Source organism: Salvelinus alpinus, chromosome 39 (genome assembly GCF_045679555.1).
Source record: "Salvelinus alpinus chromosome 39, SLU_Salpinus.1, whole genome shotgun sequence".
Classification (NCBI taxonomy): Eukaryota; Metazoa; Chordata; class Actinopteri; order Salmoniformes; family Salmonidae; genus Salvelinus; species Salvelinus alpinus.
Window position 1 is genome coordinate 1,569,836 of NC_092124.1, and position 144,179 is coordinate 1,714,014.

General features: G+C 43.6%; 3 protein-coding genes across 7 annotated transcripts; 2 read left to right on the forward strand and 1 right to left on the reverse strand.

Annotated features, from left to right (window-relative positions):
- Nucleotides 1-40,450: 40,450 nt before the first annotated feature.
- LOC139566872 (sodium/hydrogen exchanger 9B2-like) lies at nt 40,451-70,196 on the forward strand. Of its 5 annotated transcripts, none has more exons than XM_071388210.1 (14): nt 40,451-41,096; nt 52,361-52,628; nt 54,416-54,614; nt 55,204-55,374; nt 57,170-57,312; nt 58,180-58,307; nt 60,420-60,595; nt 60,755-60,883; nt 61,121-61,227; nt 62,720-62,869; nt 63,435-63,543; nt 63,713-63,849; nt 64,209-64,392; nt 66,776-70,196. In XM_071388210.1, exons 2-14 carry the CDS (start codon nt 52,527-52,529, stop codon nt 66,832-66,834), a joined length of 1,794 nt encoding a protein of 597 aa, XP_071244311.1. In that variant the 5' UTR covers nt 40,451-41,096; nt 52,361-52,526; the 3' UTR covers nt 66,835-70,196. The 5 variants fall into 5 exon arrangements, with proteins under 5 accessions (XP_071244311.1, XP_071244310.1, XP_071244308.1 ...); XM_071388209.1 differs by lacking the exon at nt 40,451-41,096 and adding an exon at nt 41,123-41,393 and having other exon boundaries at nt 52,285-52,628; XM_071388207.1 differs by lacking the exon at nt 40,451-41,096 and adding an exon at nt 41,123-41,393.
- A 44-nt stretch (nt 70,197-70,240) lies between these two features.
- Nucleotides 70,241-75,587, reverse strand: LOC139566873 (CDGSH iron-sulfur domain-containing protein 2B). The gene is made up of 3 exons (XM_071388212.1): nt 75,318-75,587; nt 71,766-71,980; nt 70,241-71,275 (listed from the first exon to the last, which is right to left on the reverse strand). The coding sequence occupies exons 1-3, from the start codon at nt 75,418-75,420 to the stop codon at nt 71,186-71,188; spliced, it is 408 nt and encodes a 135-aa protein (XP_071244313.1). The 5' UTR covers nt 75,421-75,587; the 3' UTR covers nt 70,241-71,185.
- Nucleotides 75,588-78,213: 2,626 nt separating this feature from the next.
- On the forward strand, nt 78,214-99,811 carry LOC139566874 (succinate--CoA ligase [ADP/GDP-forming] subunit alpha, mitochondrial). The gene is made up of 9 exons (XM_071388213.1): nt 78,214-78,463; nt 81,306-81,406; nt 83,256-83,372; nt 83,519-83,731; nt 83,888-83,945; nt 84,775-84,858; nt 85,580-85,731; nt 93,329-93,517; nt 99,392-99,811. Exons 1-9 carry the CDS (start codon nt 78,430-78,432, stop codon nt 99,416-99,418), a joined length of 975 nt encoding a protein of 324 aa, XP_071244314.1. The 5' UTR covers nt 78,214-78,429; the 3' UTR covers nt 99,419-99,811.
- Nucleotides 99,812-144,179: the final 44,368 nt, after the last annotated feature.

Below are 144,179 nucleotides of genomic sequence, written 5' to 3' on the forward strand. Positions count from 1 at the left end.
CTTGTCTAGTCAGGTGTCTTTGCAGATCCAAGGTAAGTTGTTTCAAGTCTTACAAAGTTATTTTGGCCTGTCTAGACTTATGACTCATGCAAATGAATTTCATTGGAAACGTCAATTTATCTTCCATACACACATAGATCAAAAGAATATAGATCAAAACTATAGATACTATAGATCAAAAGAATGCCTTTGCTTGCAGTCACAATTTGGCAAACTGAATAAGTGAAATAAAACATTTGATCTTATTTACTTTTAAATGAATACAATTGAAAGTGTTTTGAAATAGAACTGTGGAAATGTCATGGTAGGCTAGTGAGTAAAAAGAGGCGAGAGCTTCTGAAAACGTATGGCTTCAAGGGTTGTCAAAGTATTTCATCAGTGAGCCAGCCCTTCACAGATTAAATGGTATTTTGATGTGGTATGTCTTCAACTTTTTTCGTGACTTTGTCATGAATGATGATACTTCAGTGGCCTTCGACCTTTTGCACTAGTAATAGTTTTAGCACACCTGCTGCAAACAGTCATCTCATATGACAGGCGCGTACTGCTTTGGCTATAAACATTTTTGGGACATACCCTAACAGGTCTGTTGTATTGGAACTCTTATATTATAGCGCATGGCGCAAATATATTCATGTCATATACAGTGCCTTCGGAAGTATTCAGACCCCTTGACTTTTCCCACATTTTGTTGCGTTACAGCCTTATTCTTAAATGGAAAAAACAAAATCCATCTCAGCAAACTAAAAACAGGTTTTAAGACATTTCTGCAAATTTGTAAAAAATTATAAACAGAAATAGCTTATTTACATAAGTATTCAGACCCTTTGCTATGAGACTCAAAATTGAGCTCAGGTGCATCCTGTTTCCATTGATCATCCTTGAGATGTTTCTACAACTTGATTGGAATTCACCTGTGATAAATTCAATTGGTTGGACATGATTTGGAAAGGCACATACCTGTGACAGTGCATGTCAGAGCAAAAACCAAGCCATGAGGTCGAAGGAATTGTCCGTAGAGCTCCGAGACAGGATTGTGTCGAGGCACAGATATTGGGAAGGTTACCAAAACATTTCTGTAGCATTGAAGGTCCCCAAGAACACAGTTGCCTCCATAATCCTTAAATGGAAGAAGTTTGGAACCACATAGACTCTTCCTAGAGCTGGCTGCCCGGCCAAACTGAGCAATCAGGGGAGATGGACCTTGGTCAGGGAGGTGATCAAGAACCCGATGGTCACTCTGACAGAGCTCTAGAATTCCTCTCTGAAGATGGGAGAACCTTCCAGAAGGACAACCATCTCTGCAGCACTCCACCAATCAGGCCTTTACGGTGTAGTGGCCAGACAGAAGCCACTCCTCAGTGAAAAGCACATCACAGCCCGCTTGGAATTTGCCAAAAGGCACAACGACTCTTAGACCATAAGAAACAAGATTCTCTGGTCTGATGAAACCAAGATTGAACTCTTTGGCCTGAATGCCAAGCGTTACGTCTGGAGGAAACCTGGCACCATCCCTACGGTGAAGCATGGTGGTGGCAGCATCATGTTGTGGGGATGTTTTTCAGCAACAGGGAGACTAGTCAGCATCAAGTACAGAGAGATCCTTGATGAAAACCTGCTCCCGATGCTCTCAGGACCTCAGACTGGGGTGAAGGTTCACCTTCCAACAAGACAACAACCCTAAGCACACAGACCCAGCCAGAAACCGGACTTGAACCTGATCGAACATCTCTGGAGAGACCTGAAAATAGCTGTGCAGCATCGCTCCACATCCAACCTGACAGAGCTTGAGAGGATCTGCAGGGAAGAAAGTGAGAAACTCCCCAAATACAGGTGTGCCAAGCTTGTAGTGCCATACCCAAGAAGACTCGAGTCTGTAATCGCTGGAAAAAGGTGCCTCAACAAAGTACTGAGTAAAGGGTCTGAATAATTATGTTAATGTGATATCAGTTTTTTTTATTTGATAAATTAGCAAAAATGTCTAAAAAACTGTTTTTGCTTTGTCATTATGGGGCATTATGTGTAGATGAGGGAAAACTATTTAATACATTTTAGAATAAGGCTGTAACCTAACAAAATGTGGAAAAAGTCAAGAGGTCTGAATACTTTCCAAAGGCACTGTAAAAGATGATTGGGCAAGTCGATCTGCGTGCATCCATCGTAAACAAGTCCAGTGATCCACATCAATGCGAGCTGTGGCAAGAAGGTTTGCTGTGTCTGCCAGCGTAGTGTCCAGAGCATGGAGGCGCTACCAGGAGACAGGCCAGTACATCAGGAGACGTGGAGGAGGCCGTAGGAGGGCAACAACCCAGCAGCAGGACCGCTACCTCCGCCTTTGTGCAAGGAGGAGCACTGCCAGAGCCCTGCAAAATGACCTCCAGCAGGCCACAAATGTGCATGTGTCAGCTCGCATTGATGTGCCATCCTGGATGAGCTGCACTACCTGAGCCACTTGTGTGGGTTGTAGACTCCGTCTCATGCTACCACTAGAGTGAAAGCACCGCCAGCATTCAAAAGTGACCAAAACATCAGCCAGGAAGCATAAGAACTGAGAAGTGGTCTGTGGTTACCACCTGCAGAACCACTCCTTTATTGGGGGTGTCTTGCTAATTGCCTATAATTTCCACTTTTTGTCTATTCCATTTGCACAACAGCATGTGAAATTTATTGTCAATCAGTGTTGCTTCCTAAGTGGACAGTTTGATTTCACAGAAGTGTGATTGACTTGGAGTTACATTGTGTTGTTTAAGTGTTCCCTTTATTTTTTTGAGCAGTGTATATATATATATATATATATATATATATATACAGTGGGGCAAAAATGTATTTAGTCAGCAACCAATTGTGCAAGTTCTCCCACTTAAAAAGACGAGAGAGGCCTGTCATTTTCATCATAGGTACACAACTATGACATACAAAATGAGGAAAAAAAATCCAGAAAATCACATTGTAGGATTTTTTATGAATTTATTTGCAAATTATGGTGGAAAATAAGTATTTGGTCAATAACAAAAGTTTATCTTAATACTTTGTTATATACCCTTTGTTGGCAATGACAGAGGTCAAACGTTTTCTGTAAGTCTTCCCATGGTTTTCACACACTGTTGCTGGTATTTTGGCCCATTCCTCCATGCAGATCTCCTCTAGAGCAGTGATGTTTTGGAGCTGTTGCTGGGCAACACGGACTTTCAACTCCCTCCAAACATTTTCTATGGGGTTGAGATCTGGAGACTGGCTAGGCCACTCCAGGACCTTGAAATGCTTCTTACGAAGCCACTCCTTCGTTGCCCGGGCGGTGTGTTTGGGATCATTGTCATGCTGAAAGACCCAGCCACGTTTCATCTTCAATGCCCTTGCTGATGGAAGGAGGTTTTCACTCAAAATCTCACGATACATGGCCCCATTCATTCTTTCCTTTACACGGATTAGTCGTCCTGGTCCCTTTGCAGAAAAACAGCCCCAAAGCATGATGTTTCCACCCCCATGCTTCACAGTAGGTTTGGTGTTCTTTGGATGCAACTCAGCATTCTTTGTCCTCCAAACACGACGGGTTGAGTTTTTACCAAAAAGTTATATTTTGGTTTCATCTGACCATATGACATTCTCCCAATCTTCTTCTGGATCATCCAAATGCTCTCTAGCAAACTTCAGACGGGCCTGGACATGTACTGGCTTAAGCAGGGGGACACATCTGTCACTGCAGGATTTGAGTCCCTGGCGGCGTAGTGTGTTACTGATGGTAGGCTTTGTTACTTTGGTCCCAGCTCTCTGCAGGTCATTCACTAGGTCCCCCCGTGTGGTTCTGGGATTTTTGCTCACCGTTCTTGTGATCATTTTAACATCACGGGGTGAGATCTTGCGTGGAGCCCCAGATCGAGGGAGATTATCAGTGGTCTTGTATGTCTTCCATTTCCTAATAATTGCTCCCACAGTTGATTTCTTCAAACCAAGCTGCTTACCTATTGCAGATTCAGTCTTCCCAGCCTGGTGCAGGTCTACAATTTTGTTTCTGGTGTCCTTTGACAGCTCTTTGTTCTTGGCCATAGTGCAGTTTGGAGTGTGACTGTTTGAGGTTGTGGACAGGTGTCTTTTATACTGACAACAAGTTCAAACAGGTGCCATTAATACAGGTAACGAGTGGAGGACAGAGGAGCCTCTTAAAGAAGAATTTACAGGTCTGTCAGAGCCAGAAATCTTGCTTGTTTGTAGGTGACCAAATACTTATTTTCCACCATAATTTGCAAATAAATTCATAAAAAATCCTACAATGTGATTTTCTGGATTTTTTTTCTTCTCATTTTGTCTGTCATAGTTGAAGTGTACCTATGATGAAAATTACAGGCCTCTCTCATATTTTTAAGTGGGAGAACTTGCACAATTGGTGGCTGACTAAATACTTTTTTGCCCCACTGTATAGACTTCCATTGGAATGGCCTGTGACCTCCAAAAAAGAAAATTCCAGATGGATTTTCCTCAGGTTTTCGCCTGCCATATCAGTTCTGTTATACTCACAGACATTATTTTAACAGTTTTAGAAACTTAAAGATGTTTCCTATATGCATATCCTAGCCTCTGGGCCTGAGTAACAGGCAGTTTACTTTGGGCACGTCAGTCAGACAGAAATTCAGTATACTGCCCCCTAGCTCGAAGAAGTTTTAAATATAAACTGCATGTTTATTTTGGACAAGCCTCCACTGCTGAGTATTTTGTATATTTTACAACAACAATATCAGCTTCACTATACTGACTGCGATTTTTAACAGTAATAATAGTAATAATATAATTTTTATTCATCCACAGCATCACCATTTCCAGTGGAATTAAAGCCTGCATCATCATTTGACGACTGGACGGGAAAGTCATTGTGTTGTCAGCAGCCGCCCAGGGCATTGGAAGAGCCGCATAGTAATATTTACTCAATTTACACATCACAACCACACTGCTGCACAACCACGTTTCATACACAATTATTTATAGATGATACGGCCCATTCTCTGGCTTATAATGTTAATGCATCTTCTTTGTTATGAACATTTAGGACCCTTTCGACTGATTCCTGCTATTACTCTAGCTACCCTCTCTGTGTGGAAAATATGGAGAGAGAAAACTGGTTTGTTCAGGATGGGCGAACCAACATAGCTTTCTATTGTAAAGGCTGGTGTATAGTTGATCTAACGACTGTCTGTAGACACATTCTAGAGGTCTGCAGACATGTTGTCAGAACAGGTATAAACCAGCCTTAACTCAAATAAATGTTATGCATATGTCGCTTTGGTGACTGAATTGTTATTTCTGTCCATGCGCTCCACTATCCTGACGTGCACTCTTTTTCCATTCACGTGCACTCTTTCCATTGACGTGCACTCTCTCCCTTGCCAAGCCCCCGCAGTGTGTGTGTGTGTGTGTGTGTGTGTGTGTCCGGTACCAACAGGTTTGTTTCCGAGGGTTCTTATCAGCCAGAAACATGAGCAAAGCACTAGAGTATACGATAGTGCTGCAAAGTGAAGTGTCTATTTAAAAAAGTCCTCATTTCTAAAGTGACGGGAAGAGTGAAGTTCCCATCGACTAATAAAGTCAAAATTGGCTTACCCGGTACTTCACTTCCAGCTTTTGAACACGTGTGCTGTAGCCTCCCTGGACATATTATAAAGGGAATTGATACCAAGGCCTTACAGCATCTTACCATGACATGCTACCTTTTCCGGGATCTCAAACTACAGCTGTAGACTTTCAGAACAAAGATTATCCGCCGACCAAATAATATCATGTAACACTTCTCTCTAGACTCCACGCTCTGCTTGCACATTAATGATTAATTACACAAATCCAAGAGTTCCTCTGGTTTCCTCTGGTGCGATGTCTTGCCAGAAAAGAAGGGCCTAGCTTATAGGGCTTTGCTAATTAGTAATCACTGCTGGGATTGGATCATATTGCCCATGTCTTGATTGAGTTCCTTGAAGCAATGCATCTTGAGGGAGGCCTGTGTGTGTGTGCGTGTGCGTGTGCGTGTGTGTGTGCGCGCGTGTGTGTGTGTGTGTAAAAAAGCCATCATTACGCTGAACACACGGAGAGGAGTGAGGGGAGGAAAAAACCTACGTCTCCAACTGCCACTTTACGACAGACAACGTGAAGAGATCATACTAAAGAGAAGTCTTTTTTTCAGGACCCACTGCTCTCAAATGGTGTAGACTTGTTCTCAAATCGTCTGTTTTATGACGAACGATGCAGCTGATGTCACTTTGACTGGAGGCCGAGGGGAAGAATGGATTTGAAAAGGGAATGGATTTGGATGAGAAAGTGTTGAATGTTGATGTAGTTACTGTTCTGTCTCGTCTTGGTAAAGGGATCACTTATGCAGTCATTGTGAATATGATTTTCAAGGCACTCAGAAACACTCTATAAGTTGTACAATCTATGTCATCACGTATTCATGATGTGTAGTATAATATGTATTGATTTGACAATTGTACTGATAGTTTGTGTGAAAAATCATGATAATCTATATTCTATACATTGTAGGCCTTTGCCAAATATGGAGCCCAAGTTACAGCGAAAGATATCCATGTAGAGTGAAAGAACTCAATGGCCACACTGGCAGTTTCTTATGGTTTACTACTGACATCTACTGGGCATCTTGAGAATGAAAGAGTGCTCCTTCTTCATATAAAAAGGATGTTTATTATACAGATCTGAATGGTTCCCAGAACTTCCCAAGTATGGTCCACTAACTCTATACCTGAGCTTCCCCCTTAACACTAACCTTAACCCTAAATCTAATCCTAACCTTGACCAATTTGTATGATTCGAGAGCAATTGACTCACATTAACATTCCAACTCTGATAGTGTTAAACTAGAATACCAGTAGAATACTAGTATTTTCAAAGGCTGCATAAAAACACTATTCAAGGCTTTATCTCTTGCTAATCCCTTTCTAACCTCTCGCCATGCATTTCTGTACTCAATGTATTTCTATAACATGGTCTATGATCACAGTAGTTTATAGCCCACAAGCATGCTGATAATCCAGCATATCGGTCAATGGTCGTTCATTAACCATGCCTAGTGTATATATAGACTAGATGTTCCTCTCAGATAGTGAGTTCAAAGGGATGGTCCTACTGCTCTTTTCCGTGCACTCTCCTCTCCCCACACGTACTAATCCTGTTAATCTAGGCACAAATCGCCTCACATGATCTAGTGTGCAATACAACCCCCCCTATGACACATCTCCTTGTACTAGGTGGGGCTTATTGAAGCTAATCATATGTTCATGTAGCCAGACTAAACGCTGTGCTCACCAGTATTCAGTTCGATTTAACCAGGCTAACGTGTATCTTAATGGCTATTGAGATGAATGTGAAGGATGTGACCAAGAAGAACCAGGTGGAAGGTCTGGCCTAGGAGTTTGACCATCTAAAGATATTCTTCAACGTTGTTTCAAGTTGAGCTTTTTCCTGGTCTTGTTTCACTCTCATCAACTCGTTTATTTGTGTAGGGACGAATGCAATTAAAACATTTGCACATTGAATTAACAAGACGCATTGAGCCACCACACTTTAGTTTGGGCTCATTTCCAGCATTTGATTTGCACCCACTGTCCCTAAATAGCTATGGCACTGTTGTTAATCATTGTACAGTAACAACAACTACTTACATTTTTTATTTTGTTTAAACCAGATAAATTATTTAGCACTTCTCTCTCAACTCACTGTAAATCTCCAGCAGTCACCGTACATTCCAAAATCCCAGAATTCCATGGGCTTACCTCCACTCTGTCACCAACCAATCCCCTTAATGGAGGTCACTACGATCCTGCCCTGATATGTAGGTCGGTGTCACCCTCAGAAGACCCACAGTATAGACAGTTTGTTCACAGGTATAAGGCTCATCTGCACAGCACCTTGCTCAGGCCCTGTGAATAAGCACTCTTGTCTCCCTCAACTTTAACACTGATCTGGAAGTGGACGAAGGTTGACTTGAATGAGAATTTGGTGGTGCAATGTCTGGTACAACCTGACTAGCTTGACTGAGGTGTCATCAGGTAGATGGGCAAAGGTGAACGAGAAGCCATCGGTGGTGCTCCAAGTCGTCCCTTTATGCAGCCATATCTCACACCTAAAAAAAAACCATAATAATATGATAGCAATCTAAGATTCACAGAGCAACTGCAAAAATGACAACCTGGAACACCACCATTTTGGATCATCAAATTGGCCACCACCCATCATCATCCTCTCCCAGGCTCGTCCATTTCAGCTCCAAACTGGACTCCAAGGAGGCCGACGTCGACACCTGCAGCATGTACCTCTAAAAGCATATGGGGTTGTTTTGTACACTTGGCTCAATGTGAATAAGCTCACGCAGGCTGACCCACACCATCACCCCCATACACTCCACATGACCTCTGACCTAAGGATTACAGGAAGACATATGTCCATTCTGCCCCTGTTGTTCCCTGATTATCCTATTATCCTATTGTAGTCTAGAGAGAGGGGGGGTGGGGGAGGGAGGGGGGGAGAGAGAGAGAGAGAGAGAGAGAGAGAGAGAGAGAGAGAGAGAGAGAGAGAGAGAGAGAGAGAGAGAGAGAGAGAGAGAGAGAGAGAGAGAGAGAGAGAGAGAGAGAGAGAGAGAGGGCGAGGGAAAGAGAGACAGAGAGAGGTGCTGCGGTCAATTGACTGACATGTTCTTTTTCCTTCCTCTGCCCTCCCACCCGGATTAACTGCATTGCATTGAGCCATGGGACGCTACCCTCTACCCACTACTCCTGGGCTACCCATAAACTGACCAAATTACCACAAAGTGTAGTCTTAATTAGTGCTCCTTAATTAGTGCTCCTTAGCATACAATGCATCCCTCGACTCTGAACTCTTTCATTAGAACTTGAGAACTTGAGTTGGCTTTTATTATAATCAGCTGTCTTTTATGTAGACAGGGAGTGCACCAGCGCCTTCAATTTAATAGTGAGTAGTTAATAGTTATTACTAATATCTGACTAATTTGGTGAAACACTTAAAATAAAGTTCAATAAAGTTCCTCCTCTAATTGGTTTCCCACTCCCGTTCTTGATCAACTTTGTTTTTTCAACTCAGATGTTGGCCAAGAAGTCTGGGACTATCATTAACAATGCATCAATGGCCCAAAAGGTAAAGTATCATTAATGTGATTTTGTGTTCACTTACTATATTTCTGATATGATATGAACAGGCAGTATAATTCCTGAACAGAACATTGAGATGTGGCCACAGAGTCCATTTCCACTTTATCTGATCCTCTTATCTCTGACAATGTAATTAGTCAAGCAAAACATTGGCGTGACGAACCGTTGTGTGTACAGCACCTCCAACGCTGCAGTCATTGGTCTCACCAAGTGTACAAAACATTAGGAACACCTCTTCTTTCCATGACATAGACTGACCAGGTGAATCCAGGTTACAATTGTGAAATTCACTTCAATCAGTAGCTGAAGGGGAGGAGACAGATTAAAAAATGATTTTTAAGCCTTGAGACAATTGAGACGTAGATCGTGTATGGGGGCCATTCAGAGGGTGAACGGGCAAGACAAAGTGCCAAAGTGCCTTTGAACACAGTATGGTAGTAGGTGCCAGGCGCACCGGTTTAAGTGTGTCAAGAACTGCAACACTGCTGGGTTTTTCACGCTCAACAGTTTCCCTGTGTGTATCAAGAATGGCCCACCACCCAAAGGATAACCAGCCAACTTGACACAACTGTGGGAAGCATTGGAGTCAACATGGGCCAGCATCCCTGTGGAACGCTTTCGACACCTTGTACAGTCCATGCCCCGACGAATTGAGGCTGTTCTGAGGGCAAAAGGGGGCGCAACGAAGGTGTTCCTAATGTTTTGTACACTCAGCGTATAGCAGCCACTTTCATTGAGCAAGGCATTCGCTGCAACTGCGTATGCCCTGGTAAGCACTGCACTGACGTCCCCTGTCCCAAATGGCACCCTTTTTCCCTATATAGTGGACTACATCAAATGTAGTGAATTATAAAGGGAATATGGTGTCATTTGGGACGCATTCCTTGTATAAAGTCTGATTTAAAGTGCTTCTCCATTTTAATCCATTTAATCATACTCTACTATTACTCAAGGACAGCACATACTGTGTTATATTATGACACAGACACACTTGAGGACTTATGACACAATAGCAGAGTGGAATATCTAAATGGTGCCAGCATGTCTCAGTAAGAACCCAGTATGCATGTAACTTTAAACCTGTCAAAGTTTTAGAGATGACCATGCAGTACAGAGATGGTCAGGCAGGCAGCCATATAATGGCTTATGGTAGAGGTGGTAGCTTCCCCTTGTGAAAAGGTGTATTGTAGTTGTTTTATCATTGTGGTGTACCATTAGCCTGTGTGCCAGTCTGTTTCAGCTCTCTTGCCAAATAATGTGTTGGCGAGCGAGCAGAAACCAACTGGCACGTCTAAAAGGACCCATGAGCACCGACATGTGAAGTTCATAGGAGCATGTCAAATCTGGTGTCAAATGCTGCGTCTATATTTTTGAGAAACTAAGGCATATATAGATTTTTCAACCATTTTCTATCCTAAATATTAGGAATAAGCGAAGGCTTTGATTTCTGGTCAAACAGATGGAAAAAGGGAATTAGAAAATAGAGTTGAAGTCGGAAGTTTACATACACTTAGGTTGGAGTCATTAAAACTCGTTTTTCAACCACTCAAATTTCTTGTTAACAAACTATAGTTTTGGAAAGTCGGTTAGGACATCTACTTTATGCATGACACAAGTCATTTTTCCAACAATTGTTAACAGACAGATTATTTCACTGTATCACAATTCCAGTGGGTCAGAAGTTTACATACACTAAGTTAACTGTGCCTTTAAACAGCCTGGAAAATTCCAGAAAATTATGTCATGGCTTTAGAAGCTTCTGATAGGCTAATTGACATAATTTGAGTCAATTGGAAGTGTACCTGTGGATGTATTTCAAGGCCTACCTTCAAACTCGGTGCCTCTTTGCTTGACATCATGGGAAAATCTAAATAAATCAGCCAAGACCTCAGAAAAAAGAGTCTGGTTCATCCTTGGGAGCAATTTCCAAATGCCTGAAGGTACCACGTTCATCTGTACAAACAATAGTATAAACACCATGGGACCACGCAGCCGTCATACCGCTCAGGAAGGAGACGCGTTCTGTCTCTTAGAGATGAACGTACTTTGGTGCAAAAAGTGCAAATCAATTGTGGACCTTGTGAAGATGTTGGGGAAAACAGGTACAAAAGTATCTATATCCACAGTAAAATGAGTCCTATATCGACATAACCTGAAAGGCTGCTCAGCAATGAAGAAGCCACTGCTCCAAAACCGCTATAAAAAAGCCAGACTACCATTTGCAACTGCACATGGGGACAAAGATCGTACTTTTTGGAGAAATGTCCTCTGGTCTGATGAAACAAAAATAGAACTGTTTGGCCATAATGACCATCATTATGTTTGGAGGAAAAAGGGGGTGGCTTGCAAGCCGAAGCACACCATCCCAACCATGAAGCACGGGGGTGGCAGCATCATGTTGTGGGGGTGCTGTGCTGCAGGAGGGACTGGTGCACTTCACAAAATAGATGGCATCATGAGTAAGGACAATTATGTGGATATATTGAAGCAACATCTCAAGACATCAGTCAAGAAGTTAAAGCTTGGTTGCAAATGAGTCTTCCAAATGAACAATGACCCCAAGCTTACTTCCAAAGTTGTGGCAAACTGGCTTAAGGACAACAAAGTCAAGGTGTTGGAGTGGCCATCACAAAGCCCTGACCTCAATCCTATAGAAAATTTGTGGGCAGAACTGAAAAAGCGTGTGAGCAAGGAGGCAAACCTGACTCAGTTGTCCAACCTGACTCAGTTGGACTAATAACTGAAAGGTTGCAAGTTCGAATCCCCGAGCTGACAAGGTACAAATCTGTCGTTCTGCCCCTGAACAAGGCAGTTAACCCACTGTTCCTAGGCCGTCATTTGTAAATAAGAATTTGTTCTTAACTGACTTGCCTAGTTAAATAAAGGTAAAATAAAAAATTTAAGTAAAAAGTTACAACTGCTCTGTCAGGAGGAATGGGCCAAAATTCAGCTTATAAGGCTCCCTGAAACATTTGACCCAAGTTAAACCATTTAAAGGCAATGCTACCAAATACTAATTGAGTGTATGTAAACTTCTGACCCACTGGGAATGGGTCAGAAACATTCTTAAAATAAAGTGGTGATCCTAACTGACCTAAAACAGGGAATTCTTACTAGGATTAAATGTCAAGAATTGTGAAAAACTGAGTTTAAATGTATTTGGCTCAGATGTATGTAAACTTCCAACTTCAGCTGTATCTACCAGAAAAAGTCTTAAAATGTATTCGAAATAAAGAACTAATATCAACACTTATATTTCGTTTTGGAGAAATTGTTTGCCTTGTGTAAGTTTAAGAAACATTGACCCGTGCCTTGAAATTCTGTTACAAAAAACCCACAGATATTTTCACATTTCTCTCCCTCATGAGAGGGGATAATGAAAGTTCACAGAAGTAACGAGTAAAGCTCGACCTAACAATTAGTTCTAGTGTTTTTACTCATATCTATTGGATTTATGAATTATTAAGTGATTCAAACTAACGGAATATCTGAAATATCAGTAACGGAATCATTGCTATTGGCTACAATGGGAAATTATAGTAGTCACAAACCACAGTTGGGCCACATGCTACAGTCCTCCCTTCCACTGGCATACTGTTATGTTCAACTTAGAAGTGTTTTCTTTCTCTTTCTGTCATCTGGTGGTCAAAGCAAGTGTTAAAACAGTCTGGAAAACCCTACCAAACCCTTCGCTCACTCTCCAGTTAATGTCAGCTCTCCCAGCTCTTACTGACAACTACCCATGAGCCCCCTCTCTTTCCATTTACTGTAACCAACATCCTTACCTACTGAGCACCAACCAACCAACACCGGACGTCCATGGACGTTGAAAAGTATCTGATATTTGGTCCGCCTTGGTCCACAGACGTCATTTTAGTTTTTTGGGGTAAATTCAGTTTAAATTCAACGTCCACAGATGTTGATTTTTGGTCCGGATTGGCCTTGATTTGGCCCAAAGATAAACGTCCATGATTGGTTCAGATTTGGTCCAGTTCGTACAGGACCAAATCCGAACCAATCATAGCCATCTATGTTTCACAAGTGTGGAGAGCACAGTATAGTACAGTAGAGCAGTACAGTAATGTAAAAAAGGTTGAGCAGAGCATAGCTCAGTACAGTAACAGTCATGTACAGTAGAGTAGAATAGAGCAGAGTATATATTTAGGATACATCATCATGAAGAGAATGACATTCATAGCCATAACTATGCATTTCTGTGTAGTACATGATGAAATTCTGTTACTGCAATTCTGTTACCGGGTGTAAATCCACATCACTTCAATAACCAAAAGCGATTTTTACAAAGTAAGCCTAACGAAGCCGATTTTAGACTAAAGTGAAGTCGGGGGAGGTGCATCTGTTAGCCAAAAGTCAGACACTGTAGTGGTTTTCCAACAGAAAGTCTCAGATCAACATGGAAGTATCAAAATAGCTGCTATTGTTTAGAAAAGTTTATCTTTATTCATGTTTAAATAAACTTTTCTATACCCCCATATCACACACTCACCAACTGAAAACATAGCGTGTATACAATTAATTGGTTAGAGAGATGTATCAAATATCACTTTAATTAGTATCCCCTGTAGCTTCAGAATCGTTGCAAAGTTGCTTCCTTTTTCAGTCACGTCTTTGGATCGTGATTGGTTGACAAATAGGGCCTCCTACTAGGCAGGCGATGGCTGCATGATGCAGTTGGTGAGAAGCAACTGCAGCAACTTGAAGGTGACTTCATAAAAAACTGCATGACCTTTCATCACATGGATTTTGTAAAGTTCATGCAGTTGACGTGCAGGCGCAAGTCGGATAATTTCTATCCCCATAATGCAACACACTTTGAAAGGCAATGACCAACGATGGTCACCGACTAGGCAAAATGTATCCGTGCCCAAGGTGTCATGCCTGACACACCATTCTTTCCCAGACATCTTTGAATCTTAATTTGGAGCAGATATTTGAGAGTTTTTGGAAAACGTGGTCACATAAAAAACTGAGGGAGATTTTACTGAAATTCTGTTACCAAACTTTGCATCTGCACAGTTCTTTCAGTAATGTGTTTTTTTAACAGTGTAAATTGTTAAAGGTAGTCTTTGTGCACAGAGTTGTATGGCTTGTTAAACTTTGAAATCAATGTTTTTTATTTGGCATACATTTTTAAGCAAAAAATGTGACTCTCAGCGTAATTCTGTTACCGTGGAATTGGCCTGTACAATATGTCTTTTCTGCTCTATAGGGACTGTTGACACTCATTCTATGAGGGGGACGATGCAGATTTTGACTAGATGGTATGCTGCTACAGTCATAAAATATTTTTCGTAGCATGTTAGGAGAACCTACGCAGCGAGAATTAACGTAGCTGGTTAGTAGAATTAGGTTAAGGTTAGGAAAAGGGATAGGGTTAGCTAAAATGCTAAAGTTCTCTAAGACAAGTCATGACCGAGGATGCAGGCTCGGCTGACATCCTGGTGAGTCACAATACAGGCAGGATGTGCACTGCCGAGGAGGTGGTTCACCTGTGTGTCTACCTGACTTCAGACGAGGTGAGGAGTGTAAACTTTAGCCTGCCTGTAGTGCCAGGTGGGCGGAGTTTGCTCAATCAAGCACAGGTAAAGTAATCGACATGCATATGATTTCAAATTTGAACCCACGTCTTGTGTATTTATGGTCTGGAGCGATTTAAAGACTTGCAACGCTGTGTAACCAGACAAAATGGTATCTTCCTACCTTTGTCTGCGAAGGGTTTTTATGCATCATACAGGTTGCCCTTTTTGTCGTTATTTGGGTCCACAGTAAAAAGTCGGAATATTGCTTCATGTTTGATCTGTGTTAACATGCATTAGTAAGTCACTGGGTCGTGCTAAATGACAGAGCTATAGTTTGTAGCTGCTAATGCAGTCCGAGGTTAGTTGACAAATGTTTTTTCAGGTAACACATTACTAGTTATGGCTGACGGAGAGTTTAAATGAAGTGTAACTGTTTTTTCCACCTCCCTTTAGTCTGCCTATGTAACTGGACCAGAGTAAAAAATCAATGGAGGATGGAGCCGCTCAAGAACCTACAGAACAGAGAACAAGGATGAACTTAGAAAACTGTCATTAGTTATTGCAATATAAATGTGACTGCCTTACCGGGATGTCAATAACATGCCTTTTCGAATTATATACAATACCAGTCAAAACTTTGGACACACCGACTCATTCAAGGGTTTTTCTTTATTTTGACTGTTTTCTACAATGTAGAATGATAGTGAAGACATCAAAACTATGAAATAACAAACATGGAATCATGTAGTAACTAAAAAATGTATGTAGTAACTAAATATATTTCTTCAAAGTAGCCACTCTTTGCCTTGACAGCTTTGAACACTGTTGGCATTCTCTCAACCAGGTTCATGAGGTAGTCACCTGGAATGCAAGGTGTGCCTTGTTAAAAGTTCATTTGTGGAATTTCTTTCCTTCTTGATGCATTTGAGCCAATCAGTTGTGTTGTGACAAGGTAGGGGTATACAGAAGATAGCCCTATTTGGTAAAAGACCAAGTCCATATTATGGAAAGAACAGCTCAAATAATCAAAGACAAACAACTGTCCATCATTAATTTAAGACATAAAGGTCAGTCAAGATCTTTGAAAGTTTCTTCAAGTGCAGTCGCAAAAACCATCAAGCGCTATAATGAAACTGGCTCTCATGTGGACCGCCACAGGAAAGGAAGACCCAGAGTTACCTCTGCTGCAGAGGATAAGTTCATTAGAGTTACCGACCCAAATAAATGCTTCACAGAGTTCAAGTAACAGACACATCTCAACATCAACTGTTCAGAGGAGACTGCATGAATCAGGCCTTCATCAGGGTCGAATTGCTGCAAAGAAACCACTACTAAAGGACACGAATAATAAGAAGAGACTTGCTTGGGCCAAGAAACACGAGCAATGGACATTAGACCGGTGGAAATCTGTCCTTTGGTCTGATGAGTACAAATTTGAGATTTTTGGCTCCAACCGCTGTGTCTTTGTGAGGCGCAGAGTAGGTGAATGGATGATCTCCGCATGTGTGGTTCCCACCATGAAGCATGGAGGAGGAGGTGTGATGGTGTCGGGGGTGCTTTGCTGGTGACACTGTCAGTGATTTATTTAGAATTCAAGGCACATTTAACCACAGGATTCTGCAGTGATACACCATCCCATCTTGTTTGCGCTTAGTGGGACTTTCATTTGTTTTTCAACAGGACAATGACCCAACATACCTCCAGGCTATGTAAGTGCTATTTTATCAAGAAGGAGAGTGATGGAGTGCTGCACCAGATGACCTGGCCTCTACAATCACCCAACTTCAAACCAATTGAGATGGTTTGGGATGAGTTAGCCTGCAGAGTGAAGGAAAAGCAGCCAAGTGCTCAGCTTATGTGGGAACTCCTTCAAGTATGATGGAAAATCATTTCAGGTGAAGCTGGTTGAGAGAATGCCAAGAATGTGCAAAGCTGTCATCAAGGCAAAGGGTGGCTACTTTGATGAATCTCAAATACAAAATATATTTTGATTTGTTTAACTTAACGATTGGACCCTTTTTTCAATTTCCACCTAAAATGAAATGCCCAAATCTAACTGTGTGTAGCTCTGAAGCAAGTATATGCATATTCTTGACACCGTTTGAAAAGAAACACTTTGAAGTTTGTGGAAATGTGAAATTAATGTAGGAGAATAAAACACATTAGATCTGGTAAGAGATAATACAAACAAAAAATCATGTGTTTTCTATTTGATTTTGGCCTTTCTCTTGCATTTCAAAGATGATGAAAAAAAAAGAAAACGCATGTTTTTTTGTTTGTATTTTTTGGTTTATATTATTTCTAACCAGATCTAATCTGTTATATTCTCCTACATCCCTGTGGGATGTAGGATTCTAGGTGTAATTTAGATGTTGTTCACAAGACGGCAGCAGTGTGTCTGCAAAGTGTCAGATGGATCCATTGAAGAATTACATCACTACACAACATTTTGTATCAAGTCTGCCAGGTGTCCGTCACGAGTTTGCCCAAATGTGCTGAATTGGTCAATTGATACATTTTCAAGTAAATAATTAGAGAACATACAAAAATGCTATGGTAATAAAAAAAATACATTTACACACTCCCAGGAATGTCATACAAGATCATTAGCTTCCCTACAGAAAAGACACTAACCTTTACACATCTAGATGGCCGGGCGAGGTGGGTGTGGAGCCAGAGACAGCAGTGGGGTCAAAATGTAGAACCCAGTTCCTACATTTGAATATAAAAATTGATTTTATGAAACAAAACTACACTCCATTTTATCTCTGGGACCCTCAGGATGACAAATCAGAGCAAGATTACTAAATGTAAGTACATTATTTACCTTCAGAGGTGAATGTATCAAACCAGTAGCCGTGATAAAAGTGTTTTGTTGTTGTGCACAATTCTCAAACAATAGCATGGCATTTTTTCACTGTAATAGCTACTGTGAAGTGGACACTGCAGTTAGATGAACAATAATTTAAGCTTTCTGCCCATGTAAGACATGTCTATGTCCCGGAAAGTTGGCTGTGGTTTACAACGTCATTCTAGTCACATTATTGCATATTGAACAACAAATGTCCCGGTTTCAGGACACCGATTCAGTAGAGGTTTTAACAGTTTTTTGGTTACTACATGATTCCATATGTGTTATTTCATAGTTTTGATGTCTTCACTATTATTCTACAATGTAGAAAATAGTAAAAATAAAGAACAACCCCGGAATGAGTAGGTGTGTCCAAAGATTGTTCATGTTTTATGATTATGTGGATTATGTTAAAATGTCTTTAATTGTGTCTTTGTTTTGTATCATGAATACCCAATACGCAGCCTGAACAATAAAACACTGTGGCTGAGTTGATCCGTGTACAGGGCCGGCTCTACGGGCCCCCAGATAGAATGTAGTGAAGGTAGGAAACAACACCTCCACTACGCTGATCCTCAACACAGGCGCCCCACAACGGTGCATGCTCAGCCCCCTGCTGTACTCCCTGTTCACCCATGACTGCGTGGACATGCACGCCTCCAACTCAACCATCAATTTTGCAGACGACACAACAGTGGTAGGCCTGATCACCAACAATGACGAGACAGCCTACAGGGAGGAGATAGGGCCCTGGCGGAGTGGTGCCAGAAAAATAACCTCTCCATCAACGTCAACAGACTTCAGGAGACAGCAGAGGGAGCACTCCCCCATCCACATTGACGGAGCCACAGTAGAGAAGGTGAAAAGCTTCAAGTTCCTCGGTGTACACATCACTGACAATCTGAAATGGTCCACCCACACAGACAGTGTGGTGAAGAAGGCACAACAGCGCCTCTTCAACCTCAGGAAGCTGAAGAAATTTGGCTTGGCCCCTAAGACCCTCACAAACGTTTACAGATGCACCATTGAGAGCATCCTGTCATGATGTATCACCGCCTGGTACAGCAACTGTACATAAAAACCGCAGGGCTCTCCAGAGGGTGGCCCAACTCATCACCGGGGGAACACTGCCAGCCCTCCAGAACATCCACAGCACCCGATGTCACAGGGAGGCTTAAAAGATCATCAAGGACATCAACCACCCGAGGCACGGCTTGTTCACCCGGCTATCATCCAGAAGGTTAGGTCAGTACAAGTGCATCAAAGCTGGGACCGAGAGACCGAAAAACAGCTTCTATCTCAAGACCATCAGACTGTTAAAAAGCCATCACCAGAAGGCCTCCACCCATTACCCTGCCCTGAACTTAGTCACTGTCACTAGCCGACTACCACCCGGTTACTCTACCATGCACCTTAGAGACTGCTGCCCTATGTACATAGGCATTGAACACTGGTCACTTTAATAATGTTTACATGCTGTTTTACTCATTTCATATGTATGGACTGTTTTCTAGTCAAGGCCATTCTATTAAACTATTGCAGTATGTATACTATTCTATCCTACGTGTTGTTAGATTCTAAACAAAGAGAGTAAAACTCACGGATGCTTAAAACTTCTTGAGGATAGGGTGCAGAGTTTTCACTTAGGGAAAAATAGCGTGCGCAATTTCAACTTCGTGCTACTCATCCCCAGAATATAAGATATGCATATTATTAGTAGATTTGGATAGAAAACAATCTGAAGTTTCTAAAACTGTTTGAATCATATCTGTAAGTATAACAGAACTTATATAGCAGTCAAAACCCTGAGGACTAACTTTTTTATTGTTAAGTTCCTGTATGTTCAATGGGTTATCATGGGCACACCAGAATTCTAATCACTATCCACGCAGTTTCTACTGCTTCCACTGGATGTCGCCATTGTATGGAAAAAGGTTAAGCTTTTTCATTAGTCAACTGAGAAAGATATTGACCCGGAAGTGGAGTGACGTCGTGTGTTTATGTTTGAGAGTTGAGCAAGACTTGAAAAGTACCGTGAGTTTGTTGATATCCTGTATTGAAAACAGATTGACCCGTCTTCAATTTGATCGATTATTAACGTTTACAAATACCTTAAGTTGTATTACAAAAGTACTTTGAAATGTTTTGGCAAAGTTTAGAGGTAATTTTTTAGATATTTTGTCGTGATTTTGCGCAAATTGAACGCTTTTTTTCCTGGTACAACGGCGCCAAATAAATGGACAATTTGGATATATATGGACGGAATTAATCGAACTAAAGGACCATTTGTGATGTTTATGGGACATATTGGAGTGCCAACAAAAGAATCTCGTCAAAGGTAATGCATGTTTTATATTTTATTTCTGCGTTTTGAGTAGCGCCGGCATGGTTGAAATTGTCAAAAAAGAGAGTGTAGCCATTGCACTATCATCAGATAATAGCATCTTATGCTTTCGCCGAAAAGCCTTTTTGAAATCTGACATGTTGGCTGGATTCACAACGAGTGTAGCTTTAATTTGGTATCTTATATGTGTAATTTAATAAAGTTTGATTTTATAGATTTTTTTTTTAATCTGGCGCTCTACATTTTAACAGGCTGTTGGGACGCAAGCGTCCCGCGATCCCAGAGAGGTTTTAATAAAGCTCAAACCAAGTTTATTCATCCACTGGGTCATACAGCTGCATAAGAAAAATACATATTTCCACCAGTGGTAGTATATATATAGCCCAATTTCGGTGGAGTCTCCTCCTTCTCTCTAAACATGACATCTTCATTGCTAGGCAGGAAGTTAAGTGATGCAGGCAATAAACTGTTCCTTCTCCTTTCATGTGACCTGACCTCGGCCCGCTCGGCCCGCTTCCTCACACACATCTCTCCACCCTTATAAACATGTGATTGCCTTTCCTTTACTCAATACATTCCAAGCTTAATTGCCTCCACCATATATATTCCTCCTACAGATAACCATTAACTTCTGGTGTAGAAACCAGACTATGGAACTCAATATTTCAATAGGATACCTGATAATTAAAGGGGGGCGCCATTTCGACTTTGTAAAAATTCGTTCCCAAATTAAACTGCCTCGTACTCAATTCTTGCTCGTACAATATGCATATTATTATTACTATTGGATAGAAAACACTCTCTAGTTTCTAAAACCGTTTGAATTATATCTGTGAGTAAAACAGAACTCAAGTTGCAGCTAACTTCCTGTCAGGAAGTGAGAAATCTGAAATCGATGCTCTGTTCCAGGGTCAGTTTATTAAATTGCATGTTATCTATGAGTCGACATGCACTGCATACGATTTCCCCTAGATGTCAGTAAGCAGTGAGAATTTGAATGGTGTTGCTAGGCAGATCTGAGGCCATATAAAGGCTCATGGAACCGGGGGTCCACTCTTTTCAACGTTCGTCATGGCGCAAAGGAGGACCTCAGGATGGCATTCTGAAAAGCTCTCGTTATAGGCCTTAGATATATCCGGCTCTGATTTTATTCGATATAGGTGTTAAAGACATCATAATGTGGTTATTTTAAACCGAGTTATATCAGTTTATATCTGTATATTGCGATTTTCGGATATTTCTTTGTGCTGCGTTATGAAGAGTTGGGCACGTCTGGGCCACATAGCTAATGTTTGCTGCTAATTCCTAAGTTGAAGACGACAATCTACAACCGAGCAACGATGATTCTGGACAAAGAACCACTTGCACAAGATTCTGATGGAAGCTCATCAAAAAGTAAGAACTATTTATGATGTTAATTCGTTGTTCTGTTGAAAAATGTAAAACTACTATTCCGCCATTAATTTCGGTGCGGTCTCGCTTTAACGCGAGATGTCGTAGTAACGTTAATTTTAAAAATCTAACACAGCGGTTGCATTAAGAACTCATGTATCTTTGCACGTCACTTCCTCTTGAATTTGCAGACGTGTTGCAGTGCGTTTTGTTGCTGTGCGTTTTGTTGCCAACTTTACTTTGCTAGCTTTGCTTTGCTAGCTGACAACTTTACGTTTATTTTTTTATTTTTTATTACCGTTTATATTTTTAGTTTTTCCATCACAACTTTTTTCCCTCATTCAACTTTTTCACTCCGGACGCTTTATCTGGACATGGTTCGTCAGCACCTTCAACAGCCGAAGCTAAGTAGTAACATTAACATGATGTCTTCTAATTGCATTCGCTGTACTCATAATATACAGGAGAATGATCACCTTACGGCGAGGATAGCTGTGCTGCAAGCCCAGCTCAGACGCAATCGTTAGGCAAGGGTAATTTCAGTGTAGGAAAGGAAGAAACAGCGTCTGTGCCACCAGTAAGTATAGATAGTAACGTTAGTATAAATCCCCCCACACTGTCCCCGCAGCCGGACAATTTTCTCATGGCTTCTGGAGGGAAATGCTGTTGGAATGCTCAACCGGTGTCGCTCATTCAGCCGACAGAAACTTTCAACCGGTTTTCCCCATTGAGTAGCGAGTCGGAGTCTGAGGCCGAGTCTTCTCTTGTCTCTACTCCTCCCGTTACAGGGTCTGAGACGCTGAAGGCTCCCACCATTAGCTCTGACAAATTGAAAACCCTAGTCATTGGCGACTCCATTACCCGCAGTATTAGACTTAAAACGAATCACCCAGCGATCATACACTGTTTACCAGGGGGCAGGGCTACCGACGTTAAGGCTAATCTGAAGATGGTGCTGGCTAAAGCTAAAACTGGTGAGTGTAGAGAGTATAGAGATATTGTTATCCACGTCGGCACCAACGATGTTAGGATGAAACAGTCAGAGGACACCAAGCACAACATAGCTTCAGCCTGTAAATCAGCTAGAAAGATGTGTCGGCATCGAGTAATTGTCTCTGGCCCCCTCCCAGTTAGGGGGAGTGACGAGCTCTACAGCAGAGTCTCACAACTCAATCGCTGGTTGAAAACTGTTTTCTGCCCCTCCCAAAAGATAGAATTTGTAGATAATTGGCCCTCTTTCTGGGACTCACTGTTATGCAGATGAATGAGGACCCAAAAGCGACGTAATAGTAACAGAGTCTTTATTCCAGTATAAAACAAATAATGAAACTCCTGGAAATAAATCAATGGAAATCCAAAACAGGAAACCGAAATCCTCTCGTCAATAGAGAGGAACGACTGGAGACGCGACCACAGACTGCAGGTCGCTTCAGGAAGGCACAGGCCGTAGCTGACATAGACACCTGCTCACACGCAGCATCTGAAGAAGGCAAAAGAACACGACAGGGCGGAACAAGACACAGGAACTGCAAACATCAAACAAGAATCCGACAAGGACAGGAGCGGAAAACAGAGGGAGAAATAGGGACTCTAATCAGAGGGCAAAATAGGGGACAGGTGTGAAAGAGTAAATGAGGTCGTAGGGAGAATGAGAAACAGCTGGGAGCATGAACGGAACGATAGAGAGAGAGAAAGAGAAAGAACCTAATAAGACCAGCAGAGGGAAGCACAGGGACAAGACATGATCAAAGACAAAACATGACAGTACCCCCCCACTCACCGAGCGCCTCCTGGCGCACTCGAGGAGGAACCCTGGCGGCAACGAAGGAAATCATCGATCAACGAACGGTCCAGCACGTCCCGAGATGGAACCCAACTCCTCTCCTCAGGACCGTAACCCTCCCAATCCACTAAGTACTGGTGACCACGTCCCCGAGAACGCATGTCCATGATCTTCCGTACCTTGTAAATAGGAGCGCCCTCGACAAGGACGGGGGGGGGGGAGGGAAGACGAACGGGGGCGCGAAGAAAAGGCTTGACACAGGAGACATGGAAGACAGGGTGGACGCGACGAAGATGTTGCGGAAGAAGCAGTCGCACAGCGACAGGATTGACGACCTGAGAGACACGGAACGGACCAATGAACCGCGGAGTCAACTTGCGAGAAGCTGTCGTAAGGGGAAGGTTACGAGTGGAAAGCCACACTCTCTGACCGCGACAATACCTAGGACTCTTAATCCTACGCTTATTGGCGGCTCTCACAGTCTGCGCCCTGTAACGGCAAAGTGCAGACCTGACCCTCCTCCAGGTGCGCTCACAACGTTGGACAAAAGCCTGAGCGGAGGGAACGCTGGACTCGGCGAGCTGGGACGAAAACAGAGGAGGCTGGTAGCCAAGACTACTCTGAAACGGGGACAGCCCGGTAGCAGACGAAGGAAGCGAGTTGTGAGCGTACTCAGCCCAGGGGAGCTGTTCTGCCCAAGACGCAGGGTTTCGAAACGAAAGGCTGCGTAAAATGCGACCAATCGACTGATTGGCCCTTTCTGCTTGACCGTTAGACTGGGGATGAAACCCGGAAGAGAGACTGACGGAAGCACCAATCAAACGACAGAACTCCCTCCAAAACTGTGACGTGAATTGCGGACCTCTGTCTGAAACGGCGTCTAACGGGAGGCCATGAATTCTGAACACATTCTCAATGATGATTTGTGCCGTCTCCTTAGCGGAAGGAAGCTTAGCGAGGGGAATGAAATGTGCCGCCTTAGAGAACCTATCGATAACCGTAAGAATCACAGTCTTCCCCGCAGACGAAGGCAGACCGGTAATAAAGTCTAAGGCGATGTGAGACCATGGTCGAGAAGGAATGGGAAGCGGTCTGAGACGACCGGCAGGAGGAGAGTTACCTGACTTAGTCTGCGCGCAGTCCGAACAAGCAGCCACGAAACGACGCGTGTCCCGCTCCTGAGTAGGCCACCAAAACCGCTGGCGAATAGAAGCAAGCGTACCCCGAACGCCGGGGTGGCCAGCTAACTTGGCAGAGTGAGCCCACTGAAGAACAGCCAGACGAGTAGAGACAGGAACGAACAGAAGGTTACTAGGACAAGCGCGCGGCGACGCAGTGTGAGTGAGTGCTTGCTTTACCTGTCTCTCAATTCCCCAGACAGTCAACCCGACAACACGCCCTTCAGGGAGAATCCCCTCGGGGTCGGTAGAAGCCACAGAAGAACTAAAGAGACGGGATAAGGCATCAGGCTTGGTGTTCTTATTTCCCGGACGATAGGAAATCACGAACTCGAAACGAGCGAAAAACAACGCCCAACGAGCTTGACGTGCATTAAGTCGTTTGGCCGAACGGATGTACTCAAGGTTCTTATGGTCAGTCCAAACGACAAAAGGGACGGTCGCCCCCTCCAACCACTGTCGCCATTCGCCTATGGCTAAGCGGATGGCGAGCAGTTCGCGGTTACCCACATCATAGTTGCGTTCCGATGGCGACAGGCGATGAGAAAAGTAAGCGCAAGGATGGACCTTATCGTCAGACTGGAAGCGCTGAGACAGAATGGCTCCCACGCCCACCTCTGAAGCGTCAACCTCGACAATGAATTGTTTAGTGACGTCAGGAGTAACAAGGATAGGAGCGGATGTAAAACGCTTCTTGAGGAGATCAAAAGCTCCCTGGGCGGAACCGGACCACTTAAAGCAAGTCTTGACAGAAGTCAGAGCGGTGAGAGGGGCAGCCACTTGACCGAAACTACGAATGAAACGCCGATAGAAATTAGCGAAACCGAGAAAACGCTGCAACTCGACACGTGACTTAGGGACGGGCCAATCGCTGACAGCCTGGACCTTAGCGGGATCCATCTGAATGCCTTCAGCGGAAATAACAGAACCGAGAAAAGTGACAGAGGAGACATGAAAGGCGCACTTCTCAGCCTTCACGTAGAGACAATTCTCTAAAAGGCGCTGGAGTACACGTCGAACGTGCTGAACATGAATCTCGAGTGACGGTGAAAAAATCAGGATATCGTCAAGGTAAACGAAAACAAAAATGTTCAGCATGTCTCTCAGTACATCATTAACTAATGCCTGAAAGACAGCTGGAGCATTAGCGAGACCGAACGGCAGAACCCGGTATTCAAAATGCCCTAACGGAGTGTTAAACGCCGTTTTCCACTCGTCCCCCTCTCTGATGCGTACGAGATGGTAAGCGTTACGAAGGTCCAACTTAGTAAAGCACCTGGCTCCCTGCAAAATCTCGAAGGCTGACGACATAAGGGGAAGCGGATAACGATTCTTAACCGTTATGTCATTCAGCCCTCGATAATCCACGCAGGGGCGCAGAGTACCGTCCTTCTTCTTAACAAAGAAAAATCCCGCTCCGGCGGGAGAGGAAGAAGGCACCACGGTACCGGCGTCGAGAGAAACAGACAGATAATCCTCGAGAGCCTTACGTTCGGGAGCCGACAGAGAGTATAGTCTACCCCGAGGGGGAGTGGTCCCCGGAAGGAGATCAATACAACAATCATACGACCGGTGAGGAGGAAGGGAGCTGGCTCTGGACCGACTGAAGACCGTGCGCAGATCATGATATTCCTCCGGCACTCCTGTCAAATCACCAGGTTCCTCCTGAGTAGAGGGGACAGAAGACACAGGAGGGATAGCAGACATTAAACACTTCACATGACAAGAAACGTTCCAGGATAGAATAGAATTACTAGACCAATTAATAGAAGGATTATGACATACTAGCCAGGGATGACCCAAAACAACAGGTGTAAAAGGTGAACGAAAAATCAAAAAGGAAATGGTCTCACTGTGGTTACCAGATACTGTGAGGGTTAAAGGTAGTGTCTCACATCTGATACTGGGGAGAAGACTACCATCTAAGGCGAACATGGGCGTGGGCTTCCCTAACTGTCTGAGAGGAATGTCATGTTTCCGAGCCCATGCTTCGTCCATAAAACAACCCTCAGCCCCTGAGTCTATCAAGGCACTGCAGGAAGCAGCCGAACCGGTCCAGCGTAGATGGACCGACAAGGTAGTACAGGATCTTGATGGAGAGACCTGAGTAGTAGCGCTCACCAGTAGCCCTCCGCTTACTGATGAGCTCTGGCTTTTACTGGACATGACATGACAAAATGTCCAGCAGAACCGCAATAGAGGCAAAGGCGGTTGGTGATTCTCCGTTCCCTCTCCTTAGTCGAGATGCGAATACCTCCCAGCTGCATGGGCTCAGTCTCTGAGCCGGTGGGAGGAGATGGTTGAGATGCGGAGAGGGGAAGCACCGTTAACGCGAGCTCTCTTCCACGAGCTCGATGACGAAGATCTATCCGTCGTTCTATGCGGATGGCGAGTGCAATCAAAGAGTCCACGCTGGAAGGAACCTCCCGGGAGAGAATCTCATCCTTAACCTCAGCGTGAAGTCCCTCCAGAAAACGAGCGAGCAACGCCGGCTCGTTCCAGTCACTGGAGGCAGCAAGAGTGCGAAACTCTATAGAGTAATCCGTTATGGATCGATCACCTTGACATAGGGAAGCCAGGGCCCTGGAAGCCTCCTTCCCAAAAACTGAACGATCAAAAACCCGTATCATCTCCTCTTTAAAGTTCTGATAATCGTTAGAACACTCAGCCCTTGCCTCCCAGATAGCTGTGCCCCACTCCCGAGCCCGACCAGTAAGGAGTGATATGACGTAAGCGATCCGAGCTCTCTCTCTTGAGTACGTGTTGGGCTGGAGAGAGAACACAATATCACACTGGGTGAGAAAGGAGCGACACTCAGTGGGCTGCCCAGAGTAACATGGTGGGTTATTAACCCTAGGTTCCGGAGACTCGGAAGACCAGGAAGTAGCTGGTGGCACGAGACGAAGACTCTGAAACTGTCCAGAGAGATCGGAGACCTGAGCGGCCAGAGTCTCAACGGCATGACGAGCAGCAAACAATTCCTGCTCGTGTCTGCCGAGCATAGCTCCCTGGAACTCGACGGCAGTGTTGAGAGAATCCGTAGTCGCTGGGTCCATTCTTTGTCGGATTCTTCTGTTATGCAGATGAATGAGGACCCAAAAGCGACGTAATAGTAACAGAGTCTTTATTCCAGTATAAAACAAATAATGAAACTCCTGGAAATAAATCAATGGAAATCCAAAACAGGAAACCGAAATCCTCTCGTCAATAGAGAGGAACGACTGGAGACGCGACCACAGACTGCAGGTCGCTTCAGGAAGGCACAGGCCGTAGCTGACATAGACACCTGCTCACACGCAGCATCTGAAGAAGGCAAAAGAACACGACAGGGCGGAACAAGACACAGGAACTGCAAACATCAAACAAGAATCCGACAAGGACAGGAGCGGAAAACAGAGGGAGAAATAGGGACTCTAATCAGAGGGCAAAATAGGGGACAGGTGTGAAAGAGTAAATGAGGTCGTAGGGAGAATGAGAAACAGCTGGGAGCATGAACGGAACGATAGAGAGAGAGAAAGAGAAAGAACCTAATAAGACCAGCAGAGGGAAGCACAGGGACAAGACATGATCAAAGACAAAACATGACACTCACCCACAAACAGGACCAAGCCTGACCTGCTGAGGAGTGACGGACTCCATCCTAGCTGGAGGGGTGCTCTCATCTTATCTACTAACATAGATAGGGCTCTAACTCCTCTAGCTCCACAATGAAATAGGGTGCAGGCCAGGCAGCAGGCTGTTAGCCAACCTGCCAGCTTAGTGGAGTCTGCCAATAGCACAGTCAGTATAGTCAGCTCAGCCATCCCCATTGAGACTGTGTCTGTGCCTCGACCTAGGTTGGGCAAAACTAAACATGGCGGTGTTCGCCTTAGCAATCTCACTAGGATAAAGACCTCCTCCATTCCTGCCATTATTGAAAGAGATCGTGATACCTCACATCTCAAAATAGGGTTACTTAATGTTAGATCCCTCACTTCAAAGGCAGTTATAGTCAATGAACTAATCACTGATCATAATCTTGATTGGCCTGACTGAAACATGGCTTAAGCCTGATGAATTTACTGTGTTAAATGAGGCCTCACCTCCTGGTTACACTAGTGACCATATCCCCCGTGCATCCCGCAAAGGCGGAGGTGTTGCTAACATTTACGATAGCAAATTTCAATTTACAAAAAAAAAAATGACGTTTTCGTCTTTTGAGCTTCTAGTCATGAAATCTATGCAGCCTACTCAATCACTTTTTATAGCTACTGTTTATAGGCCTCCTGGGCCATATACAGCGTTCCTCTCTGAGTTCCCTGAATTCCTATCAGACCTTGTAGTCATAGCAGATCATATTTTAATTTTTGGTGATTTTAATATTCATATGGAGAAGTCCACAGACCCACTCCAAAAGTCTTTCGGAGCTATCATCGACTCAGTAGGTTTTGTCCAACATGTCTCTGGACCTACTCACTGCCACAGTCATACTCTGGACCTAGTTTTGTCCCATGGAATAAATGTTGTAGATCTTAATGTTTTTCTTCATAATCCTGGACTGTCGGACCACCATTTTATTACGTTTGCAATCGCAACAAATAATCTGCTCAGACCCCAACCAAGGAGCATCAAAAGTCGTGCTATAAATTCTCAGACAACACAAAAATTCCTTGACGCCCTTCCAGACTCCTTCTGCCTACCCAAGGATGTCAGTTAACCACCTAACTGAGGAACTCAATTTAACCTTGCGCAATACCCTAGATGCAGTTGCACCCCTAAAAACGAAAAACATTTGTCATAAGAAACTAGCTCCCTGGTATACAGAAAATACCCGAGCTTTGAAGCAAGCTTCCAGAAAATTGGAACGGAAATGGCGCCACACCAAACTGGAAGTCTTCCGACTAGCTTGGAAAGACAGTACCGTGCAGTACCGAAGAGCCCTCACTGCTGCTCGATCATCCTACTTTTCCAACTTAATTGAGGAAAATAAGAACAATCCAAAATTTATTTTTGATACTGTTGCAAAGCTAACTAAAAAGCAGCATTCCCCAAGAGAGGATGGCTTTCACTTCAGCAGTAATAAATTCATGAACTTCTTTGAGGAAAAAATCATGATCATTAGAAAGCAAATTACGGACTCCTCTTTAAATCTGCATATTCCTCCAGGGCTTAGCTGTCCTGGATCTGCACAGCTCTGCCAGGGCCTGGGATCGGGAGAGACACTTAAGTGTTTTAGTACTATATCTCTTGACACAATGATGAAAATAATCATGGCCTCTAAACCTTCAAGCTGCATACTGGATCCTATTCCTACTAAACTACTGAAAGAGCTGCTTCCTGTGCTTGGCCCTCCTATGTTGAACATAATAAACGGCTCTCTATCCACCGGATGTGTACCAAACTCACTAAAAGTGGCAGTAATAAAGCCTCTCTTGAAAAAGCCAAACCTTGACCCGGAAAATATAAAAAACTATCGGCCTATATCGAATCTTCCATTCCTCTCAAAAAAAAATGAAAAAGCTGTTGCGCAGCAACTCACTGCCTTCCTGAAGACAAACAATGTATACGAAATGCTTCAGTCTGGTTTTAGACCCCATCATAGCACTGAGACTGCACTTGTGAAGGTGGTAAATGACCTTTTAATGGCGTCAGACCGAGGCTCTGCATCTGTCCTCGTGCTACTAGACCTTAGTGCTGCCTTTGACACCATCGATCACCACATTCTTTTGGAGAGACTGGAAACCCAAATTGGTCTACACGGACAAGTTCTGGCCTGGTTTAGATCTTACCTGTCGGAAAGATATCAGTTTGTCTCTGTGAATGGTTTGTCCTCTGACAAATCAACTGTACATTTCGGTGTTCCACAAGGTTCCGTTTTAGGACCACTATTGTTTTCACTATATATTTTACCTCTTGAGGATGTTATTCGAAAACATAATGTTAACTTTCACTGCTATGCGGATGACACACAGCTGTACATTTCAATGAAACATGGTGAAGCCCCAAAATTGCCCTCGCTAGAAGCCTGTGTTTCAGACATAAGGAAGTGGATGGCTGCAAACTTTCTACTTTTAAACTCGGACAAAACAGAGATGCTTGTTCTAGGTCCCAAGAAACAAAGAGATCTTCTGTTAAATCTGACAATTAATCTTGATGGTTGTAAAGTCGTCTCAAATAAAACTGTGAAGGACCTCGGCGTTACTCTTGACCCTGATCTCTCTTTTGACGAACATATCAAGACTGTTTCAAGGACAGCTTTTTTCCATCTACGTAACATTGCAAAAATCAGACATTTTCTGTCCAAAAATGATGCAGAAAAATTTATCCATGCATTTGTTACTTCTAGGTTAGACTACTGCAATGCTCTACTTTCCGGCTACCCGGATAAAGCACTAAATAAACTTCAGTTAGTGCTAAATACGGCTGCTAGAATCCTGACTAGAACCAAGAAATTTGATCATATTACTCCAGTGCTAGCTTCCCTACACTGGCTTCCTGTTAAGGCAAGGGCTGATTTCAAGGTTTTACTGTTAACCTATAAAGCGTTACATGGGCTTGCTCCTACCTATCTTTCCGAGTTGGTCCTGCCGTACATACCTATACGTACGCTACGGTCACAAGACGCAAGCCTCCTAATTGTCCCTAGAATTTCTAAGCAAACAGCGGGAGGCAGGGCTTTCTCCTATAGATCTCCATTTTTATGGAACGGTCTGCCTACCCATGTGAGAGACGCAGACTCGGTCTCAACCTTTAAGTCTTTACTGAAGACTTATCTCTTCAGTAGGTCATATGATTGAGTGTAGTCTGGCCCAGGAGTGTGAAGGTGAACGGAAAGGCTCTGGAGCAACGAACCGCCCTTGCTGTCTCTGCCTGGCCGGTTCCCCTCTCTCCACTGGGATTCTCTGCCTCTAACCCTATTACAGGGGCTGAGTCACTGGCTTACTGGTGCTCTTTCATGCCGTCCCTGGGAGGGGTGTGTCACTTGAGTGGGTTGAGTTACTGACGTGATCTTCCTGTCTGGGTTGGCGCCCCCCCTTGGTTTGTGCTGTGGTGGAGATCTTTGTGGGCTATACTCGGCCTTGTCTCAGGATTGTAAGTTGGTGGTTGAAGATATCCCTCTAGTGGTGTGGGGGCTGTGCTTTGGCAGTGGGTGGGGTTATATCCTTCCTGTTTGGCCCTGTCCGGGGGTTTCTTCTGATGGGGCCACAGTGTCTCCTGACCCCTCCTGTCTCAGCCTCCAGTATTTATGCTGCAGTAGTTTATGTGTCGGGGGGCTAGGGTCAGTTGGTTATACCTGGAGTACTTCTCCTATCTTATCCAGTGTCCTGTGTGAATTTAAGTATGCTCTCTCTAATTCTCTCGTTCTCTCTTTCTTTCTCTCTCTCGGAGAACCTGAGCCCTAGGACCATACGTCACGGCAAACCGGGCATGATGACTCCTTGCTGTCCCCAGTCCGCCTGGCCTTGCTGCTATTCCAGTTTCAGCTGTTCTGCCTGCGGTTATGGAACCCCTACCTGTCCCAGACCTGCTGTTTTCAACTCTTAATGATCGGCTATGAAAAGCCAACTGATATTTATTCCTGATTATTATTTGACCATGCTTGTCATTTATGAACATTTTGAAAATCTTGGCTCTCTCTAATTCTCTCGTTCTCTCTTTCTTTCTCTCTCTCGGAGGACCTGAGCCCTAGGACCATACGTCACGGCAAACCGGGCATGATGACTCCTTGCTGTCCCCAGTCCGCCTGGCCTTGCTGCTATTCCAGTTTCAGCTGTTCTGCCTGCGGTTATGGAACCCCTACCTGTCCCAGACCTGCTGTTTTCCACTCTTAATGATCGGCTATGAAAAGCCAACTGATATTTATTCCTGATTATTATTTGACCATGCTTGTCATTTATGAACATTTTGAAAATCTTGGCTCTCTCTAATTCTCTCTTTCTTTCTCTCTCTCGGAGGACCTGAGCCCTAGGACCATACGTCAGGACTACCAGGCATGATGACTCCTTGCTGTCCCCAGTCCACCTGGCCTTGCTGCTATTCCAGTTTCAACTGTTCTGCCTTGTCACGATCGTCTACTGAAGAGAGTGAGGACCAAGGCGCAGCGCGTGAAAAGAACATCTTCTTTTATTCAAAAGAGAGAAAACATGAAACGAACACTATACACAAACTAAACAAACGACCGACCGTGAAGCTATAAACGTTGTGCACACACACACACAGGCTACAAACGTTCAACATAGACAATTCCCCACAAACAGCTAAAGCCTATGGTTGCCTTAAATATGGCTCCCAATCAGAGACAACAATAACCAGCTGTCTCTAATTGAGACCCAATTCAGGCAACCATAGACTTTCCTAGATACCTACACTCAACCATAGACACAGCTAGACTACTATACTAAACATAAACCCAACTACTCTAATAAACCCCCTAAACCTTACAACCACCCTAGACACTACAAAAAACACATACATTCCCCATGTCACACCCTGACCTAACTAAAATAATTAAGAAAACAAAGAATACTAAGGCCAGGGCGTGACATAACCCCCCCCTTAAGGTGCGAACTCCGGGCGCACCAGCACATAGTCTAGGGGAGGGTCTGGGTGGGCGTCCATCCACGGCGGCGGCTCCGGCACTGGTCGTGGTCCCCACCCCACCATAGTCACTACCCGCTTTCTTAACCCCACTGGAATAAGGGGCAGCACCGGACTAAGGGGCAGTACCGGACTAAGGGGCAGCACCAGGATAAGGGACAGCACCAGGATAAGTACCAGGATAAGGGGCAGCCCCAGGATAAGGGGCAGCCCCAGGATAAGGGGCAGCTCCGGACTGAGGTACGGCAGCTCCGGACTGAAGGGCAGCACCGGACTGAAGGGCAGCACCGGACTAAGGGGCAGCACCGGACTAAGGGGCAGCACCGGACTAAGGGGCAGCACCGGACTAAGGGGCAGCACCAGGATAAGGGGCAGCACCAGGATAAGGGGCAGCACCAGGATAAGGGGCAGCACCAGGATAAGGGGCAGCACCAGGATAAGGGGCAGCACCAGGATAAGGGGCAGCCCCAGGATAAGGGGCAGCTCCGGACTGAGGTACGGCAGCTCCGGACTGAAGGGCAGCACCGGACTGAATGGCGGATCCTGGCTGGACGGCTCTGGCGGATCCTGGCTGGACGGCTCATGGCTGGCTGACGGATCTGGCTGCTCATGGCTGGCTGACGGATCTGGCTGCTCATGGCTGGCTGACGGATCTGGCTGCTCATGGCTGGCTGACGGATCTGGCTGCTCATGGCTGGCTGACGGATCTGGACGCTCATGGCTGGCTGACGGCTCTGGACGCTCATGGCTGGCTGACGGCTCTGGACGCTCATGGCTGGCTGACGGCTCTGGACGCTCATGGCTGGCTGACGGCTCTGGACGCTCATGGCTGGCTGACGGCTCTGGACGCTCATGGCTAGCTGGCGGCTCTGGCAGATCCTGTCTGGTTGGCGGCTCTGGCAGATCCTGTCTGGTTGGCGGCTCTGGCAGATCCTGTCTGGTTGGCGGCTCTGGCAGATCCTGTCTGGTTGGCGGCTCTGGCAGATCCTGTCTGGTTGGCGGCTCTGGCAGATCCTGTCTGGTTGGCGGCTCTGGCAGATCCTGACTGACGAATGGCTCTAGCGGCTCCTGACTGACGATCGGCTCTGACGGCTCGGGACAGACGGGCGGCTCTAATGGCACTGGGCAGACGGATGGCTCAGATGGCGCTGGGGAGACGGATGGCTCAGATGGCGCTGGGGAGACGGATGGCTCAGATGGCGCTGGGGAGACGGATGGCTCAGATGGCGCTGGGGAGACGGATGGCTCAGATGGCGCTGGGGAGACGGATGGCTCAGATGGCGCTGGAGAGACGGATGGCTCTGGCCGGATAAGGCGCACTGTAGACCTGGTGCGTGGTACCGGAACTGGAGGCACCGGGCTAAGGACACGCACCTTCAGGCTAGTGCGGGGAGAAGGAACAGGGCATACTGGACCCTGGATACGCACATTAGGCCTAGTGCGTGGTGCCGGCACTGGTGGTACCGGGCTGGGGACACGCACTTCAAGGCTAGTGCGGGGAGCAGCAACAGGACGCACAGGACTCTGGGGACACACAGGAGGCTTGGTGCGTGGTGTAGGCACTGGTGGTAATGGGCTGGAGACACGCACCATTGGACGAGTGCGTGGAGGAGGAACAGGGCTCTGGAGACACACTGGAAGCCTGGTGCGTGGTGTTGGCACTGGTGGAACAGGACTGGGGCGGGGAGGTGGCGCCGGAAATACCGGACCGTGCAGGCGTACTGGCTCCCTTGAGCACCGAGCCTGCCCAACCTTACCTGGTTGAATGCTCCCCGTCGCCCGACCAGTGCGGGGAGGTGGAATAACCCGCACCGGGCTATGTAGGCGAACCGGGGACACCATGCGTAAGGCTGGTGCCATGTAAGCCGGCCCGAGGAGACGCACTGGTGGCCAGATAGGTAGAGCCAGCTTCATGGCACTTGGCTCAATGCTCAATCTAGCCCTACCAGTGCGGGGAGGTGGAATAACCCGCACTGGGCTATGCACACGTACAGGAGACACCGTGCGCTCTACTGCGTAACACGGTGTCTGCCCGTACTCTCGCTCTCCACGGTAAGTACAGGGAGTATGCGCAGGTCTCCTACCTGACTTCGCCACACTCCCTTTAAGCCCCCCCCCAAGAAATTTTTGGGGCTGACTCACAGGCTTCCTACCGCGTCGTTTAGCTGCCTCCATTCGCCGGTATCCCTCCTCGCACTGCGCCAGAGAATCCCAGGCGGGCTCCGGCATTCGCCCTGGGTCGATCGCCCACCTGTCAATCTCCTCCCACGTAGTGTAGTCCAGATTACGCTCCCATTGCCATTCCTCCTTGCGTTGCTCCTGTTGCCGCTGATCACGCTGCTTGATCCGTTGGTGGGGAATTCTGTCACGATCGTCTACTGAAGAGAGTGAGGACCAAGGCGCAGCGCGTGAAAAGAACATCTTCTTTTATTCAAAAGAGAGAAAACATGAAACGAACACTATACACAAACTAAACAAACGACCGACCGTGAAGCTATAAACGTTGTGCACACACACACAGGCTACAAACGTTCAACATAGACAATTCCCCACAAACAGCTAAAGCCTATGGTTGCCTTAAATATGGCTCCCAATCAGAGACAACAATAACCAGCTGTCTCTAATTGAGACCCAATTCAGGCAACCATAGACTTTCCTAGATACCTACACTCAACCATAGACACAGCTAGACTACTATACTAAACATAAACCCAACTACTCTAATAAACCCCCTAAACCTTACAACCACCCTAGACACTACAAAAAACACATACATTCCCCATGTCACACCCTGACCTAACTAAAATAATTAAGAAAACAAAGAATACTAAGGCCAGGGCGTGACATGCCTGCGGTTATGGAACCGCCACCTGTCCCAGACCTGCTATTTTCAACTCTTAATGATCGGCTATGAAAAGCCAACTGAAACTTATTCATGATTATTATTTGACCACGCTTGTCACTTATGAATATTTTGAACATCTTGGCATAGTTCTGTTATAATCTCCACCCGGCACAGCCAGAAGAGGACTGGCCACCCCTCATAGCCTGGTTCCTCTCTAGGTTTCTTCCTAGGTTTTGGCCTTTCTAGGGAGTTTTTCCTAGCCACCGTGCTTCTACACCTGCATTGCTTGCTGTTTGGGGTTTTAGGCTGGGTTTCTGTACAGCACTTCGAGATATTAGCTGATGTACGAAGGGCTATATAAAATAAACTTGATTTGATTTGATCTTTCATTTGCTGTCCAACCTGTATTTTTTAGTCAAGTTTATGATTAGTTATTGATTAGATTAGGTGCCTCTCCCAAGATTTCTCCCGACATTTTGTTGGCAGCTTGGCTACTATTCTCATTGTATAACCACGATTTGTGCCGCTAAATATGCACATTTTTGAACAAACAATATATGTATTGTGTAAAATGATGATATAGGACTGTCATCTGAAGAAGTTTGAGAAGGTTAGTGAAAAAATTAATATATTTTGCTGGTTTATTCGTTATCGCTACTGTTGGCTTGAATCAATGCTGTTGTGTGGTTGGCTATTGTAGTAAGCTAATATAATGCTAAATTGTGTTTTCGCTGTAAAACACTAAAAGAATCTGAAATATTGGCTGGATTCACAAGATCTTTGTCTTTCATTTGCTGTACGCTGTGTATTTTTCATAAATGTTTTATGATGAGTATTTAGGTAATTCACGTTGCTCTCTGTAGTTATTCTAGTTGCTTTGGTGAGAGTTGTGATGGTGGCTGCAATGTAAAACTATGATTTATACCTGAAATATGCACATTTTTCGAACAAAACATATGCTATACAATAAATATGTTATCAGACTGTCATCTGATGAAGTTGTTTCTTGGTTAGTGACTATTTATATCTTTATTTGGTCGAATTTGTGATAGCTACCTATGCAGGAAAAAAATGGTGGGAAAAAAAAGTTGTGTCTTTTGCTATGGTGGTTAGCTAATAGAAATACATATTGTGTCTTCCCTGTAAAACATTTTAAAAATCAGAAATGATGGCTGGATTCACAAGATGTGAATCTTTCATTTGGTGTCTTGGACTTGTGATTTCATGAACATTTTATTATATGATATCCCTGTGGCTTTAGGCTAGGCTATGCTAGTCAGCTTTTTTGATGGGGGGATCCCGGATCCGGGTTTGTGACTCGTTAGAGGTTTTAACAATATTTAAAGTTTAAAGTCAGAACTCATCAGTATTCTACAGATATACTAAATATTCTATCCACATATTCTATATTCCACATATTCTAAATATTCTATCTATCCACATAATGTCTATACATCCCATCACACATATGTACTGTATTTATATTACAGACTCCAAAGTTGCTCGTCCTAATATTATATATTTCTTCATTCCATTCTTGTACTTTTAGATTTGCGTGTATTGTTGTGAATTGTTAGATATTACTGCAGGGTTGGAACTAGGAACACAAGCATTTCGCTACACTCGCAATAACATCTGCAAAATATGTGCATGCAATCAATAAAATGTGATTTGATTTGAGATAAGACATTGTCTTTATTGACCATAGGGTTATGTGTCACGACTATCACCGAAGGTGGCTCCCCTTCCCGTTCGGGTGGCGCTCGGCGGTCGTCGTCACCGGTCTACTAGCTGCCACCGATCCCTTTTTCCCCTTTTCGTTTAGTTTGGTCTAATTGGTTTCACCTGTTCCTTGTTTGGGGTTTTGGGTGGGGTATTTAAGTTCAGTTGGCCCGCCTGTGTTTGTGCGGGCTTGTTTGCTGTTTTTGGTTCAGGAGTGTCCTTTCATTTATTTTCCGATGTTCAGCGTGTTGTACTATGTGTGTTGTACTATTTGGAGTGTTTTACTATTTGGAGTGTTTTACGCCTGTGTTCGGCATCACCCTCTTTCGCTGTGTTTGTTTCCGGAATAAATGTTTTTTTCCGAATCCTCTGCTCTCTGCGCCTGAATCCACACCTATCACTCTTCGACGCCTGACATTATGCTTATTTGCAGATCAATCCTTTCCTTTAGAAATACATATAACATGTTTACTTACAATAACCATTCTCTTTAAGTTGTCTGGAGTAATTACCTACATGACACAAGTGTATTTCTATTAATAATAACTGATAGAAACCAGGCATATCAATGGATATAGGATAGAAATAAATAATACAATTGTTTTTTATTTTACAATTGGAAAACTAGTGTGCAACAGTTACCATCTTTTTGCCTCAATCTCCCCAAGTCCTGGAGTAAAAGAGTAGCCAGATGTGGAGGTCCTGGGCTGTGTGGTTACACGTGGTCTACGGCTGTGAGCCGGTTGAACGTACTGCCAAATTCTTTAAAACAACGTTGAAAGCGGTTTTTGGTAGAGAAATGAACATTAAATTCATTGGCAACAGGTTGTTGATATGCCATACATTAGGGGGATGCAGTGGCGGTTCTAGCTTGTATGGCTCCCTGGGCGAACCTCTCCTTCAGCACACCCCCCTAGCTCACAAACTAGAATCAGGGCGCCCACTCCGACAAGGTTAATTGACTTACAGTCCCACACGGTGACATGATATCATTGACGTGACGTGCAAATGAGCGATAGAAAACCGATCGCGCAAATGTCACCATTCTGATTTAAAAAAAATTGATTTGTTACTTAAAAAACAAAAACATGTGCGGGCGCCCCATGCCGCCCCCAGCAAGATGCCACACTAGGCAGCTGCCCATGTCACTTTTGTTTAAGTCACAATCGATTTTCATGCATGGGAGGCAGCCGGGTTCCAAATCAAATGCAGTCAACTTTCAGCCAGTGCAAAACATGCCTAAACGGGCCCCCGTGCGAGATTAATCAAACTCCCTCACGGTCAGGTACGTTAGTCACACAGCTTTTACTTTGAAAAATACGTATAGATAAATACACATGACGAGGCATGGTTGAACGTGACCACACCCCCGATTACGGTACAAGGGAGTACCGTACGGTACTCAACTGCCAGCTTCATTAAACAGTGCTCGCAAAACACCAGTCTCAACGTCAACAGTGAAGAGGCGACTCCGGGATGCTGGCCTTCTAGGCAGGGTTCCTCTGTCCAGTGTCTGTTCTTTTGCCCATCTTAATCTTTTATTTTTATTGGCCAGTCGGAGATATGGCTTTTTCCTTGCAACTCTGCCTAGAGGGCTGTCCTGTTCCGAAGAGACGCACACGACACTTCAAACTTATCAAGTTGGTTAAGACACAACGCACGTTCCTTCTGTTCCGCAGAAACACAAATCAGTACAAGCCCGCCTCTTGTCATCCTCACAGCCTTCACTTTACCCAGCACTTTCTCCACCAGTTTAGATAACTCAAATGGTTTCTTCAAGATTGGTACTCTGCTCAGCTGCTCCTCATTAACAAACCATACTCCTACTAGATACGAAGGGTCCTTCTCATCACTGTACACTATTTTGCTCAGTTTTCCATTATTTTGGACAATACTCCAATTCTCCTTGATTCTACCGCCATTGTATTTAGAATCCACTTCATCATCCACTTCCGCCATCTTTCGTCCAAAAACGTCCATTGGAATCTGCTCTTTGACTGATAATCGTGATGTACACTACCGTTCAAAAGTTTGGGGTCACTTAGAAATGTCCTTGTTTATGAAAGAAAAGCATATTTTTTTGTCCATTAAAATAACATCAAATTGATCAGAAATACAGTGTAGACATTGTTAATGTTGTAAATGACTATTGTAGCTGGAAACGGCAGATTTTTCATGGAATATCTACATAGGCGTACGTGTGTGAAAAAGTGAAGAGTCTATCTGTTATTTTTTTATATGGAGTCTCTCCCTACTCAAGTGCAGTTGGGGTTATTAACTACAGAGTCAGAGCATTTATCCCAAGACCAACGCAGTGTGATCAGTGTAAAGCTTTTGGTCATGTATCGAGTGTTTGCAGAAGGGAGAAGCCGAGATGTCCAAGTTGTGGAAAATATCATATTATGTGTTATAAAAGTGATGAATATGTGACATGTTGCAATTGCGGTGAGAACCATGAAGTCACGTCTTTCGAATGCCCCACAAGGGTGAAAGAGAATGAGGTGGCCAAAGTCAGGGTTGTACAGTGCATTTCATATACAGCAGCTGTGAAAAGGGTTGAGGGTTTGAATGGTGCACCAGAAGAGTCCATGGTGGTTGATAGGCCTACACTGCAGGCTGCAGGGGTTGCCTTTCACCAGCAGGATCCTGACATTTTAAAGGTTAAGAAAGTGGACTTTGTGGTCTTTATAGCTATGGTAATTAATGGCACTGCCAAGGTGGAGAGAAGGTCCAGGAAGACCTAGTAATCATAGTGGATGCAGCGGAGCGGTTCCTGGGGCTGAAAGATTTCTCAGTGAAGGAGTTACATGGAATATTGGCACAAGTCGTACCACCCTCTCAAGCTCTAGGACCTAGAGCCTGAGAAGGGAGATATGGAGAATTAAAAGAAGGAAGAAGTGGGAGTTTTGTTTGTTTTGGCAACGTACTATTTTTATTACGGTGGTTTAAGTTAGTTTCACTATTACGTATGGATTTTTAATATTTTTTACGTCCAGTTGGTGGCGGCAAAGACCTTTTTGGGTTGTAGTCCGCCATAAAATCCACAGAAGAAGAAGAACATGTCTGAGTTGCCTAGTCCGGATCAGCACGTGAACGTGGAATTTCTTCAGCTAGCTAACGAACCCAGTTTGTATAGCTAAAAGATGCTGAAAAGCTGTTGCGTAGCGTTTTGTTTGAACTATAGCAGGAGAAAACCACCACATTAAGTTTCATCAACTGGCCAAGGACCAGGTTAGATGAACCTCATGTGTTCATAATATACACAGTAAAGTTGGAAAGCTGTGGACTCCGGTTATTAACGTTACTCGATGCTTCTAGCCACCGTGCTTCTACACCTGCATTGCTTGCTGTTTGGGGTTTTAGGCTGGGTTTCTGTACAGCACTTCGAGATATTAGCTGATGTACGAAGGGCTATATAAAATACATTTGATTTGATTTTGATTTGTGTGTTCGAAGCACTTCATTCACCGCAAATCGCTAGCTAACACTTGTGTGTTTCTAACTAGCTATGTGTAGTACCTGTGTAAACCTGGAGATTCGACCAAGTAGATGTAGCCATAGGGCCATTTGGTAGGGTTGTCTGCAAAGACTGGAAGTAGTTACGCACCAAATCTAAAACGAGCGAATTAGATCGAGATTAATTTCTCTCCCTAGCCAGCCAACTAACGTCAGTCAACCGGCGAAAAAGCTGGGAGTAAACAGTGACGTAAGTATAATGCAACAGTTTTACTAGCTTCCGTGTTAGGTTTATATAAATATTTTTGAAATTCAAAAGGGAACATATTTTAACTAGGCAAGTCAGTTTTAAGAACAAATTCTTATTTACAATAACGGTCAAACCCGGATGACGCTGGGCAATTGGCCGGGGTCTTGTCATCCCTCCTGCCCATCATAATCACGTACTGTCGCTACTCCGTGCGGGAGTGGACATCACTCATCCTTCTAGCTAGCAGGCACACAGACCGACAGTTCATAAATGGGCATGGCAGTTATTGCGTTTGAGGTGAGTAAACACAGTCGTTGCCGTGACTACTTTATGGTGGGATTTATAAAACGTGTATAGCAAGTCAGTTGTAGCTATTTTTCTAAAAGTTTGCGCGCGGTAAATCAGTTCCGCTGTGGCGGAATAATAGCTAGGCATAGTGTTAGGTAGCTATGTTTAACATTCTACAGGAATACATCCATTTTTAAAGACCGTCGATATGAATAATGTGAATGTAAAAATACGATAATGAAGCCAACTCGCTAGCTTGTTGCTATGCGTGAGACCATATGCCACAGGCTTGCGATTAATGTTAGCTTGCTAAAGTAGCTAGGTTCCAAAATGTGCCATATGGTGTCGAGCTAAACCTAGCATTGATTAGTGTCTGTCTCTTCAAAATTGGATTAACTAACGTCGGTCAACGTAGTTTACTGGCATAAACAACGTTGCTGGTCATGTTGGTTATCATTTTCAGTAGCCTAATGTCTGGTTAGTAATAATGTGTTTTTTAAAAGTAACTTTGCAGCTTTGACGTGCGAGACTTGAGTCGGTTACATGCACACAACAATACGATTATTGTGGATAGACAGATAATAATAGTTATTTTAAAACGTTGACATGCTTTTGCAAGAATGGCTTCCCTTATTATCCAGTTTACATCGACACGTGAAATCACTGGGGACTTTTTATTCATTTAACTAGGCAAGTCTGTTTCAAGAACAGTTTAGGGGCTCCCGAGTGGCGCAGCGATCTACCCCGGCCAAACCCGGACGACGCTGGGTCAATTGTGCGCCGCCCTATGGGACTCCCAAACACGGCCGGTTGTCATACAGCCTGCAGTCGAACCAGGGTATGTAGTGACGCCTCTAGCACTGAGATGCAGTGCCTTAGACCGCTGCGCCACTCGGGAGAAATACATGTAGAAAATCGCTTATCACAGTGACCATGTTAGTTTTGCGAAACCTTTTTGATTCTGAGTTCGGACTTTTTATTTTTTATTTTATTTTATTTTTTTAAATTTTTTATTTTCATTTCACATTCAAATCAAATCAAATTTATTAGTCACATACACATGGTTAGCAGATGTTAATGCGAGTGTAGCGAAATGCTTGTGCTTCTAGTTCCGACAATGCAGTAATAACAACAAGTAATCTAACCTAACAATTCCGCAACTACTACCTTATACACACAAGTGTAAAGGGATAAAGAATATGTACATAAAGATATATGAATGAGTGATGGTACAGACGGCATAGGCAAGGTGCAGTAGATGGTATAGAGTACGGTATATACCTATGAGATGAGTACTGTAGGGTATGTAAACATAAAGTGGCATAGTTTAAAGTGGCTAGTGGTCCATGTATTACATAAGATGGCAAGATGCAGTAGATGATATAGAGTACAGTATATACATATACATAAGAGATGTGTAATGTAGGGTATGTAAACATTATATTAGGTGGCATTGTTTAAAGTGGCTGGTGGTACATTTTTACATAATTTCCATCAATTCCCATTTTTAAGGTGGCTGGAGCTGAGTCAGTTTGTTGGCAGCGGCCGCTAAATGTTAGTGGTGGCTGTTTAACAGTCTGATGGCCTTGAGATAGAAGCTGTTTTTCAGTCTCTCGGTCCCTGCTTGGATGCACCTGTACTGACCTCGCCTTCTGGATGATAGCGGGGTGAACAGGTAGTGGCTTGGGTGGTTGTTGTCCTTGATGATCTTTATGGCCTTCCTGTGACATCGGGTGGTGTAGGTGTCCTGGAGGGCAGGTAGTTTGCCCCGGGTGATGCGTTCTGCCGACCTCACTACCCTCTGGAGAGCCTTACGGTTGTGTGCGGAGCAGTTGCCGTACCAGGCGGTGATACAGCCCGACAGGATGCTCTCGATTGTGCATCTGTAGAAGTTTGTGAGTGCTTTTGGTGACAAGCCGAATTTCTTCAGCCTCCTGAGGTTGAAGAGGCGCTGCTGCGCCTTCTTCACAACGCTGTCTGTGTGGGTGGACCAATTCAGTTTGTCCGTGATGTGTACACCGAGGAACTTAAAACTTTCCACCTTCTCCACTACTGACCCGTCGATGTGGATAGGGGGGAGCTCCCTCTGCTGTTTCCTGAAGTCCACAATCATCTCCTTTGTTTTGTTGAGTGTGAGGTTATTTTCCTGACACCACACTCCGAGGGCCCTCACCTCCTCCCTGTAGGCCGTCTCGTCGTTGTTGGTAATCAAGCCTACCACTGTAGTGTCGTCCGCAAACTTGATGATTGAGTTGGAGGCGTGCATGGCCACGCAGTCGTGGGTGAACAGGGAGTACAGGAGAGGGCTCAGAACGCACCCTTGTGGGGCCCCAGTGTTGAGGATCAGCGGGGTGGAGATGTTGTTACCTACCCTCACCACCTGGGGGCGGCCCGTCAGGAAGTCCAGGACCCAGTTGCACAGGGCGGGGTCGAGGCCCAGGGTCTCGAGCTTGATGACGAGTTTGGAGGGTACTATGGTGTTAAATGCTGAGCTGTAGTCGATGAACAGCATTCTCACATAGGTATTCCTCTTGTCCAGATGGGTTAGGGCAGTGTGCAGTGTGGTTGCGATTGCGTCGTCTGTGGACCTATTGGGTCGGTAAGCAAATTGGAGTGGGTCTAGGGTGTCCGGTAGGGTGGAGGTGATATGGTCCTTGACTAGTCTCTCAAAGCACTTCATGATGACGGAAGTGAGTGCTACGGGGCGGTAGTCGTTTAGCTCAGTTACAGTTAGTTCAAATACAATTACAAAATCAGTGCATCACGTTGTACATAACATGTATTCATAAAAACACTATCAAAAAGTAGTGTAACAATATAACAATAGCAAAACTCCTCAAAAAAGTGCTGTTCTGCAGAACCTGACCAGTATTATTACATTCAAGTTTAACATGCCTCTAACAATCTCCAAAAAACAATACAAATAATTCTATAAATACATACATATACATATACCAAAGTGAACTCTGAATAAACCTCAGTGTATATCAAATATGTACAAAGGCTTAGCCTACATTTCAATTGGTTCTATAAACGTTTACAATGAAGGGTAAATCCCTTTCCATTTCTGTTTTACTGATACAATGCCCCATTTATCTATTTCAAATTGTACTCGGACATATACAGTTTATGTGAAAACAATTTCTAATATGCATGCTTTCAGTTTGCTCGGGCTACCGGTGCTGGTACATGCGCAGGTCAAATGCAGTGCTGGAACGCCGATTTTTTTTTTGTTAAGAACAAATTCTTATTTACAATGACGGCCTAGGAACAGTAGGTTTACTACCTTGTTCAGGGGCAGAACGAAATATTTGTAAATTGTCAGCTCAGGGATTCGATCTATCAACCTTAAGGTTACTAGTCCAACGCTCGAACCACTAGGCTACCTACCGTCCGAAATAAGAGTTATGTCCTACTAATTCCAAAGTTTGCTCAGAAAACACAGTGTTTTAATCGGTGTATGCTTACTTCGATGGACGTTACGCCGATTTTAAGATGAGCAAAGTAAGGTGTTTACATGACTAATGCCATAATCTGTTGAATATCGAATTATTAGTGTTAATATAACATTACATGTACGAGCGCAAAAAAACAGAAAGTATGCATTTATAAAATATTTGTCACGTAACAAACTTTTTATATGTCCGAACTCCGAATCAAATAGGCTATGCAAAAATAACATGGTCGCTTTGGTAGGACTTTTATTTTGTTTGCCGATTTTCTGCATTTATTTAAGTCCCATCAGGTACATGATTTAAAATGTGTCCATGTAAACAGGATTATTAGGGAAGTCATTCTTTTTGAAAAGCATGTAAACATACTATTATATTAACCTGACAATCTACAATAATTGTATTATTGTGTAAATGTAACCGTACTCAATGATGTCAGACAAGGTAACTCGTATAAGCTAACGTTATAGAATCAAATTGTATTGGTCACATACACATGGTTAGCAGATGTTAATGCGAGTGTAGCGAAATGCTTGTGCTTCTAGTTCCAACAGTGCAGTAATATCTAACAAGTAATCTAACAATTCCCCAATAACTACCTAATACACACATCTAAAGGGGTGAATGAGAATATGTACATGTAAGTATATGGATGAGCAATGGCTGAGCGGCATAGGCAAAGTGCAGTAGATGGTATAAAATACAGTATATACATGTGATATGAGTAATGTAATATGTAAACATAGCATTGTTTAAAGTGACTAGTGAAACATTTATTGAAGCTTATACCGAACAAAAATATAAACACAACTTGTAAAGTTTTGGTCCCGTGTTTCATGAGCTGAAATAAAAGATCCCAGAAATTTCCCATACACACACAGCTTATTTCTCAAAAATGGTGTGTACAAATTTGTGGCATATCAAGAAGCTGATTAAACATTCATCATTACGCAGGTGCACCTTGTGCTGGAAACAATAAAAGGCCACTCTAAAATTTGCAGTTTTGTCACAACACAATGCCACAGATGTCTCAAGTTTTGAGGGAGTGTGCATTTGGCATGCTGACTGCAGGAATGTCCACCAGAACTGTTGCCAGATAATGTAATATTAATTTCTCTACCATAAGCTGCCTCCAATGTCGCTTTAGATAATTTGGCAGTACGTCCAACCAGCCTCACAACCGCAAACCACGTGTAACCACGCCAGCCCAGGAACTTCACATCCGGCTTCTTCGCCTGCGGGTGCTGAGGATTATTTCTGTCTGTAATTAAGCCCTTTTGTGGGGAAAAACTCATTTGTATTTGCTGGGCCTGTCTCCCCTGTGGGTGGGCCTATGCCCTCCCAGTCCCACCCATGGCTGCGCACATGCCCAGTCATGTGAAATCCATAGATATTAGGGCTTAGAATGAAATTAGTCAATTTAAATCAATGAACTGTAACTCAGTCACATCTTTGAAATTGTTGCATGTTTTATATTTTAGTTCAATATAGCAAGCTAGCTTGGAATGGCTGTGGGAGCTAGCTATACATATTCATATCGTAACTCCTGCCATGTATTCATATACATCAGGACAGCTAGCAAAAGAGCTACCCAGCTCTTCATATTTGAAATACAGCTGTACCTGGCAAATGAGTGTGAGCATTTTGGAACAGTCCATTAGCATGTGACTTGTTAAGTGCCCCTATGCAGCTAGGTTGTGGATTAGTCTACGTTATTAGGTTTACTTGTCGGTAATAATACATGTGTGATAAGTTTCCATCCAATTAGCAACAGATTTTCATGCAAAAATTCTAAAATATGCATAAACAAAATATGCAAATTTCCCCACCAGTGGTGTGTTTCCACCAAACTGACTTGTTGCAGATAAAACAACAGTGCATGATGACCATAGTGCACACAATTTACACTGAACAAAAATATAAATGCAACACGTTTCATGAACTGAAATAAAAGATCCCAGAAATGTTCCATGCGCACAAAGCCTACAGTACATTCGGAAAGTGTTCAGACTACCCTCTGTAGTGCCTTCCAGTCAGATGCTGAGCAGTTGCCATACCAGGTGGTAATGCAACTGGTCAGGATGCTCTCGATGGTGCAGCTGTAGAACTTTTTGAATATTTGGGGATCCATGCCAAATCTTTTCAGTCTCCTGAGGGGGAAAAGGTGTTGTTGTGCTCTCTTCACAACTGTCTTGGTGTGTTTGGACCATGTTAGTTTGTTGGTGATGTGGACTCCAAGGAACTTGAAACTCTCGACACTGCTCCACTTCAGTCAATGTTAATTTGGGGCCTGTTCGGCCCTCCTTTTCCTATAGTCCACAATCATCTCCATTGTCTTTCTCACATTGAGGGAGAGGATATTGTCTGACCTCCTCCCTATAGGTTGTCTAGTCATTGTCGGTGATCAGGCCTACCACTGTTGTTGTCAGCAAACTTAATGATGTTGTTGGATTCGTGCTTTGCCACGCAGTCGTAAGTGAACAGGAAGTACAGGAGGGGACTAAGCATGGCCCCAGTGTTGAGGATCAGTGTGGCGAATGTGTTGTTGCCTACCCTTACCACCTGGGGCTTGCCGTCAGGAAGTTTAAGATCCAGTTGCAGAGGGAGGTGTTTAGTCCCATGGTCCTTAGCTTAGTGATGAGCTTTGTGGGCACTATGGTGTTGACTACAGCTCAGTGTTCAATGAACAGTATTCTTACATAGGTGTTCCTTTTGTCCAGGTGAGAGAGGGCAGTGTGGAGTGTGATTGAGATTGCGTAGTCTGTGGATCTGTTGGGGCAGTATGCGAATTGGAGTGGGTCTAGGGTTTCTGGCTTGATGGTGTTGATGTGAGCCATGACCAGCCTTTCAAAGCACTGCATGGCTACAGACGTGAGTGCTACAGGGCGGTAATCATTTAGGCAGGTTACCTTCGCTATCTTGGGCACAGGGACTATGGTGGTCTGTTTGAAACATGTTGGTATTACAGACTGACAGGGAGAGGTTGACAATGTCAGTGAAAGCACTTGCCAGTTGGTCCGCGCTTGCTTTGAGTACACGTCCTGGTAATTCGTCTGGCCCCACGCATTTTTGAATGTTGACCTGTTTATTTCTTTCTCACATCGGCTATGGAGAGCGTGATCATACAGTCGTCCGGAACAGCTGGTGCTCTCATGCATGCTTTGTGTTTCTTGTCTAAAAGAGAGCATAAAAGGCATTTAGCTCGTCTGGTAGGCTCGCGTCACTGGGCTGCTCATGGCTGGGTTTCCCTTTTGTTGTCCGTAATAGTTTAAGCCCTGCCACATCCGACAAGCGTCAGAGCCAGTGTAGTAGGATTCAATCTTAGTCCTATATTGACACTTTGCCTGTTTGATGGTTTGTCTGTGGGCATAGCAGGATTTCTTATAAGCGTCCGGATTAGTGTCCCGCTCGTTGAAAGCGGAAGCTCTAGCCTTTAGCTCGGTGCGGTTGTTGCTTGTAATCCATGACTTCTGGTTGGGGTATGTACGTACGATCACTGTGGGGACGACATCGTCAATGCACTTATTGATGACGCTGGTGACTGATGTGGTATACTCCTCAATGCCGTTGGATGAATCCCGGAACATATTCCAGTCTGTGCTAGCAAAACGGCTTCATCTAACCACTTCTGTTTTGAGCGAGTCACTGGTACTTCCTGCTTTAGTTTTTGCTTGTAAGCCGGAATCAGGAGGATAGAATTATGGTCAGATTTGCCAAATGGAGGGCGAGGGAGAGCTTTGTATGCGTCTCTGTGTGTGGAGTAAAGGTGGTCTAGAGTTTTTTTCCCTCTGGTTGCACATGTGACACATGCTGGTAGAAATGAGGTAAAATGGATTTAAGATTGCCAGCATTAAAGTTCCCAGCCACTAGGAGAGCCACTTCTGGATGAGCATTTTCCTGTTTGCTTATGGCCTTATACAGCTGGTTGAGTGCGGTCTTAGTGCAAGCATTGGTTTGTGGTGTTAAATGGACAGCTACGACTAATATAGATGAGAACTCTCTTGGTAGATAGTGTGGTCTACAGCTTATCATGAGGTATTCTACCTCAGGCGACCAATACCTTGAGACTTCTTTAATATTAGACATCGCGCACCAGCAGTTATTGACAAATAGACACACACCCCCGCCCCTCATCTTACCAGACGTAGCTGCTCTGTCCTGCCGAAAAATGCCGTTTTCACCAATATGAACTATAACTCAGTAAAATCATTGAAATAGTTGTATGTTGCATTTTATTTTTTTGTTCGGTATACTTTTTCACTTAGGTTTTCATGTACCAATTCAAAATCTTAAGTTCAATGTGCTTCCATCACATTTTAAACTCTACCAATAATTTTGTCACAAACTGTTGCATTAAATAGCAAATATGCCCACTCTGGTCATGACACGTGCGTTCTACACAACAGTTCGCAGATACAGTGCGGGTAGCAAAATGAAATCGGTCAAAACACCTAAAAACAAGACATGGTATCAATAACGAGATGAAACGAGCCACTTACGATTCCCCACATGGCAGGTTCTGGTAATTCTTGCTAGCAATCTGGCCATCCAGAATCACAACAACAGGTTGACCTCTGCCCCATGGCAGCTGACGTTGTCTGCTAACGCCGGGTGTACACCACACGATTTAGCTGTCCCAGACAAGTTTTTGAGATCGGAGACAAAATCCCCATGTCGTTGCCCACTCGGGGCGCACGGCCGCCACCGACGCTCGTTTTAATGTGAGCGGGTCAGAGACGCAAGCTGAGGACTACCGATCTGGTCTTTGAGTAGTCCAGACGTCCTGATATTTTTAAACGTGTTTGCTTTTTATCCACACAATCTGCAATGCTCTTGTAGTGTGAGATGTGCAACAACAAGTTGAGAAAGGTGATCAGCAATGGCCAATGAGAGCTCGCCAGAGAAAAAGCCAGTGAGAAGATGACTCATCTCGTACAGGAGTGATAACTACTATTATGCATTTGTACTCGCCTTTGTCAAATTGCTACAGCTCTGAAGTTCACAAGCAATGTTATTCAATTCAAAATGTTGGCTAGATAGTTCAACTCTGTATGGCAAGTGTGAGTGTCTGACTGAATGTTTATGATGCTGCTTTGAGCCTCAGCTCGTATCTACGTTAAATCTAATCACATTGTTTTCACGAGACCGCGTGGTATCGAGAATCCTCGCGACCAAGTGAAGAATCTTGAAGTCTGTGACCACCATCTGTGGCACATCGTTCAGTGTGCTCACCACTACGTTTGCAACACAAAAATAAAATGAACTACGGGAAAGGTGGTAGTTTAATGTGAAAGGCTCTGCGATGTTAGGATTTTGAAAGTCGTGTAGTGTCCACCCGGCTTAACCCATCTATAGGAAATCCACGATTAGTTGGCTAGTAGTGGCTACTTCCTGGCCAGTGAGTGAGCGAGCGAATTTAGTTACACTCCTAAATGCAGTGGTCAGTGGCTAAACTATCTATGAGTTTAACATATTTGTCTGAAAACAAACTAGTCGGCAGTTATTGTTGCCCATGGTTATGTCTAACCAGTTGGCTATAGTAGGCTGTGAGTTTCCGAGTCTAGCTAGCGTCTTCGTTTGGCGTCCACGATTACCTAACTGTTAACTAGCAAGATGGCTTCTGCCTGGCCAGAGTCAGTAGCTATCCTTCTAAATGCGGTCGTCACTGGATGAACTAAGTAGCTATGAGTTGAACATATTTTGTTGAAAACGAACTAGTAGCCAGTTGCCCATGGTGGAATCATATCTAACCAGCTGGCTCCTGAAGCCTATGTGACATGTCTAGTATGTGCCCATGAGCTCCTGAGTCTAGCTAGCGTTGCTAGTTGAGCTGTTTTATAATAAAACGTCTGCGGTGACTCTCACCCTTTAGGTAGCTAACAAGTCCTTATCGGCGACAATGTTATTGGGTTGCGGGAATATTAGATATATCTTTTTAATTGTAAGAACTGTCCTTGAAGTTAGTCGTTACTACTGGTTTTAGGGTTGTCACTTGTTACCAAGTTTTAGATCCGAGGGGAGAGAGATTGCCCGCCATTATTTTGGTAAAGGCTCAAAGTGATGTCACGCCTTCAAATAAGGCTCAACCAATCACCCGATGGATAATGACTTTGGCTCTGGTTATCCTATGAAAGGAAATTTTGCGTGCGGGTACGCTGTTCTACATGAGATTATTATGGAAGAGCGAGGAATATTTTTATTTGTCAAACGGCAGTCAAGCACCGATCATCATGTCACCAAAATAATCCCCTATTTATTGGAAAGCGGTATCGAGCTCATCACGGTGCACTGTCACCACCCTGTGAAGTTCACCATCATGTATTTAATCTGTAGCCTAATAAACACAATGGTTTCCCAAGTTGTAGTGGGAGGACCACACACCATATCATCACCACTCCCAAGCTAACTCCGATATGATGGTTATTATACTGTACCAATATTTGTGCATAAAGGTGTAACCACTGCCATTTCGCGCATAATACATTTTACAGTCACAAAAAGATCCCACCATGTTGAACTAACAAATGATCTGTTGGCATTTTAAAATTGTACCGAAACTGACTGTTACCATCACAGCTGTCACAATACCGCCAGCAGCATACCACCCTGCATACCACTGTTGGCTTGCTTCTGAAGCTAAGCAGGGTCGGTCCTGGTCAGTCCCTGGATGGGAGACCAGATGCTGCTGGAAGTGGTGTTGGAGGGCCAGTAGGAGGCACTCTTTCCTCTGGTCTAAAAAATATCCCAATGCCCCAGGGCAGTGATTGGGGACACTGCCCTGTGTAGGGTGCCGTCTTTCGGATGGGACGTTAAACGGGTGTCCTGACTCTCTGAGGTCATTAAAGATCCCATGGCACTTATCGTAAGAGTAGGGGTGTTAACCCCGGTGTCCTGGCTAAATTCCCAATCTGGCCCTCAAACCATCATGGTCACCTAATAATCCCCAGTTTATAATTGGCTCATTCATCCCCCTCCTCTCCCCTGTAACTATTCCCCAGGTCGTTGCTGCAAATGAGAACGTGTTCTCAGTCAACTTACCTGGTAAAATAACGGTAAAATAAATAAAATAAATAAAATAAAACAGCTGTCACAATACATTTTTATACAGTAGGACTTTACTCGCATAACTGTGGCTGGAACGTGTTTAAATAAAGCAATCCAACTTGAGCTTGTCTCAGATAAAATGGACACTGCTGTAAGTGAAATGCCATTATTTTCCATGCCTTTATCGAAAGAGAGTGGTGGCAATGTCGCTATTATCAAATGTAGTATAATTTCTATATGAAGTTAAAGAGGAAATTCTGCATTCATGCATTGATGCCCTTACTCCCAGTCTCATTCCATTCTGGTAGCAGAATGCTTAACATTGAAAACTGTTTTACAGTACTGTTTACCGTCACCTTTGATTGCTCCTGCACTTGGTTGGTTTCCACCTCATATCTCTACAGCCATGTTTGCCTCAAATGCCTCTGGCCAGTTCCACCAAGCAAACACTCACGGTCACTGCCTTTGACTGGTGAACAGGTGACGACTCACTGAATGGGAGCTAGTGCTGGACAGAGTCTGACCTTAGCATACAACAGGTGAAGAGCAGAGCAGCAGTGCACCGATGGCCCACCCAACCCCTCAGCAGGTTTGCTGTGACGTTCGAGAAGAAGTGAGGAGGAGAAAGTGAACTGTACTAGATGCCATGATGGAGGACGACCAGCCCAAGTCGAAGCCGCCTACACCTTCTCCCTTGCTGGACCTAGAACACAGTCCCGGAGCCTCGTCAGTAACGAACCATGCAGAGGTATAGTATATCTAGTGCTTTAGCCAAAATGCTAATAGATAGCCTTTTACATAATTTAATGATACTGAGTCGCTGAGGCTATGAGAAATGGTTGACCGAAAGCTTTGGCTCAATAGTAGACAATTCCACACGTATTGATCTAGAATCAGTTTTGAAGGCATTAGTTTAAATGTGTTATTGGCAGTGTACTGTGCACTCTTATTTGGCACTATGTATTTATGGGGTCAAATATTTACTTGAAAACAGAAGTAAAATCATCATTGCTGACTTTTTGTTAGGTCATTTGAAACACCTTGAGAAACACCCTACCAGCAGATTTGCTCATGATTTTGGCCAGCCTCTTTTTCCACCGAGTGTGATATTTCTGTAAGTTGGATCAAAAGCCTTGTTCATGACACTGACTGTTCACATTGCGGCACACTCCTCGGTATCTACTCTTTATGATAAGCATGATAACTATTGTTTACTGGGGATGGGTTCTGACTTCTAAACTTGAAATATGAACTGTCTTTGTTCATGGTACTGCGGGAGAGAGGGGAGTGCAGAGCGTGTTATTGTTAGACATCAGGTATCCTATGGAAAGGAGAAGGGCCACAGTCTGGTTTTAATTTGAAATACTTGCTACACCAGAAGTGAATGGTTATCTGTAGGAGGAATGTATATGGTGGGGTCAATTAAGGTTGGATATGACCCAGGGACTTGGGATGTTACTAAGTAAGAGAATGGCGATCGCATGGTCGTGGTCACTGATAAGGATGGATAGTTGTGGATTAGTGAGGAATGGGGGCCGAGGCCAGGTCACATTAAGGGAGAAGGAACAGTTTATTTCCCATATCACTTAACTTCCTGCCTAGCAACAGAGATGCATTGGCTGTCCAGATGTGTACGGAGGAGACTCCGGCATAGGAGGAAGGTTTAAATACCAGTAAATGTGTTTTTGTCTTACGTTGCTGTGTAACGCAGTGGGTGAATAAGCTTGGTTTGAGCTTTACTAGTCGTCCGTGAGTTTTTACTCCGTTTATTTAGAACCTAACACTGGGAACACAGTCGTTTCTCGTTAGTGTGACTAACCTCTCTGTCAACAATGAGAACCACTTAACATACTGTAGGTGTGACAAAGAAATGGAGGGAAAAAAGCCAGTGGCATTGGCTCCAGTACCATTCTTATCACCTTTCAAGAGTTAGGCTAGGCTACCCAAAACAACTTCCTGACCACAATCATTCTCTCTTGAAAGATTGCAATGATTTCAACTCAAGAAGTTAAAGCCACAATATGCAGCTTTTTGGGCGACCTGTCCAAATTCACATAGAAATGTGAATCATAGATCAGTTATTCTCATTGAACGCAAGGTCTGTTCTCTGTGCACTATTTCTATGCTTCTGTTAAGTTTAGTTTTTGCATCTTTTGGTTTTGTACACCAGCTGAAAATAAAATATTTTTGGTTATTGAAAATATATTTAACAGTGGTTTTGAATGGTACATTGATTCTCTGCATTATACATTGCTTGTTTTGTTACATAAACTTAAATTAAGCGAACTATTCGAATTTTAGCAACCAGAAAATGGCGGCGCAATTTCTGCATATTGCACCTTTTAACTATAGTTAGAGTACGATAGGAATCTTTTTGAAATAATATGAAAATATCCAGTAGTGTTACTTTTTCAGAAGCTTGTATTGAAATTGCATTTTTGTAGTAAGAAAGTTTCATTTAAAAAGTATGGCTACTGACACATTTTCATATTGAACTAAGACCCCTTTCCTCTACGTCTCCCCCCCCCCCGGTAGTTCCTGGGTGTGAACCAGATTCAGGTGGTGGTGAGCCGGAGCCCAACCCCCCAGGTCACGGAGGAGACCTACTTTATCCCCCGTAATCCGGTGGTGGATGCGGGCACCAACACCGACCCCCCGGTCATCTGCTGTGGCAGGCTCCGCCGGGCATGCCCCTGCCCGCCCCGAGGCCTCCTGGCCTCCCTCATCACCAAGGGTGGGCACCAACATAGATATAGGCCACTCTAGTATTGTCTAGAGTGGGCTATGGACACCGGAATAGAGATACAATATAGGCCTAACACTAGAGTGGCCTAATGTCATGAAACTTCATAGCGCTTCAATGTGCTGATAATGCCATTGTGCTCTGTTTTATTTACTTCTGGGCACCAGGGGGGCTAATGCTACCGTAGAGATGTTACCATGGTGACATTGCTATGGGATCAGGGGTTGGCATCTTGTAGCATTCTGTGCTTGGGCGAGTGGAAAATGGGGGGGGGGTTTGTAGAACCAGTGTGTGTCTCTCTCTTTATCCAGCGCACGCTGTTGAACAGTGCAACAGTACCCAGAGGCATTTATATAGCACAAATGGAGTAGGTTTACAGATAGACTAAAGCACTACCCACTGTCCCTGATATACTGACATTTACAAGTTAACATTTAGGCTTAGTAGTAGACTTTTGAGACCATTGTACCTTGCAAACCAAATCAAGTACAGCACATGCAATCTGTTGTTATTTTATTTGGCAGGTAAAAGGCAAAAACAACTGGCTACATACTGACTTCTGACCTCTCCTCCCTCCCAGTCCTCATTGCATTAGTGCTGTTTGGCGTGGTGTGGTCCATCACAGAGAAGGAGTGTCTGCCGGGGGGGAACCTGTTCGGCATCACCGTGCTCTTCATCTGCTCCGTCACCGGGGGCAAACTGGTGGGCCTCATACGGCTTCCCAAACTGCCTCCCTTTCCCCCGCTCCTGGGTAGGTAATGCAAATGTAGAGAGTGAGTGTTTGTGTGCATGTGTTTGCGTGTGTGTGTGTTGTAGGTGATGGGGTCTGTCTTGTCTGTGTATGTGCAGCATACAACAAGTTATTTTCTGTAACCTTGACTTGTTGAGAATGAGAAAAAATGTCGTCTTCACGGTGTTGAGTGCCCTACATGCTCCTTAGTAACAGTCAGAGATGCCATCGGCCTGGCTGCTGGTAATATACATCTGCTGATATAGTAGATAGAATACACCTACTTACTATAATAAGCACACATTCAGATTAAACACACCCACTATATTTAGCCTGCATGCACTTGCTTGTCCCTTCACTACTACTCTTTACTATTCACAGATGGTCAAACAGTCCCCTTATTATTCTGTCTGGCTTTGTCAACACTGCTACTTCATGTGTAGTACATCATACATGTGTTACTACATACCTAGACAGTGAAGTGAGTTCATATCACACCTTATCCCATTTCTAACCAAATGAACACCCTTGTTGACTTAGACTGATAAGAAGTGAATGGAAAATGTATTTTCATTTCTCAACAAACAATAGAGACTTGGTTGAGCTTTGACCAAAGTCTCTCTTGATGCTGGTAACCACATGAAAAGTCCTGTAGTTTGCACAGACCCCTATAATAAGACAGTGGCCACTCATTCAGCCCGCAAGAAGGTAGAAGTCAGACGTTCGGGTTCACAGCCTACTCCTCACTTTCAACAGTCCAGAAAGGAGATTGTAGATAATAATGAAGTGTTTGCGGTGGGTCTTTAATTTCTAAACGTTGATCGTTAGCGTAGTGTCTATCCGACAGCCCGCTCCCATAGTCCAGAAGTTAAGTCCTGTTTGTTGCATATAGATCTTTGATATGTAATGTCTCTCCAACCCGTTTTTCTTTTTGTAAACCCAGAGATGCTGCGTCCCCAGTTCAAAGTCCCCGTTTTATTGTCTCGAACTGAACATACTTTTTTGGGGGGGCCTGTGTTGCCTGGGGATGCAGCATTAAAATGGAACAAAGCAGGAATTCCGTTTCGTTCAAGCTTTGTTACAGCCTATTTCTTTTTTTACTTAGGCTAACCGACTGTCGGTCCCACATTCTTATGCCTGTCAACTGGTTCCTCCCTGCTCAGACAGTAGTCATTGCTTGTGTCCCAAATGGGATGGAATTGTTGTGTACTTTATAGATAATATGCTATTAAGCAGTTTTAAGTGCGGTTTACAGCACTGTGATGTGAGTGCATACGGTTTTGTATGCCACCAATGGGAATCAAATCCACAACCTTGACGTTGGCTAATGCCCACTCTCTTTACCAACTGAACCACACAGGACCATATTGATCTTTCTGACCTTCAAAGGCAATTCAATTTCATACAGTAAATGAATGACTCCACTGTATGCATGTCTTTCTTCAGTTTGCGCTATTCCTACTTGGAAAGGTTTTCCCTTTACTCCTATGCCTAGAAGCCTTTTGATATCTTAAACCAATTGATCTTCAACCTTTTAATATGCAGTTCCCAGACTATCAGAACAAAGAATGTCGTGAAATATGTATTTCTTGGCATTTGAACCAATGGGAATAATATCTTAGCCTCTGTTTAGCTCTTTTTTAATAAAAAAATAAAAACACGTTTTTCTTCAGAACAACACACCAAGACATCATTTTTTGTCCCTCTTGCTGTGAGAGAAAGTCCAAAGAATAACGCCATGGTTGTTTATAAAAGTATTAACTTTCATAATATAATAGTATGATAAAGTACCATTGTTCTCTGCCATTCTCTACAGGTATGCTATTGTCGGGCTTCCTGCTGCGTAATATCCCCGTGGTAACGGACGCCGTGTACATCGACAACCGATGGTCCGCCTCCCTGAGGAACATTGCCCTTGCTGTCATCCTGGCCCGAGCAGGCCTGGGATTGGATGGCTCGGTATGTCAATAAAACACTCTTTTGGTGGAATATTCTATTCAAAGTGAGAGAGACTTTGTCATTTCTTCAAACAATCGTCTTTATTCAATATCGATTAATTATTGCAATAATGAAACCGTCGACTGTTGGGCCAAGATCCTAACTGATAATGATAAAACGGAGACCTTATATAGAACTTAAATGCTTAGTCAGACTGGTTCCAACTCCCAAAAGCCACCTTGGTTATCTACATAGGATGGTGTTTTGCCCCCAACCCAGCTTAGTTTCCCAGATGCCAGGAAGATGAGAACCATGAGGCATTGTTCGAAGCTCATCTCTATCTTGGGTCACACACACCACATTTTGTCTATAGAATGCTTGACCTTACGCCCAGACTAACTGCAGGAAGCTAGAGTGGAAACCATCTCGTTACAGAAACACAGAATTGAACAGAACAGAAATGTCTTCCTATTTGTAAAGTATTAATTGCTAACTGTTAATATCAAACAAACCAGGTAAATATGTAATTTTTCTATCGCACTCTCCATAGGCCAATGCTTTTAGTGTTTAGTACTTCCTTTCTTATTAATGTTCCCGTAATAACCTGTGTTAAAGGAAAAATCCACTCAAAAACAATGTATGTTCTTTTCATTGGTCCACTGTTGATACAGTCCCAAAATGTTTTGCATTTCAGCAGTCAACCTTTCAGGACCTTCAAGAAGCAAAGTGTCACTTGCCACATTATGTCAACTTTACTGCTGACCTGCAAAATATTTAGGGCTAATGAAATGTGGATTGTTCCTTTTTAACTTGGGATTGTATCAACAGTGGACAAATGAAATTGAGATTTTTCCATGAATGTGTTTGTATACATGTGTGTGTTCCCAGGCTCTGAAGAAGCTGAGTATGGTGTGTATACGCGTGGGAATGGGACCCTGCATCATCGAGGCCTGCACCATCGCCATCGTCTCCCACTTCCTCATGGGCCTGCCCTGGATCTGGGGATTCATCCTAGGGTAAACTCTGTCTGTCGGTCGGTCGTCTAAATTCCACTTATTATTCTGCAGCCTCCCGACGCATTTGTAAAACTAAAGGTCTACCTAACACCACTTGCATTCCATTTAGACCGGTGTAGAATATTTGGCAGCTACTGTAACTCACCATGAACACTTGAAGTATACTTTATACCAGGGCTCTCCAACCCTGTTCCTGGAGAGCTACTGTCCTGTAGGTTTTCACTCCAACCTTAATCTAGCGCACCTGATTCTAATAATGAGCTGGTTGATAAGGTGAACCAGGTTAGTTCCAACTGGGGTTGGAGCGAAAACCTCCAGGAGGGTAGCTCTCCAGGAGTAGGATTGGATACCCAGCCTTTATACATTTTCATTTCATCCTCTGATTCTTAGCCCCTTGCTCTCTCTTTCTCGCTCTCTCCCTCTTTTGCTTTCCATCTCTTGTCTTCTCTATTTCTATCATCCTCTCTCCTCTTGCTCTCTCTCTTGTCCTCTCCACTCTTACTGTCTCTCACTCTGATCTATCCATTGTTCTATTCATCCATCCCTCTAAATACACTACCCTACCCTCCTACATTACCAAAAGTAATTTTGGAACATCTCATTCCAAAATCATGGGCATCAATATGGAGTTTGTCCCCCCTTTGCTGCTATAACAGCCTCCACTCTTCTGGGGAGGCTTTCAACTAGATATTGGAACATTGCTGCCGGGACATGCTTCCATTCAGGCACGAGCATTAGTGAGGTTGGGCACTGATGTTGGGCGATTAGGCCTGGCTCGCAGTCAGTGTTCCAATACGTACCAAAGGTGTTTGAATGTGTTGAGGTCAGGGCTCTGCAGGTCAGTCAAGTTCTTCCACACCGATCTCGACAAACCATTTCTGTATGGACATCGCTTTGTGCACGGGGCATTGTCATGCTGAAACAGGGAAGCACAGAATCATCTAGAATATCATTGTATGCTATAGTGTTAAGATTTCCCTACTGAAACTAAGGGGCCTAGCCCGAACCATGAAAAACAACCCCAGACATTATTCCTCCTCCACCAAACTTTACAGTTGGCACTATTCATTGGGGCAGGTAGCATTCTCCTGGCTTCCGCCAAACCCAGATTTGTCCTTTGGACTGCCAGATGGTGAAGTGTTATTCATCGCTCCAGAGAACGAGTTTCCACTGCTACAGAGTCCAATGGCGGCGAGCTTTACACCACTCCAGCCGACGCTTGGTATTGCTTTAAGGTAATCTTAGGCTTGTGTGCAGCTGCTCGGCCATGGAAACCCTTTTCATGAAGCTGCCGACGAACAGTTCTTGTGCTGATGTTGCTTCCAGAGGCAGTTTGGAACTCGGTAGTGAGGGTTGCAACCGAGGACAGATGATTTTTCCGCACTAAGCGCTTCAGCGGTCCTGTTCTGTGAGCTTGTGTGGTCTACCACTTCACGGCTGAGCCGTTGTTGCTCCTAGACATTTCCACTTCACAATAACAGCACTTACAGTTACCCGGGGCAGCTCTAGCAGTGCAGAAATTTGACGAACTGCCACTTTGAAAGGTTCACTGAGCTCTTCAGTAAGGCCATCTTGCTGCCAATGTTATCTCTATGGGGATTGCATGGCTCTGTTCACTTTTATACAGCATTGATTGTGGCTGAAGTAGACAAATCCACTAATTTGAAGGGATGTCAACATACTTTTGTATGTATAGTGTATATCTCAAACAGATTCCTATTAGTAAAGCTGCATCATTAAACACTTTGTCTATACTAATTGTATTATCCCCCATAACCCCTCCCCTGTCTCTTCATGGTTTGCGATGTCTTCAAATTAATCAATCAAATGCACTATTTTTATTTAACATCAGCAGTTGCTCACAAAGTGCTTTTATAGGCCTTTGAAAGCATCTTCTACAGGGACATATTATATGATGAACTCTCATCGTGTGTCTCCTCTCCTATAGGTTTGTACTGGCTATCTGCTAAATGGTCATATGACAATATTATTATCAGTATTATTATTGCAGGTTGTTTCTTTCGGGGGTCGCTCTTCAGCCGGGCAACCCAAACCTGATGAATATGATATTATGATGATTAACCCTCACTTTGGCTCTCCCGTCTCTTGTAGATTTGTGCTGGGAGCCGTGTCCCCGGCCGTGGTGGTTCCCTCCATGCTGCTGCTGCAGAAGGATGGCTACGGCTTGGAGCAGGGCATCCCTACCCTCCTCATGGCTGCCGGCAGCTTCGACGACATCCTGGCCATCACCGGCTTCACCACCTGCATGGGCATGGCCTTCGCCACCGGTAGGAATCCAATCAGTCGGGAGCATGTTGATCTGTTCTTCTGTTCTTCTGCTTTAAGCCAATCAGGAGAGAGGTTGTTGATCTGTGCCTCTGCTCTGAGCGAATGATGAGAGGAGACCACTAGAAAAAAAGAATAGAACGTATCTGTTTTTGTTGCAGCATTAATAGAAATCTTCGTGCAATCTGTCCTGGATCCAATAGATGACACCCTCACACTTCGGGAATCGAACCTACGACCCCTGTTGTTTACAAGCGCCATGCTCTACCAACTGAGCCACAGGACCATTAGTATGAGCAAACTGCATGTGTCCTGCTGTTCCTGTGTCTCCCTTTGTATTGCATGCTTTTTATTATTGACCTCCTGCTTGCTTCTGTGTCCTAAATGGTATCTCATTCCCTATATAGTGAACTACTTTTGACCAGGAACCACATAGGACTCTGGTCAAAAGTAACAGGGTGCGATTTGGGACGATCCAGTCTGTTTTGATATTAATTTCATATGTTGTGCTGTGTCTCCCTCTGCAGGCTCCATGTGGTACAACCTGCTGAGAGGTATACTGGAGGTGGGAGGGGGAATGGTAGCTGGGGTACTGCTGGGACTTCTGTTGAGCTACTTTCCCAGCAAAGACCAGGTACGAATCACCATTGAAAGGACTTAGCTTTCAAATGTTCAAATGTTATTAGTCACATGTGCCAAATACAACAGGTGTAGTAGACCTTACAGTGAAATGCTTACTTATAAGCCTTTAACCAACAATGCAGTTTTAAGAAAATACCCTCCAAAATAAAATAAATGTAACAAATAATTAAAGAGCAGCAGTAAAATAACAATAGCAAGGCTATATACAGGGGGTACCGGTACAGATTCAATGTGCGGGGGTAATATGTAGGTAGAGTCATTAAAGTGACTATGCATAGATAATAAGAGAGTAGCAGCAGTGTAAAGGGGGGGAGGGGCAATGCAAATAGTCTGGGTAGCCTATTTGACTATATGTTCAGGAGTCTTATGGTTTGGGGGTAGAAGCTGTTTAGAAGCCTCTTTGACCTAGACATGGCGCTCCGGTACCGCTTGCCACGTGGTAGCAGAGAGAACAGTCTATGACTAGGGTGACACCGCATGGTATAGAGGTTCTGGATGGCAGGAAGCTTGGACCCAGTGATGTACTGGGCCGTACGCACTACCCTCTGTAGTGCCTTGCGTTCGGAGGCCGAGCAGTTGCCATACCAGGCAGTGATGCAACACGTCAGGATGCGCTCGATGGTGCAGCTGAATAACCTTTTGAAGATCTGAGGACCCATGCCAAGTCTTTTCAGTCTCCTGAGGGGGAATAGGCTTTGTCATGCCCTCTTCATGACTGTGTTGGTGTGCTTGGACCATGTTAGTTTGTTGGTGATGTGGACACCAAGGAACTTGAAACTATCAACCTGCTCCACTTCAGTCCCGCCGATGAGAATGGGGGCGTGCTCGGTCCTCCTTTTCCTGTAGTCCACAATCATCTCCTTTGTCTTGATCACGTTGAGGGAGAGGTTGTTGTCCTGGCACCACATGGCCAGGTCTCTGACCTCCCTATAGGCTGTCTCGTCGTTGTCGGTGATCAGGCCTACCACTGTTGTGTCATCAGCAAATAATGATGGTGTTGCTTGGCCGTGCAGTCATGAGTGAACAAGGGAGTACAGGAGGGGACTGAGCACGCACCCCTGAGGGGCACCCGTGTTGAGGATCAGCGTGGAGGATGTGTTGTTCCCTACCCTTACCACCTGGGGGTGGCCCGTCAGGAAGTCCAGGATCCAGTTGCAGGGGGAGATGTTTAGTCCCAGGGTCCTTAGCTTACTGATGAGCTTTGAGTGCACTATGGTGTTGAACGCTGAGCTGTAGTCAATGAATAGCATTCTCACATAGCTGTTCCTTTTGTCCAGGTGTGGAAGGGCAATAGAGAGCTTTTAGTCTAGGAGTAGGCGTAGTCCAGGTCTAGGAAACTGGCCTGTGGAGTTGACCTATAACGGAGCTCAGTTTTCTCAGTAGCGTTTCCCTTTCTCAGTAATGTTACTCCAGGGACATAGTTATTGTTTGGAAAACGTTTCGTAATACTTCCTTCCTTCTCTCTCTCACTATTTCTCCTGTAGGACAACGTAGTGATGAAGCGCTCATTCCTGCTGCTGGGCATGTCGGTGTTTGCCGTGTTCGGCAGCAACGTTGCCGGATTCCCCGGCTCGGGGGGCCTCTGCACCCTGGTCCTCGCCTTCCTGGCCAGCCTGGGCTGGAGAAGGTCAAAGGTCAGTCAACCACACACACACACACACACACAACGACCCCATCCCGTGCCGACCACTCACTCAACCCCGCCGTATCGTGCATCTTCTAGCTAGGCACTTACTCTCTCACCCAAATGCCCCCCGAGCCTTTACCTCCAACACACTGGGCTAAACTAAAACATTGGATAGCAGCTGGACAACTTTAACGTTCCAGTGCAGCACAAACTGCTGTCTTAACACACATTAGGACTTTTCCAGTCAGGATAGAGGCCCAATCCCAAATGTACAGTCACAGAGTCACATCTCGTATTGTCTCTATGGGAGGCAGATTCTCCAGTAGAGTAACAGAGTTGTGAAGTCTTGGTGTTTGCTGAACTCTTCTCTGTCGTCTGCTTTGTGTCGTAGGTGGTTTTTAATGTTTCTATCGCTTGTCTTGATGGCGCCGCTCAAACCCCTCCATTTGCTCTACTTTCACAAATTGTATTTGAAAGCGTCAGTAATTTGAGAAACCGTAACGTGTGTGTGTGTGTGTGTGTGTGTGTGTGTGTGTGTGTGTGTGTGTGTGTCTGTCTCGGTGTGTGTGCAGGTCCCTGTGGAGGACATAGTGGATATTGCCTGGGAGGTGTTCCAGCCACTGCTCTTCGGCTTGATCGGGGCCGAGATCCGAATTTCAGAGCTGGACAAAAACACTGTCGGTGAGAACACAAACACACACACAAACACACAGTCAGTAAGAACACACACTACATATACATTTATACCCCGCTCTTTGGAGATAATCTATTAGGGTCGTTTTTCCATATGTTTTCCTACTTTAACTTGAATAAAGTGTTTATCATTCAACCCCCTTCTCTGTCCCACCAGGCCTGGGCATAGGCTCTCTGGCCATTGGTCTGCTGGTGCGTATTCTCTTCACCTTCGTTTGTGTGCTGTGTGCCGGCTTCAACTTCAAAGAGAAGCTCTTCATCGCTCTGGCCTGGCTACCCAAAGCCACTGTACAGGTACTTAATGTTAAATAGAAACTAAGGTGGCCTGGAGTGGTCTAAACCCCTGCCTCTGGAGCACATGTACCTCTGCCAGCTTACTGCTCTTTCAACATTCTCTCTCCTCTCCATTTTGCCGTATCCAATAAGCATACAAAACAGGATCCAAGGGGTGAAATTTGCTTCACACAAAAAAAGGCTTAACAAGCAAAATAATCATAACATTTGAATATTCTAACTAGTGATTGCGTGACATGCAACACGTATTATTACCTATGTCTGCGTTATTTTAACTTTATGACAGAGTTCCAGCTCTCACAATGTTGAGGGTGACGTGGCCAATGTGTCGATCTCCTCCCCACCTCTTCTCTCCCCAGGCGGCCATCGGCTCCACAGCGCTGGACATGGCCCGCACCAAGGAGGATAAGGAGCTGGAGAAGTACGGCATGGACGTGCTGACAGTGGCTGTGCTCTCCATCCTGCTCACCGCCCCCGTAGGGGCCCTGGTCATAGGACTCACAGGACCTCGCCTGCTGCAGAAACCAAAGAACGCTGCCTGGGGTGAGGACGCACACACAGAATGTGCAAACACACTGTCTGCATAAATGCACAGACAGAAGCACACAGCAACAGGAAGGACTGCCTCTCCATCGCTTTTGAAATAGAAACACCCAAAAAAAAACACACCTACTACTAACCTAGCTTGAGTGACAGCTGTTATCCCCACATGATGTACAGTGGCTTGCGAAAGTATTCACCCCACTTGGCATTTTTCCTATTTTGTTGCCTTACAACCTGGAATTAAAATAGATTTTTAGGGGGTTTGTATCATTTGATTTACACGACATGCCTACCACTTTGAATTTGCTAAATATTTTTTATTGTGAAACAAACAAGAAATAAGACAAAAAAACAGAACTTGAGTGTGCATAACTATTCACCCCCCCAAAGTCAATACTTTATAGAGCCACCTTTTGCAGCAATTACAGCTGCAAGTCTCTTGGGGGTACGTCTCTATAAGCTTGGCACATCTAGCTACTGGGATTTTTGCCCATTCTTCAAGGCAAAACTGATCCAGCTCCTTCAAGTTGGATGGGTTCTGCTGATGTACAGCAATCTTTAAGTCATACCACAGATTCTCAATTGGATTGAGGTCTGAGCTTTGACCTAGGCCATTTCAAGACATTTAATTGTTTCCCCTAAACCACTTTAGCAGTATGCTTAGGGTCATTGTCCTGCTGGAAGGTGAACCTCTGTCCCAGTCTCAAATCTCTGGAAGACTGAAACAGGTTTCCCTCAAGAATTTCCCTGTATTTAGCGCCATCCATCATTCCTTCAATTCTGACCAGTTTCCCAGTCCCTGCCAATGAAAAACATCCCCATAGCATGATGCTGCCGCCACCACCATGCTTCACTGTGGGGATGGTGTTCTCAGGGTGATGAGAGGTTTTGGGTTTGCGCTAGACATAGCGTTTTCCATGATGGCCAAAAAGCTCAATTTTAGTCTCGTCTGACTAGAGTACCTTCTTCCATATGTTTGGGGAGTCTCCCACATGCCTTTTGGTGAGCACCAAACATGTTTGCTTGGACACTCTTCCGTAAAGCCCAGCTCTGTGGAGTGTATTGCTTAAAGTGGTCCTATGGACAGATACTCCAATCTCTGCTGTGGAGCTTTGCAGCTCCTTCAGGGTTATCTTTGGTCTCTTTGTTACCTCTCTGGTGAATGCCCTCCTTGCCTGGTCCGTGAGTTTTGGTGAGCGGCCCTCTCTTGGCAGGTTTGTTGTGGTGCCATATTCTTTCAATTTTTTTAAATAATGGATTTAATGGTGCTTCGTGGGATGTTCAAAGTTTCTGATATTTTTTTATAACCCAACACTGATCTGTACTTTTCCACAACTTTGTCCCTGACCTGTTTGGAGAGCTCCTTGGTCTTCATGGTGCTGCTTGCTTAGTGGTATTGCAGACTCTGGGGCTTTTCAGAACAGGTGTGTGTGTGTGTATATGTATGTATATATATATATATATATGATACTTAGATCGCACACATGGACTTTATTTAACTAATTATGTGACATCTGAAGGTAATTGGTTGCACCAGATCTTATTTAGGAGCCTCATAGCAAAGGGGTGAATACATATCCACGTGGCATTTTTCCATACATTTTTTTAGTTTAACTTTTAGATATTTTTTTTTTCTTAATTTCACTTCACCAATTTGGACTATTTTGTGTATGTCCATTATATGACGTCCAAATAAAAATCTATTTAAATTACAGGTTGTAATGCAACAAAATAGGAAAAACGCGAAGGGGGGTGTGAATACTTTTGCAAGGCACTGTAAACGGTGACCTTATACACCCCATTATGGTTTTAACCTCCACTCCTATTATACTCAATTGTGCTTTTTTAAAACCAGCTTGTCATAGCTTTGTCCACACAGCATAGGGAAGGAAGCGTGTTCATGAAAAGCAGTGTCCCTTTATGACTGAGATGATCTTTATTCAAAAAAGCCTGGAATCCAAACTGATATGCTTTGTTTTAACATTGTTGACAGTGGCGAAACAGAGCGTGTCAGTCAGGATCTCAGGCTAATAAAGAGAAGCTGTGGATTGGAGAATGATTTGCATCGTGGCTTCAGGTAGTCTTTGTTTCCTGCCTCGTGTTTCGTCTCAGCCCTGTCACCGCACAATGGTGGTTGCTCTTCAGGTTTGGAGGGAGATCTTTGTCTTTGACTACACTGTGTGTCCTGGTACAACGTGTTACCTGCCCATCACTGTGTCTCAGAATGTACACTCGCTGAGACATTTTCCTTATTGACCATTTGGCCAATCGTCTTATTTAGTTTATACTCACATGGAGGCACTTCAGTTTCTCTCGCACACACACTGCAAAGGCGATTTTTAAAAAAATCATTATTTTCTACCCTTTTTCCTTGGATATGCAGAGCGGGAGCAAAGCGGAACTATAATCGAGACCCCAATCACCTACGAGAGTACCCTCTGATGGCGGGAACCAGGAAGTACACTTCACCAAGGAGGATATGACATGGATGGATCGTAGGGAAATGGGGGCACTTCAAGCGTGCATCAAAAATGGCACCCTATTCTCTTTAAAGTACTGTTTAGAGAATATGGTTCCTATTTCAGACTGGTGACACCCAGGATATTGCCTTTCGGACAGTGGGGTCTCTCATCTGTGTATCTGTCCTTGGTGTGTTTGACATCCTGCAGTGTTTATTTATATCTCCCCCCCCCGAGGGTAGTTTCCAGGCCTCGAACTACAGCTGCCACTCAACCAACAAGCCACTATATCCAAGCATTATGCACTATACTGTAACGTTAATTTCGCTATACTGAAAATTCAGTAATGCTACTACTAAAATGATACCCTATCATTAAAAGTGGTTCGATGAGCTGAGCCACTAGAAGTAAATGTTTTTGACATGGCATATTGTGTGTTCATTATCATACAGTCATACACTGTATGTACGCCTTCACAGCATTTATTTTTTGTCCTTAGGCCTTACGCATCAATTATTTACCAGCTGCTGATGTTGTATTCTGTGTGAATGTAATGTATTATTAGCGGTGGATGGTTGTTGCTAGCTAGACTCAGGGCGAAGGCAAGACAATTTTATTTATTGTACGTTTCCATTTGAGCAATATTCAAATCATGTTGTGCACTAAATGTGACCGAATGATGTCAAAGAACATGAGCAATATGGGCCCCTAGCTAAGATATATTTATGACAGGGGTCTTTCATGCAAAATCAGTCTGGCTCAGATAATAGCATCACACTGTAAAATCTGTTTATAAGAAAAGACTGCCAAACAGTCTGTTTTTTTGTTCTATTCATTTTATGGTGTTTTTTTATTATTCTTATTCAGTATTTATGATTTTGATTCCATAAAGAGTTAATTGTGCAGTTGATTTAGAGATACTTTTGTTACGTTTGTATGGACTCTTGAACGGATCCCTTTAGGTTTTTCAGTAGTAATTTATCATACCATTTAAGAGTCCTGTTTTAACTTTTGAAACTTGAACTGTTAAATTGTAAAAAATGTATTTTCTGAGATCAATGCACATTTTCTGTTAAACTAATTCCATTATAATTTGCTCCAGATTGCGTATATACTGGAGGTCTAGCTCAACTGGAATATTATACCCAGAAATGATTTGATATTGATAGAAACGTCAGCACTGGCCCTTTAACAAAAGTTGTAGTATTTTGACACTAAGAAAACATTAAGGACACCTTCCTAATATTGAGTTGCAGCCCTTTTGCCCTCGGAACAGCCGCAATTTGTCTGGGCATGGACTCTACAGGGTGTCAAAGTGTTCTACAGGGATGCTGGCCCATGTTGACTCCAATACTTCCTACAGTTGTCAAGTTGGCTCGATGTCCTTTGGGTGGTGGACCATTCTTGATACACACGGAGAAACTCTTCAGCATGAAAAACCCAACAGTGTTGCAGTTCTTGACACAAACCGGTGCCATACAATTTTCAAAGGCAATTAAATATTTTGCCTTGCCCATTCACCCTCTGAAGGGCACATACAGTGTTTTTGCAAAGTATTCAGACCCATTGCTATGAGGCTTGAAATTGAGCTAAGGTGCATCCTGTTTCCATTGATCATCCTTGAGGTGTTCTACAACAAGATTGGAGTCCACCTGTGGTAAATACAATTGATTTTACATGATTTGTAAAGGCACTCACTTGTCTATATAAGGTCCCACAGTTGACAGTGCATGTCAGAGCAAAAACCAAGCCATGAGGTTGAAGCGCCAAAACAGGATTGTGTCGAGGCACAGATCTGGGGAACGGTACCAAAAAATGTCTGCAGCATTGAGGGTCCCCAAGAACACAGTGGCCTCCATCATTTTTAAATGGAAGAAGTTTGGATCCACCAAGACTTCCTAAAGCTAGCCGCCTGGCCAAACTGAGCAGTCGGGGGAGAAGGGCCTTGGTCAGGGAAGCGACCAAGAACCTGATGGTGACTCTGACAGAGCTCTGTGGAGATGGGAGAACCTTCCAGAAGGACAACCATCTCTGCAGCACTCCACCAATCAGGCCTTTATGGTGGAGTGGCCAGATGGAAGCCACACCTCAGTAAAAGGCACATGACAGCCCGCTTGGAGTTTGCCAAAAGACACCTAAAGAACTCTCAAACCATGAGAAACAAGATTGTCTGGTCTGATGAAACCAACCTTTTACTATTTGGCCTGAATAACAAGCGTCACATCTGGAGGGAGCCCGGCACCATCCTTACGGTGAAGCATGGTGGTGGCAGCATGTTGTGGGTATGTTTTTCAGCGGCAGGGACTGGGAGACTAGTCAGAATCGAGGGAAAAATGAACAGAGCAAAGTACAGAGATCCTTGATGAAAACCTGCTCCAAGAGCGCTCAGGACCACATTCTGGGGCGACGGTTCACCTTCCAACAGGACAATGACCCCAAGCACACTGCCAAGACAACGCAGGAGTGGCTTCAGGACAAGTCTCTGAATGTTCTTGAGTGGCCCAGCCAGAGCTGTGACTTGAACCCGATCGAACATCTCTGGAGAGACCTGAAAATAGCTGTGAAGGGACGCTCCCCATCCAACCTGACAAGACTTGAGAGGATCTGCAAAGAAGCATGGGAGAAACTCCCCAAATACAGGTGTGCCAAGCTTGTAGCATCATACCCAAGAAGACTTGAGGATGTAATCACTGCCAAAGGTGCTTCAACAAAGTACTGAGTAAAGGATCTGAATACTTATGTAAATGTGAGAATCTAAAAATCTGTTTTTGCTTTGTCACTGTGGGGTATTGTGTGTAGATTGAGGGGGGGTGAACAATTGTATAAATTTAAGGCTGTAACGTAACAAAATGTTACAGGATCTGAATACCTTCTGAATGCACTGTATACACAATCCATGTCAAGGCTTAAAAATCATTTAACTTGTCTTCCCTTTATCTACAGTACACTAATTGAAGTGGATTTAACAAGTGATGTCAATAAGGGATCATAGCTTTCACCTGGTCAGTCTTATGGAAGGGGCAGGTGTCCTTAATGTTTAACACTCAGCGTAGATGCTACTTGTATTGTAATGATGTTTTTGTTTTGTGTTAAGAGGTGAGCAAAGTTCTTATCTTTAACGTGGTGATATTATAATGGGTCAGATGTTTCGATCACCATCAAAAAGCACAGGTCGGGTCCTAGCGTCAAGGTTTTGGAATGGAAAGCAAACAGTAACTGGTCCTGCTGGTGTCCTTAGGTTATGTTGGAATATGAACACCACCCAATAGTTGGCAACATTTTTGTGCAAACAAACTCATGGAAAATGTGTGTCAAATGATTGTAAATCAGTTCCCAAAACTTCAAGGCCTGTTTCTTTCTTTCTTGCCATTTGACAAAAACAAAGTAACTCAGGTCAACTTTTATTTTTTACAAAAGTCCACAGGCGGGCACAGTTTGCCTAAATCCCAGGAAAACTGGATTGGTATTTAACATAAGGATCAGATACCTTCAAATCTCATGTTGATGAATGAATTAAGAAATATTTGCAATACATTCAGTTTTAATGCAAAGTCAGACAGACAACGGACATGTTTGATACTGTAAAGGCAAAAGAATAGAATTGCTTAAATATTTGTAGAAAAACAAGGGTTCATTGTTGAGTGGAGGAGTTTTGTGAAATTGAGATGTCTTAAGATCGTCAGATTGAATACACAACAGTATGAACACAGAATTAAGGCTATGAACAAAGAGAAAACAAATACGTTTGTTTGTATGCAAGTGAACGACTTCAAGCTTACAGTAGTTCGGAGACTGAAAAGGCTAAGTATATATATTTTTTCAACTGAACAAAATATACTACTACCCTAAATAGCAAGTTGCTACCCTGATTGCAATTATGACTTAAGTTCAAATTACCCTCAATGTGATCCCAATAGTTTGAAACTGAGCGGTGCTACCAAGGAGACCAAGGTTAACTGTTTCTAACAAGAGCTACTAGCCAGACTGGAAAATGGCCACTGTACAAAAGGTTCTCAGAAAGAGACAATAAGAGGGAGTGGTGATAGTTTGAAAGGTTTTATGCTACTCTGTGGTATAACCTCTAATGCCCATTATTGGCAAGTTGAAATAAATAAGATTTACAAAAGTGTTGATGGTAAAATCTTTGAGTTAACGTGCCACCAACATTTCTACAGCATATCACTGCCAAAAGCAAAGTATGCGCCATCTTTTTTTTACCAAAACAAAAGACAATTTGGGAGAGTGCAAAAGGCCATGCCCTAAAATACATTTTCTTTAAAGAACTAAAGACAGGAGGGAGTGAAGATGGCGGCTCCCTCAGTGTTAAAGATGGATTATAATATCTTCTTCTTGAGTATGAGAGGCCCCACGTTGTCTCCAGTCAACTCATTGTGCTTTATGTGTGATTTGTCACAAACAGGAAACTGCAACAGGAAACAACTTAATATTAGATGATACGTACAGTATGAGGCATTGCTTAGAGAGAGGCTAACTTGAGCCCCCCCCCCCCCCCCATAGTTGACCATTTATTAACAGTCATATGCTTCCCTTTGGCCTCAAGACAGTGAGAATGGAAAAAGAAACTGTTGATATCTGCATAAATTGCTACGGTTAGAAGACCACTAGCTATTGCTATAAGTCTTTGCATCTAAAACCAATCTCAAGCCAACTACCCCCCCATTCCCTTGGCACGGACGCATGAAGGCTGATCAGGGCCTTTATTCAAAAAGCGTCTCAGAGTAGTACTGCGATCTAAGATTAGGTTCCCCCTGTCCAGATAATCTTCTTCATTATGATCTATCAGGCAGTATTGATCCTCAGCACTCCTGAGAGACTTTGAATATGGGCCCTGAAATTACTAAGAAGGTATAGTGTTAGCAATAACCATCCAACTCTCCCTCTAGTCTAATTTACCGTTTTGGAGCGCCAGCAGCGGCAGTAGCAGACATTTGTGCTCTTCAAGTCCTCAATATCTATCTCGTTAACCACTTTGGGGTTCTCCTTCTGGATCTTCAGGTTGATCAGGCTGTCCTTCTGCTTCTTCTTCTTGGGCAGGAAGGGCCGGATGGTGAGGTAGCCCAGCAGGGCCAAGATTCCCAGGAGAGGCAGCAACCGGAGCCAATCAAGGACTGGGAAGAAAACACAATCAGGCACACACACAGGCAGGCACAGGTAAAACACAGAGTGATATTGGATCTCCTCAATTGTTCCACCCCTGCGGTTCCCATAACATGGGGTTATAGCAGAGTCATACAATTACACAACATGTATAGAGTACCACAGTATGAATCATAAAACCTAGCGGTCAAACAAGGAAATGGTTACAATCGTTTTAACACCATTCATTTTTAAAATAAGGGCTGACCATGGCATGAAGTTTTTGGTAACCATGTAAATCTCTTAGACAAGGTGACTTATCAATATTTTTGTCTGTATTTACCCCACAAAAATGAAACGCTAATGTGGCTATCATAAAGAACTACAATTGCCATGATGATCTGGACGAGACTGCTGAATTCAGGCAAAGGTAAAAAAATCTCTGGATTAACTGTCTAATGTTAGCTAAATTGAGTAATTAATAAATTGCCTAAATTTCTTTCAATTCTGTCAACTGTCTTGTGCAATTTATTATTTTACACAATACCTGTTAGCAAAGGTGTAGGCTTGAAATTATGTGCAGGAGCTTGCAGGGATTTGTAGTCTTGCGTGATGTCTACTTTGATGCTAATTAGCATTTTCAAATCAGTAAATACAGCCGAATATATTGATCAAAGTCGCCTTGTCCGAATTATTTTTTTAGATGGTTATCAAAACGTCACGCCAGGGTAAGCCTACACAAAACACAGCACTTATTTTAAGTGTTTTAAATAATTATTTGACCGCTAGGTTTTATGGGTATTAAGACACCTCCACTGTGGGGCTCTTTAGGCTGTCTCCATTTAGCAGAATACAACTGGCTGGAATGCGGATCACTGTGCACCCCAATGACCCATGATCAGGGCCCATATTAAAAAGTGCTGATTGAGGATAAGGTCCATCCTGTCAATTATCTTATTCATTAAGATCTTAAGGCAAAACTGATTCTATATCAGCTCTCATACTCTCAGATCATCTTAGTATCTGATAGGCTGGCCTACCCATTGATAGTTCAAGAGGCCAATATAACAGTGGATAATGTCCCATGGAGTATTCCATTGACTATGACAACTTTGAGGGCTGTGTATTTAAATCTCATGGCAATTAAATTAAATGGCTTTTGATTAAAAAGAAGGGTGCCTAAAGGGAGAATGTTCATCTCATTATAAGATTTCTCGACTTCAAAAAGGCAAATGTAAAAACACCATCAAATCCGGACAAAATAATTTAATGAGGTGCTCATCCTTGAAGCTGCTAGACTGAATTTGGCTGCGGACGCATCGTTTACACAGGCATCCAATTCTGATCTTTTTTCCACTAATTGGTATTTTGACCAATCACATCAAATCTTTTAACATCAGATTTTTTTCAGAGCTGATCTGATTGCTCAACAATTAGTGAAACAAATACCAGAATTGGTCTGCCTGTGTAAACACAGCCTTGTATTTTTTCCCAGTAATTGGTCTTTTGACTAACTAAACACAATCTTTTGATTCCTGCAGGGACTTTTTACTTGACTCCCATCTTTTCCTGAGAGTGAAAACATTAACATGACAAATGTAATATAGGGGTGGAAAAACCTCAGTAGTTATGCTACTGACTGCAGGCTTATAACTTCAAAACTACACAGAACGGCAATGAAATTAACAATTGAGCTTCCAGTGCCATGTCAATAATTCCAGTCGTTTCATGTTTATGCATCTCCTATAGATTTGCTACTGAAGACTTATTAAATCAATGTTTACAATGTCAATGATCCTCAGTATGGAGCATCTCAGGGCAATGGGAGAAACCATAATTTACCACCACTACTTTCCAGACCTGGATTCAAATCCTATTTGAATTAATTTAAAATATTTTACTCTATCTGTGCTTGATTGAGCTTGCCTGGCTTAATGGACAAATAGAATAGTCCCAAAACTGCAAACCCCTCCCATCTGGCAATTCAGACAGAATAGGGGAAAACACTCAAAGTATTTGAAAGATTTTGAAATAGTACCCATGTCTGCTGCTTTCCTTAGAAAAACAGCACGCTTTTATTTAACTAGGCAAGTCAGTTAAGAACAAATTCTTATTTACAATGACGGCCTACCCATGTCATCTGCACACTCAAGGATATCTGCCAGCCACTAGTTTAGGGCTATTTTTAAGTCCCAAATCTGACACTTTCCATAGGGGTGCATTCAGCGTTTCTTCAAGTTGTCAAAGCTTGAAACAACTAAGTGGTCGCCTGAGGTCTCATAGCTCATTTACAGCCAATATTTACAGTGGGATTGTCATTGTACTTAAATTCAAGGCATAACTTATCCAATGTTGTACACTGACAGTTACTGTCGTCAGACCTTTTCCCTCTCACAACTACTCATAAAGGCTAGTGTGTGAGCCTGGTTCAGGTGTAAGGAATTTGTTCTCCATTGAGTAAGTGTACCGTCCTAGATTTACACTGCCCTATGGGAATACTATGAGTGTTTTTCATGTTTTGCAGCTAAGGCAAAGGAAAGGTTTGTAGATGCAATGTTTAATGACATCAACTTATATCAGCAGCTGTTTCAAAAGGAACTTTTAGAAAGTCCTCTCCAGTGAGTCTTATTAGCCTACATGTGACTGGTTGGTAACAATTCACTTGAAGCAGCTTAAAGTGTTATTATAGGCCAATAGTTGGTTCTCTGTTTTTAGGTGAATTTCAGAAGCTCCATACTTTTGCTTCATTGACTGATTGGTCTCAATGTGCCTGCCTGCCATGAGAGCAAGAATCATCACTGCTAATAGCATATACTTTGTTCATGTCAAGTAATGAACTCCATCAATTGAAGCTTGGAGATTGTTGTTCATACACACAGGAGTATGTAAAACACGCATCACTGTAGCCTGTATATCAAAGTATAAGCAGCATCAACTTGGATTGTAATTTGTACATCTATTTTGTTGTAGCCTAATGTTTCATATGCTTGGAATAACATGGTTTAGTTCCCTTCCATAGCCAAGAGAGGAAATGTGCTACATACAAACGAAACACTTGTTTGGCTGTACACTTAATACGTTTCCACTCTGAGTCTGATACATTGTAACAGTAAATGTATCTCAAAGTAGTGCACTGTTAAGTTACCCTTCAATGTTTAATCAACTTGACCTGAGCCAAGTATGGAACTTTATTCAATATTTAGTGGATTAGCACTTTTACAGCCCCACAGAACCCCCTGACAATCTATAAGAAACTTTGAAAAACCGCACTAAAACTGGCGAACTATTGTGGCTAATCTTGTAGGCGTGCATGCATGCATGGGGACAAGATATTTTGTCTTTCCTGTTTTCAACATCGCAAACATTTACCTGTTAACCTCGCAAATCCTCCGATCGTCTCGGGAAGGGGGAACTTCTTGAGGTAGGCTGGAAGCTGGGTTTTTATGATCTTTGAAATAGTTTCTAAAACCATCTTGAATGAAACTATAGACAGGTTTTAGTTTGAGCTGGATATTTCCTGAGGTCCGTTTGCGTCATTACGCTATTTTAGAAGCTCGAGTCTTGACTGTTGCGTACAAATTGTCCGTGCAATAGAAATAAATAGAGAAGACGCGTAGATGTGTTGGTGAATAGAAGCATTTGCGGAAGATGATGCTAAAACATGTAACAATGAACGTTGGTAGAGTTGGTGTCATCTGATTGGACAGTTTCTAATGGCGCAGATAAAGAGAAAGTAGCCAATTTCTTTACTTTGTTTGATACATAGGCCGATGTGATGTTTGTATGGCAAAGTATCTTACCGATGTTTTCAGCGAAAAATTACATTGTATTCCATTCTATTGTATGCTATTGTATTCTATTATATTTGTTATTTATTTGTGCATTGGCTTCAATCATTCATTGATTCATTCAGCCTTCCTAAGCAAACGTGTAAATGTTTGTTGACTCATAATTTCACCCATATAATAATACTTTAAAGTTTGATTAGAACTTCAAGAGGAAATTAAATAGGCTGGGATGTATATATATATATATATATATATATATATATTACCTTTATTTAACTAGGCAAGCCAGTTAAGAACAAATTCTTATTTTCAATGACGGTCTACCCCGGCCAAACCCGGACGACGCTGGGCCAATTGTGTGGCGCCCTATGGGACTCCCAATCACGGCCGGATGTGATGCAGCCTGGATTCGAACCAGGTACTGCAGTGACGCCTCTTGCACTGAGATGCAGTGTCTTTTTGCATAGTCATCGTGTGTGTGTGTGTGTGTGTGTGTGTGTGTGTGTGTGTGTGTGTGTGTGTGTGTGTGTGTGTGTGTGTGTGTGTGTGTGTGTGTGTGTGTGTGTGTGTGTGTGTGTGTGTGTGCGTGTGCAATGTGGGTAGTTGGCTACAAATGGGATCCACCTAAAAGTTTAGGGGCTACATAAATCATATATCTATGTCTCAGACATAGTTCATAATCTGAAACTATTTCACGTTAAAATATTTGTTTCTCTCTCCATGGTACATAATGGCTTGTCCTTGTGTCCTCTGTTCTGCAGTCTGAGCTGATCTGAAAACACAAGGAGAGGTGAAGTCAATGTGGATGATGATTTGCTTACCCCTGTCAAATTATTTCACCTCACTCCTGATGAATGGAAGGACTATTGAAATACACATAGGAAAAGCATGCATCACGTTGTACTTTCCATTTCCAGTTTATATTTACTTCCTTATGAATCCAAATATAGTGAACAAAAATATTAACATAACATGTAAAGACTTGGTCCCAATATCTCAGAAATATTCCAAAACTACAAAAAGCTTATTTCTCCCAAATGTTACATCCCTGTTAGTGAGCATTTATCCTTTGCCAAGCTGATTAAAGAGCATGATCATTGTGCTGGGGATAATAAAAGGCCACTCTAAAATGTGCAGTTTTGTCACACAACACAATGTCACAGATGTCTCAAGTTTTAAGGGAGTGTGCTATTGGCATGTTGACTGCAGGAATGTCCACCAACCACCCAGACAGCTGATGAAACTGTGGGTTTGCACAACCCACAATTTCTGCACAAACAGTCAGAAACTGTCTCAGGGAAGCTCATCTGCGTGCTTGTCGCCCTCACCAGCGTTGTGATCTGACTGCAGTTTGGCGTCGTAACCGACTTCAGTGGGCAAATGCTCACCTTTGATGGCCACTGGCACGCTGGAGAAGTGTGCTCTTAACACAGTTTCAACTGCACCGGGCAGATGGCAGACAGCGTGTATGGCGTCGTGTGGGCGAGCGGTTTGCTGATGTCAACTTTGTGAACAGAGTGCCCCATGGTGGCAGTGGGGTTATGGTATGGGCAGGCTTAACCTACAGACAATGAACACATTTGCATTTTATTGATGGTAATTTGAATGCACGGAGATTCCTTGACGAGATTCTAAGGCCCATTGTTGTGCCATTCATCCACCGCCATCATCTCATGTTTCAGCATGATAATGCACAGCCCCATGTCTCAAGGATCTGTACACAGTTACTGGAAGCTGAAAAAAAATCATATTTCTTCCATGTCCTGTATACTCACCAGACATGTCACCCATTGAGCATGTTGGGGATAGTCTGGATCAACGTGTACGACAGGGTGTTCCAGTTCCCGCCAATTTCCAGCGACTTCGTGCAGCCATTGAAGAGGAGTGGGACACGATTCCACAGACCACAATTAACAGCCTGATCAACTCTTATGCGAAGGAGATGTTTTGCGCTGCATGAGGCAAATGGTGGTAACACCCGATACTGACTGGTTTTCTGATCCACGCCCCTACCTTTTAAAAAAATATATCTGTGACCAACAGATGCTTCTCTGTATTTCCAGTCATGTTGTCCTCTGTAGCTCAGTTGGTAGAGCATGGTGCTTGCTATGCCAGGAGTGTGGGTTTGATTCCCACCCATACTTAAAATGTATGCATGCATGACTGTAAGTCGCATTGGATAAAAGTGTCTGCTAAATGGCTTATATTATGTGAAATCCATAGATTAGGGCCTACTGAATTCATTTCAATTGATTTATATGAACTGTAACTCAGTAAAAAATGTAGAAATTGTTTCATGTTTCTTTAATATTTTTGTTCAGTGTAAGAATCACATTTCCATAGCAGGTTTTACCCTTCGGGTTTTCTATGATGGGCATAACACGCACTTTAGTGTTTGAGGCATGCAAGCCTCATCCGAGTTGTTGAGGAAAGTGTGAACTACACTTTCCAGAATTCTTTGCTGTTTAAAGCCAACCTTGAATCTTTGCCAGAAATTTCCATCTCACTGGTTGTACTATTTTTGTCAGCGACTTAAATAATAGGTATAATAACAATATATCGAATTAGTATCTCGGTTGAACAAGTTCAAAAACGTTTGCAGGACGTTTTATTAGTTGGGCATATTTATAGTCAGCCCTTTGCCTTTCACGTGTAGGTCCGTAGCCTCCCGTGTCATTGGTGAATGACCGAAGATGTCGAATTGTAGGTTGTTTGCCCGGCTGCTCTGTAAGTATAACAACACATGTGTTCTCCTCAAAACTCTTTAAACTGTTTAGGTTCTGCTAAATTAAGTGCTTCACGGAGCACGTTTTGCACGGAATTTGGGGTTTCTTGCTCACAGGGTAGCCATGGCAAGCAACGCAAGGGCCTCTATTACTGGCTAACTGTTTTAGCATGTTGATAGATAGCGCATCAATTTCCAGGCCACACAGTCCGAACTACTGAACTTTGACCGTGCTTGTCCTTTAAGCTTTATATTTAGCGTGTCAATCCTATAAATGAGATTAGGACATGTAGTTAGCTTTACTATAACGTAACTGTCATGTAGCTGGCACTTGGTAAGCTAATGCTACCTAACGTTACTCCCCCATTGTATTGTACGTTGCAAACAGCTACCGTTAGTAAAGCTTTCAATTTGTGATTTTATAACGTTATCTCTTTATATGGAAGTAGCTACAGGGTGTTGGTTGCAGTGTTGGGTAAACTATAGTACTAACGTTAGTACTCTGAAAAGAGTTAACCAAGCTACCAATTACTTCACTGAAAGAAGCATAGCTTTAGTGTACCTTCATTTAAGAAATTGTTCACTTAACTAAAGTTACTTGGTATAGAGGTCCTGGACAGCAGGAAGGTTGGCCCCAGTGATGTACTGGGCCGTAGTGATGCAACCCGTCAGGATGCTCTCAATGGTGCAGCTGTTGAGGATCTGAGGACCCATGCCAAATCTGTTCAGTCTCCTGAGTGGGAATAGGTTTTGTCATGCCCTCTTCACGACTGTGTTGGTGTGCTTGGACCATGTTAGTTAGTTGGTGATGTGGACACCAAGGAACTTGAAGCTCTCAACCTGCTCCACTATAGCCCCGCGATGTTAATGGGGGCCTGTTTGGCCCGCCTTTTCCTGTAGTCCACGCCCAGCTCCTTTGTCTTGCTCACATTGAGGGAGAGGTTGTTGATCTGGCACCACAGCCAGGTCTCTGACCTCCTCCCCATAGGCTGTCTCATCATTGTCAGTGATCAGGCCTACCACTGTTGTGTCGTCAGCAAACGTAATGATGGTGTTGGAGTCGTGTTTGGCCATGCAGTCGTGGGTGAACAGGGAGTACAGGAGTGGATTAAGCACACACCCCTGAGTGGCGCCAGTGTTGAGGATCAGCGTAGAAGATGTGTTGTTGCCTACCCTTGATCACTGACAATGATGAGACAGCCTATAGGGAGGAGGTCAGAGACCTGGCTGTGGTGTTGTTGCCTACCCTTACCACCTGGGGGCGGCCCTTCATGAAGCCCAGGATCCAGTTGCAGAGCGAGGTGTTTAGTCCCAGGGTCCTTAGCTTAGTGATGAGCTTCGTGGGCACTATGGTGTTGAACGCTGAGCTGTAGTCAATGAATAGCATTCTCACATAGGTGTTCCTTTTGTCCAGGTGTGGAAGGGAAGTGTTGAGTGCATTAGAGATTGCGTCATCTGTGGATCTGTTGGGGCGGTATGCAATTTGGAGTGGGTCTAGGGTATCCGGGAGGATGCTGTTGATGTGAGCCATGACCAGCCTTTCAAAGCACTTCATGGCTACAGACGTGAGTGTTACAGGGCGGTAATCATTTAGGCAGGTTACCTTTGCTTCCTTGGGCACAGGGACTATGGTGGTCTGCTTGAAACTTGTAGGTATTACAGACTCGGGTCAAGGAGAGGTTGAAAATGTCAGTGAAGACACTTGATAGTTGGTCCATGCATGCTTTGAGTACACGTCCTGGTAATCTGTATGGCCCTGCGGCTTTGTGAATGTTGACCTGTTAAAGGTCTTGCTCACATCGGCTACCGAGAGTGTTTCAACAGAGTCGTCCATCACAGCTGGTGCTCTCATGCATGCTTCAGTGTTGTTTGCCTCGAAGCAAGAATAAAAGGCATGTAGCTCGTCTGGTAGGCGAGGGGCCACTCACTGGGCCACTCGCAGCTGGGTTTCCCTTTGTAGTCTGTAACAGTTTTCAAGCCCTGCCACATCCGATGAGCATCAGAGCCGGTGTAGTAGGATTCAATCTTAATCCTGTATTGACACTTTGTTGCGCTCTGTTCTAGCAAGCCTACATGGCCAAATAGCAGTTTTTCCATTTAGATTCTCTCCCCCAGTTTTTTTCAGAATCTCACATGTCTGTAGATTACACATTCATGGTCATTTGTTTCTTTCCCCTTATTTATAACCGGCCTTTTGTGAAATAATAATCTCACCATGACTGCCATACAGAACTGCACATACTAATGCCATTCATAGGCTTATCTTGGCGGTTTGGAGCGTTGGGCCAGTAACCGAAAGGTTGCTGGATCGAGTCCCAGAGCTGACAAGATCAAAAACATCTGTCTTTCTGCCCCAGAGCAAGGCTGTTAACCCAGGCGCCGATGACGTGGATGTCGATTAAGGCAGTCCCCCGCACCTCTCTGATTGAGGGGTTGGGTTAAATGCGGAGGACACGTTTCAGCTGAATGCATTCTGTTGTACTACTGACTAGGTGTCCCCCTTTCCCTTCCTTTCAATTTCAATCATGAGGGAATAGGCACAATGGGTAGCAAAAACTCGTTATCCAAGCGTAGTGGTCTACATAGTGTATGTGTGTTTTACTTCTGACAGTTTCTACCGTGTGCTGTAGGTTTTGGAACATAGCCTCTGGGCCTACCTTCAGGTCCGTTTTAATTGGATTTAAACTAATTAGAGGAACATCATGTGACAACAGCTCAGGCAACAACGCTGGACTATGTCTCCTAGATGGCAATCCTTTCCATCATGATGTGACATTGACAATAGTGTTTTTTTGGAAATGTCACCTGTGTGTGGTCTCACTTTCCTTCTGCCTCCATTTGCAGTGCAGCAAAATGGGGTAAGGAACTGTTATACTGCTTCAAGGAAGCACCTCTACATTGACAAAGACACCAAGGTCATTTGCCAAGGCTTCACAGGGAAGCAGGTGTGTATGCTACACAACACCCGGCCGACACTGGCTGTTTTCTGCATTCAACTGGGTTGTATTCATTACGGCACTCAAAGGAAATCTTAACTTTTGCAACTGAAATGATCGAAAATGTGTGTTTCCTATTGGACAAGTCCAGGTAGTCCCTCCCTGTCTCAGTCCGCGTTCATCCGTTTGGTGCCGAATGAACACAACCCTGATTGGGTTATTGTTTCACTGTCAACAGACATTGTTGACGATCTGCCCGTGCAGAGTCAAAACAGCTCAATAATCTTCCCAAAACATGGATTGACAGTTGCCAGAGGAGCTTGTAGGCCTAGAGATTTAAAAATAACCAGCTGTATCCACTAGCTAAGGATTTTAATTTGCGATGTGTTTACATTGAGTTAAAACATTTTTTAAGTAAAATAAAATTAAGCAGCAAACAGTAGCTAGCTATCTGCAACTGAGCACCTTATCCACAGACAATGAGTGGTCATTAAATGACCGCATAATCTTGATCCACAATATTGCTTTGGATGAGGATGGAAGGTCTCTGTAATTGTCTGTCAAAGTCGAAAGAAGAGTATCGGTGTCATTGTCCAACAAGCGAACATCTCTCTTCTTTCACCTTGTAGGTTAATACCCGTCCCCCCTCCTTTCCAACAACTCTTCGACTTAATATAGTGTTATTAAATGTAGTTCTTCTAATGAAACACTCATGCTAATTCGAAAGGGCTGAGCAATGACTCAAGTGTCGCTGCTGCTGCACACCGACTTTCCTCTATGGTTTGCTTATCAAGCCATATACTTAGGACTGCCACCACCGGGGGAAAGAGCAGACAGTGCATGTTGCGTTATAAATGAACAGAGGAAGAAAAAGATGAGTCTGGTGAATGGAAGAAATATTGAAATGAAAAGATATCTGCGTTGCGTGGGGGAAAAAATAGCTGGCTCAGTCTTTTCTTTCTCTTTACTGCTGGTAATTATAGTTTTAACATTAGGGTCATTGATTTGGACGTGTCGTAGTTGGCCCTCGTAGCCACTTATCTATAGCGTTTCTTAACAGCCTTTGTAATTATTAACTGAGAAGGCTGATGGAACTTGGCAGGTTGAATATTCATAATATTACAACACATTATTGGACTCAATGCCCCTTGAAAAAGTAAAGGTGGGACTGTGAGTGATTTTATTTTTTTATTGACGACCTTAAGAAATAGAGACATGATGCCATTTGATTATGGTCATTTAGTGTGCCTGGGTTGGATTTATACTGATTGAATGTGATGCCAACCTAAGCCCCTTTCACTTAAGTTGAATTTTCACTTAGTCATGCATTTAGGTCAATGGGAAACTAAGTGACAGACACCGTAAAATACCTGAATATCATATACCAAATCTCCTCTCTGAGACCCCCATTCACATAGTCATTGATTTACCTGCTGATGTACCTAGTCTAAATATGTTGGTGGTGTCTGTGTGTCCTTCCATGTCAGCTTGATTCCCATTCCCCCTCCCTCTGCGGACACCGGACACCATTCTGCCCAGTTGATTAATGGTGGATGGCAGGCCTGTTCTCCTCATTCCACACTACCTGGCTTTAATGATATCTCAATGTTGGCGGTTGGCGCCGCCAGTGACTGGGACATTTCCCCTCTCCATCCATCACACACTGTCAGCTGCTCCCTCCTTCCCCTTTCCCCTTGGCCCTAACCCTTTGAACTGAAGGAACTTCACAATATTGCTTCCATCTTACAGATCTGCAATCAAACATTGAAGCGGGCTAAGGTCAAGAGAAACGACTGGGTGAATTGGTATTGGGACTAGCGGATTCTCTCTGACTCTTCCTCCTTCTCTCCCCCTCTAGGGGACGTTTCACAGTCAGCAGGCAATCGACTATGGCTCCCGGCTAGTCGGTGGCGTGTCCCCCGGCAAGGGGGGGAGGACACACCTCGGCGTGCCCGTCTTCAACTCTGTCAAGGAGGTTAAATGTGTTCCACTATTTCTTGTGTCTCTGGTCAGCCCTTATTCAGCCATAAATGTGAACTGGTTCTGAACTGGTTAAGAAATGGTTAAATACATACATTGATGAATAGCAAGCCCTAAATTCTCCATGTCCCACACCTCCAGGCGAGAGAGGGCACCGGGGCCGAGGCCACAGTGATCTACGTGCCCCCTCCGTTCGCGGGTGCCGCCATCATCGAGGCCATCGACGCTGGCATGCCCCTGGTGGTGTGCATCACAGAGGGCATCCCCCAGCAGGACATGGTCAAGGTCAAACACAAGCTGTTGCGCCAGAGCACCACGCGCCTCATCGGCCCCAACTGCCCCGGCGTTATTAATGTAAGAATACACATACACACTGGTATGCAGTACACACACAAGCTGCTGCGCCAGGGCGCTACCTGCCTCATTGGCCGCAACTGCTTTAGAGTGGTCAACGTAAGAGGCTAGAACACACACACACACACTCTCTTGGTGCTAACTCTGTGTTTTCAGCCGGGAGAATGCAAGATCGGGATCATGCCGGGCCACATTCACAAGAAAGGGAGGATTGGTGAGATATTTTTGAATCATTGAATAAAATCTGCTTTTACTTGGCAGCTGTGTCATAATGCTGACAGACCGACATCTTGTTCTGTGTGATGGAAAGTTAACAGTAGGTTAGAGATCCTACAATACTTGCTTCAGTCTCCAAAATTACGTGCGTGCAGTTGAATCGTGAGAGGGAGAAAGGACCTCTGCCTATGTGGCTATCAACCCTAGTCGCTCAGCGAGCGACCAAGCAGTTTCTTTTCTTCACTGTCTCGCAGCAGACAATTTGATAAGATGTCAGTGCTACAGCCCTGTAGGCAGCAGAAACGGCCATAGCAAATGTTCCTCCAGGTGCATTGGAGGCTGATGGGAGGAGCTATAGGAGGACGGGCTCATTGTAATGTCTGTCTGGAATGGAATAAATGGAACGGTGTCAACATTCCAGTCATTACAATGAGCCTGTCCTCCTATAGCTCCTCCCACCAACCTCCACTGGTGTAGTGACTGCTGGGGAGCTGCATCGCTGCACAGACATCCTAAACCTCTTGCTTCTCATTGCGAAGGCATACAGTGTATGCGTCCCCAATGGTACCCTATTCACTATAGTCCCTGGGGCTCCAGTCAAAAGTAGGAAATATGGTGCAATTTGGGCTGCACCCATACAGTGTAAATACAGGTCCTTTCCAATACTTAAAAATGCATCCTTCCTTCTTACCTCTCTAGAAGAAGGAAGGATGCATGTTAAGAGAATTGGAACTTGTCCTCAGTCTCTCCTTATCTACTGACAGGAAAGGGAACTGTGTTGCTTAAGGTTGTGAAATATCGTTTTTTCTTCTTTTTTTTCCCTTCAGGCATTGTCTCTAGGTCGGGAACTCTCACATATGAAGCTGTTCACCAGACTTCACAAGTTGGCCTGGGACAGTCTCTCTGCATCGGTACGTGGGAATGAACGTTATGATATACACATACTGCAAATGTATAGACCAGGGATGAGCAACTTTGATGGGGGGTGATGGCCACTAAAACCTCTGAACTGATCATGAGAGGCCTCTGATTATGAGGGGCCTCAGTGGCTTTGTGTACCCACCCATGCAGTCAAAGCCAGCCCTAGCCTTTTTGAGAGCCCTAAGGAAAATTTCAAAAAACACAATTTCACTAACTGAAATGGTTTTCTCCCCTCTTGACGGCAGAGAGAAAAATCTGAAGTTTTAGGGTAATTTCATGCAATTCTACACTTTGCCATGGGGCAGAGAGATTTTTCTGTGGGCCTACAAAAAGGGCCGCCAGTTGCCCATCCTTGGTATAGACAAAATACAGTGCCTTCGGAAAGAATTCAGACCCCTTGACTTTTTCCACATTTTGTTACATTACAGCCTAATTCTAAAATGGATTAAATAGTTTTTTTCCCCTTTATCAATCTACACACAATACACCATAATTACACATTTACAAAGAATTCAGACCCTTTACTCAGTACATTGTTACAGAACCTTTGGCAACGATTACAGCATCAACCATAACACTTTCTTAGTCACATATAGAAAACCAATTCAACCTAAAAAATAAGTACATTGTACTCTATGCCTTCGGTCACATCTGACATCCATCTTATGGATATAAGCAGCGTAACAGTGTTTTCTAATGGTTTTTGTTCAGGCATTGGCGGGGACCCCTTCAACGGGACAGACTTCATTGACTGCCTGGAGGTGTTCCTACAGGACCCTAAGACGGAGGGCATCATCTTGATCGGCGAGATCGGAGGCAACGCCGAGGAGAACGCTGCCGATTACCTCAAACAGCACAACTCTGTAAGAGGAGACACACACACGTTTAACATGCTACCAGACTGTTAACACTTTGTCAATGGTCCACCAGTACTTTTGTGACTCATCCAGACCCTTTTTGAAAGATGAGTGTAGTTCTGGCAGGTACTCCCTTTCATCTCTTTGATTCCGACGACCCCCCCGGGAAGTCCCACTCCGAGCCCCCAAGTCCAAAACGTGTGCGTGGGTGGGTGGACACGTTTCACTATACTTGTGAGTACCAGAAGTGCTCACAAGAATGGTAAACTAACTAAAAGACAGAGAAGTGAGGACATTTTGCCGGTCCTTTACTTGTAAAAAGGCAATTTCAAGATTAGAATTAGGGTTGGGGGTTAGGGAAAATAGGATTTTGAATGGGTCATTTGTTGGTCCCCAAAAGTCCTCAAGTATAGTAAGACATACTGTGTGTGTTCTCACCTGCTAATGGATCTTGGGATTCTGGACAGGCTGAGGGTGTGAGCTAGAGTGCATGTACTTCCAGTTAGGGTTCATGGTGCAGAATACAGCACACACCTTTGATTGACACACTCGTTCCAGGCAGGTGTGGGAGAGACTGATCTTTGGAGCATGGATGGTGAATTATGCAAGGCTTGAAAAGTGGTTAAGTGCCTTTCAGCAACAGTTATTGCCAAGTGTGTGTTTTGCCCTCTAGATTTGTCAAGACACAGAATTTTGATTGAGAAAATTGATTTTTGTGAGGTGTGTGTGTACACACAAACACACAGAGGTTTCTCTGCCTGGTGTTCAGCAGCTGAAAATTAATTTGATGTGCTTTCAGCTGCCCTAATGCATGCAAATCTCTCTCACCACTTTCTGTCTCGGGAGAACAACTCTTTGGCTGAGGCCAAAATGACACCATATTTCCTAATAGCGTACATCTTTTGACCAGAGCCCTTTGGGCCCTCTCTCTCTCCCTTCCTCATGTACAAACCGGCTCAACCAATCATCCAAAGTGTCGACAACCAGAAACCAATGGCTCGTGACACCAACATGCATGAAAAGCCAATTTGAAAGCGACGGGTAGTTCTCTGAAAGTCGAGTGTGTGTGTGTCGAGCATTGAACACCAGAGGCAGCAGTTTAACCAAAGCCTGAAATTGTTTTATCTGAGCTGCTGTTCTGTCAACGTTGAGAAACAGAAACACTGAATGCAAAGCCAGACCCAAAATGATGTTCCTCTCTTTAGTTTGACTCAGAATAATTCCATGCTTCAGACATGTTATTTTCTAGGGTTGCAAAATGTCAGTAGCTTTCCCGAAATGTACAGGTTTTTCAGAAAACTATAATGTTATAACTAACTATAAGTTAACTTTATTTTTGCCTAATACATTATCTCTAGCTCAGGGCTACATCTATGCATTTGGTTTGCTAGCTAAGTGGCTAGATGGCAAGAGGACGATTCTTGGTTAGAGACAGTCAATCCCCTTATGGATCAAGATCCATGTTGCCTAAAAAAAATGCATACATTTATTTATTTAGAAATGGCACCCCCTGTGTGTACTTCCAGTAATACCGTATGACGGTATGGAAATCTGGATACCGCACAACCCTAACACAAATACTAACTGTATTGAATTTCTGAATCTACAACAGGCACACAAATACATTTATTTTACACTAATTCGTCATAAGATCAGCTAGGCATATTTTCAGACACATAAGGGAATCGTACATGAATAGTACAATGACACTGTAGGGAATAGGGTGCCATTTGGGACTCTTGCCGAAAAGTAGAATACAATATCACATTGGTATGCCCTTACCAGTATAGCTAGATATTTCAAAATGATCTCTCTCTCCACAGACTTATAGATCAGTTGGTGTAGCACTTGTGAGGCACAGCTGAGCATACATTTAAATAATGAGCTTTTTTTATTTTACTGCTCTGTCATGGTTCTTTTTAAGACAACTGGGGGGGGCGGTCAAATCATGACGTCCGTGATCGGAAAGTCAGAATTCGGGCATCTTTCTAGAGCTCTGGGTTGGGTGACCGTTCAAACCAATTTTGAAAGCACGGAAGTCTGAGATTTCCAAGTTCCCAGTTGTTTTGAACACGGTATTAGTCTCAGCTGAAGGGAGGGAGAAATCAGCAAAGGGTCCTCCTCTCACAGTCCCTGCTCTCTCTTTCCTTTCCTCCTGTGAGACTAATCCGAGAGGGGACACCATCTTCCACCCGATGGTGAAACTCAAGTTGCAATGCATCTGCCTCATGCACAAATTCATGTTGTTCCTATGACCAGAGAAAGTGAAATATTCCTCTATTAAAACAGACAAGATGAGCTGCTAATAAAAATGTAGGGTTTTTGATAGACTTGGCTACTCATTCATTGCAGCGTGAGTGGAAGTAGGGAGATGTGCGTTTTATGTTTTGTAATGGTATTGAATAGTGTGTTGACAGTGCTGAATAACTTAACAAAAATTCACTCATAACAGCAAGCTCTTTGCTGTATTCTTTGACAGTCTCCCTCTGGTCATTGTTTTAAAAGTTATGAAATCTCACGTAGGCTAGAATCAAACTTTGCTGTGGCCTGGGTTGTGGAAGCTGTAGGCATGATGATTTGAGACAAGTTAAATGGTTAAAAATGGGAACACTTTGCCTACCCGATGCACAAGGCTTCTGAATGAATGAACGCAAGAAATAAAAGCAAGCCTTTATCATTGGCCTTTCTACAGAAATGTTTGGTGATCGACTAGAAATACCTTGAAGATTGCGATCGACCGGTTGGTGACCACTTGTACACGATTTACGATTAGGGGATGAAGATCAAATTGTCGAGTTTGAGTCAAATCGGTCTTTATTAAAAGTGTTACACTTGACATAAAATATGCCCAACAAAAAAGGGATGTATAAAAATAGACAATAAACTGATTTACAAAAGAGGGGCCTTGAAAGGGAGATCTTTGCACCAAAAAGTTGCTCTGATGTTTTTAATTTTGCCAGGCTAGAATTAGTACACACTTTAGAGGTCATTGCATAGCCTACATAGTAAAACTATTCCTCTAACTCTGTGGCCTGCTTGCCATCCTGGTCTGTTTTAGTATACTGAACAAAAATATAAAGTCAACATGTAAAGTTTTGGTCCTATGTTTCATGAGCTGAAATAAAATGACATTTTTTTTTGCACACATTTGTTTACATCCCTGTTGGTGACTGCTTATCCTTTTCCAGGATAATCCATCCACCTGACAGGGGTGGCATATCAAGACTCTGATTAAATAGCATGATCATTACACAGGTGCACCTTGTGCTAGGGACAATAAAAGGCCACTCTAAAATGTGTGGTTTTGTCACAACACAATGTTGTAAAAGTTTTTTTTACCCCTTTTTCTCTCCAATTTCGTGATATCCAATTGGTCGTTAGTCTTGTTCCATCGCTGCAACTCCCGTACGGACTTGGGAGAGGCGACGGTCAAGAGCCATGTGTCCTCCAAAATATGACCCTGCCAAGCCGCACTGCTTCTTGACACACTGCTCGCTAAACACGGAAGCCAGCCTCACCAATGTGTCGGAGGAAATAACGTATACCTGGCGACCGTGTCAGCATGCACTGCCCCCTGCCCGCCACAGGAGTCACTAGTCACGCGATTGGACAAGGGCATCCCTGCCGTCCAAACCCTCCCCTAACCCGGACGACGCTGGGCCAATTGTGCGCCGTCTCCCGGTCTCGGCCGGCTGCGACACAGCCCGGGAGGCAGATGTCTCAGTTTTTGAGGGAGTGTGCTGTTGGCATGCTGACTGTACGAATGTCCACCAGAGCTGTTGCCAGAGAATTGAATCTACATTTTTCTACCATAAGCTGCCTCCAATGTTGTTTTAGAGAATTTGGCAGTACGTCCAACCGGCCACACAACCGCAGAACACGTGGAACCATGCCAGACCTCCACATCCGGCTTCTTCACCTGCAGGATCGTCTGAGACCAGCCACCCGGACAGCTTTTGAGTTTGATGGGTTTGAACAACCGAATAATTTCTGCACAAACTGCTGGAGAAGTGTGCTCTTCACAGATGAATCCCGTTTTCAACTGTACTGGGAAAATGGTGTCGTGTGGGCAAGCGGTTTACTGATGTCAACGTTGTGAACAGAGTGCACCATGGTGGGGTTATGGTATGGGCGGGCATAAACTACAGGTAACGAACACAATTGCATTTTGATGGTAAGTTGAATGCACAGAGATACGGTGATGAGATCCTGAGGCCCATTGTTGTGCCATTCATCTGCCGCCATCACCTCATGTTTCAGCATAATGCACAGCCCCATGTCGCAAAGATCTGTACACAATTTCTGGAAGCTGAAAAATGTCCCATTTCTTCAATGGCCTGCATACTCACTAGACATGTTACCCATTGAGCATGTTTGGGATGCTCTGGATCGACATGTACGACGGCGTGTTCCAGTTCCCGCCAACATCCAGCAACTTCGCTCAGCCATTGAAGAGCAGTGGGACAACATTCCACAGGCCACAATTAACAGCCTGATCAACTCTATGCAAAGGAAATGTGTCGCACCGCATGAGGCATCTGTGACCAACCAATGCAGATCTGTTTTCCCAGTCATGTGAAATCCATAGATTATGGCCTAATTTATTTCAATTGACTGATTTCCTTTATATGAACTGTAACTGTAAAATCTTTTGGAATTGTTGCATTTATATTTTTGTTCAGTGTTAGTCACCTTTTCAGAAGGTCTTAAGTTCTTTTCTTTTTGAGACATCTACTTCTAAATCCCACCTAGTATTCTTCAGCCTCTCCATGCATTTGTAAAACTAAATCGCTACCTAAGACGTAACACCTTTGGGCCCATGCTTTCCAACGAGACAGAGTATTTGGCAGCTAACCCACGTGAACACAATGTATCCTTTTTCCTGTTATCCTCGACTCTTAGCCACTGCTCTCACGCTCTCTCTCCTAGGTGCTTTACGCACAATGCAAAGCCCAAGCACAATGCATTCACTAACACACACCAATTGCCGTCTAGGAGGGCAGGTGAGTGATTTTAGAAAGCGGTGGGGCGTGTGTCGCGCACTCCATTCACATCTGGTGTGCGAATAGGGGGCCTCATCAATTTGTAATTGTCTGTTTGTCGTCTTAATTTGACAAGATTGAGGCTCTACCCCCAAGCATACAGCAAGGCTTCCCCCTTTCGAAACAACCCCTGCCTCCTTCACCCCTCCTCCCGTGGGGGAACAAACTGAAGAAGAAGTATGGAAACTACCTTCTCCTTCTCTTTAGTTCCATTATTAAAGTAATACATCTCTACGGTTAACAATATAGGACAAAGGCGGTGGGAACTTTCTGAAGGAAGATGAAGAATATTTGACTAATTACAGCCTGACGTGTTTGGGTAGATTTTAAGAGTTGATTCCCACGGGGGTGGTTCGTTTGTCAGAGCTGTGAATTCATTAGGACGGGACAAGCGAGAGCCGGAACTGTAGTGTCTAGGGCCTAGCTAGAAGAACGGCATTGGGCCTGCATTCATAAAGTGTCTGAGTAAGTAGGAGGGCTGATCCAGGATCAGTTTTGCCTTGTGGATCATAATGAATAAGATTGTATGGACAGGGGATGCTTTGTGAATAGAGATTCTAAAACAGACGTGGCCATCCCTCCTCCTGGAGAGCTACTGGGTGTTCAGGCTTTTGCTCCAGCCTTACTTCAGCTAGTCAAGGTCTTGAAAAGCAGCTAAGTAGTAGAATCGGGTGTGGAACCAAAGCCTGCAGGAAGGTCAGTCTTTAGGAAAAGGCATGGCCACCCTCGTTCTGACCCATTTAGAGGAAAAAATGTTGGGCCACCTTACAAGAGAACATTCACCTCGACTAATTAGTATCCTCCCGGTACCTTTTTTTCCCTTGATTGCAGTCATATTCCCCCGTTTAGTGAACATTTTTGTTTCAGAGCCATCTCTTGTTAATACTGTACATTGTTAGTCAGGTAAAAAAAAAAAAAAATTAAATTCATTTTCTTGGCCGAGAGACGAGCGGATTGGCTGCTCCGCTTAAACAATTATCCAGTGTCTTCAAGCATGTTGAAATTAATAGCGGTCGTCGGGCAGTCGTCTTGCTGTACATACCTGCCAGTTTCAGTTGGGTTCCATTTAGAACGCATGTGCTGAAATGGTAGAAGGGAAGTAAAGACTTAAGCAGGAGGACCACCTTTCCTGGCTTGTCGGCCAGTTTGTTCTACACGCCGTGTAAACCCTCAACTGAAGGAGAGGGTATGAGGGAGAGAAAGATGGAGGGAGAGCTTTATCACAAGGCAAGTACCTGAGAAGGAGTGTCTGAAGAGAGGCCTGGATTTTGTTCATTTGGCCAAAAAATTACTGAAGTGGGTAGCTACTACAGTACCTGGGTCTAATAGGAAACTGTTAAGGGAATTAAATGATTCCTCTATGTACTCACTAATTAAAATCAATCTGTCTATTTATAAGAATTTAAGATACTTATTAACATAAAATAGACAGGATACAGTCTTATTAAAATTAGATAATAGTATTTATTTTCGGAGCACGCTCCCATTTAACCATAAACAACAGTTTATGAACAAGATATGACATCATTGGTTACAGAATAAATCTCCTCCTCTTGACCAATATAAAACAGGTTCAAAAGTTCATTCCAACTCCCCAGCGCACACACATGACACAATATCATTTATTCTCCTGAAGGCTCACTATAATTTATTACCACTTTAGCAGACAACTCAAGATAATGGAAGACCTAAGAAGTTACTCACTGCCTTATCTAAACATCTCAGGGCTAAGTTGGGTCAGTTCAACCATAGTTTAATGACCCTTTTTGCTTACTTTTTAACCCACAGCACAAATCTCTCTGACTAAGTTTGAATGGTGTTTATTTTGTTTTAATTTCTCCTTGTACATACTTCATAATCCCTTCCTTATGAATTAACATTATTAATCAGATATACTAATAATACAGGGCAAAGTTTAAATTAGTTATATGTTTTATCTAAATCTAGAAACTGTTTAGTTATTATTCATAAAATTCCTAACAGAAACACACATTTTCGCTACCCAATTCAAAAAGTTTTTCTAAGCATGCCCTAATGAACAAGCCCATCTTTCATCTCCAATACAATGTTATTCCTGAGTGTGAAATATTAGCTCTCTCTCCCCTCCCGCCAGCGTTGGAAGACGATCTCAACTGTTGAATTTAGCCATCCATCAGGACGAGCTGAGCGGACAGGGCCAGAGCTAATCAGTGTCCGCGTGACTAATTACCTGCTTCTGCGAGAATGAGATCATATGAAATGGCAGGGAGGGGAGGGGTGGTGGAGGGTGTGTATCTGCCCATGCAATTAAATGGTCTCATTGACTCTTTCACACACATCTGGACAGAGCATGTAATATAGTATTGGCATGAATGTGAATATAACATTTACTATACACTACCATCCTTTATTTTTTTTATAAGATGGTTCTAAGAATACCTATTTAAGAGGGACTGTTAATAGGAAGACGCTGTCTTTGTTTTGGAACGTCTGTTCTGTTATTTGTCTGAGAATACAAGTATGACTGAGGCTGTCTCCTTAATCTCCCCCTCCATCCTTTCCCCCTCAATCCACCCCCCCAGGGAGCGAATGCCAAGCCCGTGGTGTCTTTCATCGCTGGGCTCACTGCCCCGCCGGGCCGAAGGATGGGTCACGCCGGTGCCATCATCGCAGGGGGCAAGGGTGGAGCCAAAGAGAAGATTGCTGCCCTACAGCAGGCGGGCGTTGTGGTCAGCATGTCCCCAGCCCAACTGGGCAGCACCATGTTCAAGGTGAGACTAGAGAGATGTATTAAAGAGCTAAACTATCTTTACCATGGCTCAAGCCCTCTAGCCAACTATGGGTCAGACCCGTAGCGATAGAACATTTGTCTGTCATTCAGTGGCGCGACGGACTATACCATGGCGAAAGGGTTACTTTAGTCGCTTTAGTCCCACATCCCAACTTTGCTTCTTCCCTCAAATATACCAAAAACAATCTCGACCAGGGTTGCAAAGGGTCGGAAACCTTCCCGTAAATTTCTGGAATTCTTCATGACATTTTCCATGGGAAGTTAAGCCTGGGAATTTGGGGGATTTTGCTTAAATTCATCAAAAAAGTTAGCTTATAACAGTGAACCTTTTTAATTGTGTGATACACAAGGCAATTCTAGGTCTTGTGGCATATTTTGGTTAAACTATCCCCAATTCAATGGAATTGCAACCCTCTGCATGCACAGTGCACTCTTCCATCACATGCACAGCTGATTCTTGATCTGATCTTGCACACTGAGATGCTATTGAGCCCACACTACGACACTGTCTGAGCCAAGGACTACATGCTTTCTGGTAACTTTTGATTACAATACTGCGTGGGGTGAATATATTTGATATGACTTTTTTTGTTGTTAACTAGTAAATAGTAGCCTACACCAAAGTGTTTAAATAATTTCTAACTTGTTAACAATTTCTGCTAGTTTGGTTTTGCTACCATGTGGGTTTTGGCTTGCTTGAGCCTGCTAACTGAGGAGTGTTAATTCACCTGTTTCCATACATGTTTCATTTTTAAACAACTCCTTTGTAAGATAAATAGTTAAGCAGTTAGATAAAACAGTTAGATAAAACGTTTATCTGTACATGAAATTGTATTTGTTTTCATTTTTACAAATGTTTTCCTAATCTTTAATGAAAAATGCCACAGGCACTATCTGATGTGTGGAGACATTTCACTGCAGCTAATGTAGAAGGAAAAGCTGTGTACATTTGCAAATACTGTACCAAATCCGATGTGAAGAATGCAACAAAGATGCAGAATCATCAGGCCAAGTGCATAAAGTTCCCTCAGCGTTCACAACAAGCAACCTCTGACAAAAGTCCCTCTACTTCTATTTGAGGTGAAAATGATGAATCAGACACCTTATCAATAGCAACAACTCATGGTCCTGCTGGAATCAGAAGTTTTTATTTGACTCAATGGAGGAACATAGTCAGAGAAATGCTTATGAATGTCTTACTCGAGCTGTGTATGCAGCTGGTTCCCCTCTGATGCTCACAGGCAATGTGTATTGGAAGAGATTTCTGAATGTTCTTTGCCCAGCATACACCCCTCCAACCAGACATGCTTTATCTACTAATTTGCTGGAGTTCAAGTGAAGGTCAAGCAAGTCATAGAGAAAGCAGTCTGTATTTCAATCATCTCTGATGGGTGGTCGAATGTTCGTGGGCATGGAATAATTAACTACATAATCTCCACCCCTCAACCAGTATTCTACAAGAGCACAGACACGAGGGACAACGGTCTCTACATTGCAGATGAGCTGAAGGCAGTCATCAATGACCTTGGACCACAGAAGGTATTTGCACTGGTGACAGACAATGCTGCGAACATGAAGGCTGCTTGTTCTAAAGTGGAGGAGGCCTACCCTCACATCATACACATTGGCTGTGCTGCTCATGCTTTGAATATGCTCCTCAAGGACATCATGGCACTGAAAACAATGGATACACTCTACAAGAGAGCCAAGGAAATGGTTAGGTATGTGAAGGTATATTGCAGCAATCTACCTCACCAAGCAAAGTGAGAAGAATAAGAGCACCACATTGAAGCTGCCCAGCAACACCCGTTGAGGTGGTGTTGTCATCATGTTTGATAGTCTCCTGGAGGGGAAGGAGTCTCTCCAAGAAATGGCCATATCACAGTCTGCCAATATGGAGGATCTGGATGATGTATTTTGGGAGAGAGTGATAAGCAGCCTGAAACTCCTGAAACCTATTGCAGTAGCCATTGCACAGATTGAGGGAGACAATGCCATCCTGTCTGATGTTCAGACTCTGCTTGCAGATGGAAGAGCAGAAATCTGTACTGCCCACTTCACTGTTGCTCCAAACAGAGGAAACTGCAGTTCTAAAATACATCAAAAAGCGTGAAGACTTCTGCCTGAAGCCCATACACTTCGCAGCGTACATATTGGACCCCAAGTATGCTGGCAAGAGCATCCTGTCTGGTGCAGAGATCAACGAGGCCTATGGTGTCATCACTACCGTGTCTCGCCACCTTGGCCTGGATGAGGGCAAGTTTCTTGGCAGTCTGGCGAAGTACACTTCCAAGCAAGGGCTTTGGGATGGAGATGCAATATGGTAGTCGTGCCAACATATCTCATCAGCCACCTGGTGGAAGGGACTTTGTGGATCTGAGGCTCTTTCCCCTGTTGCTTCCATCCTCCTCCAAATCCCACCAACATCAGCCACCTCAGAGCGCAGCTGGTCCTTGTTTGGGAACACACACACCAAAGCACGCAACAGGCTGACCAATACAATGGTTGAAAAATTGGTGGCCATCCGGGCAAATGTTATGCTTTTTGAGCCTGACAACGAGCCATCCTCAACAAGGTTGGAAAGTGAAAGTGAAGATGAGGCCTCAGAGTCTGATGTTCAAGAGGTGGACATTGAGGAGGTCCAGGGAGAAGACATGGAAGCCTGAGAGGAAGACAACCAGAGTTTTAGTTTCTAGACTATCATTTTACAGATGTATGTTGAAAACATTTTTGGGAGATGCGATGGATCATTGGGGATCATTCAATATTCCCTTTCTTTTGTTGATTCCTGAACTCATTTAATTAAAGTTCAATTCATAACTAAATTATTTTATTTCTATTGGAAGGATTTAATCATTTGCAATGATGTCTACTCATGATAAGGTAAAAGGTTTCTGTCTCCATGTGATATGGTGTGTGTATATATATATATATATATATATATATATATATATATATATATATATATATATATATATATATATATATATATATCAAATGCAAAAAAAACATCTACATTTAAATGGTATTAATATTAATTTGTATATATTCCATGTTAATTCCTACAAAGTTTCCTCTGAATATTCCCCAAAATGTGCAACCCTAATCTCGACATACAAAAGTAAAAAAAAAAAAAACTATGAACTTAGAGTAAACCTTTTTTCTACTTGAGTGTATGTTGATGTTTTCAGTGTTTGGGTTCGTTAACAAGTAAGGTTGTGGGACTTGAGATTGCACTTTTTTAATCGGTAATAAACAAAAGGCAACAGTGAGGGGAAATTAATAACCATGGCTGTTGATGCCGGGGCGGGCAACTTTGCTACGCTGCTGCTGCCTATAATCCAATTTATCACCGGAGGAAGCCGGTTTTAACAAGACGTATAAAAAGTTCAAGCGTGTATTACACCCATTCATCTTATTCTTTCATTACGGGCGAGCGCAGGATGCCAAACCCAAACACCCAGGTATTGATTTGCGCGGTGGTGGCACTGTTTTGCTTTAATTCATAATCATTGCGCGTAATGAAGAACTATTTCCCGGCCTGTTAATTTCCCAGCCATTTTGTGTTCATACGTCTCTGTTAACCTCATTGGCGGCTGCTGTAATCGGCGTGATAATACACACGACACAACAGAGCAAACAAGCAAAGTAGTGCCCGACGGGGGTGTTAATTTGGTTTGGTTTAACATGCTCAGCTCTCAGTACAGTACAATGCCCAACTCTCTAGTGTTTTGTTTGTGCTTGTCAGTGAAGCTCTCCTTGTGTCCACACCTAGATTCAAGTATTTGTTTTCTTTCAAATACTGTAAATGCGATAGATTAAACTTGCATGTCACCGATAGAATAGTCCCAAAAGTGCAAACTGTGTCAAGCACACATAAACCTCTATAGTCACCTATGTGTGCTGCTCTCTCCGTTTTTCACTCTTTCTCATGGCCTCCCTTGACAAAATGTCCCTGTCGCACACCAGCACTCTTCATCCCTCCCTCTCTCCTCTCCATCCTCCTGAGCTCATCTCTCTTCATCTTGCTCCACCTCTCCCCTTCTTTCGGTCTTGAGCACCTTTGACACTCCCCTCCTGGCTGTTTGTCACACACAAGGACGATCGCATCTCTCGCTCTCTTTCTCTCTCTCCTGTTCCTCTTACTCTACAACACCTTTCATTTACAGGCTGTATCACAACCGGCTGTGATTTGGAGTCCCATAGGGCGGCGTACAATTGGCCCAGCGTCATATTGTAAATAAGAATTTGTTCTTAACTGACTTGCCTCGTTAAAGGTTCAATATAAAATAATTTTTTTAAGTAGTTTCCTCTGCCTTTCCTCTGCCCTCTTCAAATCAAATTGTCACATGCTTCGTAAACAACCGGTTTAGACTAACATTGAAACACTTACTTACACATCCTTCCCAACAATGCATTAAAATATATATATATAATAAAATAATAACACGAGGAATAAATACACAATGAGTAACGATAACTTGGCTATATACTGAGTTGAGGAATGAGGTAATTGAGGTAGATATGTACATATAGGTACGGATTAATTGATTAGGCAACAGGATAGGTAATAAACAACAGCAGCGTATGTGATGAGTCAAAAGCATTTAGTGCAAAAAGGGTCAATACAGATAGTCCGGGTAGCTATTGGTAAACTATTTAGCAGTCTTATGGCTTGGGGGTAGAAGCTGGTCAGGGTCCTATTGGTTCCAGACCTGGTGCATCGGTACCGCTTGCCGTGCGGTAGCAGAGAGAATAGTCTCGATCATTCTCCCTCTGGACTATGAGTGGACCTTGTGCCACCTTCCACCCTTTTCCCTCCTTTCATCCATCAGAGTGCCTGAAGCCTCGTGGCCACCATGTCAGCACTCCTGTCAGAAGCCCTAGCACAGCCCCGCTCATCCCCTGGTCTCTTTCTCCTTCCCCCTCTTCCCTCTCCTCTATCTTTCCCTTTCTCAGAAAGTCAAGGGCCCGGTCTTGATCGGCGCGTACAGATACACTTAATCCACCCCGCTTGAGACTGAAGGGTGTCTTCACGTAACACTCCTGAGTATTACATTAGATAACACAAGCACACCCTGGCGGGTTGGTCTAGCACTTTGTCAAAGTTGAGGCGTTGAGCCGAAGTAGACATTTTCAACCACTTGGTGGCAGTAGACATTCAGGTATTTTGGAAGTAAGGCATTTTCCAGTGGGCAACGTCATGCATTTGTGTTGCAGACCTGATAAATGACATATGCATAAAGGAAGCTTTTTCCTCTGTGGCATGGGGTAATTGTAGGAGGAAGGGAAGGAGAGTGTTTTATCATCCTTCCTCTGCTGATATTTAATAAATGGTGTATGTAAATGGCGACATCCCACCCGTAATGTTCTCCGTGCTTTTACATCTTATTATTTTCACTGTCGTATAATATGACTGGATTTTGATGCTTTGGTGTGAAAATACATGTTTTCTGTGTTTGGACTATTCCACACTGAACATGAACCTTGCATAGCCTTATTCGGTTTGTACGGTATTTATCTTTGCATCCAAAATAACGATTTTGAGTGTTATTCGTCTGTGTCTCCTTCATGAATCCCTGACTAGATAAATGTATTGTCTACATCCCAAATGGGACTCATAGTGCACAACTTTTGACCAGAGTCCTGTGTAGGGATTGGGGGTGCCATTTGGGACGAAGACACCCACCTCCCCAGGAAGAAAGTGCCTTGTCAGGGTCTACTAGCACCCCTCCATCCCATACCCCCTGTAACTTCCAGATGTAAACAAACTGTGAATCCACATGAATAAATAATTATTTCCTCACCTTCCCCCTGTTTCCCCCTCCTGTTTGTTCTGTCCCCCTCTCCGCAGGAGTTTGAGAAGAGGAAGATGTTGTAAACGGGGAAAGGCAACACCCCCCCCCCTGACTGAAGCCCCTACTACCATACACACACTCACTACGCAGTGTTAAGATGTTTTTGATTTTAGCTATGAATTCATACCTTTACACGAGAGTAAATATATCAGTATATCTTGATGGCGTCTTTTAAATATGTGATACCATGCTTGTTATAGACTTAAGTAAAAGTGTATTTTAGAAGACAGTTATTGGCATCCGTTATGGTAGATTCTGATGTGTTTAGTTTGACTAGAGGGATGCCAAGGTAACCGAGGTGATCTGGTTCCTGTGTTGTCTTTCTACTACCACACTCTCCTACTGTAACCAAGTATTCCATCAAAATGTCTTTCTCACTGGCTATACACCTGAAATAAGAAAATATCTCAAACACTGTTGGTTGTGGGCTCATTTTTATCTTTTTGTCTCGCTCTCTTTTGCACGCACACACAGGTTGGCATGACGGTGTGAAAGCGTTATCACACGGTGGTATTATTGGGTGCATATGAGGTATGGTTCTGTTAAGTTTTACAGTGTAATAGCATGAAAAACAATCTGTTTGGAAATGGTATGTAATACTAGACTTTATTTGGAAGATGTGTTTTTCTTTTCCAATTTGAAAAGGTCTCCACTGAACTAAATTCATCCAATCACACTCCCCCGTCATGCAGTGTCACTTCCTGGCGAGGCCAATTAGGAGGCAGGATATACAATCCAGGGATTTAATTAGCTATAATCGAGCTAACATGTCACCCATTAAGGGATTTGCATTTGCACGCACACACATTTTCTCTTTGCCTCATTGGAAGAGAAGGTGTGTAGGAGGCCTTTTCTTGGTCCTACAGTATAATTGCATTGCTTAATTTACATAATGACAAATGTAGAAACTGTATACCAGATGAAAATGCTAATTCCTTCTCAATTCACACTTCTTTTCATAACTGCTCTTGAAGCTGTGGTTTAAGGGATTAATACTAAGGTTGTGTTAACGAAAGCAGCCCAAATGTGATATGTTTCCCCCCCACTAACTGGTCTTTTGACTAATCAGATCATCTCTGAAAAAAGATCTGATATGATTGGTTAAAAGACTAATCAGTGGAGGGGTTTATTGGCTTGTTCGACAGTGCAGGTGACAACCGACCTACAAATCCCCTTGCATCATAACTACTAATTATTATTCGAAGATCAGACAGTCGGTCACCATTTACTCACAATATAGGACCAAACAGTTGTATGGTACTGAGCTGGCCTAGTTAAGCATTCACCATAGTAGCATAGTGTGAATCAGGCATTACATTTTGATCATCACAGCCTCAGTCAATTGGCCCACTTGTAGGTTACATTCAATGAATTCATTGTTTACCTTGTCCAGGCTAGTAGAGAGCATAGTGCCTTCAGAAAGTATTCATACCCCTTGACTTATTTTCGACAATTTGTGTTACAGCCTGAATTTAAAATAGATTAAATCATTTTATTTTTACCCATCTGCATACAATATCCCATAATGACAGAGTGAAAACACATTTTTAGAAACTTTAGCAAATTTATTGGAAGTTAAATGCAGAAATATCTCATTTACATAAGTATTCCCACCCCTTTGCTATAACACTTCAAATTGAGCTCAGGTGCGACCAATTTCTTTTGATCATCCCTAAGATGTCACTACAACTTGATTGGCGTCCACCTGTGTCAAATTCAGCCCAAACCCATTGCATGAGAAGGAAGGCTAATGAAGAGGTATTAGCTAGCTATTTTGGGAAGATGCTCTCGCACCTGGAGAATACATGTTTCGGAGGTCGGCAGGATGATTATGAGATGGAGTTACATCGTGATGCCACCGGGCTGCGAGTAAAGTCCGGAGAAGAGTAATATTGGGACAGGGTCACAGAAGGGTGGATTTCTGAGGAGGAATGGGGGGAGAAGAGAATGAGGAAAGCAGAGGTTGAATTTGAGAAAGATGGAGTTGGGGTGTTGAAGCAGATTGGTGTTGAGTGCAAACTGAGTGAGCTGTGTGCCAGACCAGGTTCTGGAGGTGAAATGGAAGTGAAGGAGTGTGAGTTAAGTGAGGAGGAAGGTGTGGTGAAGAGCTCGGAATCAGAGCTTGGCATCAATGGACATGATAAAGAAGAATCTGGTCCCTTAGGAGTGATACTTTGAGAGAAAGTGGATCCTTACCTTTTTTGGCAGATCCGTTTATGGTTTCAGGGTGGGTGAGAAAGGAGTTGGGTGCACTTGAGTCAGTGAAGGTAACCTGTAGTGGACTTGTGATATTTGTTTGTGTTTCTTCTGACCAGAGGGAGCAGGGTACTCTGTTTCTTGCTTTGCTCTTAGGAAGAGGGCACCATTGAAAGGTGTGTTTTCTGGGGTAGCGTTGTGTGTGGAGCTGGAGCAATTGAAGTTGAAGATTCCTGGTGTTTGTGATGCTTGCCGTTTGGTGCGACGCAGATCCGGTGGTGAAACAGTCACTGCCAGTCCTTTTTTGAGTCAGTCTTTACCCGACAAGTCATGTTAGGATATATCGGTTATCCTGCTTTTGTGCCACATCCACTGTGCTGTTTCATGTGCAACGTTTATGGTCATGTCGCAGCATTGTAGGAGAGAGATTCCAAGATGTGGAAAGTGTGCAGGAGGACATGGGATAGAGGATTGTATAGTTTCTGTGGATAAAGTTGTCAACTGTAGGGGTGCATATGTTGCTGGGGATTGGAAGTGTCTGGTGTGAGAGAGACAGGTTGAAGTGACCAGAGTCAGAGTAGTGCAGGTTTCATATGCCGAGGCAGTAAAGAAAGTAGAGGAGGATGGGTCAAGGGTGAGGGATCCTGAGAGGACACCTGTGAGTGGTAGATCTGTGCCAGCACAGAGGGATAGGCCAACGAATGATATATGCTTCAGTAAGTTTGGGAGAAGTTTTTTGGGTATATGAGGTTTGAAAAGTTACAGGGTGTGTTGAGTGGTGGTGTCCCATCCTCCCAGGCCGACTGTATGGTGCAGGAACAGATAGGGACAAATGGTGTATTGGGTTTTTAATGTGTAGGGTTAGTTGGTAGGGTAATAAAACATGTATTTGTATTTATTTTCCCCATTTTGTATACAAAGTGTATTGGATTTATACTATAGTTGGGGGCGATAATGTAACATATTGGATGCCAACCGCCATTAAATGCATTTCAGACTGGTCTCGACCGGGCACCGAGGTAGATTGGCTGACCGAATTTGAAGTGGAGGTAGTACAGGGCTTAGCATGTCTTTCTCAGAGGCTAGGAAGAGATTTTGGCTTGGAAAAGTTGAATATTTTCAGAAGCAGTCGGGTAATTGGTTAAGGGAGGAGGATTGGAGGGAAAGAGAGGTTGAAACGACTGAGGGAGGCAGAGGATGGGTTTGAATCCGTTGAAGCTAGCCGTAACAAGGGAGAGGGTATGTCGAGGAAGATTGGTGTCAAGTTCAAACAGAGTGAGCCGGACACCAGTTCGAGTTCTGGAGGTGAAATGGAAGGGGTAGAAGGTGTTGTGAGGGTATATGAGTTATGCTGTTAGAGCTTTTGTGCTGAATCCACTGCGGTGTTATAGGTGTCACCTTCATGGCCATGTCACAGCAGTGTGTAGGAGGGAGATTCCAAGATGTGGGAAGTGTGCAGGAGAATATGGGACAGAGGAATGTGTTTGTTTCAGTGGGAAAAGCTGTGTCAACTGTAGGGTTGCTGTGGACCAGACGTGTCCGGTGCGAGAGAGGCATGTTGAGGTGGCCAGGGTCAGAGTAGGTCAGGAAGGTTTCGTATCCTTAGGCTTTGAAGAAAGTAGAGGGTGGATCAAGGGTGAAGGATTCTGAGAGGATCCCTGTGAATAGCAGATCTGTGCCAGAACAGAGGGATAGGTCAATGAGTGATATATATATATATATACACGTTTTAGTAAGGTTGGCCTCTTAGCATTCATAGCAATGGTTATCAACTGTACCGCAGAGATGGAACGAAAAGTCACAGAAAATAGATGTTGTGGTGGCAGCTGCAGAGAAGTACTTGAGGGTACGAGATTTGACTTCAGAGTTACAGCGTGTGTTAAATGGTAGTGTCCCGTCCTATCAGGCCGTTGGCCAGGGATAGGAACAGATAGGGTTAAGTAGTGGAGTAAGGTGATGGGTTTGAATGAGTATAGGGTTAGTTGGTAGGGTAATTAAGCATAGATGTGTGTTTATATATACAGTATATATTTTTTCCCTGGTTCCCCTTTCCCATTATGTATCATAAAGTGTAATGGATCTATACTATAGTTCAGGTGGGGGCGGGGTAATGCAACATATTGGATGCCAACCACCATTAAACCTCACCGAAGAACTGCATGTCAGAGCAGACACTATTCCATGAAGTCCAAGGAAATGTCCGTAGAACTCCTAAATAGATTTGTGATGAGGCCTTCAGAAAGTATCAACACCCCTTGACCTATTCCAAATTTTGCGTCGCTGGCCTACACACTACCACATAATGTATTTTTTATTTTTATTTTTTACAAATTAACTATAAAGGAAAAGCTCAAATGTTTTGAGTCAATAGTTATTCAACCACTTTGTTGTGGGAAGCATAAATAAATTCAGGAGTAAAGATGTGCTTAACAAGTCACATAATACGTTTAATGGATTCACTCTGTGTGCAATAAGTGTTTAAAACCCCCTAGAGTTATCAATCTAGGTAACATAATAAAAAAATCCCCATCAAAATCCATCAATTTACTCTAGAGATATAGTTTAAACTAGAGATATTTTTTGCATTGGATGCATCTTAATCCACCGCATCGGCTGATGTTGCACTTCCGCATTTGCGGTGAAAAAAGGCAAAGCTAAAACGGTGTTTGTCAGACCATGAGACATCGCGAAAATCGGTCTTCTCACAAAACATCTGTAGTGGCAGAACGGTCTCCCCTCTGTGGAAATGGGAGACTCACGAACATGATGATGTTCTCCGTTTTGCTTTACGACCACCACGTGTCAGGGGACTCGTATAAAGCCGGTACTGTCTATATGCCAACATCTGATTGTAGTGTCCGAACCGTTTGGGCTACAAACTAATGCGACCCCATTGTGAAAAGGGGAGATTCTCATGAACACGATTGGTTGCTCTACAAATGCCACAGGACTCATCTGAAGGTAACCAGTAACGGGTTAAAAAGAATAATGGAAGTATAGTGCATTTGGAAGGTATTAAGACCCCTCCACTTTTCCCACATTTTGTTATGTTACATCTTTATTCTAAAATGGATGAAATGTTTTCCCCATCAATCTACACACAATACCCCATAATGACAAAGCGAAAACAGATTTTTATATATATTTTTTCACATTTTCATTTCTTTTTAAACAGATATACATTATTTACATAAGTATTCAGACCCTTTGCTATGAGACTCGAAATTGAGCTCAGGTGTATCTTGTTTCCACTGATCATCCTTGAGACGTTTCTATAACTTGATTGGAGGTCACCTGTGTAAAATTCTATTGAAAGGACATGATTTGTAAAGGCACAAACCTGTCTATATAAGGTTCCACAGTTGACAGGGCATGTCAGAGCAAAGACCAAGCTGTGAGGTTGAAGGAATTGTCCTAGAGCTCCGAGACAGGATTCTGTCAAGGCACAGATCTGGGGAAGTGTCAATGTCTGCAGCATTGAAGGTCCCCAAGAACACAGTGGGCTTCCATCATTCTTAAATGGAATAAGTTTGGAACCACCAAGACTCTTCCTAGAGCTGGCCTCCGGCTCTTCTCTGGGCCTTGGTCAGAGAAGAATGGGAGAAACTCTCCAAATACAGGTGTGCCAAGTTTGTAGCGTCATTCCCAAGAAGACTCGAGGCTGTAATCGCTGCCAAAGATGCTTCACAGTGTACTGAGTAAAGAGTCTTAATATAATATGTAAATTTGATATTTCTGTATTTAATTTAAGAAATGTGCTAAAATGTATAAACATGTTCTCACTTTATATGTTATTATGGGGTATTGTGTGTAGATGGCTTAGGGAAAAAATGCAGTTTAATCCATTTTGAATTCAGACTGCAACACAACAAAATGTGGAATAAGTCAAAGAGTATGAATACTTTCTGAAGACACTGTATATTTGAGTGAAGATAGAATCAACCAGCGATCCCACTTTCAGCCCGAGATTCATTCCTCTCGCATTTAGGCATATTAACCTTGGAAAGAAGTGGCACAATAGGTAATAAAGACACAGTATAGAAAGACTTGAAGATTAGGCCACTTAAGCCAAGGTCTACATATATAGACTAGAAAATGTAAGTCTGCCGTTGGAAAATGAAGAACAACGTTACAGATGGACAACTCCTCTGGAATATGTGGCCAAGATTTATTATTATGTGTACACATTGTTAGCAATTACTTTCTAATCTGCATTAGAGAAATTACCATACTACCAGTGGAATTTGAATCTTATTTGTTTTGGGGCTCAGGCGTTTCTACCTGTTATTCTCCTTCAACTAACTGTTGCCAAGTGAGCACACAGCCAACGGCAAGCTTTTGTCTCGCTGCGCATATCTAATGAGACGGGCGAGAGGAACTCGCTGCATGAGTCCTGGCCGTCACCCTCCGAGCGACAGCTTCGATCTCGGAGATCAAAAGGAGTAATGCCCCATGTTCACGAGCACATGGTGCTGCGCGGTGAAACATCGCTTCCCATTCATTTTCAATGGAAGGGAAGCAGAGAAGGCGGGGGACCTTTGGGCTGTGCGAAGGTGGCGTGGGAGGCGATGAATAAGAAACTTTTCCAAACTTTATGCCGGAGTGACAGGCGATGAGGCAAAAATAAGCCGATGTTTCATCCTCACTGACCCTTTCCTATTTTGTTGAAGTATTCTCTCTTCTCTTTTGAGATTGCCAACTTTAAATAAATAAATTGTACATTCTCTGCATGCATGCACACTTACACCCAGGGCCGGCTTTATAGGGGACCTGGCCCGCCCTGCTGTACCTCCTTACCTGTCCAAATAAAAAAAATATTGAAATATCGATCATTTATTTGACTGAGAGGCACGTCGACAGAAAGAGGCGTCTTGCTCAGATAAACCATCTGATAAAGCATCTGAGCGAGTGAAACAGCGCCCCTCTGTCTCAGTCTGTGCAGACCATGTATATGATGCTGTATGGATAAAAATAGCATGGTATGTCATGCTATTTATGTCCAGACAGCATCGGATACATGGCCTACATGTAGTAACCCAGAGGGGCTCTGTTTTGGTCTGTTTTAGTCCTCGGATGTTTTTTCCAGTGGGATATTTTTTGATATCATTTTGGCGAAACATACATTTAGGAAGAGGCGGAGGCGGAAGCCAGAGTGCTCACATGTCAAAATCTGTCCAGAATAAACCCAATATGTTTCTTCCCGCCTTTAGGACAACGACTCCCAGGGCAGTGACATGAGGGCAGTGACATGAGCATCTCGTAATTACATTTGAGTCGTTTAGCAGATACTCTTATCCATAGCGACTTACAATTATTGCATTCATCTTAAGATAGCTGGGTGAGACAACACATTACAATTGTATCAAGTATATTTTCCCCCAACAAACGATGTATCAGCAAAGTCAGTGCGCGTGGGAAAAGAGGAGTGCCTTTTAAAAATAAAACAATTGGGGGGAGGTGGTCGTTGGGGGCAACAGATCTCTGGTTTCAGCCACTTTGGAAAGGAAAGTTGTCAAGTGCACAGTGCACTGTTCGCATGCTGCCTTCCCCTAAAGTAAATGTATGTTTCGCCAAAATTATATCATTACTCCTGTCTAAGTAAAATAATTCAAAATACTTAAAAATGTTGAGACAAGAAGGGGAGGGGTGTGTGGCAAAGATATGTTGCATCAACGCTCCAGAATGCACTCAGCTCTCCAGAATGCATGCACTCAGCTCTCCAGAATGCATGCACTCAGCTCTCCAGAATGCATGCACTCAGCTCTCCAGAATGAATGCACTCAGCTCTCCAGAATGCGTGCACTCAGCTCTCCAGAATGCACCCAGCTCTCCAGAATGCACTCAGCTCTCCAGAATGCATACACTCAGCTCTCCAGAATGCACTCAGCTCTCCAGAATGCATGCACTCAGCTCTCCAGAATGCATGCACTCAGCTCTCCAGAATGCATGCACTCAGCTCTCCAGAATGCATGCACTCAGCTCCCCAAAATGCATGCACTCAGCACTCCAGAATGCATGCACTCAGCACTCCAGAATGCATGCACTCAGCACTCCAGAATGCATGCACTCAGCACTCCAGAATGCATGCACTCAGCTCTCCAGAATGCATGCACGCAGCTCTCCAGAATGCATGCACTTAGCTCTCCAGAATGCATGCACTTAGCTCTCCAGAATGCATGCACTCAGCTCCCCAGAATGCATGCACCCAGCTCTCCAGAATGCACTCAGCACTCCAGAATGCATGCACTCAGCTCTTCAGAATGCACTCAGCTCTCCAGAATGCATGCACTCAGCTCTCCAGAATGCATGCACTCAGCTCTCCAGAATGCATGCACTCAGCTCTCCAGAATGCATGCACTCAGCTCTCCAGAATGCACTCATCTCTCCAGAATGCATGCACTCATCTCTCCAGAATGCATGCACTCAGCTCTCCAGAATGCATGCACTCAGCTCTCCAGAATGCACTCAGCTCTCCAGAATGCACTCAGCTCTCCAGAATGCACTCAGCTCTCCAGAATGCTTGCACTCAGCTCTCCAGAATGCATGCACTCAGCTCTCCAGAATGCATGCACTCAGCTCTCCAGAATGCATGCACTCAGCTCTCCAGAATGCATGCACTCAGCTCTCCAGAATGCATGCACTCAGCTCTCCAGAATGCATGCACTCAGCTCTCCAGAATGCACTCAGCTCTCCAGAATGCACTCAGCTCTCCAGAATGCACTCAGCTCTGCATAATGCACTCATCTCTCCAGAATGCACTCAGCTCTCCAGAATGGACTCAGCTCTCCAGAATGCATGCACTCAGCTCTCCAGAATGCATGCACTCAGCTCTCCAGAATGCACTCAGCTGTCTCCGGCCAATTCTTGGCTTTCATTGTGTGAATTGTTTGCCCTTTGTATTGTTTATTTGTATAAATTCCCCAATACATGTCACCAGTAGGCCTAGTAAATGTTACATAATTTGGTTACATAAATTCTGTTAATGCATGTATTAATTAGGCTACACTCATTTGCCATTCTCAGTCTCGGAGTGGAAACATTGTTTGCAGAGTTCACAACCTGCTTCGCTTGTGAGAAATACGTTTTGGTTCCTTTCATAGCCAGCATTTACGAATGTATTAATTTGTCTTTGGAGTGCTCTTTGTAAGCAATGAGCATGTGTCTGGATTCTCTCTCCTGATAATGTTGAGGGAGCGAGAATGCTCCTGTCTGCCTGAGCTCGCATAGAAGTAGGCCTACCTGGCCTGCCCTGTGCAAATGAAGGAAAGTGCCCGTTTGGGGATATTTGATTTCTGATTATTTTAACTCACAACTAATAAGCTGAGCCTCTCAGTAAGTCAACGTTGTGAATGCTAAAAGTTCCTCAGTGTTAGAAAAATGACCCAGTTGACTGATTTGATACAATGTTGCACTTCACTAGTGGTAGAGAGATGAATGCGATTGAAAGAATCTGCATTTTCCTCAGGATATTTTCGACTGTTTTTATTTTGTCGGCTTTAGGCCTATGTGTTCTATTTAGTTGAGGATGGATGTTATAGGCCTACTGCTGGGTTGGCCTATAGGCGCTTGTTTCTTTAACCGCCAATTGTTCACTGTATCAATGTGTCCATATCGCAGAGGCTGGTTCTCTCACATTAGTTGAATTTTATTTTTATCATTTTAATTTAGATTATGATTAACCACGTGACGATGATTTTGAGAAACAAAAACGTTTTTGTTCAAAATTCCTCCCTGATTTCACCATGCACCAGCCATCACTGGATCCTGCACTCAAGCTATTTGCACACACCTGTTTGTTTGAAAGGACCTGAATGGACCTGCTAAACTGCAAACAAATTATTAGAATTTTGAAAATGGTGGATTGGAGGAGGAGAGACACGTTCTCGGTTGAACTGTGTAACGAGGTGACTAGAAACTAATGAGACCGATTGTTTGACAGCAAGTGAGAGTTGTTTGATATCGTTGAATCTTGTTTTGCTGTTGTAGAAATGTGGTAAGAGGTTAATGGGAAATGGTGGCGAGTAGTGAGGATGAAATGGAGAAGAAGTTGGTGAAGCAACGTCTGTGCTGGAGTGAGAACAATATGGGTGTCAGTTTTGATAGTATGGAGCGGTCGGATGAGGGTCAAGGGCCAGAATGGTCGGTAGTGGAAAGACATAGGAAGAAAACATAAAGAGTGCCAAGGTAGGAAGCAAGAGTAGTGATGTGTTGGAGTGGAAAGTGCTGATAGTGTTTAATGAGACCACAGGGCCTCATTTACACCCTCTCCGACTAACTAATGCCATAGAGAAAGAGGCAGGTGAAGTGGAATTAGCATGGTTCATTGGAAATGGTACATTTTTAATATTGTGTGTTTGCCAGGCTCAGCAAGGGAAGATTTAGAAGATGTAGAAACTTAATGGGATGAAGATTAAATTCATCACTGGGGTCCCAATATCTATGCCCACATATGATATTAAAGAAAATGTGAAGGGAGGCAGAGTGATTTGAAGCCAAAATATTGATCAGTAGGAAAGAGGGTGAAAGAAGTGAAAGGTTATCAGTGATACTGAGGTTTGAGAAAGTCTTGCTGGGAAAAGTACAGCTAGGATTCCTTAGTTTCAATGTTGGAGATTTTGTCCCATATGCACTGCAGTGTTTTAAATGCCAACGAATGGTACACGTAGCTGCTCAGTGTAAAGGAAAGAAAAGATGTGCCAAGTGTGGAGGAGCACATGATTACGGTGAATGTGGAAGCAATGGTTAAGTGCTGTTGTTGTGGGGAGAACACAGTGCAGCATTTGATGGATGCCAGGTACAGAGAGAGGCTCAGAGATATAGGATCAGTCATGATGTATCGTATGCAGAGGCCATAAAGTAGATTGGTGGAACTACAGTGCGGACTAATGGAGCTTACATGGATGTACACCTGCGTTGCATTGTGCACGTGCTTCTACATTGCAGGTGGCCACCCCTCATAGCCTGGTTCCTCTCTAGGTTTCTTCCTAGGTTTTGGCTTTTCTAGGGAGTTTTTCCTAGCCACCGTGCTTCTACACCGGCATTGCTTGCTGTTTGGGGTTTTAGGTTGGGTTTCTGTACAGCACTTTGAGATGTCAGCTGATGTAAGAAGGGCTTTATAAATACATTTGATTTGATGTACCTACTGTCGGGGCTGGTGCTTCTGATAGTCCTGGCATGGTTTCGAGGCCTGTTCAGAAATCTTGTGCTCATGAATGTGCGGTGTCATAGGACACTTTGATAATGAATCAAGTTGACTTCATAGCTTTTATTGGTAATGTTATCAATACGACTCGGGTTGTGGAAAGCAGAAATGCCAGGTTGAAGGTTATTGTAGCGAAGGCAAAAGAGATATTGGGGGTAACATGTTACTGTTGAAATGGTTGTTGACATGCTGAACAATCCTAAGGGTGGAGTGTTTCAGAATAATATAGGATAAAGTTTAATGGGGTAGGGGAGGAGGTTTTAGGGGAGGGTGTGGTAGAAGTCTAGGTATTTATTTTGGTTTAGAATTTTATTTTCATGGCAGTACAGAATTGGGCAGATCATGATTGGTCGTATATTCCAGCACAGAAGGTGGCGGCATGCACTTAAACGATTGTTTGCGGACCGCCATGATATCATTGAATAATTTTGAAAACAAATTGAAAGTAAAAACAACTATGCATACTTTACTTTTCTTGCATAACATAAACATAGTTTATTGCAATTGTATATTATTTGGGGGTAAATTGCAACTGATGTGAACATTGAAAATCTTTTAAGTAGCATTGCCTCCTCTGTCATATGAATGCAATTGGAGAGTTAATTAAACAACTGCTCTTTTTCAACCATTTAGTTCTAACCTAGGCAAATAAGAACATTTTAAATTGCAGTTATGTCTAAAAAATTTGCCTTACGTTAATTCAGCCATTTATCTATGGCAATTGCTGTTTTTATTACTTGAAAGTATAAGTGCTAATGTCTTGCTGATGTTATGGATAAGATGATGGAATATGGAGAACAGTCATTTGTAGGCTAGGCAAAGTATTTGTTTGGTGCTTCATGGGCATTTTTTTTGTAAACACAATGTGGATGAACAAAAATACTTATGTGCTGTATATTATGACGCAAGAAGGCTACAAGAGACAGTTCACCAACAGGTAGGCCTAGGTTTCACACCTGGGGTTTTCTTCCAATTCTCTTTTGTTCCAATTTTAATTGGACTGCACTCAGGCAACCACTTTGTCAGTTGGTATCTCAACGTAGTCTTTTCAGTCTTCTTACAGCCGCTGTCGGCATGCAGGGCGCTTTGAGTATGGCGAGAGATCATTTCCAACGTGACTTTTGAACCATAAATGAATTAAATTACATTTGAGTTGTTAAGTGCAGTTGAATTAAGTGCAGCCTGGAAGTTATTTCATTCAAATGGATGCTGTTTCAAAAAAGGAGTCATCAATTGTATTTTGAACATTTTAGTGATGAATTATAGTCTCTGCTGTTTGAAGGTTCTGCAGCCAGTCAGAGCAGCAGAATGTGTTCCATTCAATACATCCAGGTGAATTCCTGAAAGTTGTGCCATCTCTATGGCAACAGGGGCAGCAGTATACTCGACAGGCGAATGACCAAGGCCCCTCTTTAGGCCACAGGGGCCTGTCCGTCTTTATGAATACAGTCATCGTGATTGAGACCCACCCACGGACCAACCCCGAGGCAAGGACCTCATTACCTGTCGAGTGCACATCTTCGACTCCATCGGAGAGACACGCACCGAGCGGTAGTATTTAGAAAAATGTATACCCCCCCCCCCCCCCCCAATTCCTTCAGGCAGACGACCCCCAATGAACTCGGTGGATTGCCCTCGCAAGTGCTCTCCACACACAATACTACACCTAAATAAAGGTGAAATAAAATGAATAATGAGTAATGTATGCAAAGAATACGCAGTCGGAATGTGCCAGGAAGTGCCTTGCATTCAAATGAGGTCCCAGCTCGTTCATTAATTGACTCAGCTATTAAAACCGGTCTGATTCGCTTTCTCTCCTATTGTTCCGAGAGCCGCAGGCTGGCGGTATTTAGCTAAATTCCCGGAGTGTATTCCAGGGCATCTTGGTAAATGAGGAGAATGTTGGCGGGATACAAGGTGGGTGGTTAACTCTGACGGTTTGCCACTCAAACATAACAGTAACAATAGCGCAGAGGTACCATGCCAATCAGTGATACAAGACCTTCATTTGGGTCTTCCTGGACACATACAGGTGGTGTTTTAGTTAAGTGTCATCCCTGACCCCTAGATGGTAATTAGCTGGATGTAGAAGAATCAATGCAATTACCAGACTATGTTTATCTGATTGCTCTATGTATGACCCAAAGTGGCAGAGATTACTCTGAATTGCTTTATTGACAGTCTTGACTCTACAACAAGGTATGATTGTCACATGCTCCATGAATGAATACATATGAGAGAGGCCAAGAGGTGTTGAGAAGGGTAATGCAAGGGAGGTGTATTTCTTTTTAAATTTAACTAGACAAGTCGGTTAAGAACAAACTCTTATTTTCAATGACGGCCTAGGAACAGTGCCTTGTTCAGGGGCAGAATGACAGATTTTTACCTTGTCAGCTCAGGGATTCGATCTTGCAACCTTTCGGTTACTGACCCAACGCTCTAACCACTAGGCTACCCTGCCACCCCAAGAGAATGCGAGATGAAACAGAGGCCTTGACAATTTGCAATTTGCATGAGCTAGTATTGTTTTAATTGAACCGCTGGCTTTGAAAATTGCTCTGGGAATGGGAAAAAGAGTGGGAAATACTAGGGAAGCTCGGCTATCCTTTTTCAAGATGGTTTAAGATTATTTCTTTTTGCGATGGGGGAAAGATTTTCACCCTTGCTCGGGTGTTGGTGTTGATTACAGAGCAAGACTTCCTCAGAGAACAAGCTATTGTTTTTCTTGTCGGTGACACCTTGCTGGAACAAATGTTCAGCACCGTTTAAAATAATCTAGCACTTATGCACCTATAATTGGTGGTTTGAAATGCATTTGTTTCCTTTTCCTACACTAGTAAAAGCTTGTAGGCCTATGATGTATTTGGACACTGACAACCGTAAGTGCAGTCCAGTGGCGGTCAGTGCCTTTTCAGATGAGGGAGGACAATGTTTTTTTTTTTATGAACATGGCCTTATTTCTATTACAGCATATACCTCCTTGCACACTCTTGCCTGCATCTAGCTTATAGTGGGTGTAATCATTAGTCCATTAGTTATTTGCTAAAGTAACGTCCTAGTCATTTGTTAGTCAACCTGCTACAATAATGCAGTAACGTTAGTGTACAGTCAGTAAGCAGTTACACTGGCAGGCCCCGGCGGCAATAAATTAGTAAAACCAAAAGCTTACCTTGACTTGGAAGAGTTCCAGTGTTCTGTTAGATAGGCATAGCCAGTTAACTAACATAGCATCCATCTGTTTGAGCAGGGTGTTTCAGTAGGCTAAACTAGCTAGCTGCATTTACTAGCTAAGTAAATTAAACGGAAAGTGGAAAAAAAAGACTTTCTCTCTTCATTTAGGAAGAAATTTAATTTGTTCAAAACTGTTCAACTATTTTCTTTCTTTCTCCTTGAGTCAACTACTCACCACATATTATGCACTGCAGTGCTAGCTAGCCGTAGCTTACACTTTCAGTACTAGATTCATTCTCTGATCCTTTGATTGGTTGGACAACATGTCAGTTCATGCTGCAAGAGCTCTGGTAGGTTGGAGGACGTCCTCCGGAGGTTCTCATAATTATTGTGAGAATCATGAGCCTCCTAGGATTTGTTTTGAAGTTAATGTACTCAGAGGAAGACCAAAGCATAGTTTTACATTACACCACCTCAGTCATCGGCTTCATCAATAAGTGCATCGATGACTTCATCCCCACAGTGACTGTACGTACATATCCCAACCAGAAGCCATGGATTACAGGCAACATCCGCATCGAGCTAAAGGCTAGACCTGCCGCTTTCAAGGAGCGGGAGACTAATCCGGATATTATAAGAAATCCTGCTATGCCCTCAGACGAACCATCAAACAAGCAAAGCATCAATACAGGATTAAGATTGAATCCTACTACACCGGCTCTGATGCTCGTCGGATGTGGTAGGGCTTGAAAACTATTACAGACTACAAAGGGAAACCCAGACATGAGCTGCCCAGTGGCGTGAGCCTACCAGATGAGCTACATGCCTTTTAAGCTCGCTTTGAGGCAAGCAACACTGAAGCATGCACAAGAGCACCAGCTGCTCTGGATGACTGTGATAATGCTCTCGGTAGCCGATGTGAGCAAAACCCTTAAACAGGTCAACATTCACAAAGCCGCTGGGCCAGACCGATTAGCAGGACATGTACTCAAAGCATGCGTGGACCAACTGTCAAGTGTCTTCACTGACATTTTCAACCTCTCCCTGTCTGAGTCTGTAATACCTACATGTTTCAAGCAGACCACCATATAGTCCCTGTGCCCAAGGAAGCGAAGGTAACCTGCCTAAATGATTACCGCCCCGTGGCACTCACATCAGTAGCCATGAAGTGCTTTGAATGGCTGGTCATGGCTCACATCAACAGCATCCTCCCGGACACCCTAGACCCACTCCAATTCGCATTCTTCCCCAACAGATCTACAGATGACGCAATCTCAATCGCACTCCACACTGCCCTTTCTCACCTGGACAAAAGGAACACCTTTGTGAGAATGCCGTTCATTGACTACAGCTCAGCGTTCAACACCATAGTGCCCACGAAGCTCATCACTAAGCTAAGGACTCTGGGACTAAACACCTCCCTCTGCAACTGGATCCTGGACTTCCTGATGGGCCGCCCCCAGGTGGTAAGAGTAGACAACAACACGTCCATGCTGATCCTTAACACTGGGGCCTCTCAGGGGTGTGTACTTAGTCACTCCTGTACTCGTTGTTCACCCACGACTGCGTGGCCAAACACGACTCCAACACCATTAAGTTTGCTGACGACACAACAGTGGTAGTCCTGATCACCGACAACGAGGAGACGGCCTATAAGGAGGAGGTCAGAGAACTGGCAGTGTGGTGTCAGGACAACAACCTCTCCCTCAATGTGAGCAAGACAAAGGAGATGATTGTGGACTACAGGAAAAGGCGGGCCAAACAGGCCCCCGTTAACGTCGACGGGGCTGTAGTGGAGCGGGTCGAGAGTTTCAAGTGCCTTGGTGTCCACATCACCAACTAACTATCATGGTCCAAATATACCAAGACAGTCGTATATTACACTGTTGCTAGTCGCTGTTTGTTACCTATGCATAGTCACTTAACCCCCGTCTACCATGTACAGATTACCTCAACTAGCCTGTACCCCTGCACACTGATTCGGCACCGGTGTATATAGTCTCGTTATTTTTATTCTTATTGTTACTTTTTAGTATTACTTTTTATTTTAGCCTACTTGGTAAATATTTTCTTCTTGAACTGCACTGTTGGTTAAGGGCTTCCAAGTAAGCATTTCACGGTAAAGTCTACACTTGTAATCGGCGCATGTGGCAGAAAGTTTGATTTGATATTAAAAGGATCACTTTATAAATGTTTAAATATTATAATTTGTATGAAATTTAATGAGGGGGGGGGGTCCTCCCCTTCCTCCTCGGAGTAGCCGCCACTGGTGTAGTCACTGTTTGTTTTGGGTTTCACCGTTTGGATTTCACAGAATCGGATGAGAGATGTGCATAGTTCCCCCACATTCTACCATTTCTCTTTTTTGAAATTTCTTTGCTAAATATTTATTAACATTATGTAACATTAAAACAAATGTGTGTTTCTGTAGCATGAGGCAGCTTGATGTACAAGTACATGAGATGCTATTCCCATGCCATTACTAAAAGGAAAGGAAGGTTACATGAAAGTTACGTATGTGCCATGTCTCATTATCGTCTAATCATTACACCCTTCTTTCTAAACGCTACGCGGGGAGTTGTTTCCCAACACTTCTCCATAGTAGAATGTTTAATGATGGCTGGGGAATGGCTCTCCCGCTGTGCAATGGTGTCCCAACCACCTGTTGATGAGTGCATTCCTTGGAACCTCTCCCAGTGTGTGTGTGTATATGCGTGTGCATCATTCTGTTGTGTGTGAAATTGTGGGGATTCTGACACTGACATTCTCAGGAATGGGTTGCCATAGAAATTCATTTTTAGCAGTTGATACTGCACAAATAGGTATTAGGCTGAAACTAAGGGTACAATTTAATGCAATCGTTTGTAAATATTTATTCAGCTCAAGGTTGAATAACTTTTTACATGTGTGTATATATTTTCCTAAGGTTAGACAAAAACATACCTTTTCACCTCAGCAAAGTGGTACTGTCTCACTACTGGCTGAACTAAGCCCCTCTCCCAAAAATAACATTTCCATCTTAATATCAAACCAAGCGGTCTGATTTTCAAATTCATGAGTAGGTCTTTAACCTGTCTAGCCCCGGCGTACCGCTAGCGGAACTCCTCCCACATTCCACTGAAAAGGCAGAGCGCGAAATTCAAAAAATATTTTTTAGAAATATTTAACTTTCACACATTAACAAGTCCAATACAGCAAATGAAAGATACACATCTTGTGAATCCAGTCAACATGTCCGATTTTTAAAATGTTTTACAGCGAAAACACCACATATATTTATGTTAGCTCACCACCAAATACAAAAAAGGACAGACATTTTTCACAGCACAGGTAGCATGCACGAAACCAACCAAACTAACCAAGAACCAACCAAACTAACCAAGAAACAACGTCATCAGATGACAGTCCTATAACATGTTACACAATAAATCTTGGTTTTGTTCGAAAAATGTGCATATTTGAGGTATAAATCAGTTTTACATTGCTGCTACCATCACAGCTACCGTCAGAAATAGCACCGAAGCAGCCAGAGTAATTATAGAGACCAACGTGAAATGCCTAAATACTCATCATAAAACATTTCTGAAAAATCGATGGTGTACAGCAAATTAAAGACAAACATCTTGTGAATCCAGCCAATATTTCTGATTTTTTAAAGTGTTTTACAGCGAAAACACAATATAGCATTATATTAGCTTACTACAATAGCCTACCACACAACCGCATTCATTCATCAAGGCACGTTAGCGATAGCAATAGGCACGTTAGCGTTAGCGAATAAACCAGCAAAAGATATTAATTTTCACTAACCTTCATAAACCTTCCTCAGATGACAGTCCTATAACATCAGGTTATACATACACTTATGTTTTGTTCGAAAATGTGCATATTTAGAGCTGAAATCAGTGGTTATCCATTATGCTAACGTAGCATCTTTTTCCCAGAATGTGCGGATATTTCTATTAGACTCTCACCTATTCTGACCAAATAGCTATTCATAAACATTACAAAAAAATACATGTTGTATAGGAAACGATAGATTCATTAGTTCTTAATGCAATCGCAGTGTTAGAATTCTAAAAATATCTTCATTACGACATAAGGCTTACGTTATGGCGAGAGATGCCCAAAACCTGGGCGCAAAACTACTAGTACACAGTTCGACAGATATATGTAATAGCATCACGAAATGGGTCCTACTTTTGGTGATCTTCCATCAGAATGTTGTACAAGGGGTCCTTTGTCCAGAACCGTCTTTGTTTGGTATTAGAACGTCGTTTTTCCCTCTTGAATTAGCAAGCACACTGGCCAAGTGGCGCGAAGCTATCCTTCCTGAACATATGCAGACAAAGCAACACGCCTAACGTCCCGAAAAAATGTAAATAATCTAATAAAACTATATTGAAAAAACATACTTTACGATGATATTGTGACATGTATCAAATAAAATCAAAGCCGGAGATAGTATTCGCCTATAACGACAGCTTTTCAGAAGGCAATTACAGGTCCCTCCACGCGCCTTCCAGAAAACCGAAAATGGGGGACACGTCATTCCAAGAGGATTCATTCCATCTCAGACCAAGATAATCACCTAATTTCTCCTCTCACTTCCTCTTGACATCTAGGGGAAGGTGTATGACGTGCAAGTATATTCATACGTATCATGCCCATTTATAGGCATGCCCTTGAACACAGCATCGATTTCAGACTTTCCACTTCCTGGTCAGAAAGTGTGCTGCCAAATGAGTTCTGTTTTACTCACAGACAAAATTCAAACGGTTTTAGAAACTAGAGAGTGTTTTCTATCCAATAGTAATAATAATATGCATATTGTACGAGCAAGAATTGAGTACGAGGCCGTTTAAATTGGGCACGAATTTCCCCCAAAGTGAAAACAGCGCCCTCTGTCCTCATCAGGTTTTAACCTAGAGTATGTTGACATATTGGTCTTCATTGCTCTAGTAGATGGTCTTATTGGCAAAGTTGAGGCTCATACAGGAAGTGCCATAATCCATATTTTGTTCACCAAGGCCGAGTGCTGTCAAAGACTTTGGAATGGCCATGAAGCTCCTCTTTGCAGCAGGTGCCTAGCTCTCACTTTGTTCCCACCACTCAAACTCAGTGGGTCTGCCACTCTACTCAAAAGTGACCCCGGAAAGATAAGGATCCTTTTGAGAGTTCATGGAGGATCATCTTCTGAGAAGATGCCTGATCTGCCCAATTTATTAAAGGGTTCATAGAACAAGGTACTGCACCTGCTGTCTGTAGCTCGATCCAACCTGTGATTCATACTATACCCCCCATGTGGAGACTAGGTGATTCACATCGGCTCTGTCCCAAATGGCACCCTATTCCTGTATGAGGATGTTGAATGATGATCAGGGCTCTGGTCAAAAGTAGTGCACTATATAGGGAATAGGAAGTCCATTTGGGATGCACCCCATGTGACTCACCTGCTCTTTGATGGTGAGAAAGGGGGGAGGAGCGTCTTCGATTCCCCTCGTAGGCCCTTCCAGGCTCCCCTGCAGTTTTGGTATATCTCATCAGAAGACCAATGATCTCAGCCGTTGGATCCCTCAACATGTATTCACCTTCCAGTGCATGTGGTCTAATGAGTAGCTTTCGCAGGCCTGTAAGAACCACCTCAGTGCCTCGGTGTGTTAGTTTTCACTGCAGTTTGTGATGGTTGAGAACATTTTCTAAACTGGACTTTTGTGATGGTTTTTGCGATGATCATGGATCCACAGAGATCAACTATTTTATTTCATGGTTACCATGCCTTGTGAAAGCAGTTTATGGTCTTGACTTTTTGTCACCAGCAGAGCGAAGGAGCAGATGAAATTCGACACTGGCGAATCTCTGGCTGATGCAATCGCATGCAAATTACATGTCCGTCTCCCCTCGTAAGTGCGTCTGACTTTCCCATTCGAGAAAGCAAGTGGCTCAGGCACTGCTAAACGTGTTACAAGGTGGAATGATGTCGCACCAGCAGCAGCGTGAACACCATGAGACAAGCCAGTCAGAGTAAACCTCAACTCCCCCCTCAAGGAGAGCGTCCATCTTTACTCCTCCCCCTCTGTCTCCTCTCCTCCCCCTTGTCTGACTGCTCTAATATCGTCCCAGAGTTTTGAGCCAGCACAGTTGTTGATTTAAAAGCAACTCCATTTATCAGTGCCGTGGCAACTCGTGAGAGCAGGAGAGGGAGGGAGGGAGAAGAGGAGTGAGGGGAGAGCGAAGGGAGGGGAGCAAGGGGGGAGAGAAAGAGACCGTCTGGGATGGGAGTCTCTGAGCCTTTTTATTATAGAGAGTAAACAGTTTATCAGTCATTCATCCATGTTATGAGCGCATCACTCATTCTCACTTGGTGATCTCCCGATCGCATCAGGAATGGAATAGAGATGGACGCGTTTTTCTGCTCATAATAATCAAATACCCACTGTCAAAATGTATTTATTCCAACACCGTCTCTCTTTTGTGTGGACAAAGGGAGAAACACCATATATTTCAATTGAATCGAAACACACTTGTTTGCCAAGGATACTAAAGTTGTAAGACTGTTTTGGATGCGTTTCGGTTATGTTCTTACCAGTATAAAGATTGTTGTCCCCGGAGTAATAATAAACGCTGTATTCATCTTTACGGCTGTAGCTGTTACACGGTAGTTGTATTGGTTTATATAGTGAAGGAGTCATAATTGTAAGGGTAATTGGTACACTGTAGTCTTATTGCTGTATAGTGATTGAGTCACAACTTTATGGTTTTGTAGTGATAGTTGTTACACTATAGGCATATTGGATTTATAGTTGTGCAGTGATCGTTGGTACACTGTAGTCATATTGGTGTATGGTCACAGCTCTTCTTTGAATAACCCAAGCACCCGTTCAATGCATTTTGTCCTCTCAGCTGAAAAGCCATTTATTAATACACCAGTGGTGCTCATTGAGGTGTCTTCCAATTCTTTCCCTCAAACTTCTTCTTCCTCAGAGGTTTGTTTACCCTCAAGGCTTTCTTTCAAATGTTTTCTTTTTTACATTCCTCAACTTTTGTTTTTTATGTTGCTTCTCAGAATGTATTGGCACCGCTTGCATATGAAAGGCATTCTCGTTTGCTTCCAGTGTTTGATTCTGATCTGTTCAGACAGTACACAGAGTTGTGATGCTTGTTGGTTTGGCATCTAAATTGTCATTGTGGGATTCATTCAAATACTCTTTGGGTGTGTCAGTTTAAGAGAAGACTTTTAGTGCAGTTCGGTTTATTTGGGTAACTGGCTACCTTAAAGGCCCAATAAAATTCTTGGTTGTCCCTTGTGCAAAAATGGAATCGACCGAACAACTTTGGCGGCGGCGTTCTTTAGATTCTCATCAGAATCATCGATTGTCCGATCCAATCTTTCTCATCTTTTGTGATCTTTCTCGTCAGACGTGGCTTTCTTTTGTCTATACCTGCACTCTATCTCCACCAACTCTCGCTCTCCTCTAATCACAGTCATTCTGCAGTGTGGGCCCAGTACCCACCTTGATGCATGGAATTCCTTAGCCACGGGAGCATGACAACTCTGCCCACGATTCTCTGAGAAATTGAAACTTTATTTGAGTCGGTCCCTGATTGGTTTACTTTGGAATTAATCAAAATATGAAGGCTGCCACGGTGAATTTTCCCCGCTTTCAAATTGACGAGAGTCTAAGGGTAGAGAAGACAGAGCGTCAGGTGAGAATAACCTCCGTCTACAGGCTTACGTTTGTGTTTTTTTCAAATGCCGTGCCATGGTGACTTTACAATAGTTCCAAAGTTCACTTCAAAATAAGGTCCATATGGATATGCCATTATGTCTCACTAGTTGATGAGTTGGTAGGGAAGAAAGCTAGCGTTCATCCCAGTTTTAAGAATATCAAATTGTGTGCTAATACCGAGGACGATATTGAAAATAAGTGTCATCCTCTGGGGTTCTGTGTACTTTTAAATTGATTTTAACTGTGAAATGTTTTTTACCCCAAAATAAATACAAGTTCGTTTTTATTATTTATACTCAATCTGGATCCCATGTTATATGTGTGTGTGTGTGTGTGTGTGTGTGTGTGTATATATATATTAACACAACATGCAACAATTTTAAAGATTTTACTGAGTAACAGTTCACATAAAGAAATCAGTCAATTGAAATAAATTCAGTAAGCCCTAATCTATGGATTTCACATGACTGAGAATACAGATCTGCATCTGTTGATCACAGATACATAAAAAAAGGTAGGGGTTGTGATCAGAAAACCAGTAAGTATGTGGTGTGACCACAATTTACCTCATGAAGCGTGACACATCTTGTTGATCAGGCTGTTGATTGTGACCTGTGGAATGTTGTCCCATTGCTCTTTAATGGCTGTGCGAAGTTGCTGGATATTGGTGGGAACTGGAACGAGCTGTCGTACACGTCGATCCAGAGCATTCCAAACATGCTCAATAGGTGTTGACATGTCTAGTGAGTATGCAGGCCATAGAAGAACTGGGACATGTTCAGCTTCCAGGAATTGGGTACAGATCCTTGAGACATGGGGCCATGCATTATCATGCGGATGAATGGCATGACAATGGGCCTCAGGATCTCGTCACAGTATCTCTGTGTATTCAAATTGCCATTGATAAAATTATATTCTGTTTGTTATGTTTGCCCATACCATAACCCCACTGCCACCATGGGGCACTCTGCACGCCCACTGCCTGGTACAGTTGAAACTGGATTCATCTGCGAAGAGCACACTTCTCCTGCATGCCAGTGGACATCGAAGGTGAGCATTTGCCTACTGAAGTTGGTTACGACGCCGGACTGCAGTCAGGTCAAGACCCTGGTGAGGATGACGAGCATGCAGATGAGCTTCTCTGAGAGTTTGTGTCAAAATTTGGGCAGTTGTGCAAACCCACAGTTTCATCAGCTGTCCGGGTGGCTGGTCCCGCAGGTGAAGAAGCCGGATGTGGAGTTCCTGGGCTGGTGTAGTTACTGGGCTGGTGTTGTCTGCGGTTGTGAGGCCAGTTGGAGGTACTGCCGTTGGAGGTGGCTTATGGATGAGAAATGAATATTCTGGAAACAGCTCTGGTGGACATTCCTGCAGTCAGCATGCCAATTGCACAATCCCTCAACTTGAGACATCCTGTGGCATTGTGATGTGTGTCAAAACGGCACATTTTAGACTGGCCTTTTATTGTCCCCAGCACAAGGTGCACCTGTGTAATGATCATGCTGTTTAATCAGCTTCTTGATATGCCACACCTTTCAGGGGGATGGATTATCTTTACCCCTTTTTTTCTCCCCAATTGGTAGTAGTTAGTCTTGTCTCATCGCTGCAACTCCCGTACGGACTCGGGAGAGGCGAAGGTCAAGAGCCATGCGTCTTCCGAAACATAACCCAACCTAGCCGCACTGCTTCTTGACACAATGCACATCCAACCCGGAAGCCAGCCGCACCAATGTGTCGGAGGAAACACCGTACACCTGCACTGCGCCCGGCCCGCCACAGGAGTCACGAGTGCGCGATGAGACATATCCCTGCCGGCCAAACCCTCCCCTAACCCGGACGACATTGGGCCAATTGTGCGTCGCCCCATGGGCCTCCCGGTCGCGGCCTGCTGCGACAGAGCCTGGGCTCGAACCCAGAATCTCTGGTGGCACAGCTAGCCTTAGACCACTGCGCCACCCGGGAGGCCACGGGATGTATTATCTTGGCAAAGGAGAAATGCTCACTAACAGGGATGTAAACTAATTTGTGCATAACATTTGAGAAAAATAGTTTTTGTGCGTATGAAAAATGTTGATCTTTTATTACAGCTCATGAAACGTAGAACCAACACTTTGCATTCATATTTTTGTTCAGTATTGTCACGGTGTGATCTGTGTGGGCATTCTATGTTGTATGTCTGGTTTGTATATTTCTATGTGTTTGGCCTGATATGGTTCTCAATCAGAGGCAGGTGTTTTGCGTTGTCTCTGATTGGGAACCATATTTAGGTAGCTTGTTTTGTATTGTGGGTTGTGGGTTATTGTCTATGTTATGTTGCATGTTAGCACATTGTTTATATAGCGGTCACGTTCGTCTTATTCGTTTTGTTTTGTAAGTTTGTTTAAGTGTTCTTCATTAAATATTGAAGAATGTATTCAAACCACGCTGCGCTTTGGTCCGCTTCTTACGACGATCATGACAAGTATAGTTTGTATTTTAGTTCTCAGATCATTTTCAATGTTTTAGGAACCGTTTAACAATAACAATGCTATCTAGACTCCCACAACGGATGATTTAGTTTTCTTTACTTCTGAACATTGACTTTAAAAGACCAACTTGGATTCCCGTTACATTTCTGTTATGGATGGTGCCTTTACCTGTTTGTTTTTAGTCTCTCCTCTGTTTTTAGTCTCTCCTCTGAGATGTCTAATATTACTGACCCAGCAGCACGATGAGTCTATCGTTTAAATGGAATGCCACCGGTATCCCCCTGTGAGCTTGTCGAGATTAAAAACAAAAGAGATGGATATCATTTCGAGGCAAGGTTACAGAAGTACTTGCTTGTGCAAAGAAATCATTATTTGGAAAGCCCAACGTCTTTGTGCCTTTTGATTGCTGTTTGTTAGCCGTCATGCTGTTTTGAGTCTTGTCTTCCTCGCAGACTCTTAGTATTTGCTGATTTGAGTCTCTTTGGCGACGTTTACACAAGCAGCCCAATTCTGTGTATTTTTTTTTTTTAAATCACGAATTGGACATTTGACAACTCTGAAGATCTGGTATTAAAATAGCTGATTGGTCATAAGACCAATTAGTGGAAAAAATATCAGAATTGGGCTGCCTGTGTTAACGCAGCTTATGTGGTAAGGTGCTTGTAAGCTATGCAGCCAAACGTGTAACAATCATCTAGCTATATATACGGTACCAGTCAAAAGTTTGGATTCTTCATAGTAGCCACGCTTTGCCTTGATGACAGCCTTGCACACTCTTGGCATTCTCTCAACCAGCTTAACCTTTTCCAACAGTCTTGAAGGAGTTCCCACATATGCTGAGCACTTGTTGGCTGCTTTTCTTTCACTCTGCAGTCCAACTCATCCCAAACCATCTGAATTGGGTTGAGGTCAGGTGATTGTGGAGGTTCAGGTCATCTGATGCAGCACTGCATCACTCTCCTTCTTGGTCAAATAGCCCTTACACAGCCTGGAGGTGTGTTGGGTCATTGTCCTGTTGAAAACAAATGATAGTCCCACTAAGCGCAAACCAGATGGGATGAAGTATCGCTGCAGAATGCTGTGGTAGCCATGCTGGTTAAGTGTGCCTTGAAATCTAAATGAATCACAGACAGCGTCACCAGCACAGCACCCCCACACATCACACCACCTCCTTGCTTCACGGTGGGAACCACACATGCGGAGATCATCCGTTCACCTACTCTGCGTCTCACAAAGACACGGCAGTAGGAACCAAAAATCTCAAATTTGGACTCGTCAGTTAAAGGACATATTTCCACCAGTCTAATGTCCATTGCTTGTGTTTCTTGGCCCAAGCAATTCCCTTCTTATTGGTGTCCTTTAGTAGTGGTTTCTTTGCAGCAATTTGACCAAAAAGGCCTGATTCACACAGTCTCCTCTGAACAGTTGATGTTTAGGATGTGTCTATTACTTGAACTCTGTGAAGCATTTATTTGGCCTGCAATTTCTGAGGCTGGTATCTCTAATGAACTACAGCAGAGGTAACTCTGGGTCTTCTGTTCCTGTGGCTGTCCTCATGAGAGCCAGTTTCATTGATGGTTTTTGCAACTGCACTTGAAGAAACTTGCAAAGTTCTTGTCTTAAAGTAATGATGGACTGTTGTTTCTCTTTGCTCATTTGAGCTGTTCTTGCCATAATATGGAGTTGGTCTTTTACCAAATAGGGCTATCTTCTGTATACCCCTACCTTGTCACAACACAACTGATTGGCTCAAATGCAATAAGAAGGAAAGAAATTCCACAAATGAACTTTTAACAAAGCACACCAGTTAGGCACCTGGAATGCATTTCAACTATCTCATGAAGCTGGTTGAGAGAATGCCAAGAGTGTGCAAAGCTTTCATCAAGGCAAAGGGTGGCTTCTTTGAAGAATCTCAAATAGAAAATATATTTGGATTTTGCTTAACACTTTGTTTTGGTTACTACATGAGTCCATATGTGTTATTTCATAGTTTTGATTTCTTCACTATTATTCTGCAATGTAGAAAATAGTGAAAATAAAGAAAAACCCTGGAATGAGTAGGTGTCCAAACCTTTTGACTGGTACTGTAAAAATCCGCTAGAAATGGATTAGTACGCCAGCCGAGCATTTCGTGTTGTCAGCTAATTAAACTACCTTCTGCCCACTCATTGACTGACATGGTGTCAGTGTAGAATGGAAGACGACTATCATTATCGGAGCTGCATCAAGATGGCGGCCCCCATGTACTTGTTTGCGGAGTTCTGTGTATTGTATGTTGCTCTCCTTTACTCTTTAAAAAATAACTTTCATCATTAGCACAGTACACGATCCCAATTCTAGCGCCAAGACGCCAGCAATTTGAAAAAACAAAAATGTAGATTGTACGGATTTTATTGGCATGTTGAACCAATATGTTGCACACCGTAATTAAAAAATTCAGTGGCTAGTGGTGAAACGATGACGTCATATCTGAATTCCAACATCTTAATGCACCTTCGCCATTGGTCTGCCAGAGGGAGTGTTTACTACTAGGAACAGCTGTCGTTCAATGTGAGCATGAAGAAAGAACACCTGTGCCCATATCCACAAAGCATCTCAGAAACGGTCCTAGGAAACCTGTTAACTTGTTTTTAAGACTTAAAAAGCTCCCAGCTCAGAGTAGGTTTTGGATGATAAACACTGCCCAGATAAACTGGGGCCGGGTTAAAATCAACTTATACAATCTCAACTGGTAATCATAACAGTTTGAGGTACTGCAAAGGAAAGATGGTGTTGACGCTCATTGACATTGTTGCAAATGAGGAATAACCAATCGCGATGAGGCATCACCAGTTTTGAACTCTATAGGACACGTCAGACAACCATGGTGAATGTGATTGTACATCAAATGTTGCAATGGTCAAATGTTTTATATAGTTTCTGACAATCACTTTGCCTACTCTTAATTATTGCCTGATATGTTGGCATGCTTAACCTTTTTTTCCCAACCAATTCTGATGGTTGTTGAAAGCGGAATTTGACAATATTACCATTATATCAACACACGGCACTTCCCATAGTTGTTAAACAACTCTAAATCACTTTGGCACAGTAGGCATCAAGTAACATGCCGATAATGTTGCGTACGGTGTTTTGAAAGCTCTATCATTTTCATCGAACACAAAGTTACCGTAAGCCCTAGATGCTTTGCCCAACATATAGGCATACCCAATTTTGACCTGCTGCATTTTTCTATGATCAAGATACATGCTGCTAACTCTTAACTGGTTAGGACAACTCATGAGGTCTCCTAAATATGTCTATGTCGACTAGGTGGGACTCTTAGGACTAAAGATTTTATTTTTACCCATAAGAGTAGGGTAAAATGTATCTTCTCGGCACCAATTTTCTACTCTTAGGTGCTTTGTGGATACGGCCCCAGTGCCCTGTCTGTACTCTTAAAGTGCATCCTTTTCCTCTTTTTTGAAGTAGCCTTATCACTGACTGATCATCTGTTGTGACTGGATTGGTGTAAGAAATCTTCCCATTTGTGTTTGCTTTCACCTCTTAAAACGTCAGATGGTCCGTTCAAGGAAGGGAGTGCAAGGAAGGATGCATTTTGAGAGTATTTGAACCGGGCCCTTGCCTCTTAGGTAAGGATGAGTTACTTAAGCTTGTATCCATACTGTATGTGCTGCAGAGAATTCTAGTCTTCTATGTATGACATGGCAGCGATAGAAGACTAGAGTTGGCTACATTACACACAGTATGGAGACAAGGGTAAGACAGTGGCAGTACAGCCTTTCCTCTGATGAATAAAGAACAGGCCTTCCCTGGAAGTGGCTGCTACTGCGAAGCTTCAAAACTTGCCGGGAGGCATAACCCTTAGCGCTGGGGCGAGGCAGTGCGAATCGGCATGATGAAGACAGTTGTTTTATTTAAAAATGTTTTTACTTCAGACTCTAACCTAAAGGAAAGAAAAGGGTTGGAAGAGGGGAAAGGACATGAATTGTGAATGAGAGATTTGGCAGAGAAGAAAAGTCTTGCGTGGCAACTTTTTTTGACCGCAATATTCCTCCGTAGTCAGGTTGGGGAGTACGCAGCTAGGGATGTTATGAAGACAACTTGTCAGAACAAAACTTGCATGTACTGTAAGGCTGACTGTTCCTCAGTGGAATTATTCTGAAACTTAGGCTATACCAACATAGTATAACTTGTTGAATAGTGCTGTGACTGGGATTGCCCATGAAATGAAATGAAAATTCAGGCATCTGGCACATTTTATGCTAAAATGCTGATCAATGTGCATTGTGCCTGTCAAATAAACCATTACATTACCTTGGACTGTGAGAGGGATGGTGAGAAGGTAGTGAATTGAATTTCAAACCCACAGTACGTTTTCTGCTGCCAAGTAGTCTCTCACCATATTAGCTTCGTAGCTTTCAGTTTTCCATACACAGCACAGTGCTGTAGTTTCGAGCGTTATCGCTTTCAAACACGTAGACGTGAGCATCTTGCGACATTTTATTGTGTAGTCTATTTGACGTTGAGCCTTACTTATTTATATGCAGATCACACAAAGTTGGATTCGGGAACTGCAAATGAGAACTATATTAAATCTCTGGTCTGTTCCCGAGCGAAGACTGGCGGCTACATAAATATGGTGGGTTAAACTACCCTGGCAACATTTTGGGAGCTATTAATCTGAAGAATGCTGAATTTATATAAGTTAATTACTGCTCCTGAGCAATCAGAAAGCAAATGCAGTTCAAGACGGGGCCTCACTGTACTGTATATCTACAAGGACTACTAAGTGCCGTTGGAGAACTGCCTGGATCTGAAATAATTTTGCTGCCTTTTTTCGGATCAATAACTCCCAACTTTGGAAGGCTGGAGCTCGGTGAATATTGGATTGATGCTTCTTCCCAGGGCAGGCGAACCACCTCAGTAAATACATCTGCATTCATGCAGCTCTCTGTTCAATCACAGAGCTCGGTCTCCAGCATTACACGATAGCCTCGCTTGGAACACCCACAGGAGGATATTGGCATATCCTGCAAAGGGAGAGTCCTACAGACTGCTCGAGAGCCTTCATCGCAAATTGGCAAGGGCTGGGAGTCTATTGGTGTATAGACGTTTCATGTCATAATAAGGATAATATTTAAAGAGGGCTTTTTTGTTGTTGTCCCCATCGACCTCATTAAGAGTAATTACGCCGCCCCAGAATTTGCAACAAAACTCAAATTAATTAATTGACACTCCCCTCCACTCTAGAATGATTGCTTAGCGTTACACAGTAGCATTCCATAGGTATCAGTAGGTATCACAGCTCTATGCATGTGTAATAATTTGTACCTATGCTGTAGTACAAAATATTCATACCTGACTTGATGTAACTACCCTATAAATACATATTTTACTATAAAATGGGACTCTTGAGTGTTAACATTCCAAGTCATCTTCATAAATTTCACAGTGTGGTTGTTTGCACAATATTGTCGGAGTTGTCGACTGCATGCATTGTCATGATGTAGGCCTGGCATTTTCTTTATATGTGTGGATGTTGAGACCAGAGACTTTACATTGACCTTCTGTACTCACGACTCTGATTAGGACTATCGGATGCAGAAAATGTCATTTCCATGTCTATGTAGCCTCTTATAGCTTTGTCCCAAATAGATTATATTAGCCCTAACTCATAAACCCTGATCCCTATTATTTAGAGACCTGTGCCACTTCGCCGGCAGGGCCTTTTCTTGGCTAGTTAAGCTTATATCCCTCCAGATAGTCCCCTGCTCTTTCACCCGGGCAGACAACTAATCAATGGATTTCTATCAAAATATAAACAGACTGCTGTCAAATGAGTAATATCACGTTCATATCCTCAGCTTGTTTTATGACCACACTCGCTGGGTCCGGGCTCGTCCGCCCTCAATCTTGCCAAAAAAAAGAAGTTACACTGTCGTTTGCCTGAAATGATATTGGCAGCGCTTTAAAAAGAGGAATATTAAAAAGCGTGTTTTAATCAATGGCTGGGATGGGGAAAGGATGGGGACGGTGTTATGATTGAGTCATGAATCATCCTCCCTTCCTTCCACGTAACTAATTGAGGGGTTCGCCACGTCGTGTTTGTCTTCATTTTGTCCGTGTCGTCCTAATGGTCATCGGTCAGGCCACCCCCCCCCCCCACACACACACCCTTGAAATGTGTACCTCCAGCATCGCAGCCCCCCTAAACTGTGTAATTATCGGGTCATCCACGCCGTAACGCCACCTCTCTACATCGCCATTAAACACCACCAAAAAAAACGTTGCATTTCTTTGATGGTTTGAATTACTGTATATAATGGCAATCTAAAAAGTGGCTTTACATGTACTCAAAATAATGTTTCTCATCTCTCCCTCAATCATCCTCCATTCAAAGCCATAATAACATATTCCAGTCATATTTCTCCCGTAAAAGCGGACCCTCTGACATTGAATTATACTGTGACAACGCCAATGAATGATAGTGTCCTTGAGGTGACAAGTTGCGTGTGGTCCTGCCTATTCAGAGTGTCTTTAAAGACCCTCCTCCACTCAGGCTTCTGCACATTTGCTGTGAGGTGATTGGCAGTTCTATAGCTGCTCTTTCAAATCAAATGTTATTGGTCACATACACATGGTGAGCCGATGTTATTGCGAGTGAAGTGAAATGCTTATGCTTCTAGTTCCGACAGTGCAGCAATCAGTGTAATCTAACAATTCCCCAACAACTACCTAATACACACATCTAAGTAAAGGAATGGAATAAGAATATATATACAGTTGAAGTCAGAAGTTTACATACACTTAGGTTGGAGTCATTAAAACTCGTTTTTCAACCACTCCACAAATTTCTTGTTAACAACCTATGGTTTTGGCAAGTCAGTTTGGACATCTACTTTGTGCATGACACAGAATTTTTCCAACAATTGTTTACAGACAGATTATTTCACTTATAATTCACTGTATCACAATTCCAGTGGGTCAGAAGTTTATATACACGAAGTTGACTGTGCCTTTAAACGGCTTAGAAAATTCCAGAAAATGATGTCCTGGCTTTAGAAGCTTCTGATAGGCTAATTTGAGTCAATTGGTGGTATACCTGTGGATGTATTTCAAGGCCTACCTTCAAACTCGGTGCCTCTTTGCTTGACATCATGGGGAAATCAAAAGAAATAAGCCAAGACCTCAGAAAAAATTGTAGACCTCCACAAGTCTGGTTCATCCTTGGGAGCAATTTCCAAACGCCTGAAGGTACCACGTTCATCTATACAAACAATAGTACGCAAGTATAAACACCATGGGACCACACAGCCATCAAACCGCTCAGGAAGGAGACGCGTTCTGTCTCCTAGAGATGAACGTATTTTGGTGCGAAAAGTGCAAATCAATCCCCGGAACAACAGCAAAGGACATTGTGAAGATGCTGGAGGAAACGGGTACAAAAGTATCTATGTCCACAGTAAAACGAGTCCTATATCGACATAACCTGAAAGGCCGCTCAGCAAGGAAGAAGCCACTGCCCCAAAACCGGCATAAAAAAACAAACTACGGTTTGCAACTGCACATGGGGACAAAGAAATGTCCTCTGGTCTGATGAAACAGGAATAGAACTGTTTGGCCATAATGACCATCGTTATGTTTTGAGGAAAAAGGGGGATGCTTGCAAGCCGAAGAACACCATCCCAATCGTGAAGCACGGGGGTGGCAGCATCATGTTGTGGGGCTGCTTTGCTGCAGGAGGGACTGGTGCACTTCACAAAATAGATGGCATCATGAGGCAGGAAAATTATGTGGATAATATGGATATATTGAAGCAACATCTCAAGACATCATTCAGGAAGTTAAAGCTTGGTTCCAAATGGGTCTTCCAAATGGACAATGACCCCAAGCATACTTCCAAAGTTCCAAAGTCAAGGTATTGGAGTGGCCATCACAAAGCCCTGACCTCAATCCTGTAGAAAATTTGTGGGCAGAACTGAAAAAGCGTGTACGAGCAGGGAGGCCTACAAACCTGACTCAGTTACACCAGCTCTGTCAGGAGGAATGTGCCAAAATTTACCCAACTTATTGTGGGAAGCTTTAAAGGCTACCCAAAATGTTTGACCCAAGTTATATAATTTGAAGGCAATGCTACCAAATACTAATTGAGTGTATGTAAACTTCTGACCCACTGGGAATGTGATGAAATAAATCAATGCTGAAATAAATCATTCTCTGTACTATTATTCTGACATTTCACATTCTTACAATAAAGTTGGGATCCTAACTGACCTAAGACAGGGAATTTTTACAAGGATTAAATGTCAGGAATTGTGAAACTGAGTTTAAATGTATTTGGCAAAGGTGTGTGTGTGTATGTAAACTTCCGACTTCAAATATTTAGATTGATGGATGAGCAATGACAGAGCGGCATAGGCAAGATGCAGTAGAGTACAGTATATACATATGAGATGAGTAATGTAGGGTATGTAAACATATGAAGTGACATTGTTTAAAGTGGCAAATGATACATTTTTCATACATTTTTACATTATTAAAGTGGCTGGAGTTGAGTCAGTATGTTGGCAGCAGCCCTCTCAATGTTAGTGGTGGCTGTTTAACAGTCTGATGGCCTTGAGATAGAAGCTGTTTTTCAGTCTCTCGGTCCCTGCTTTGATGCACCTGTACTGACCTCGCCTTCTGGATGATAGCGGGGTGAACAGGCAGTGGCTCGGGTGGTTGTTGTCCTTGAAGATCTTTATCGCCTTCCTGTGACATCGGGTGGTGTAGGTGTCCTGGAGGGCAGGTAGTTTGCCCCGGTGATGTGTTGTGCAGACGTCACTACCCTCTGGAGAGCCTTACTGTTGAGGGCGGAGCAGTTGCCGTACCAGGTGGTGATACAGCCCGACAGGATGCTCTCGATTGTGTATCTGTAAAAGTTTGTGAGTGCTTTTGGTGACAAGCCAAATTTCTTCAGCCTCCTGAGGTTGAAGAGGCACTGCTGCGCCTTCTTCACCGCGCTGTCTGTGTGGGTGGGCCAATTCAGTTTGTCCGTGATGTGTACGCCGAGGAACTAAACTTACTACCCTCTCCACTACTGTCCCGTCGAAGTGGATAGGGGGGTGCTCCCTCTGCTGTTTCCTGAAGTCCACGATCATCTCCTTTGTTTTGTTGACGTTGAGTGTGAGGTTATTTTCCTGACACCACACTCCGAGGGCCCTCACCTCCTCCCTGTAGGCCGTCTCGTCGTTGTTGGTAATCAAGCCTACCACTGTAGTGTCGTCTGCAAACTTGATGATTGAGTTGGAGGCGGGCATGGCCACGCAGTCGTGGGTGAACAGGGAGTACAGGAGAGGGCTCAGAATGCATCCTTGTGGGGCCCCAGCGGGGTGGAGATGTTGTTACCTACCCTCACCACCTGGGGGCGGCCCGTCAGGAAGTCCAGTACCCAGTTGCACAGGGCGGGGTCGAGACCCAGGGTCTCGAGCTTGATGACGAGTTTGGAGGGTACTATGGTGTTAAATGCTGAGCTGTAGTCGATGAACAGCATTCTCACATAGGTATTCCTCTTGTCCAGATGGGTTAGGGCAGTGTGCTTGTGTTTTTTTGTTGAGAGCATTGAGTGCGTTTTGGGGTGTCTGTGTGGTTAGCTGCATGCATTGATTAAGCAGGCCCTGGACTAATTTGCGATAGGGCTGGAGCAGATGTTTGTGTATTAAACTCGGGTGCTCGAAGGCACTCTGGCATGGCACGCCACGCTGCTACTCTAAGTACTGGCAGATTAAAGCATTCATGATAAATACATCTCACAAGCTCTCTTCCAGACCTAGGATATGTCCCAAATGGCATCCTATTCCCTATATAATGCACTACTTTTTACCAGGGCACAATTAGCCCGATTGACCATTGTAGGCCAGGTGGTGTAGTGTGTGTGATATAACAGGAGTATACTGCACCCTCAGGCTTGAGCTAGTGTGTGTCTCAAATAAATAAATATATATATGGGCCCTGGTCAAAAGTATTGCACTCTATCGGGAATAGGGTGCCATTTGGGACGCAGAAGCCTAGCCCTACAGGTTGGTGCATATGGGGATAAACTCACAACATCCTCAAAGACTTTATTTGCAAAACCTCAGACTCCCGGCCACCCCATTTTTACAGCAGAACCTTTAATACGATGAGAAGCACATTTATAATATCACAGCATAATCGAGGATAGTTTAAGCCTTCAGTTCTTTCTGTAAGACATACAGTATAAGCCCATTAAGGCAACCTTGAGGCACCCCTGCGGTGCGAGTGATGGAGAGCCCCTAGGAAGGAACCCCGCAGAATATTTGGGTGAGTTTTATTTAGTTGCGAGATTGATCAGCTTGAACTTTTGCCTGACAGTAATGATGGCTGCTCTCGCTCTCTCTCTGTTCCTCCCTCTCTTCTCGCCCTCTCTCTGAGCCCGATCTGAAATTATAGCTGGGCCACATTTCCGCCTCTACGGATGGCAGGGCTCACTGAGGTGATTCTTCTCTGGGCGCCCCGGCTCTCACCTTCTCTGTGCCCTCGAAAACCAAATACTATTTGAACACTGCTTTTGTCCACTCAATTCTGAGTTCCCCTGTGTCATCCCTGGCCTATATAGGCAACCCAGGGTCCCAGGGATGTGTGTGACCCTTCGTCACCACCCGTCCTCTTCTCTTTCCCACCGTGTGTGTGTGTGTAGTTTTAGCACCTCGCCCCACCCCCTCTGGGCAAGCATACTTCCAAAGTTGTGACAAAATGGCTTAAGGACAACAATGTCAAGGTATTGGAGTGACCATCACAAAGCCCTGACCTCAATCCTATCGAAAATGTGGGGTCAGAACTGAAAAAGCGTGTGCGAGCAAGGAGGCCTACAAACCTGACTCAGTTACACCAGCTCTGTCAGGAGGAATGGGCCAAAATTACCCAACTTATTGTGGGAAGCTTGAGGAAGGCTACCAAAAACATTTGACCCAAGTTAAACAATTTAAAGAAAATGCTACCAAATACTAATTGAGTGTACGTAAACTTCTGACCCACTGGGAATGTGATGAAAGAAATGAAAGCTGAAATAAATCATTCTCTCTTCTATTATTCTGACATTTCACATTCTTAAAATATAGTGGTGATCCTAACTGACCCAAGATGGGGAATTTTTACTAGGATTAAATGTCAGGAATTGTGAAAAACTGAGTTTAAATACATTTAAACTAAGGTGTACGTAAACTTCCGACTTCAACTGTAACTGTTCAGACCCTTTGCTATGACACTCGAAATTGAGCTCAGGTAAATCCTGTTTCCATTGATCATCCTTGAGATGTTTCTACAACTTGATTGGAGTCCACCTGTGGTAAATTCAATTGATTGGACATGATTTGGAAAGGCACACACCTGTCTATAAAAGGTTCCAAGGTTGACAGTGCATGTCAGAGCAAAAACCAAGCCATGAGGTTGAAGGACTTGTCCGTTCAGCTCCGAGACAGGATTGTGTCGAGGCACAGATCTGGGGAAGGGTACCAAAATATTTCTGCAGCATTGAAGGTCCCCAAGAACACAGTGGCCTCCATCATTCTTAAATGGAAGAAGTTTGGAACCATCTAGACGACTCCTAGAGCTGGCCTCCGGCTCTTCTCTGGGCCTTGGTCAGACGGAGCAATCGGGAGAAGGGCCTTGGTCAGGGAGGTGACCAAGAACCTGATGGTCACTCGGACAGAGCTCCAGAGTTCCTCTGTAGAGATGGGAGAACCTACCAGAAGGACAACCATCTCTGCAGCACAACATCAACCAGGCCTTTATGCTAGAGTGGCCAAATGGAAGACACTCCTCAGTAAAAGGCACATGAGCCCACTTGGAGTTTGCCAAAAGGCACCTAAAGGACTCTCAGACCATGAGAAACAAGACCCAACTCTTTGGCCTGAATGCCAAGCGTCACGTCTGGAGGAAACCTGGCACCATCCCTACGGTGAAGCATGGTGGTGGTGGCAGCATGTATGCTACGGGGATGTTTTTCAGTGGCATGGACTGGGAGACTAGTTAGGATCGAGGGAAAGATGAACGGAGCAAAGTACAGAGAGATCCTTGATGAAAACCTGCTCCAGAGCACGCAGGACCTCAGACTGGGGTGAAGGTTCAACTTCCATCAGGACAACAACCCTAAGCACACAGCCAGTACAACACAGGAGTGGCTTCGGGATAAGTCTCAATGTCCTTGAGACCCAGCCAGAGCTCAACTTGAACCAGATCGTACATCTCTGGAGAGACCTGAAAATAGCTGTGCAGCGACGCTCCCCATCCAAACTGACAGAGCTTGAGAGGATCTGCAGAGAAGAATGGGAGAAACTCTCCAAATACAGTTTTGCCAAGCTTGTAGCGTCATACCCAAGAAGACTTGCGGTTGTAATCGCTGCCAAAGGTGCTTCAACAAAGTTCTGAGTAAAGGGTCTGAATACTTATGTAAATTTGATATTTCAGAGTTTTATTTGTAATACATTTGCAAAAATTTCTAAACTGATTTTTGCTTTGTCATTATGGGGTATTGTGTGTAGATTGAGGGGGGGGGGAAACTATTTCATTCCCTTTAGAATAAGGCTGTAATGTAAAAAAAAATTCAAAGGGTCTGAATCCTTTCCGAATGAACTGTCCACTGAGTGTACAAAACATTAAGAACACCTTCCTAATATTTAGTTACCCTTTCCTGCTTATAATTTATTAACCATTTATTCACATTAATAAAATATTTGTTTTATTTGAGGACTTTATTTAATTCCAAATGACCATCTCATCGCTATAGAGCTGCTGCCCATGTCTGACAAAATCGCTTTTAGTAGTTCTTCAAAGTAAATAAGGCATACTTTTATGACTGCTGAATGCCAACTATCAATCACTAAGATCATGTATTTTCAGCTAGATATCTCGCAAAGCAACTGTTCTCCATCCCTCTCGATCATGCATTCTTCTTTTCTTTCTCTCCCCCACACTAACCTAACATACCGTAGCTGGCGAGTTTTCAGGCTCGCGAAGCAACTGCTTTCTATCCCTCTTGATCATGTGTTCTCTTCTGTCCCCATGTCTGCTCAGCACAGACTCAAAGCGGACGCGCAATGGATTAAGGTTATTGTAGTTAATTACCACAGTTTCTGCGCGAAACAAGAATACTGGCCTGTTGGAAACTACAACTCCCTACTACGTCACACCGTTCAGGTTTCATCTGATTTATCTCTAGAGAAACTGAACATCGACCTCAGAGGAAGAAAAAAACGAACTAAATGGAATTCAAATAATTGAACCTACCTCGGTCAACATTCCGGTTAATTGCTCAGTGCTAGTAGGATAACAAGAAGTTGTTTCTATTTTTGGATATACACACGGTATATGTGGGAGTCAAAAAATAATGTAACAGTCTGACAGGGAAACACTGTATTGGTCAAATGAGGACCTTCCTTATTGATAGCATATGGGTGAGGTTAAAGGTAAATCTGTTCATTAGCTAGTACCAGGAAATGAGATGCTGTGTTGTACAGCATCAAACCCCCTAGAAGAATGTCCCTTTCCTTTGTCCCCCCCCCACACGCACACAAACACACTCTCATCGCCTTTACATTAAATAACCTGACATTTTATGTCTATTAGAAAATCTAGAAGAGGGGGAAATAAGAATTAATATTAATGATTGTGATGTCCTGCCTGTTCCACCTCTCCCTGGTAATTCATTTAATTCTATTTGTTCGGGAATGAGGGTTGTGGCGAGAGACTGGAGAGAGACTGAAGACGTGGCACTTTGAAGAGACAACTCCTTCCGACGAGGAGTCCTTTGATGCCGCTCGCGCCCTTTTGAAATAATTATGAATCTGAAAAGAGAGAGAGAGAGTGGAAAAAAGAGAAGAGCGAGCAAGGGGACACAGCAGCAGTGTTCTTTTTCAAAGACGAGGACAGCAGAGACATAGAAAATGGAGATCTGAGGTTCATCACTATCAGAAAGAAGAGAATGAAGGGGGACGGCGCGGTTGGGTTTACTTCCAACTATACCCTCGATAGTTTGACAGCGGAGAGATGCAAAAGTCAAACTATAGTCAGAGAAAACGGCAATCCTTTTAAAACAGAAAAACACAATGTCATAATTAGATGTACATATGGGAATCTTATGCTAATATTTCTCCATGTAACCCAATCTCTACATACTATATGTGTCCCAAATGTCACCCTGTTCCCTATATAGTGCACTACTTTTGACTAGGGCCCATAGGGTTCCATTAGGTATGCAGACTTGGTTTTCAAAGGCGAGAGATCCTATACCTTGAAAAGGGATCCAATCAATTGGATTAGCAGCTAAAGCTTTATGGTCACCTCAAATGTTGTTATTTTGAGTGGCTATGAAACGCTGGATCTCCACGTCAATATGTGACATACAACAGATGGCAGTGGCAAATGACCCCTTTGGGCCCTGGTCAAAAGTAGTGCACAATGTAGGGAATAGTGTGTAATTTGGGATCAAACCAAATATCACTCTGACTCTCCCCATAGAAAATAATCAGTATTTCCCTTTTCATCCAGACTACACTTTCCACAAACAGGTAATTTTGTCTAAGAATTATGTACCATTAAGTACAGTACATGCAGCAGCTGTTGCAGCCAGGTCTGAAATAATCGAAGGTATGAAATTGCAATTATCTGCTAAGAAGAATGAAGGTATGAAATTGCAATTATCTGCTAAGAAGAATGATCAGGGACCATCTATCTTGTGCTCTTTATCAATCCAATCCTTTTTCAAGCCTGTTATTTTTCTCTCCCAAAGCTCTGGCTCTGTTTATCCAACAGCTGTTTTGTTGCGATCCCAATATACAAATGACAATAATAGCTTTTTCCTCTATCCTGTGCAGATTAAGTCCCGTTGCGTCGGAGCGCAGGTGCCACCTTTCTTGCTGATTTATAAACTGTGTATTTGTAGAGTTTAACTCATCACTAAAAATATTAGTTTTTTTGGTTCATTACTGTTGCCTGGCTACCCAGACTCCTTGTACCAGTCAAACGCTACGCCACGCCCACGGACGTTAGTTTCTTCGTCTCAAGGAATCTGGATCGGAGTACAAAGCCCGACTCTTCACCGACTGCGAACACATTCGGGGTCATCTAATTGGTCCAGAAACCAATGGGTTGAGCCAGAACACACCTGGGTTGTGTCATTGTCTTTTGATACTCTGATTGGTTAGAGATGATCCAATCGATGATTACTTTGTTTTGTACAAAGCCTCTCGTGCCCCACTTTGCAATCATTGAAGTCATTTGTGGTGGTCTCAGACTAAAGTATGTAGCAAATGACAAAGAATCAAAATAATTTAGTGTGAGTCGTCAGGATACTATTACTGCTAATGGGAATGCAATTATAAAAGGACCCCCCCCTGTTTCTAGAATAAACAGCAGCTCCAAACACCGATGTATTAACAAGTTCTTTACTATTGTTATCTGCTTATTGCATATTGTACACATCTTCCTCTCCTTTAGCTAGGAACCTCTTATTTGTTATGAGGCAACATTGCATTACACTGACTTGTGTGAGCTGTATCCCATTACGGCAGAATGGCTTTTTGGACCTTGGGGTGAAGTTTGATTACTGAGTGATCATTACTGCTGTGCTGTGAGGGGGCTCAGTCAAGACAGATTCAGAGGAAATGGCTCCCTTTTCCAATGTTAGATACCTGGATATAGTCCTTTAGAACATTTTAAGTCCTGGGGCCGGTTGTACCTGTGGGTCGTAACTCTCCGTCCCACGTGAAATGCACTCCATGGCGGACCTATAAATTATACCTCTTGCACAACGTGGGTGTAAGCCTTCAATGAGCCACGCCTAGGCGTAGATTCTATGCCTTGTCGGGAACAGGTGTAGGGCGTTAGTCCCAATTCATCTTGATCATACCGATAGAAAATTAATCAACCTCTGCAGGCTTTTGGAGTTGTCTATGTGCAAGTCATTAGCAAAATAATACTTTTGATTTAAGCAACATTATAGCCTGCAAAATGTTTCTGATCAGTGATGGCTCATCTATTCGTTTGCACATCAATCACCTCCACTTATTTGCCCAGCCAGAGATCAATTAACCAAATATACAGACAGAGATCCAGTGAAACAAAAGTTCACCTATTCTGTGAGATATAAATATTCCAAACATAGTCTGGGACAGTTGTGGGATGTGATAGATCCCAAATTAATACAACCACTAGCATAAAAATTAAATGTACCTTCCGGTAACCCGCCTCACCCAATGTGATACGGATCTGCTATTTTTAAACCTTATAGCCAGAACCTCCATCAGCAGCTAGCCAACAGAAACTAACCAGCTAATTAGCTACTAGCTATTTAGTCATTGTCAGCCACTGCTAGCGGCCTTTACCTTCTGCACAGACACCAGCCGTTTTTATCCTGGATAATACTTTCCAGCCTGCCAGTATTGGACTGTTTTCTCCACTACAACACTGGATTCCTGCCGTAAGCAATTCCTGCCCACCTCCTGGCCTGCTCAGTGATCACTCGGCTACACAGCTGATGCATCCCGGACTCTACCCCAACATGGCTAGAATCCACTACTCCACCGGATCCTTGCCTTAAGCTCTGGACCTTTGCATCGGATCATCGCTGCTAGCTAGCTAGCTGCTACCAAGTGGCTATAGTGGCTAACGCCCCTGTCCCGAAGCTAGCACCAGTTAGCCGCGAGCCAGGAGCATCTCCCGGCCAGCAAACGAAATTACTACAACTACAATACCTCTTTTGCCAACTGGCCTAGACCCTTTGTCGACACGGCGCCCCGCCGTACCACCACGACTGGTCTGCCGAAGTAACTCCATCCGCTGTGCCCTCAACCGGCCTTTCCCGGTCGTCGGAGCAGACGCTTCTACTAGCCCCGGCCTGCTAACTTTAAACGCTTTGTCTCCCGCTTGCTAGCGTAGTAACGACTACCCCGCGGCTTCCCTCTTTCATCTATTGCTGTTCACTGGACCCTATGATCACCTGGCTACATGCCTGCTGGACTGTTCATTAATCACGGTACTCCATTTTGTGATCTTTGTTTTTTTGTTTATATGTGTGCCCCAGCCTCGAATTCTGTGTGTTGTTAACCGACCCTCTGCCCATTCATCACCATTTTAGCTGTTGTTGTCTTAGCTGATTAGCTGTGGTTTTCTTACCCGTTGTGTCATAGCTAGCTCTCCCAATCAACACCTGTGATTGCTTTATGCCTCGCTTTATGTCTCTCTCAAATGTCAATATGCCTTTTATACTGTTGTTTAGGATAGTTATCATTGTTTTAGTTTACTGTCGAGCCCCTAGTCCCACTCAACATGCCTCAGATACCTCTTTTGTCCCACCTCCCACACAGGCGGTGACCTCACCCAGCATAACTAGCGTGTCCAGAGATACAACCTCTCTTATCATCGCTCAATGCCTGGGTTTACTTCCACTGTACCTGCACCCCACCATACCCATCTATACATTTTCCCCCGAATCTATTCTACCACGCCCAGAAATCTGCTCTTTCTATTCTCTGTCCCCAACACACTAGACGATCAGTTTTGATAGCCTTTAGCCGTACCCTCATCCTGTTCCTCGGGTGACGTGGAGGTTAAACCAGGCTCTGCGTGTCCCCAGGCATTCTCATTTGTTGACTTCTGTAACCGAAAAAGCCTTGGTTTCATGCATGTTAACATCAGAAGCCTCCTCCCTAAGTTTGTTTTACTCACTGCTTTAGCACACTCCGCCAACCCTGATGTCCTTGCCGTGTCTGAATCCTGGTTTAGGAAGGCCACAAATTCGGAGATTTTCATCCCCAATGTAACGATGTTCATCTGAGGAAGAAGGAGGGACCAAAACGCAGCGTGGGAAGTGTTCATGTTAATTTAATAAATAAACTGAACACTGAAATAACAAAAACACCAAAGAGAGTAAACGAAACGAAACAGTCCTGTCTGGTGCAGACACAAAACAGAAAACAACTACCCACAACACATAGGTGGAAAAAGGCTACCTAAGTATGGTTCTCAATCAGAGACAACGATAGACAGCTGCCTCTGATTGAGAACCACACCCGGCCAAACACATAGAACTAGACAACATAGAACAAAACATAGAATGCCCACCCCAACTCACGCCCTGACCAAACCAAAATAGAGACATAAAAAGGATCTCTAAGGTCAGTTTGTGACACCCAACGTCAACATTATCCGTCAAGATAGAACTGCCAAAGGGGGAGGAGTTGCAATCTACTGCAGGGATAGCCTGCAACGTTCTGTCATACTTTCCAGGTCTATGCCCAAACAGTTCAAGCTTCTAATTTTAAAAATGAATCTCTCCAGAAATAAGTCGCTCACTGTTGCCGCCTGTTAGAGACCCCCCTCAGCTCCCAGCTGTGCTCTGGACACCATATGTGAATTGATTGCCCCCCATCTATCTTCAGAGTTTGTTCTGTTAGGTGACCTAAACTGGGATATGCTTAACACCCCGGCAGTCCTACAATCTAAGCTAGATGCCCTCAATCTCACACAAATGATCAAGGAACCCACCAGGTACAACCCTAAATCTGTAAACATGGGCACCCTCATAGATATTATTCTGACCAACTTGCCCTCCAAATACACCTCTGCTGTTTTCAATCAGGATCTCAGCAATCACTCATTGCCTTCATCCGTTACGGGTCCGTGGTCAAACGACCACCCCTCATCACTGTCAAATGCTCCCTGAAACACTTCTGCGAGCAGGCCTTTCTAATTGACCTGGCCCAGGTATCCTGGAAGGATATCATCCCGTCAGTCGAAGATGCCTGGTCGTTCTTTAAAAGTAATTTCCTCACCATCTTAAATAAGCATGCCCCTTTCAAAAAATGTAGAACCAAGAACAGATGTAGCCCTTGGTTCACTCCAGACCTGACTGCCCTCGACCAGCACAAAAACATCCTATGGCGGAGTGCACTAGCATCAAATAGTCACCGCGATATGCAACTTTTCAGGGAAGTCAGGAACCAATGCACGCAGTCAGGAAAGCAAAGACTAGCTTTTTCAATTTCAAACAGAAATTTGCATCCTGTAGCTCTAACTCCAAAAGGTTTTGGGACTGTAAAGTCCATGGAGAATAAGAGCACCTTCTCCCAGATAACCACTGCACTGAAGATAGGTAATACTGTCACCACCGATAAATCCACGATAATCGAGAATTTCAATAAGCATTTCTCTACGGCTGGCCATGCTTTCCTCCTGGCTACCCCAACCCCGGTCAACAGCTCCGCACTCCCCGCAGCTACTTGACCAAGCCTCCCCAGCTTCTCCTTCACCCAAATCCAGATGGCAGATGTTCTGAAAGAGCTGCAAAACCTGGACCCGTACAAATCAGCTGGGCTAGACAATCTGGACCCTCTCTTTCTAAAATTATCCGCCGCCGTTGTTGCAAGATCCCCGAAGATTGGAAAGCTGCCTCGGTCATCCCCCTCTTCAAAGGGGGCGACACTCTAGACCCAAACTGTTATAGTCCTATATCCATCCTGCCCTGCCTTTCTAAAGTCTTCGAAAGCTAAGTTAATAAACAAATCACTGACCATTTTGAATCCCACCGTATCTTCTCCGCTGTGCAATCCGGGTTCCGAGCTGGTCACGGGTGCACCTCAGCCACGCTCAAGGTACTCTACAATATCATAACCGCCATCGATAAAAGACAGTACTGTGCAGCCGTCTTCATCGACCTGGCCAATGCTTTCGACTCTGTCAATCACTGTATTCTTATCGGCAGACTCAACAGCCTTGTTTTCTCAAATGACTGCCTCGCCTACTTCGCAGACAGAGTTCAGTGTGTCAAATCAGAGGGCCTGTTGTCCAGACCTCTGGCAGTCTCCATGGGGGTACCGCAGGGTTCAATTCTTGGGCCGACTCTTTTCTCTGTATATATCAATGATGTCTCTCTTGCTGCGGGTGATTCCTTGATCTACCTCTACGCAGACAACACCATTCTGTATACATCTGGCACTTCTTTGGACACTGTGTTAACAAACCT

Bases quoted from the DNA above. Each gene is read 5' to 3' on its own strand.
- LOC139566872 (XM_071388210.1), top strand. From the start codon at position 52,527: ATGATGGAGGACGACCAGCCCAAGTCGAAGCCGCCTACACCTTCTCCC. The intron at 61,228-62,719 runs GTACGAATCACC...TTTCTCCTGTAG, and splicing joins ACTTTCCCAGCAAAGACCAG to GACAACGTAGTGATGAAGCG. The intron at 62,870-63,434 runs GTCAGTCAACCA...GTGTGTGTGCAG, and splicing joins TGGGCTGGAGAAGGTCAAAG to GTCCCTGTGGAGGACATAGT.
- LOC139566873 (XM_071388212.1), bottom strand. From the start codon at position 75,420: ATGGTTTTAGAAACTATTTCAAAGATCATAAAAACCCAGCTTCCAGCC. The intron at 71,981-75,317 runs GTAAATGTTTGC...TTTTCTTCCCAG, and splicing joins AGGATTTGCGAGGTTAACAG to TCCTTGATTGGCTCCGGTTG. The intron at 71,276-71,765 runs GTAAATTAGACT...TTCCTGTTGCAG, and splicing joins GCTGCTGGCGCTCCAAAACG to TTTCCTGTTTGTGACAAATC.
- LOC139566874 (XM_071388213.1), top strand. From the start codon at position 78,430: ATGTCGAATTGTAGGTTGTTTGCCCGGCTGCTCT. The intron at 84,859-85,579 runs GTACGTGGGAAT...GTTTTTGTTCAG, and splicing joins GGGACAGTCTCTCTGCATCG to GCATTGGCGGGGACCCCTTC. The intron at 93,518-99,391 runs GTGAGACTAGAG...CCCTCTCCGCAG, and splicing joins TGGGCAGCACCATGTTCAAG to GAGTTTGAGAAGAGGAAGAT.